The sequence below is a fragment of the Lepus europaeus genome, chromosome 15 (genome assembly GCF_033115175.1).
Source record: "Lepus europaeus isolate LE1 chromosome 15, mLepTim1.pri, whole genome shotgun sequence".
NCBI classification, from domain to species: domain Eukaryota; kingdom Metazoa; phylum Chordata; class Mammalia; order Lagomorpha; family Leporidae; genus Lepus; species Lepus europaeus.
The window spans coordinates 210,875-348,227 of NC_084841.1; the positions used below are offsets into that span (position 1 = coordinate 210,875).

The following is a 137,353-nucleotide window of genomic DNA, read 5'->3' on the forward strand; positions in this document are numbered from 1 at the left end:
CAGGGACTGGAGCACGAGGGCCGTCTTCCACTGCCTTCCCAGGCACATGGGCAGGAAGCCAGATCAGAAGTGGAGCAGCTGGGACTCAAACTGGCACTCCAATATGGGATGCCAGCATTGCAAGTGGCAGCCTGACTTGTTGCACATGACACGGGCTCCTCATCACTGGGTTGCACAGCTCAGTGGTCCCAAGTTCACTCGTTTTGTTGTGTAAACATCGCTACATCTATCTCCAGACCTTTCTCAACTTCCCAAGCTGAGACTGCCCATTAAACACAATCCCATCTCCTCCTGCAGCCCCTGGCAGCCACTGTTCTGCTTCCTGTCTTGAGTCTGGTTCGTCTTGGACCTCAAGTACGTGGCATCACACGGGGTCTGTGTTCTGTGACTAGCTCAGTGCATGCAAGGTTTGTCCCTGGTATAGCATGGGCCAGGTAAGGCTGCGGCGTAGCCTGCTGTACGATGGCCCACGCTGGGACCCTCGATGGACAGGTGAGTTGTTTCCATCTCTTGTCCATCATGAAGAACGCCACGGCGCACAGCGCACTCCCTGCTGTCCATTGTTGGGTCACGCACCTGTGCATGGAACTGCCAGGTTAAAGGTAACTCCACTTTTAACTTCGGAAGGACTGCCAGCTCCGTCCCACGGTGACTGCACCACCCGCGATGCAGCAGGGTCCGTGTCTCCGCAGCTTGCGACGCTTGCCTTCTCCTAACTGTGTTTTTGCTCACAGCCATGCTGATGGGCGTGCAGTGCATCTCGCTAAGGACCGTGATGCTGAGCATCTTTTTGTGTGCCTGTAGGCCATGGTGTCTCTTTGGAGAAATGGTTTTCAAATCCTTTTGCCTGTTTTAGAAACTGAGATGTCTGTCTTTTAGTTGTTGAGTTGCGGGAGCTGTGTGCACATTGTGGATATTCATCCTTATTGGGCACCTGACTTGCAAAGTTCTCTCCCTTTTGTTGCCTTTTTATTGTACTGATTGTGACCTCTGCCGTCTATGCTTTACACACGATAGCAAAGATATTGCTAACTCTCATTCCAGATTTCCCCTACTTTTCTTCTAGTTTATAGGTTTAGCTCTTACATTTAGGACTTTGGTCCATTTTTAGCTAAATTTTGTGTATGGTTTTGGGTTAGGGCCGGCTTCCTCCTTCTGCATGTGAAGGGCCAGCTGTCTCTGCACCATTGTTGAAAGAATGCCCCCTCCCCATGGAATGGTCTTGGGCCCCTTGGAAAAAGCCATTAAAAAAGAAAAAAAAAAAGATGTATTCACTTATTTGAAAGTCGGAGTTACTAACAGAGAGGGAGAGAGAGACAGAGATCTTCTACCTGCTGATTCACTCCCAAATGGCCACAATGGCCAGTGCTGGGCCAGGCTGAAGCCAGGAGCCTGGAACTTCATCCAGGTCTCCCATGTGGGTGCAGGAGCCCAAGCAGTTGGACTATCTCCCGCTGCTTACCCAGGGCATTAGCAGGGAGCTGGATTGGAAGTGGAGCAGCTGAGACTTGAACTGGCACCCATACAGGATGCTGGCGTCGCAGGAAGCAGCTTAACGTGTTGTACAACACCTTCCCCAGAGAAATAACTCTTGGAAATTAAAGCACAGAATTTGGAAAGGAAAATGTTAAAAACAGCAAAAACTACACGGATGGAATTTTCAAAACAAAAAACACATGAAGAATTTTCCAGAACTACAGACAGACATGAGGTTGGCTTGGAAGGGCCCCGAGTGGCTGCTCTGTGGGCAGAGGCCTCACTGAGGTGCACTAGCAAGAACCTCAAGGACAGAGCAGCAGCACAGGTCCCGGGAGACCCAGGAATCCGGACAGCTGTGGTTCCCTGGCGTGGCATGAAAACGGGGAGGCTGAGCCAGCCCTGGACCCTCTGGGAGGGACCTTTTCCTGAGTGGTGTTGGTCCTCAGCCTGGCCACCCGCAGACGCTCAGGACCGAGTGTTCAATTCTCCCTTGTCCCCTTAATGAGGAAACTCCTGGAAGATGGATGCCAGCAACGCTGCAGGAGAAACCAAGAAAGAGGAGGCCTGGGGCTCAGACACAGGACCCACCAGGGAGAGGGCTAAGTGGGGGGCCGTGGAAGGATGTGGCAAAGCTCTCCAGTGGGTGTCAGTCACGGGGTGGGGGCTGGAGAGGTTGTCAGAGGCTGAGCCCCGTCAGGTTCAGTGAGAGGTGTTTGCAGAAGCCCTCGCTGGGTGTGGGGGAAGCAGAGGAACCCTCACGGTGTCTGGGACCCGACAAAGAGAGAGCACACGGCAGCCAGCTGGCTCCTCCCCGCCCTCCCTGGCTCTGCACCTACTCTGGGATGTGGGGCTGTGCAAGAGGGTGAAGTGCCTGCCCCGGGGGGCAACAGCCCCAGGATCTGAACATAAGCACGGGCCAGCACCCACAGGACAGCGCCCTGCAAGCCCTGGGGGTGGGTGGGAGCCAGGGGTCAGAGTGGAGGGTGAGATTTGAGGTCTCTGCTGATGCTCTGGGCCCACGAGCTGCCCCCAGCCACACAGTTCCCACTGATGCCACTGGGGAGCCCTGAGCCCACTGTGGGGAGCTGGCCATCTCGTGAGGGGTGTGCCTGGTGCATGTGCCCAGGGGCCAGGGGGCGTGGCCCAAGGTTTGGCCCCCAGCTCACAAAGAGGAGCACCTGATGGGGGGGAGGGTGATGCCAGAAGCAGCCAGGGCTCTGCAGGGCCTTAGGGCTCCCAGAGAAGGGGCTGCTGCCATAGGTTGGTCCTGGCCTGCACAGCTCCTGGGAGATGCAGGCGAGGGGCTCTGCTGGGCCCCTGGGGGCTTCACCTCCCCACACCTCAGCTGCCGGTTGTGTTTTTTCTTGCCCAGGATTAGCATGGTCCTGAGAGCACTGTCACCAGACCCCCTCTGAGAGGTGGGGAGGAGGGAGAGGAAGGCAAGGACGCAGCCCTCACCGGCTCCAGCCCTGCAGTGTCGGTGGTTTTTAGAGCCTGTTCCTGCCTGTTCCTGCCCAGTGCCCTGAGCTACCTTTTACTGAAAGGTCCTGGCTGGAGGAGCCACTGGCCCATTTCCTGCCTGCCCCGGCTCAGGCTCCACGTGGCTCCAATGCAGCCGAGAATCTGCCGGCCACACTGGGACGAGAAGCTGCGGGCTGGGCCCCCTTCCCTGGGCCTCTGCCTGGCGCCTCCTGGGAGGCAGTGTCTTAGGGACAGCGCCTGCAGCCCAGCTGCTGGGCCCTTCTTGATCTCACGGAGAAGGTGCACTTGGGGCCTGGCCCCTCACCTGGCAGCCCCTCGCGTGCACACCCTCAGCACCCATGTCAGGCCCGGGGCTGATCCCGCACAGTGAGGGAGCAGCAAGCACCTCTGGCTGACTCCCAAGTGGCAGAAGTGCCCAACACTGTGGAGGCCAGTGGGGACTGCAGGGGCGGCTGATGTTGGGGGGCGGGGATGCTGCCCAGCAGCTCCCCCAAAACGCCCAGGTCCTTCTCTGGCCTCCAGGAGAAAGTGAGCTGGGAGAGGAGCCATGGCTGGGGCTGCCTGAGAGGTACCGGCACTGCGGGAGAAAGGAGGGGGGGCACCTGGCTGCACCAGTGCTGACCCAGCTCGGGAGGAGTCAGCACATCCCTGCCTGCCGGCCCGGCCTGGGCGGACAAGTGACCTATAGGAGGGAGCTCCCAGCTGGGAGCAGGAGGGAGTATGGCTGGGCTCCAGCTGCACTTGGGCCTGCCTGGAGTGGGGGACAGGTGGTCCTGCAGGTGAGGATGCGGGGGGCACCTGCACAACCTGTCTGAATGGGAAGTAGCTGGGGGCAGAAGCCAGGCCCCGGGCACTGTTGGACGGGTCATGGGCAGTGGCTGCCCGCTGGACTGCAGAGCCCTGAGACTGAGGACAAGCGCAGGGGGCAGGGGGATGGGCAGTTTGCGGAAAGGGGGCGGGGCAGTTCCCCCCTCTGGCTCCACTCCTCCTGGGCTCTGGTGGGACAGGAGGGTGAAGTGGGCCTGGGAGCTGTGGTCCCCCGTGGGAAGGGCAGCAGCGACATTCCTGGATTTACACTTAAAAAGATACAAGAAGAAATTCGAGTTCACTCAATCGCGGTGTTCTCCAAGCCAACTTCTGTGCATAGTCCACTTCCCGAAAACGGATTCAAGATAAAATGGGCGATTTCAAAAGCTCAGCAACGCGGCTGCACATCGCTCCAACTCGAAAACTAAAGTAAGTCTATCTGCTCAGCCAGCAGTTTGAGCTCTGCTACTGGCAGAGGCGGGCAGAGCTGGGACTTCACCTGGGCACCGCAGGCGGCGCGGGGCGAGGTGGGCGCCGGGGCGGCGGAGCCGCGGGAGCCCACGGAGGGGCCGCTCCAGGCGCCGGGCCGGCAGGGCGCGCTCAAGGCTCGCGCGGCGGTGCGGGGTGCCTCCGGGCCCCCCAGGGGTGGGCGGTAGCCACCCTATGCCCCCTCTCAGTGAGGGCCAGAGGGGGAGGCCAGGCTCAGGGGATGTCCCGGGGAGTCCGAGGCCGCCCGCCGGACGGTGTGGACCGGGCAGAGGACCTGCGGGAGGCGCGCGCGCGCGAGGGGACGCGGGCAGCGGCGGGGGCGCAGCCGGGAGGGCCCCCGGGGAGGGCCCTGAGCTCGGTGCGCTTGTTGTGCGCGGGGCGGCGGGGTCGCCGCGTGCGCCCACGGAAGCCGCTCCTGCGTGTCTGGCGCACGTGTCGGTCCCGGGAGAGTCAGTCCAGAAGTTCACGTTTTGAAGTTTGCGGGAACCTCTCTTCCCGCTTCTCGACGACCCACGGAGCAGGCGAGGCGCAGGCGCTGCTCCCCCGGAGCGCGGGCAGCCCGGCGGGAGGGGACGCGGGCAGCGCAGGGTGGGCCCGGGGCCTCGAGGGCGCGGGGCACGAACGCGGGAGCCTGGGGGTGCGCGCGCGGGCGCCCCCTGCCGCCTCCCCGGGCGCTCGGGGCGGGGCGGCTCGCGTGCCGGGGTGGGGCCGCCCTTCCGCGCGCGCCGAGCCTCCGGTCCCCGATGCCCGCGCCGGCCGCCGCGCCGCCGCAGCTCCTGGCCCGGGCACGCTCCCCCGCGGGCGTGCCCGAGCTTCCGCCTCGCAGGCCCGGTAAGTGCCCGCCGGCGGCCCGGTCCTCGCGTCTCCAGGCGGGGCAGGCGCGTTGCCGTCCGACCCGCGGCTTCTTGCGGGAGGACCGGCGGCCCGCGTTCCTCAGTTTCCCTGACCGCTGGTCAGGGAGCGGGCTGACCTGCGCTGACCGCCTTTGCCGGTGGCTCGGTTTCTCCAGGGGCCCCGGGTTGCGGGCGGCCGGGCTTGTGGCGGGCAGAGGGCAGAGGGCACCGCCTGGGTCTCACGCCCGCCCGGAAGGGGCCGAGGTTCCGGGTGTCCCCTCCGCTCCAGCTGGAGGGGCTGAAGGAATCCCCAGATCGGGGTGCGTAGAGGGGCCGCGGAACCGGCGTGGCTGGAGGTCCGAGCCCCAAACTCTGGCCCGGGAGTTGCCCGCGATTCCCCGGCGGCCCCCAGCAGACCTGTCCTGAGAAGGGAAGGGGCTGGCCGCCTCCAACCCTCGGTGTGGCAGCCCCTGGGCTCTGGCAGGTGAGCGCCCTCGGTGACTGCCCCCCTGTGCTGGACGTGGGACCTGGTCAGCGGCCTGACCCTCTGGCAGAGGCCTGCTCCTAGGCCTGCTCCACCTCTCTGCCGGATGTCCACACCCGGCCTTGTGCTGGGTCCGCTGGGGCTCTCAGCAGCGGGCTGGGGTCCTGCGTGATGTGCCAGGCCGACTCCTCTGTGGCAGGTGGAGGGCCCTGTTTGGTCTCGGGGTACTTGGGGGCCACGGGTTGGCAGCTGTCGCCCGTTTTGTGAGGTGGGGACCTTGTCCGACACTCCGAGCGGGTGACCGTGCACAGCCTCACTTCCGTCCAAGGCGGTGACTCAGTGTGGTCCCACAGTGGTGAGCATGGGAGAAAGGGGCCTGGGAATGCTTCTCATTTTGTTTTCGCTTATCTTTCTTTCCTAAAATGAACAGATACTGCTTTGCCATAGGAGCAGCACTCTTAGAAAAGGTTCTCCGAGAGTGGCGGTGGGCTCACGGCGCACTGTGGGAGGCCTGGACTGTCCTGCAGGCAGTGCCAGGTGTCCAGGGAGGCCCCAAGAGCCCAGGGAGGAGGGTCTGCCCCTCCCCCTTGTCCACTCAGTGTCCTGCCTCAGGGGCACTTGAGTGGGGCCTTGCGTCCAGTCCCAGGGAGGTCCCTCTCTTTGCAGAGAGCACAGGTCCCACCAAGAGCTGAGTAGATGGAGCAGCCCTTGGCGATGAGCCCCCCCCACGCCGGGCACAGACGGAAGCGGAGCTCCCTCAGGGAGGAGGGACTTTAGTTCCCCTCCCCCACCGGGGTCTCCGCAGGTGCCTGTGCCAGAACCCGCATCTGAGAGCCGTCCTGCCGCTGGGCTGGTCCTCCCAGTGTGGCCGGTGGCCGCAGAGGATGACGGTTGGGTACATCTCGGGGAGGGGTCCTGCCTCAGTTCCTGTGGCTGGAAGGGGCTTTTCAGTGTAGGGTCAGCACAGTCTCCCCACGAGGCTCCTCACCACCCTCATCTTCCCGGCCATGCCTCAGCCCCACAACCCTTCCCTCCCTGAGGCTTCGGGCTCACGTGGGTAAGGAGTTGGGTGAGGCTGGTGGTGCCGGGAACCGGGACCTCTCAGGGTGGGGGTAGGTCAGCCCTGTCCCCTTCATCCTCTGTGACCTCACGGGGTAGTCCAGTGGGTGCTGGTAAATGTCCCCGGCCAGGCCTGGGTGTGGCTGGGGGTTTCCTGTCTGAGTTGGAAGGCCTTGCAGTTCAGATGGATGGCCTTGTATGCTGGCCTCCAGCCACGGGGCCCAACCTGGCTTCTCAGAGAAGCGCCCTGACCAGGCCCCTGGCCATCAGTGACACGGGGTGAGGCAGAGCACCCCACAAAGCCTTCTGAGGCATCCATCCCACCTCCACACCCCCTCCTCCCACCCCAGCCTGCAGCCATGTGACCCTATCAACAACATTCGCCCCGCCCCCAGCCTGCCAGACAACCACGGGGCCACCCCCATCGACCCTCCTGTGACCCAGGAGCCCTGCTGCCCCTGCCCCCCACAAACCCCTCAGACTTCTGTGCTGAGCTCTCCTGGTCTTCACCGTCTTTCGTAACACTACAGACTGGATTTGTATTTATATGGAAAGTTGTATTCTGTTTGGGTTTTAATTGTGGTAAAATTTATATAACATAAAAGTAACCATTTAAGAGGGAACAGATCAGGGCATTTGGTGTGTTGACCAAGCTGTGTGGCCACACCCTCCGTCTGGTGCTGCCCTAACTGCCAGGCATCCTTCCGTCCCCATGACTTTGCCTATCCTGGGTTTGCCACATACAGTGCAGGAGCACACAGGTGGCCTCCTGTGTCTGGCTCCTGGCTCATCCACGCCACAGCATGGCCAGGACTTGGTTTCTCAACGGCTGGGGCGCGCCCTGCCTGTGGTACAGCTCACGGTGTTTCTCCAGTGATCTGCTGGTGGATGTCACGTTGTTAACCCTTTCGGCTGCTGTGGAAAATGGAGAATTTGTGCCGGCGCCGCAGCTCACTTGGCTAATCCTCCGCCTGCGGCGCCGACACTCCAGGTTCTAGTCCTGGTTGGGGCATTGGTTCTGTCCTGGTTGCTCCTCTTCCAGTCCAGCTCTCTGCTGTGGCCCGGGAGGGCAGTGGAGGATGACCCAAGTGCTTGGGCCCTGCCCCTGCATGGGAGACCAGGAGGAAGCACCTGGCTCCTGGCTTCGGATTGGCGCAGCGTGCCGGCCATAGCGGCCATTTGGGGGGTGAACCAATGGAAGGAAGACCTTTCTGTCTGTCTGTCTCTCTCTCTGTCCCTCTCTCTCACGGTCTAACTTTGCCTGTTAAAAAGAAAGAGAGAGGGAGAGAGAGAAAATGGCGAATTTGGTGCATGGTTCCTTTCTGCTGCGTGGGTCCCAGCAGGAGACACCTGGGCGTGACAGGGAGTCTGTGTGCGGCTCAGGACTTCCCTGCCCCCAGCTGGGCCGCTCGCTGCAGGCCCACCGGGTTAAGCGTTTGCTTTTGTTCTTAGTTGGATGAAAGCTTTTAAAAGTTATCGTGGATGGATTTGGGTTTTGTCAAGTGATTTTTTGCACATACTGAGGTGATCATGTGCATTTTTCTTCAGTTTTTAGTAATTCCCTGAGTTCCTGTGGTGCATGTTTGGCTGCTAAAGCAGCCTTGAGCCTTGGGTAATGTGCGTGGCTGTGATATGTCGCCTGTGTATCTCACTGCGTTTCTGGGTCTGTGTTCACGAGGCGCTCGTCTGTGGCTCTTCTGTGACCACTTGGCTATGGCTTCAGGGGCAATGTTCAGTCCACCAGCTGTTATCTTTCAGTTTGTTCTAAATGCATACCAAAGCCTGCAGGTAATTGGTGTTATTTCTCTTCTACATAGTGGGATACGCTTCTTCCTGGGACGGAGACAGACTGTCCAGGTTGCTTGCCTTTTCTCAGGTGAGTTTCGTATGCTTTAGGAAATTGCTCCGTTGCTTCCGCATGTTTGCTCGTGGTGTGGGGGCAGCACAAGTTCTGTGTTGGTGTTCTTGGGCTGCTGTAACAAAATCCCACAGGCTGACTGTCTTAAGGAACCAACATGTTCTCACGGTTCTGGGCCTGGGAGTTGGGGTCGAGGTGCTGGCGCTGAAGGCTGTCTTCCTGGCTGGCAGCGTCCTCACGCGGTGCAGGGCCCTGCTGTCTGCTCTCCCTGTGACGGTATGGGTTGTGTCAGGCGAACCCTAGGCCCCTCCTTGGAGAAAGGCCGCTCCTCAGTGCCTCGGTGGAGGCCGGGCTGGCTTTAGGCCCGCCCTCGGCGGCATCCCCTTGTTTCCTCCTCATGCCTGTGGCGCACGCGGCGATGCCCTCTCGTTCCTGATTTGGGCAATTCGCGTCTTCTCCGTCTCTTGGCTGGTTTTGGCCAGGGCTTTGTCAACGTTGCGGATCTTTTCAAAGAGGCAACTTTCGGTTTCATTGATTTTTTCCCTGTAATTTTATGCGTTAGATTTTGTACTTCTCATTATTTCCCTGCTTCTGCCTGACTCTTGGTTCCACGAGTCTTCTACTTTTTCTACGTGAGCATTCAGTGCTGTCAGTTTCCGCAGAGTCCCCTTTAGTTGAATCCCACAAAGGCCGATGTGTTTGTATGTTCATTTTCCTACAATTAAAATATTTTAAAAGTTTCTTTGAGACTTTCGCTTTTAGCCACGGTTATTTACAAGTAAGTGGCTTTCCAAATAGTTGGCGTTTCCCCAGATATCCTTATAGTTTAATTCCATTGTGTTGGAGAACATGCTTTGTCTGAGTTCTGTTTTTTGAAGGTTTATAAGGAGTGTTCTGAGCTGCAGGGCCTGGTCTCCCTGTGAGTGTTCCACCTGCAGGGGAGGGGTGTTCTGAGCTGCAGGGCCTGGTCTCCCTGTGAGTGTTCCACCTGCAGGGGAGGGGTGTTCTGAGCTGCAGGGCGTGGTCTCCCTGTGAGTGTTGTGAGTGTTCCACCTGCAGGGGAGGGGTGTTCTGAGCTGCAGGGCGTGGTCTCCCTGTGAGTGTTCCACCTGCAGGGGAGGGGTGTTCTGAGCTGCAGGGCGTGGTCTCCCTGTGAGTGTTGTGAGTGTTCCACCTGCAGGGGAGGGGTGTTCTGAGCTGCAGGGCCTGGTCTCCCAGTTCCACCTGCAGAGTGGGGGGGGACGTTTTGTCCCTGACGTTTTACTGGCCTTGGCCTTGCGCATTTTGCAGCTTTCTAGCTGGGTCCATCACCTTTCCGCTGGCCCTCAGTCACTGGACAGCGTCCTCTCTGTGCCCATGCTGGTCCTTCCTCTACCCCAGGCCCATTCCGTGGGTGTTTGTGTGGATTTCTGTCCGGCTACCCTGCTCACCTGGGCTTCGCACTTTCTGCACAGGCAGGAAGTGTGTTTGTGCTCACTTCCTCCAGCAGGTGCAGGCTCCTGGGCCTCCCCTGGGGCTGTTGGCCCAGAGCTGGGGTGATTGCCGCATGTGGGGTCTGATGGAGGTCAGGGGCTCAGATGTCCACTGCACGGGAAAGTTAAGGTTCTGTGGCAAGAAGGGGACCAGTCTCCGGGTGGAGCTGGGCGAGCTGAGCAGTCTTGGGCACACCCCTCCTTGGTGACGTCGTAGGTGGATGTGCCTGGCCTGGCACTGCTGGGGTGCAGTCAGCAGGGCCTGGTGTAGCCTCAGAGTGGGCGGAGATGTCACCTGGATAGGGAGGCCTGTTGGCCCAGAGCCAGAGGCCACAGCGCAGGGTGTGCAGCTGTGGCCGTGCCCGCTGGGAGCAGACTCAGGTCAGTGCCAGCCCGAGCGCCCTGCTGTGCGTCTGCAGCTCTCAGGAGCACAGGGTGGTTTTCCTGTGAGGCCTTGGTGGACAGAAGTGTGGGGGTCCTGGCTACTCCCTCTGGCTGCATGGACTTGGGCACAAGGGTCACAGCTGAGGGCCTGGTGCCTCCTTGTGTCCTTCCAGGGCCTCCCTGCTCGGTGAGGCGAGGCGTGAGCCGTTCCCACAGCAGGCAGCCCAGCGTGCTCCCTGCGCGTGGGGGCAGCAGGGCCAGCAGCCCTTGGCGGCCTTGGAGGCGGGGCAGTGCTGGGGTCCTAGGGTCTTCTCAGCGTGTTCCCTTTGCTTTCTCCTGCAGGCCGCAGACGATGATCCCTCCCGGGGACTGCGTGTACGCGGGGAGGACGAGGAGGAGGCCCATCCAGAAACAGTAAAGTAGCGCGCCCTCTGCTTACGCCAGTGCAGCTGAAACGGGAGGAAGGGCTTTGTGTTTTCATTAGGAACAGAGTGGGCGAGAGGCTCAGCCGGGGGCAGGCAGCCCAGCAGGAGGGCGCAGATGCGTGGCAGAGACCCACTGTCCAGGGGCCGGCCGAGCTGGGCTGCGGTCCTGACTGACGGAGGAAGAGGCCAGGCTGGGGGAGGCCTCCTTTGGCTGGAAGCCGAGATGGTGGGCGATGCATTGCCATGTGTTCCAGAACCTTCTTTCCCCTTCAACACCTAGCCTCTCTGCCCTGAGACCATACTCAGGAGAGTGCCACCAAGAGCTGTGTGTGGCTTCACCCAAATGACACGAGTTTTGGGGGTGGGAGTTTGGCCACACTGCAGTGAGTGTACCGTGGGAGCTCAGGGCCGAGGCAGCAGGCTTATGGTGGGAGCAGCCGGGAGGTCAGCAGGCAGCAGCACCTGCCAGGGACCACGGCTGCCCACAGCTGGGTCTGATTATGAGTGTGTGTGACATAGTGTGGGGATGTGTGACACATGTGTGTGACTGTGTGACAGTGTGAGTGTGACAGCATGTGTGACAGTGTGTGACACAGTGTATTGACACAGTATGAGTGTGTGTATGACACAGCATGTGTCTGACACAGTGTGAGGGTGTGTGACAGTGTGCATGTGATGTGTGTGTGACTGTGACAGCATGTGTGATGCAGTGTGTGTGATACAATGTGTGTGTGAAACTGTGTGACACAGTGTGTGTGTGAAACTGTGTGACAGTGTGTGTGTGAATGTGACACAGCATGTGACTCAGGGTATGTGACTGTGTGACACAGTGTGTGTGTGTGTGACACAGCATGTGTCTTGACAGTGTGAGGGTGTGATATGTGTGTGACCATGTGACACAGCACAAGTGTGTGACATAATGTGTGACAGTATGAGGGTGTGTGTGTGACACAGTGTGAGTGTGTGACAGTGTGTGTGACAGTGTGTGACACAACATGTGTGTGACATGTGACACAAGTGTGTGACAGACACAGAACAAGTGTGTGACACTCTGTGTGACACAGTGTGAGGGTATCTGTGTTTGACACAATGTATGTAACACAGTGTATGTATGACACAGTGTGAGGGTATGTGAGTGTGTGGATGATAGTGGATGACACAGTGTGAGGGTGTATGACATGTGTGTGTGACTGTGACAGCATGAGTGTGTGTGACACTGTGTGAGTGTGTGTGATACTGTGAGAGTGACAGTATGAGGATGTGTGACTGTGTGTGTGACTAACACTGTGAGTGTGACTGCATTGTGACAGTGTGTGTGACAGCATGGGGTTGTGTGAGTGTGTGTGTGACACATGTGTGACTGTGTGACAGTGTGTGACTGCGTGACAGCACGAGTGTGTGACACTGTGTATGTGTGACACAATGTAAGAGTGACACAGTGTGAGTGTGTGACACAATGGGTGTGTGACACAAGTGTGATGGTGTGTGTGACACAAGTGTGAGGTGTGAGTGTGTGTGACACAGTGTGTGACACAGCATGAGTGTGTGTGATAGTGAGAGTGTGTGTGACAGTGTGAGGGTATGTGAGAGTGTTGTGACACAGTGTGAGAGTGTGACAGCTTGAGTGTGTGACACTGTGTATGTGTGACACAGTGTAAGAGCGTTATGCAGTGTGTGTGACATAGTGATTGTGGGACATGTGTGTGGCTGTGTGTGACACAGCTTGAGTGTGTGATAGTGTGTATGACACAGCCTGAGTGTGTGATAGTGTGTGTGACACAATGTGTGATGTGTGTGTGACACAGCTTGAGTGTGTGATAGTGTGTGTGACACAGTGTGTGATGTGTGTGTGACACAGCTTGAGTGTGTGATAGTGTGTGTGACACAGCCTGAGTGTGTGGTAGTGTGTGTGACACAGTGTGATGTGTGTGTGACACAGCTTGAGTGTGTGATAGTGTGTGTGACACAATGTGCGACGTGTGTGTGTGACACAGCCTGAGTGTGTGTGACACTGTGTGTGTGTCCAGCACCCCGGGAGGCTCCTCCCCTGTGGGAGGGTGGTGGTGATGGGGCAGGGTGAGGCATCCTCCCACCGGGGTCTTGGTAGAGGCTGGAGGGTGCACTGAGCTTGCAGTGGGGTGGATCCACCTGTGGCACTGAAGCCTCCTCCTGCGGGCCCCCGGGCTGCCGGCTGGAGCTCCTCTCTGCCTGGTCGTGCCTTTGAGACCCTGTCCCTCGTGTCCTAGCCTTGGTGGAGTCTGGGTGCCAGGGGAGCCGGTGCCTGAGCAACCCCTGCCCGTCCAGCGGCGGCCGTCCGGTGCTCCGTGTCGTGTCCTCTGGGGCCCCCTGAGCCCTTGCCAAGGACGAGGTCTCCAGCCCACACAGCCAGGAAGCTGGGGCTTCCCCTTTGCTTTTCGCATTTTCATCTTGACGGACACGATGGAAATTCTTGTTTCAGTTGGACGGCGTGCATTTAGGCTTCGGCCTTCTGTACACCCAGGAAATGACCATGAGATCAGATCACAAGCTTCTCTGGCACTGAAGAAGTTTCCTGTGTCCCTTGGTAATTCCTCCTCTGCCTCCATCCCCAGGCAACAGACCTGCTTCCTGGCGCTGCCCCTGAGTTTGTGTCTCCTGGCACTTTGGAATCACACCAGATCTCGTTGGCCTTTCTTTCTCTTTCTTTCTTTCTTTCTTTCTTTCTTTCTTTCTTTCTTTCTTTCTTTCTTTCTTTCTTTCTTTCTTTCTTCTTTCTTTCTTTCTTTTTAAAGATTTATTTATTTATTTAAAAGGCAGAGTTATAGAGAGTAGAGGCAGAGAGAGAGAGAGAGAGAGAGGTCTTCCATCCACTGGTTCACTCCCCAGTTGGCTGCAACAGCCAGAGCTGCACCAATCTGAAGCCAGGAGCCAGGAGCTTCCTCTGGGTCTCCCATGTGGGTGCAGGGGCCCAAGGACTTAGGCGTCCTCCACTGCTTTCCCAGGCCAAGGCAGAGAGCTGGATGGAAAGTGGAGCAGCCGGGACTCAAACCAGCGCCCATATGGGATGCCGAACTGCAGGCAGCATGTGGTGTCCTTGGCATAAGTCCTAGCTGTGAATGCTTTCTCCCCAGTCAATGACCATCTTGTCATTTTCTACCTATTGCCTTCCAAAAGACGTTTCAAAGACTGGATGAAGACAATTTGTTGAGTTTGTTCTTGAGCTCTCAGCACCCTGTGACCAACCTATGACCTAGAAGATTCTTGCACATGTTGTCTTGTTAGGTTTTGTGGTGGGTTTCATGCGTGGGTCGAGGATCTATTTTGAGTTAATTTCTCAGGGTTGATGTTCATTCATTTCCATGGGCGTCCAGTTGGTCCAGCACCATTTATGGGAGATTTTTCTTTCCCTATTGTGTTGTCAAGTGAATGGACCCAGTGAGAAGTGGGTGCGTCTGCTGTGCTCCATGGGTCTCACATCTGGGTCTTCAACACCAAACCACCTTCACTGTTTAGATTTAGAGCAGGCTTAAAATCAGTAAGGCAAGTAGATTTTATTTATTTATTTGAGAGGTAGAGTTACAGAGAGGGAGAGAGAGAGAGCAAGGTCTTCCATCTGCTGGTTCACCCCCAAACTGATCCGAAGCCAGGAGCTTCTTCCAGGTCTCCCACATGGGTGCAGGGGCCATCTTCCACTGCTTTTCCAGGCCATAGCGGAGAGCTGGATTAGAAGAGGAGAAGCCGGGACTCGAACCAGCGCCCATATGGGATGCCGGCACTGCAGGCTGTGGTTTAGCCAGTTATGCCACAGCACCAGCTCCATGTTCTTCTTCTTAATTGGCTATGATGGTCCTACTTGTTCCAGGAAAATTTTAGAGTCTGCTTGTCAGTTTCTGTCAAAAGACCTATTGGGCTGGTGCTGTGGTGTAGCAGGTAAAGCCGGCATCCCATATGGGCTCCAGTTAGAGTCCCGGCTGCTCCACTTCCAATCCAGCTCTCTGATATGGCCTGGGAAAGCACTGGAAGATGGCCCAAGTCTTTGGGTCCCTGCACCAGTGTGGGAGACCCAGAAGAAGCTCCTGGCTTCAGATTGGCGCAGCTCCAGCATTTGCGGCGATTTGGGGAGTGAACCAGCTGATGGAAGACCTTTCTCTGCAACTCTGACTTTCAAGTAAATAAATAAAAATCTTAAAAAAAAAAAAAGAAAAGAAACAAAGATGCCGTGGTGGAAAAAGAAGACGTATTGGAATTTTCAATTGAGATGACATTGGCTCTGTGGGTCAGTTTGGTGGAGAATCTCCATCTTATCAGTGTTGTCTTCCAGTCCAAGAACGCGGTGTATCTTTCTGGTCATTTAGGCCTTGTGCTGAGTGAGTGAGCTGAGCCCCACCCATCTGGTGTGGGCCCCAGGAGGGAGAAGTGCCTGCAGGAGAGGTGGTTGTCCAGAGGGGGTCGGCCTTCACAGCTCTGTTCCTGCGAACTCGCCCAGGTTTCCTGGATCCCTGGTGGCTCTAGTTCAGGAATAGTGAACTTTCTCTTCTGCCCAGGGCCATTTGGGCCTTTGTAGCATCATTTGCAGGCCGCACCTGCTGCAGATTGATCAAGTCCTGAGTACCACCTGTGGCAGGGCCAGAGCACATGATTCTGCAGGTCTTACGCGGCTCAGAGGCGGGTGCTCCCCACCCCATCCTAGTCCATGGCGCTGGGGTTGGGGATGAGGTGTGAGGAGGGGCTCGGCTCACGGCAGGCAGCCTTCCCTGTGGGGAAGCGGATGCCTCTCCCCAGCTCTAGACAGAGGTGACATCTGAGCTTGGGACACCTCGCTGGGGGTGCATGGGGCACTGTGGCAGCTCGGGGGAGGCAAGGGGCCATGCATGATGTGGGCGGGGTGCACAGAGGGTCCCGGGCTGGGGACGAGGGAGACAGCCATGACCTTGACAGCCCCAGGGAGGAGGCACCGTGGGGAGGTCATGTCCAGGTTTCTGCTGTGCCACCCCCATCTCCCTGGTGTCTCTCCCCACTCTTTGTCCCCCCACACACTGCCACCTGACCACCAGGGGTCCCCCCTGTTTCCCAAGGAAGCCTTGGCGGCTCTCACTGATACCTCCGGGTGGACAATGCCAGTTCATCTCCAGCGTCTCCTGCCTGTTTAACTCTTGGCCTGCAGCTGGAATAATTTTGGGGTGGGAATCACGACAATCAGCAAAGAGTGAAAAGATAACACTCAGAATGGGAAAATAGTTACAAATCATATATCTGATAAGTGCCTAATATTCAGCAAACATAACTCTTACAACTCATAAACAAAAAACGGCGACTCCATTTAAAAATGGGCCGAGGTTTGAGCAGACCTCCCTCCGAGCTGTGTGAATGGTCAGCCCGGGAGACGATGCCCAGCATCACCAGCCCGCAGCAGAACGCAGATCCGAGCCGCCTCACACCACCAGGGTGGCTGTGACGGCTGAGTGGACGGCACAGGTCTTGCGAGGCTGCGCAGGAGTGGCGCTCTGTGCTCTACTGTGATGCAGCGTGCAAGGCGGCACCGCCGCGGTGGCTGCTCAGACGTTAAGTGTGGCTTCCGCAGGGTCTCCCAGTGCCTTGCTCGGATGTCCAGTCTTTGACACAGGTGTGATTTGCATCCAGAGGAGGGAGCAGCCCACGTGGTGAGCGTGTCCGTTGTCCGCTGGCCTGTGGCTCACCCACAGGAAGAAGTGAGACAGAGCTGGCTTTTAGCCAGGGGTTAAGGTGCCCGCATCCCACACTGAGTCCCTGGGTCCCGTTACCGGCTCTGGCTCCTTGACTGCAGCCCTGCTGCCTCCAATAGGTGGATCCCTGCCATTCACATCAGAGACCTGGGTTGAGTTCTGGGCTCCTGTCTCTCGCCCTAGCCCAGCCCTGGCAATTGCAAGCATTTAGGGTGTAAACCAGAGGATGAGAGTTTTTTTTTCCTTCTTCTCTCTCTTCTCTGTCGCTTCTCAAAGGAAAAAAAAATAGGAAAGAAGCACTGATCCATTGCGCAGCACAACTCACCCTGACGCCCCAATTGCTTGATTCCATTTTTACCGAACACCTACAACCAGCAGATTTGATGCCTGCTAGGGTCTATGTACGAGGAATCAGGTGTGACGGCAGATGGGCAGTGAGCTTCCTGTTTGGAACTAGACAGAGGTGACAGTCGCACAAATTCATAACTATGCTAAATGCCACTGAAATGTTCACTTTTAAATGGTTAATTTATTTATTGGAAAGTCAGAGTTGAGAGAGAAAGAGAAAGAGAGAGAGAGAAAGATCTTCCATCTACTGGTTAACTCCCCAAACAGCCACAACGGCCAGAGCTGGGCCAGGCCGAAGCCAGGAGCCAGGAGCTTCTTCTGGGTCTCCCACGTGGGTGCAGGGTCCCAAACACTTAGGCCGTCTTCCACTGCTTTCCCAGGTGTATTAGTAGGGAGCTGATTGGGAAGTGGAGCAGCTGGGACTTGAACTGGCACCCATGTGGGATGCTGGTGTCACAGGTGGTGGCTTTATCTGCGATGCCACAATGCTGGCCCCAAATGGTTAATTTTATATTATGCAAAATGTGATTCAACTAACAAAGTTAAAAGGAATCGCTTCTGGACTTAGTGTTGCCAGATAATAAAAATGGAGAGGTTCACGCTGTGAGTTGCAACCAGCATGCTTACCTATTAATCTTACCTATTAATGCAAATGCAATGGAAAAGCCAGGCACTTTGGGACAAAGCCCACCCAAGTTTCTGAGGCAGCAGGACGCCCTCACCCTGGGATATGAGCAGACCCCAGGTTTGGCTCCCAGGCTGGGTGATCTGATCTCGGTGACTGTCACCGGCACCCTTGCAGCCACACAAACATTCCTGGCAACTGGACCCACACTGGCTGCCACGTTTTTTTTTTTTTTAAAGATCTATATTTATTTGAAAGATGGAATTACAGAGAGAGATAGAGAGAGAGAGAGAGAGAGAGAGAGAGAGAGAGAGAGAGGTCTTCCTTCCATCCGCTGGTTCACTTCCCAAATGGCTACGATGCCTGGAGCTGGGTCAGGCTGAAGCCAGCAGCTAGGAGCTTCCTCCCCGGGTCTCCCATGAGGGTGCAGGGGCCCGAGGACTTGGGCCATCTTCTGTTTATTCAGGCCATTAGCAGGTAGCTGGATCAGAAGTGGAGCAGCTGGAACTCAAACAGGTGCCCATATGGGAGCCGGCACTGCAGGAGGAGGCATGACTTACCACATCACAGCTCTGGCTCTGGCTGCCACTTCTATTTGGATGGCAAGAAGTGGATGATATGCAAATATCATAGGAAGCTGTTTCTGTGTGCTGACTTGGGGAATCCTGCCAGGGGAAGTCACACGAGGCGAGGGGTCAGGAGAAGGGGTGGTCACTGCAGGGTGAGCTTCAGGAGGTAGACCAGATGCATGGCAGGCTGCTCCCTCCTTTAGTAGAACTGATCCTGCTGGGGTCAGAGTCATCAGTGTCCTTTCTGGGGCAGTGGCCACCATTTCCTTCGTGCTGTCCTCATCTCTGCCTTCTCAGTCCCAGCTCTGTTTCCTCAGCTACAGAGGAGAAACTGAGGCCCAGGGCTCTGCGGGTCTGCTCTGACGCCCTGAGGAAGTATTTTATTTTACTGCAACATGTTGGGCTTGGGTAACACCGAGGAGACCATGAAAGAGGCTGAGTGGATGCATTGTTTTACACACACACGTGCACACACACAGGTACACACACAGGTGCACACACAGGCACACACATGCACACAAAGATGCACACACAGGTACACACACGCACACAGGTGCACACACAGATGCACATACATGCACACACACAGAGAGGTACACAGGTGCACACACACATACATGGGGCTGGGTTCCTTCTACCTCTGGGAACCTCTCCCTGTGCCCTTATCCCTGCAGGAGCCCCTGTGTGTCCCTCCATGTACTGAGTTAAGGGCTCCTGATGGTGGCAGTGGGTGAGTTGGGGGCCCTGCTGGGTGGCAGTGCGTGAGTTGGGGGCTCTGCTTGTGGCAGTGGGTGAGTTGGGGGCTCTGATGGGCGGCAGTGGGTGAGTTGGGGGCTCTGATGGGTGGCAGTGGGTGAGATGGGGACCCTGATGGGGGGCAGTGGGTGAGTTGGGGGCTCTGATGCTGGCAGTGGGTGAGTTGGGGGCCCTGCTGGTGGCAGTGGGTGAGTTGGGGGCCCTGCTGGTGGCAGTGGGTGAGTTGGGGGCCCTGCTAGGTGGCAGTGGGTGAGTTGGGGGCTCTGATGGCAGCAGTAGGTGAGTTGGGGGCTCTGATGGGCGGCAGTGGGTGAGTTGGGGGCTCTGATGGGTGGCAGTGGGTGAGATGGGGACCTGATGGGGGGCAGTGGGTGAGTTGGGGGCTCTGATGCTGGCAGTGGGTGAGTTGGGGGCCCTGCTGGTGGCAGTGGGTGAGTTGGGGACCCTGATGGGGGGCAGTGGGTGAGTTGGGGGCCCTGCTGGTGGCAGTGGGTGAGTTGGGGGCTCTGATGGGTGGCAGTGGATGAATTTGGGGCCCTGCTGGGCGGCAGTGGGTGAGTTGGGGGCCCTGCTGGGCGGCAGTGGGTGAGTTGGGGGCCCTGCTGGGTGGCAGTGGGTGAGTTGGGGGCTCTGATGGGTGGCAGTGGATGAATTTGGGGCCCTGCTGGGCGGCAGTGGGTGAGTTGGGGGCCCTGCTGGTGGCAGTTGGTGAATTGGGGGCCCTGTTAGGTGGCAGTGGGTGAGTTGGGGGCCCTGCTGGTGGCAGTGGGTGAGTTGGGGGCTCTGCTGGGCGGCAGTGGGTGAGTTTTTGGTCTAAGCAGCAGTGCCAGTGCTCCTATCAGGCTCCTTCCCAGTACAAGTCTCTGAGGGCGGGGCAGAGGCTCCTGGTGGACAGAGGTCCCCATTGACTGAGGTCATCTCCCTACAGGAGGCCTGCCTTGGGGGCTGAGAAGTCGAACCCTTCCAAGAGGCACCGGGACCGCCTCAATGCCGAGCTGGACCACCTGGCCAGCCTGCTGCCCCTGCCCCCCGACGTCATCTCCAAGCTGGACAAGCTCTCGGTGCTGCGCCTCAGCGTCAGCTACCTCAGGGTGAAGAGCTTCTTCCAAGGTAGGCGCCTTTCCCGGGCCACTGGGGAGAGAGCCTGCGGGCTGCCCCGTGTGCCCCTCCCTCTGCACCTGCTGAGGGGAGGGGCCGGCTGTGTCCTCGGGTGGCTGTCCTCCAGCACTCCGGGGTCAGGTGCCTTCTGCAGGTGTGTATCTCACACCTTGGGTTTGCCGAGTGCAGAGGAAGCAGCCAACCCTGGTGGGGGGGCTCAGGGCTCCCCCAGCCCAGAGCTTTAGGGGAGGAGTGAGCACTGACCCTGGTGGAGGAGCAGGGCCAGCCATGGCTGGAGGCCCAGGGTCCGGCTGCCGGCTTCTGTGCTTGGGTGCCCTCCTGCCACCCACGCTCCAGACCAAGCCACTCCTTAGCAGCCGACGGCCAGCCTAGGAGTCCCTGTACCTGGGGGCGGGGCCTCCTCAGAGCTTGGGCACCCACCCCTTCCATGGGTAATGGAAAAAGTCCCTGGGCATTTTGTACTGGGGGAGACAGTGCCACCCCCGACCTACACTGGGTTCTGGCCCTGTCCGTTTCTTCTGTGACCCCCCGGAGGTCCGACCCAGCAGGGGCTCTGCGTGCTCCCGTCAGCCCATCTTCAGGACTGTCCACCCTGTGTGGCCAGGTCCTGCCTGTCCCGAAACAGCCTGAATTTCCTTCCCTTCCCAGGTGTTCATACAGTAACCCCGGGGCCGTGGGTCTGATGGGCTCAAGAAAACCCGCGGACGGGAGAGCAGGGCCTTTGATAGCGTTGTCCAGGTGGGAGCGAAGTCGCTGCAGCTCCTGCTTCTGGGAGGAAGCTGAGGCTCACAGCCCCAACAGGGGTTTGCATTGCGTTGTGTTTGTTTGTTTTTTAAGATTTATTTTATTTATTTGAAAGACAGAGTTACAGAGAGAGATAGAGACAGAAAAAGAGGTCTTCCATCCGCTGGTTCACTCCCCAAATTGCCGCAATAGCCGGAACTGAACGGATCTGAAATCAGGAGCCAGGAGCTTCCTCCAGGTCTCCCACGTGGGTGCAGGGGCCCAAGGACCTGGGCCATCTTCTGCTGCTTTCCCAGGCCACAGCAGAGAGCTGGGTGGGAAATGGAACAGCCAGGACTCAAACAGGAGCCCATATGGGATGCCGGCACCGCAGGCCAGGGCTTTATCCCACTTTACCACGGCCTCGCCCCAGGTGGGACCTCTGGCGCACGGGTCGAGTGGCTCTTCACGGTCAGCCCCAGGGCTCAGGGTGGTCTGGGCTCCTGAGCTGGGCGCTGACCGGGGATGCTGCACCTCTGTGTCCTGTAGCAGAAAGGGGTCAGTCTTGGCTTGCGTGACGCTGTCAGTGTTGGGGCTCTGCTAGCTTCCACACTCCTGCACACTCCCCTAACGGAGGCTGTTGCTGTGGGGATGCGAGAGAGGGTGCCTTGCACTGCCTGTGAGGGGAGCCCTGTGGACATGCGGCCCTGCTGGAGACCCTCACTGGGCTCCCTCTCGGACCTCTTCCTGAGGTCCCCACCAGCCCAGCCCCACTGGGCCTGGATACAAAAGTGCCTGCCTCTGAGTGAGAGGCCCCGCGTGTTTCTGCTGCGCCTTCCAGGGTTCCGTTTCATACAGAAATTGTACTGGTTTGTGCTTTGTCTCCCTCTTCCCTGGTCTCCACATGCAGAACTCCTGTGGTCACTCGCAGCCTCAGCGGTGCTGGTGTCCAACCTGGTGTCACCACGTGGGCAGGGCGCTGTGCGTTTCCAGGAAGGCTAAGGGGTGATGGAGTCGGATGGTTGCACAAGACACCTTGAGTCGTCCTGTGCTCGCCTGTGTGTGGGGAGCCGGACTGTCCCCAAGGCGCCCTTTGTATGTGCAGACTGTGAGCTGAGTTGACCCCAGCCACCCTGAGGGCAGCAGGTAGGGGCAGCCCAGGCCAGGTTTGCAGTTGCCCAGCCGAGGTCTCCCGTCTGGACCTGCAGGTTGCTTTCTTCCCGCTGACCCTGGCCTGGAGACTAGGAGAGAGTTGCTGGGTCACTTCCTGTCTGGACAGGTCCAGCTGTGCCCAGCCATGCCAGGCCTGGTGACCTCCGAGAGGCTCTGATTCTGCTGTTTCCAGCGAGTTCAGACAGTGTCCGAGCGTCCACCTACAACCAGCATGGTCTTCCCGTCCTTCCTCTGGGGTGTGAGTCAGTGGTCCCCTGGGGTGTCTGTCCGCCTTGCTGGCTCTCAGTGGGCCACGGGCTTTAAGAGAGCCTCGTGGCTGTCTCAGTTGGTAAAATACTGAACTTCCGGATTTCTCTCTCACATCCACTGCGGCTTCCAGCTTTCTGTGCCCTTCAAGCTGTGCATTTTAGAGAACATTCTAAAGTCTTTCCTGACTTCATTTCAGTGTGTAGTTAGAAAGATGTGAAGCTATAAAACATTGGATCTTAGTCTTTGCCTGTCTCAGAAATGGACGAGCTAATTTCATTAAAGCCTCCATAAAAGCCACTCTGGGAAGCACATGAACGGGGAGGTCTCAGCCTCAAAGGCTGGGGACGGCCTGGGACTCGCTGTGGACTCCGTGGTAAACAGCAGTGGGCTGCATTTTGCTTTTGTTGCCCTGGGTTTGTAGGGAGCAGGGGCTGACACTTTTATTGGACTCACACGAGCCTCCTGCTTCTGTCTCCCCTGTGGCCAACTGCTGGGGTTGGGATTTTCCACTCTTATAGACTTTGCTGTTCTCAAAAGGGGAAATTCGGGGTTCAAACAAAAGTGTGAGGGGGTGGACTTGCTCCGAGAAGCAGAAGGAGCCTGAGCAGACGCAGGCCTCAGCTGTGTCTGCCTGACCCCATTGCAGGGCAGGGCTCAGCCCTGGGTCGGAGCCGGGATGCTGTCCCTGAGCAGACAGCGAGAGCCGGAGGAGCTCTGAGCCCCGCACTAAGCCCAGCTGTGGTTGGAGGCACTGTCACGGCAAAAGCACCACAGAGCCCACTTGTCTGGAGGTCCTGTCTTGACAGGGGGACCCTGTGGTCAGGGAGGGGAGGCCGAGGAAAGGTGCCTAGGAGTAGACAACCTCAGGGCACTGATGACCAGCGGCTGAAGGCCCTCCCAGGCCCGGTGCGTGGACCAAGTCACTCCAATGATGACTCATGGGGACAGCAGTGTTGGTCAGGGCAAATGGATGTGTGTTCTTATGATGGAGGGGGAGTGCCTGGGGTGGAGGGCGGTCTCAGAAAACAAAACAGCAGAGGGAGGGGACCGCTCCCTGGACACCTGCAGCCCTTCCTGCTCTGTCCCCCTCTGTCCTCCACATTCCCCGTGGTGGCATGGGCCCCTTCCTGAGTCCAGCCCCTGGAACTTGATTCCACACACACACAGGGAGTCATGTGCATCGGGGCTGCGTGGGGTTTGGGTGGGATGTGTGCAGAAGCCCCGTGGTGTCAGGTGGGGTTTGGGTGGGATGCGTGCAGAAGCCCCGTGGTGTCAGGTGGGGTTTGGGTGGGATGCGTGCAGAAGCCCCGTGGTGTCAGGTGGGGTTTGGGTGGGATGCGTGCAGAAGCCCCGTGGTGTCAGGTGGGGTTTGGGTGGGATGCGTGCAGAAGCCCCGTGGTGTCAGGTGGGGTTTGGGTGGGATGCGTGCAGAAGCCCCGTGGTGTCAGGTGGGGTTTGGGTGGGATGCGTGCAGAAGCCCGTGGTGTCAGGTGGGGTTTGGGTGGGATGTGTGCAGAAGCCCCGTGGTGTCAGGTGGGGTTTGGGTGGGATGCGTGCAGAAGCCCTGTGGTGTCAGGTGGGGTTTGGGTGGGATGCGTGCAGAAGCCCCGTGGTGTCAGGTGGGGTTTGGGTGGGATGCGTGCAGAAGCCCCGTGGTGTCAGGTGGGGTTTGGGTGGGATGCGTGCAGAAGCCCCGTGGTGTCAGGTGGGGTTTGGGTGGGATGCGTGCAGAAGCCCCGTGGTGTCAGGTGGGGTTTGGGTGGGATGCGTGCAGAAGCCCCGTGGTGTCAGGTGGGGTTTGGGTGGGATGCATGCAGAAGCCCCGTGGTGTCAGGTGGGGTTTGGGTGGGATGCGTGCAGAAGCCCCGTGGTGTCAGGTGGGGTTTAGGTGGGATGCATGCAGAAGCCCCGTGGTGTCACGTGTGTGTGGAATGCCACACTGAGCGGCATGTCCCTGAGACCCAGGGTGGTGGAGCGGTGGGCGGCGGGTGCTGGCTTGTTTCTGCTGAGTGCGTGCCCTCCTCTAGATCCTTGTGCTGTGAGTGGTGTGTCCCCTAGAAATCATGAGCTGAAGTCCCCAGCGTGGGTGTCGGTGGGGAAGATTTAATGAGGTCCTGCTCTGGTGGGCCTGGTGCCCTGGCAAGAGGAGGCCCTTGTGAGCACCCAGCAGGGAGAGCTCTCACCAGAGCCGCAGTCAGCCAGCAGTGGATCACGGAGTTCCAGCCTCCAGGACTGCGAAAAGAAACTCCTGTGTTTCAACTGCCAGTCTTAAAATTCCTTAAGGATTTGTTTATTTGAAAGGCAGAAATACAGAGAGAGAGAGAGCGAGAGAGAGAGAAAGAGAGAGAGAGAAAGAGAGAGAGATTCTATCCGCTGGTTCACTCCCCAAATGTCCGCAGTGGCCAGGGCTGGGCCAGGCCAAAACCAGAGGCCAGGAGCTTCTTCCGGGACTCCCACATGGGTGCAGGGCCATCTTCCACCGCTTTCCCAGGTGCATGAGCAGGGAGCTGGATCAGAAGTGGAGCAACCGGGACTTGAACCAGCACCCATATGGGGTGCTGGCACTGCAGGTGGTCGCTTTACCTTCTACGCCACAGCACCAGCCCCTGTCTGTGATGTTTTGTGATAAGCAGATTCTGATACTGATATGCTTGGTTCTGGTGAACAAATTCCTGGTAACACGGAGGCAGCTTGGACCAGGGTCCTGGGCAGAGGCTAGGAGAGCCTGGCTCGGAGGCTGAGGTAGCAGTGTGGGCATCAGGAGCCCTCTCGCCCACCTCAGAGAGAGGAGCGCTGTGGAGAACCGACGGTGCACAACTGTGAGGCCGGACACGGGGCACTCACCTGGACACGGGAGCCTGCACGCAGACAGGAGGGAGGGGACCCTGCTGTAGAGCCAGAGAGCTGGGCCTCCTGCTGGAAGCAGAGCTGGGCCGTGGTGAGACTGGCATTGAGCTGAGGTTTCTTTGCTTTTTTTTTTTTGTTAAGATTTATTTATTTATTTGAAAGAGTTACACAGAAAGAGAGGCAGAGAGAGAGAGAGAAAGTCTTCCATGCACTGGTTCACTCTCCAGTTTGCCGCAGTGGCTGGAGCTGTGCTGATCTGAAGCCAGGAGCTTCCTCCTGGTCTCCCACGTGGGTGCAGGGGCCCAAGGACTTGGGTCATCTTCCACTGCTTTCCTGGGCCATAGCAGAGAGCTGGATCGGAAGTGGAGCAGCTGGAAATCGAACTGGTGCCCATATGGGATGCTGGCACTGCAGGCGGTGGCTTTACCTGCTACGCCACAGTGCCAGCCCCTAAGCTGAGGAGATTTCTAAGCAAAGTGTTGAAGGTGCACCCTTGCTTCTCCTCGCTGCTAATAGTAACATGTGAGAGACATAAATGAAACTGTTAAGAGAAGAGGAACCAGAACTTAAGACGTTTGGTAAATTCTCAGCCTTTTCATATTATGAAAGTATGAGTGTTCTGAGAGGACACTCAGGATGTGGATGAGTAAGCAGTCAATCAAGAGACCGGGTGTGAGCACAGGTGAGAGATGGTGTGAGCACAGGTGAGAGATGGTGTGGACACAGGTGAGAGACCGGGTGTGAGCACAGGTGAGAGACTGGTTGTGATCACAGGTGAGAGATGGTGTGGACACAGGTGAGAGACCGGGTGTGAGCACAGGTGAGAGACTGAGTGTGGACACAGGTGAGAGATGGTGTGAGCACAGGTGAGAGACTGAGTGTGGACACAGGTGAGAGATGGTGTGGACACAGGTGAGAGATGGTGTGAGCACAGGTGAGAGACTGAGTGTGAGCACAGGTGAGAGACCGGGTGTGAGCACAGGTGAGAGATGGTGTGGACACAGGTGAGAGACTGGGTGTGAGTACAGGTGAGAGATGGTGTGAGCACAGGTGAGAGACTGAGTGTGGACACAGGTGAGAGATGGTGTGAGCACAGGTGAGAGACTGAGTGTGGACACAGGTGAGAGATGGTGTGGACACAGGTGAGAGACCGGGTGTGAGCACAGGTGAGAGACTGAGTGTGGACACAGGTGAGAGATGGTGTGGACACAGGTGAGAGATGGTGTGAGCACAGGTGAGAGATGGTGTGAGCACAGGTGAGAGACTGAGTGTGGACACAGGTGAGAGATGGTGTAAGCACAGGTGAGAGACTGAGTATGAGCACAGGTGAGAGATGGTGTGGACACAGGTGAGAGACTGGGTGTGAGCACAGGTGAGAGAATGAGTGTGAGCACAGGTGAGAGACCGGGTGTGAGCACAGGTGAGAGATGGTGTGAGCACAGGTGAGAGACTGGGTGTGAGCACAGGTGAGAGATGGTGTGAGCACAGGTGAGAGACTGGGTGTTGACAGAGGTGAGAGACCGGGTGTGAGTACAGGTGAGAGATGGTGTGAGTACAGGTGAGAGATGGTGTGGACACAGGTGAGAGACCGGGTGTGAGCACAGGTGAGAGACTGGGTGTGAGCACAGGTGAGAGATGGTGTGAGCACAGGTGAGAGACCGGGTGTGAGCACAGGTGAGAGACCAGGTGTGAGCACAGGTGAGAGACTGAGTGTGGACACAGGTGAGAGACTGAGTGTGGACACAGGTGAGAGATGGTGTGAGCACAGGTGAGAGACTGGGTGTGAGCACAGGTGAGAGACTGAGTGTGGACACAGGTGAGAGATGGTGTGAGCACAGGTGAGAGACTGAGTGTGGACACAGGTGAGAGACTGGGTGTGAGCACAGGTGAGACCGGGTATGAGCACAAGTGAGAGACCGGGTGTGAGTACAGGTGAGAGACCAGGTGTGAGCACACTGAGTGTGGACACAGGTGAGAGATGGTGTGAGTACAGGTGAGAGATGGTGTGAGCACAGGTGAGAGACCGGGTGTGAGCACAGGTGAGAGACCAGGTATGAGCACAGGTGAGAGACTGAGTGTGGACACAGGTGAGAGATGGTGTGAGCACAGGTGAGAGACTGGGTGTGAGCACAGGTGAGAGACCAGGTGTGAGCACAGGTGAGAGACTGAGTGTGGACACAGGTGAGAGATGGTGTGAGCACAGGTGAGAGACTGGGTGTGAGCACAGGTGAGAGACTGAGTATGGACACAGGTGAGAGATGGTGTGGACACAGGTGAGAGACTGGGTGTGAGCACAGGTGAGAGACTGAGTGTGAGCACAGGTGAGAGACTGAGTATGGACACAGGTGAGAGATGGTGTGAGCACAGGTGAGAGACTGAGTGTGGACACAGGTGAGAGACTGGGTGTGAGCACAGGTGAGACCGGGTATGAGCACAGGTGAGAGACCGGGTGTGAGTACAGGTGAGAGATGGTGTGGACACAGGTGAGAGACTGAGTGTGGACACAGGTGAGAGATGGTGTGAGTACAGGTGAGAGATGGTGTGAGCACAGGTGAGACCGGGTATGAGCACAGGTGAGAGACCGGGTGTGGACACAGGTGCAATCAGCTGCCTCAGCAGAAGCCGGGGGCAGAGGGGGGCCCTGGCAGCGGAGTCCCTGTAGCCTGACTGAGGGAACCAGAGGAGGCGGTGGAGCCGCTCAGCCCCCGGCCTTGTGCCTCCAGAAAGGTGGCTGGGAGGTCACCAGGGCTACCACTGCCAGCGTGGGCTGGGGCCAGATTTGTAGCCCCCTTGGCTCGAGAGGGAAGTGCCAGGCGGCTGCCACAGAGAGCTGTGGGACGGTGGAGCATGGACCTCAAGGTCTGTGAGATGGGCAAGGCTTTTGACATCCCACCAAGCAGTTTGAAGTTTGAAAAGGCAGGTGAATCAACTCCTAGGACATGCAGCTTACCAAAAGCTCGAGAAGAAAGAGGAGGCTAAACGATCATGAGACCATTGAAATGCGATCGTTGTTTAAATCTTCAAGTTTTAAGGCAATTTCTACCAAATAGTAAAGGAAAAAGAATTCTACTCTACTGAGTCCTGTGGGGTTAAGCTGGAATTGGAGGTGTTGGTGTGAACTTGTGGTTTTCAACAGGCAAAGGCGAAGACATGAGCCCGTGCGTGGTGCTGAACGCGGGTGTGACGTGTGCATGTTCACACACACAGAAGCTCTGTCCACTGGGGTTCTGGGAGCAAGGAGCCTCCCTCCCCCAACAGCGAGCACATCCGTATTCAGGGCTTGGTTTCTAAATTCTGTTCACTGTTAAAAAGAGCTGTGGTGGGGGAGCCCTCGGTGAGCCCAGGGCAGATCTGGGGCAGATCTGCTGCAGAGCGCCAGGTGGGGCCTGAGGGGGAGCCCGGGGCCCGGCACTGGACAGCCACTGGCTTCCCCGGCCAGTACTGGGCCGTTTCTGCACTGAAGTGAAAAGCAACAGAAGTGGGTTAGAAGCAGTGGTGAAACAGGACCCGATTAAGGCCACACTGACACAGGCGAGCGAGTGAGTGGATGGGCGTTTTCGGGACAGTGGACTTGACTGACAGCGCGGTGAGCTCAGCACGCGCAGTCCTTCCGGAAATAATTCGTCCAGGCAGAAAAATCAGCAGGTGCTGAAGCTGGTGTGAACCCAGGGTGGGAAGGGGAGGCCTCTGGCACTTACGAGTGGGAACGCCCTCGGGGGGGGGCAGCCCTGCCCGTCCCAGGGACCAGCACTGATGTGTGAGGAATGACCTTGCATGGCGCCACACCACAGGATGAGAGGGTGCAGCCTGTGTGCCCTTGGTCTGTCTCAGCAGACGGCCCCACTCGAGGGCCCCTGAAGGCCCGGCGAGACTGAGTGAGGGTGGGGATAGGGCAGGGGCTCGAGGCTGAGGCACAGAGGGTGGACCCCAGTGCAGTCTGGAGCAGGGCATGGGGGGCCTTGTGCTGTGCCGACCCCCTTCCTGCGAGCCCGAGGTCATCTCAAAATGAAACGCCAACGGCAATGGCTGGGTTTCCAGGAGGCTGGGTGGTGGTGGCCACAGGCACCTGGTAGAGAGAGGGGCCCCAGCGGGCAGGGCGGCCACAGCATGCAGGGGCCTGCGGGGTAGCCGTGGTCCCGCCCATGTGGGCGCACACGCACGCTCAGGGGGCAAGGCGTGTCATGATGGAGCACTCAGGCCTTTTGTGAGGAGAAATTTCGGAAGCACACTGCTCACCACTCGCTCTCACAGACGTGGGTCTGCACCGTGGCCTGTGGTCGGGGGGCAGGCATGTGGACAGCAGTGGCTGTGGGGTTCAGGTGCGAAATGTGAGCACGACTTGAATGTGGTACTGACAGGGAGTAGTGCCTGGGCCAGGGGGCTGCCCTGGTCACATGGTGCACCTGTGACTTTCCAGCCCTCAAGAGGCCGCACCTGGCCACGCTTTTACCACGACACCCTCCCTGCTGTATTCCCCTCTGTACATGGGCCGTGGCCGGGCTCTGGTGTGCCTCGTTCTGTGTGTCCCCACGGCAGGGATGCGCATAACGGATGCTGAAGGCTGCATGAGAGCCCAGGCACAAATGGCCACTTCCCTGTGCACCAGACGGCTGGGTCCAGGGCTGTGAGGGTGGCCAGGCTCAGAGGAGCAAGTGCCACAGTGACGGGTGACGTTGATGACGGCTGACGGGCAGGCCGACTCCATGCCCGGGTTGTCTGCAGATCCACAGCCATGCAACGTCGTGAGCTCGTCGTTTGCAGATAGTCGCACTCTGGCACTGTGATGTGGGTTTGCAGCTGGGCAGTGTGTGCATCTGTAGGTGGACAGTGCAGGACTCAACAGGCCACGCCCTCGCCACAGAGGACAGGTGTTGGGCAGAGCTGCCCAGGAGACACCATCAGGGCGTCACCAGCAAGGCCAGGTCACAGCTCCGTCCGTCCAGTGGGTCCTGCCTGTGCTGTCACACTGTGTGCTGGGAGGTTGCCGAGTACGTGTTTAGCTTTTAAAGCTGCAGCCCCTCTTGGTATCTTGAACCTTGGCCTGTCGCTGACTGGCTCTCCACTGGTTTGTTGCGACAGCAAGAGTGCCCGGGCGCTGTGCTGGCCCCAGATGTTTCACATCAGGCAGGGAACATGGAGCGCGTTGGGCACACATCACGTCCTTCCTCCCCCAGAGAGCTGTTTGTGGCTGTGCCTTTCGCGCTGACACGGCTGAAAGAGGGCGCATTTCCTCGGCACAAGTGTGTGGCTGGGGTTAGCACAGAGCCCCGGGGCTCAGCAAGGCTCGGAAGAGCAGTTCAGAGACCAGCATGCCCACTGCTACGGCGTCCCGTCCCGCTGGCTGGGAGGCGTGGTGTGCAGGGGTCTCTGAGGCTGCTGCTGCCTTCTGAGGATCTGGGAAGACGGGACGCAGTCAGCATTCTCCAGACGCGGGCTCATGCAGCGTGCGAGCGGCTGTTTGTACTCCGGGCACTGTTTGGTTGCTAGAGGAACCGGGACGTTTTTAACCCCCATGCCCCGAAGCTATAACTAAGGACTTTGGAAGGACACAGCACACCCACACCTGCTGGCTGGGGTCCTTGTCCCCATGTGTCCTCACTCCTTGTCCCCATGTGTCCTCACTCCCCAGGGCTCCTCAGGGGCGACTTCAGGCTCTGGTCAGTGAGCTGCGGTCACAGCAGTGGCCTCAGCTGCCCTCTGCACAGTATTCTCAGTCCTCAACACACGGCTGCTCACACACACGCATCTCACACACAGTGATCACGCTCATATCACACAGTGATCACAGACGCATCTCACACACACAGTGACCAGACACGCATCTCACACACAGTGACCATGCACACAGTGACCACATGCATCTCACGCACAGTGACCACACACCTCACACACAGTGACCATGCACACAGTGACCACATGCATCTCACGCACAGTGACCACACACCTCACACACAGTGACCACACACACGCCTCACACAGTGATCACACACACAGTGATCTCACACTGATCACACACATCTCACACACAGTGACCACACACTCATCTCACACAGTGATCACACACAGTGATCTCACACTGATCACACACATCTCACACACAGTGACCGCACACTCATCTCACAGTGATCACACACACAGTGATCTCATACAGTGATCACACACACATCTCACACACACAGTGACCACACACACATCTCACACAGTGACAACACATGCATCTCACACAGTGACCACACACATCTCACACATCTCACACACAGTGATCACACACACATCTCACACACACAGTGATCACACACACACCTCACACAGTGATCACACACACAGTGATCTCACACTGATCACACACATCTCACACACAGTGACCACACACTCATCTCACACAGTGATCACACACAGTGATCTCACACTGATCACACACATCTCACACACAGTAACCGCACACTCATCTCACAGTGATCACACACACAGTGATCTCATACAGTGATCACACACACATCTCACACACACAGTGATCACACACACACCTCACACAGTGATCACACACACACCTCACACAGTGACCACACACTCATCTCACAGTGATCACACACACAGTGATTTCACACAGTGATCACACACACATCTCACACACAGTGACCACACAGACATCTCACAGTGACAACACACGCATCTCACACAGTGACCACACACATCTCACACATCTCACACACAGTGATCACACACACACCTCACATAGTGATCTCACACACACCTCACACAGTGATCACACACATCTCACACAGTGATCACACATATCTCACACAGTGACCACACCCATCTCACAGAGTGACCACACACAGTGACCACACACCCATCTCATGCAGTGATCACACACACACCTCACACAGTGATCACACACACAGTGATCTCACACAGTGATCACACGTATCTCACACACAGTGACCACACACATCTCACACAGTGACCACACACATCTCACACATCTCACACACAGTGGTCACACATGCATCTCACACAGTGATCACACGCATCTCACACAGTGATCACACACATCTCACACACAGTGACCACACACATCACACACAGTGATCACACACACATCACACACAATGACCACACACATCTCACACACAGTGACCACACACATCACACACAGTGACCACACACATCACACACAGTGATCACACACACATCACACACAATGACCACACACATCTCACACACAGTGACCACACGCATCTCACACAGTGATCACACACACCTCACACAGTGATCACACACATCTCACACAGTGACCACACACATCTCACACACAGTGACCACACGCATCTCACACAGTGATCACGCACATCTCACACAGTGATCACACACAATGACCCCACACCCATCTCACACACAGTGACCACACATCTTTCCTCCCTAGTACCACCTGGTCCTCTCCCGGGGTCCCCTCATGGTCCTGGGGAGCAGGTGCAGTACAGTTCTTCCTGGGTCAGTGTTCCTGGGCTGCGCATCCAAGCCCGTCAGAGAAACAGCCAGCATCAGGGAGGGACGCCAGTGGACATTTGGTATGAGGGCCTGGCCCATGCAGGTGGAGGCCAGCACATCCTACTGTGTGCTGCCTACATCCTGGGACAGGCCCCTTTCTCCTCGGGCCCTTGTGGGTTGCATGGTACCCACCCCACTCGAGAGGCCTGTCCCCTGCACTGAGTCCATTGCTGAGAACCGTCCGCACAGACACCCACGCCCAGTCATGGCAGTGACATGCCAGTGACACACATGAACCCCCACATGGGCACATCTGGGAGGGGCTGGTCTGTGGACATGGCCTGTTTAACAAAGGCAGTGCCCTTGGGGCCCCCGGCTTCTCTGGACCAATGAGACACCAGGGGGCAGACACCTGATTCCCACCCTGAGCAGGTGCAGGGAGCTCTGGCCAGCCCACACGTCCCACATTCAGTGGGGCTTCTCTGTCCTGGATCCAGCTGCCCTGGACCTGACTATCCTGGGCCCCCATGGCGGGCTGAGCATCCTTCCAGGACTGTGGAACCAGCCTCTGCTGTGACCGTGGAGCACCTGCTGCTCTCACACGCCCCCTGGAGCCTGCAGTTTCTCCGCTGCCTGATGCTCACACCTGCTGTGCAGCCAGGGCTGTCGGTTGCCATGCCCACCAAGGACAGAGTGGAGGCAGAGGCAGGGGGCAGTCTGGGGCTTTCCTCACAGGCTCTGCAGGCAGGTGTGGGCGGCTGTGCCCAGGACCTCTGCAAGGCACCTGCGTGGTGCAGCACGGAAGCAGGCCCCTCTGCTGGCCTCACTTGTCCCCAGGGCCAGGTGGGGCACGCCCTGCTCAACACCTTGCTCATCCATGGCAGTGTTTCTGGGTCCAGCTTCCCAGGGTGTTCTGCAGGGGGATTGTGGGGCAGTGGGCCGCAGCCTCTCCTTCCCGGCTGGGGCGTGGGGATTCCTTACAGCCCGGCCCTGCATGTCCTGGGGAATGGGTCGAGGCGGCTGCCTGGGAGGACAGGCTGTTCCACCCAAGACGCGGGGTGGGGGTGTGTGCAGCGGCCTTGGAGAGGGGTATCGCCTCGCCCTCCTTCCTGCTTGAGTTCTGTTACCTCTCTCCTTCCCGTCCCCTGGAGCTCCCCGGCTCTGGCTGGGGCCTACCTCTCTATCTCTGGAAGACCTAAGATGCACTTTACTTAGCCTGCGGGACACCAGGAAGCCTCAGCTGCAGCCCGGGCACATCTCTGCTCCAGCTGGCCTGCCCGCTCCAGGGCTGCTTGGCCACTGCCCAGTGCCACCTGCTGTGATGCCCTGGAGCTGGGGGCATGGCAGCATCGTCCAGGGGTGGGAGACAGCCCAGTCTTCTGGTCTCCTCTTCACCAGAAACACCAGGCGACACAGAGACACACAGCCCTGGGCACACGGCCGTGGCACAGGAGCCTGTGGGAGCCGGCCTGCCCAGCACTTTCAAAGGGCCTCCCTGGTGCTGCCTCCCATGCTCTCTGCTCCGAATCCAGAAACAAGTAATCGATGCAGTGAGAAGGGTCCCTCCTGTTTGTGGGAGGCTTGGAACGGCCGGGAAGGGTCTCAACACCCCCCTCCCCTCCTCGCACACTGGGTAGGGCTGGTGTGTGTGCGTGCGCACGCGCGTGTGTGCGTGTGGGAGCTGCAGCAGAGCAGACCCCAGGGCCTGGATCTGCACCCTGGTGAACTGGGCTCTTGCCTGGTGGAGCAGATGGGAGGCAGTGGGCAGGAGGGGCCTGGACCCCAGGCTGGGTCCTGGGCCGGGCACTTCTGGGGCCTGGGGCCTCTGCCAGAGGATGCCTGCGCCTCCTCCAAGCACCCTGGTGGTCCCTGGAGCTCCTCCTCCAACTCCCTGCCTTCCCACAGGCTGTCCCACCAGTGGCCTCTGTCCCTGGGCAGGGGTGAGGTGGGGGGGAGCTCTGGGACCTCAAGAGTGGGCTTTTCCCGGGTCAAGAGGGGCTGACACAGCCCGCAGAGAGGCCTCCAGCCTGAGTTGGCCCGACCAGGGCATGTGACCTGGGCCTTAACACCTGGCTGGGCCCAGAACGCAGACCCCAAGGCAGCAGGGCCGGATGCGTCCCCGGCGTGTGGCGTCCCGGGCCCCTCGGATTCTCCTCTGGCCACAGCCCGGCGGCGGGGCGGGGCGGGGCGGGGGCGGTGGCGGCAGCTCTGCTCGCACGCGAGGCCCTGGCCGGGCCCCATCGCGTGACAGCCGCGGTGGCGCCGGAGGGAAGTGGGCGGGGGTGGCGGCGGGGTTGGGGGGAGGGATGAGGGGTACGTGGGGGAGGGGCGCGGAGCCCTGGGGGAAGGGACTCCGAGGGAGGAGGCGCGGGATGCGGGCAAGGATGCGGTGGGAGGGGCGCGGAATCCTGGGGGAAGGCGCCGAGGGAGGGGGCGCTGCATCGCCCGCGGGGCTAGGAGAGTGGGCGTCTTCCACACGGGGCTCTGCAGGGGCCGGAGTGAAGCCCAGACCAACCCCAAAGTCCACCCTAAGCCTCCCTCCCCCTCAGGAGGGGCGGGGCCAGGGTTGGAACCTGGGCTGGCCCAGTGGGGGTCGGCCACATTGGCCTTAACTGTGGTCTATGGACACCGGTAGGGACCTGGCTGCCCTGGCACCGGGTCCTGGCCCCCTCAGCCCAGCTGAGTCGGGATCTGAACCAAGTGCCCCACCCCCATCCTTTCTGGCCCAAGACCCTGTGGGTGATGCTGAGGCCTTCCCCTGGGGACCCTCAGGGTGGGCCCTGGTCAGTGGTGGGGCTGGGAGTGAGGGTGGGCAGAGTCCCTGCCCAGTCCCGCTTGAGGCTCCTGGTCAGGGTTTCCGTTTCTCCAGCACTAGGAGCACACAGGGTCCTGCTGAGACCACCTCTGGGCACTGCCGTGTGTGGCGGGGAGGAGGGTGCTCATGGTTGGGCACTGTGGGCGGCTGGCTTTGGCGCAGAGTGGACTGAGGGATGCAGTCAGAAGTGACCGCTGCTGTGTGCCCCGACAGGCACACAGGTGCCAGCCAGCCCTGGGGTGTGTGAGGACCAAGGGCAGAGTGGGCTGCAACAGTGGGCGGTGGCTGGGACCTCCACCAGGACGGCTTCTGTGCTCTGGCGGGGGACAGGGGTTGGATGCCCTGCGGTGTGGACAGGAATCTGGTCCTCCTGGGAGGGAGGGACAGAGGGGCCACCATCTCCTGGGCTCCCCTGAGGGTACCCCTGCACCTGCCACAGGGTTTGGTTGATGGCCTCAGTGTGGCCTCTGGGAGCAGGGAAGCTGCCAGCCCAGCTGTGCCACCAGTTTCGAGGTTTGGGGTCTCTAGCCACAGTGCAGGTCCAGGTCTGAAAGGGAGGGGGAATAAACAGGGCATCTGGACCCTGGGTGGGGACCCTGACGAAGTGCAGACGGGGTGTGGGGGGCACGCTTTAACAGGCTCCGTGGGCTGAGGCCTGTCACCTCCTGCGTGTGCACTGCAGGAGCCCTGAGGAAGACTCCCTCCGGGGACGGAACCTTAGCCTGGCCCGAGACGTCCCTGGAACATGCTGGCTGTCACTGCTGTGGCCGCGCGGTGGGCTTCGCGGGTTGGAGGTGGTGGAGCAGGCATTGGGCTCAGCAGGCAGGAGCGGCAGGGAGCCTGGAAGCAGAGCTCCGTCCCCCTGGGCAGAGGGAGGGACCACAGCCGTGAGGGAGGCCCTGGGCACGGCAGGGGTAACGCTGATTTCAGTGCCCAAGTGAGTTCCCAGCTTACGTTTGTCTCAAGGTCAGCCCCAGCGCCCTGAGAAAGGGGGCTGCAGGCTCCTCCCTGCGGCTTCTGCTCGTGCATCTGGGATGAGGGTGAGCACAGTGCCTGGGACACAGAGCCTGCAAAGCTGCGCAGGGGCCGGTGCCTGTGCAAGCCTGGGCCCGGCGCCTGGCCGGCAGGCAGTGGAGCTTCTACCGCTGAGCACCTCACGCCAGTGGGGGCTCAGGCCAGGCTGGGGGCGCAGGTGGGGAGGCACCAGGAGCCTCCACTCCCCCTGAAGGGCTTGGGGGAGGTTGGGAGCCCCTGAGGCCGTCTCCGGGGGCCCCTGCAGGCACTCTGCAGTCTATGTGGGAGGGAGAGGCAGTGAGGGCATGTGGGACAGGAGAGGCCCAGGTGGAAGAGGGGACTTGGCCTTGGGGGGGGTCTCTGGCTCCCTGCTTGGGGCTCGCTGGCCCGTGGATCTCTGGATAGAGCTGCAGGGACCCCAGGACTTGGCTGTGGAGGGGACCTGGCAGGAAACCGGAGTTTGCCCAGCGCTGGGTGGGAGGGGGTGCTTGGGGCTGGGCTCTACCTCCACATTACCTGGCAGCTGGGTCCTGGCTCCTCCTCCACCTTGCAACTGCAGGTCTGTGCCAGGGGTGTGCAGCACACCCAGGCTGGGTGTTGGGGAAGGAGAAGGAAAGGTGCTGAGGCCTGGGGGCTGAGGCAGGGTTCACCTGTGCTGACAGCCATGTGGGGCTCACCTGTGGGGCTCACCGTGCTGACAGCCGTGTGGCGCTCATGTGCTGACAGCGTGTGGGGCTCACTGTGCTCTGACAGCCGTGTAGGGGCTCACTGTGCTCTGTGACAGCCGTGTGGGGCTCACTGTGCTCTGTGACAGCCGTGTGGCGCTCATGTGCTGACAGCCGTGTAGGGGCTCACTGTGCTCTGACAGCAGTGTAGGGGCTCACTGTGCTCTGTGACAGCCGTGTGGGGCTCACTGTGCTCTGACAGCAGTGTGGGCTCACTGTGCTCTGTGACAGCCGTGTGGGGCTCACCTGTGCTCTGACAGCCGTGGGGGGCTCACTGTGCTCTGACAGCCGTGTGGGGCTCACCTGTGGGGCTCACTGTGCTCTGACAGCCGTGTGGGGCTCACTGTGCTCTGACAGCCGTGTGGGGCTCACTGTGCTCTGTGACAGCCGTGTGGGGCTCACTGTGCTCTGAGAACCTTGTGGGGCTCACTGTGCTCTGTGACAGCCGTGTGGGGCTCACTGTGCTCTGTGACAGCCGTGTGGGGCTCACTGTGCTCTGAGAGCCTTGTGGGGCTCACTGTGCTCTGTGACAGCCGTGTGGGGCTCACTGTGCTCTGAGAGCCTTGTGGGGCTCACTGTGCTCTGTGACAGCCGTGTGGGGCTCACTGTGCTCTGACAGCCATGTGGGCTCACTGTGCTCTGAGAGCCGTGTGGGGCTCACTGTGCTCTGTGACGGCCGTGTGGGCTCACTGTGCTCTGACAGCCGTGTGGGGCTCACTGTGCTCTGTGACAGCCGTGTGGGCTCACTGTGCTCTGTGATGGCCGTGTGGGCTCACTGTGCTCTGACAGCCGTGTGGGGCTCACTGTGCTCTGACAGCCGTGTGGGGCTCACCTGTGGGGCTCACTGTGTTCTGACAGCTGTGTGGGGCTCACTGTGCTCTGACAGCCGTGTGGGGCTCACTGTGCTCTGTGACAGCCGTGTGGGGCTCACTGTGCTCTGAGAACCTTGTGGGGCTCACTGTGCTCTGTGACAGCCGTGTGGGGCTCACTGTGCTCTGACAGCCGTGTGGGGCTCACTGTGCTCTGAGAGCCTTGTGGGGCTCACTGTGCTCTGTGACAGCCGTGTGGGGCTCACTGTGCTCTGAGAGTCTTGTGGGGCTCACTGTGCTCTGTGACAGCCGTGTGGGGCTCACTGTGCTCTGACAGCCGTGTGGGCTCACTGTGCTCTGAGAGCCGTGTGGGGCTCACTGTGCTCTGTGACAGCCATGTGGGGCTCACTGTGCTCTGACAGCCGTGTGGGGCTCACTGTGCTCTGACAGCCGTGTGGGCTCACTGTGCTCTGTGACAGCCGTGTGGGGCTCACTGTGCTCTGTGACAGCCGTGTGGGGCTCACTGTGCTCTGACAGCCGTGTGGGCTCACTGTGCTCTGAGAGCCTTGTGGAGCTCACTGTGCTCTGTGACAGCCGTGTGGGTGGGGCTCACTGTGCTCTGTGACAGCCGTGTGGGGCTCACCTGTGCTCTGACAGCCGTGTGGGGCTCACTGTGCTCTGACAGCCGTGTGGGGCTCACCTGTGGGGCTCACTGTGCTCTGACAGCCGTGTGGGGCTCACTGTGCTCTGACAGCCGTGTGGGGCTCACTGTGCTCTGTGACAGCCGTGTGGGGCTCACTGTGCTCTGAGAACCTTGTGGGGCTCACTGTGCTCTGTGACAGCCGTGTGGGGCTCACTGTGCTCTGTGACAGCCGTGTGGGGCTCACTGTGCTCTGAGAGCCTTGTGGGGCTCACTGTGCTCTGTGACAGCCGTGTGGGGCTCACTGTGCTCTGAGAGCCTTGTGGGGCTCACTGTGCTCTGTGACAGCCGTGTGGGGCTCACTGTGCTCTGACAGCCATGTGGGCTCACTGTGCTCTGAGAGCCGTGTGGGGCTCACTGTGCTCTGTGACGGCCGTGTGGGCTCACTGTGCTCTGACAGCCGTGTGGGGCTCACTGTGCTCTGTGACAGCCGTGTGGGCTCACTGTGCTCTGTGATGGCCGTGTGGGCTCACTGTGCTCTGACAGCCGTGTGGGGCTCACTGTGCTCTGACAGCCGTGTGGGGCTCACCTGTGGGGCTCACTGTGCTCTGACAGCTGTGTGGGGCTCACTGTGCTCTGACAGCCGTGTGGGGCTCACTGTGCTCTGTGACAGCCGTGTGGGGCTCACTGTGCTCTGTGACAGCCGTGTGGGGCTCACTGTGCTCTGACAGCCGTGTGGGGCTCACTGTGCTCTGAGAGCCTTGTGGGGCTCACTGTGCTCTGTGACAGCCGTGTGGGGCTCACTGTGCTCTGAGAGCCTTGTGGGGCTCACTGTGCTCTGTGACAGCCGTGTGGGGCTCACTGTGCTCTGACAGCCGTGTGGGCTCACTGTGCTCTGAGAGCCGTGTGGGGCTCACTGTGCTCTGTGACAGCCATGTGGGGCTCACTGTGCTCTGACAGCCGTGTGGGGCTCACTGTGCTCTGAGAGCCTTGTGGGGCTCACTGTGCTCTGTGACAGCCGTGTGGGGCTCACTGTGCTCTGTGACAGCCGTGTGGGGCTCACTGTGCTCTGACAGCCGTGTGGGCTCACTGTGCTCTGAGAGCCTTGTGGAGCTCACTGTGCTCTGTGACAGCCGTGTGGGTGGGGCTCACTGTGCTCTGTGACAGCCGTGTGGGCTCACTGTGCTCTGAGAGCCGTGTGGGGCTCACTGTGCTCTGACAGCCGTGTGGGCTCACTGTGCTCTGACAGCCGTGTGGGGCTCACTGTGCTCTGTGACAGCCGTGTGGGGCTCACTGTGCTCTGTGACAGCCGTGTGGGGCTCACTGTGCTCTGACAGCGTGTGGGGCTCACCTGTGCTCTGACAGCCGTGTGGGGCTCACCTGTGGGGCTCACTGTGCTCTGACAGCCGTGTGGGGCTCACTGTGCTCTGTGACAGCCGTGTGGGGCTCACTGTGCTCTGAGAGCCTTGTGGGGCTCACTGTGCTCTGACAGCCGTGTGGGGCTCACTGTGCTCTGACAGCGTGTGGGGCTCACCTGTGCTCTGACAGCCGTGTGGGGCTCACTTGTGGGGCTCACTGTGCTCTGACAGCCGTGTGGGGCTCACTGTGCTCTGACAGCCGTGTGGGCTCACTGTGCTCTGACAGCCGTGTGGGGCTCACTGTGCTCTGTGACAGCCGTGTGGGGCTCACTGTGCTCTGTGACAGCCGTGTGGGGCTCACTGTGCTCTGACAGCGTGTGGGGCTCACCTGTGCTCTGACAGCCGTGTGGGGCTCACCTGTGGGGCTCACTGTGCTCTGACAGCCGTGTGGGGCTCACTGTGCTCTGTGACAGCCGTGTGGGGCTCACTGTGCTCTGACAGCCGTGTGGGGCTCACTGTGCTCTGACAGCGTGTGGGGCTCACCTGTGCTCTGACAGCCGTGTGGGGCTCACTTGTGGGGCTCACTGTGCTCTGACAGCCGTGTGGGGCTCACTGTGCTCTGTGACAGCCGTGTGGGGCTCACTGTGCTCTGTGACAGCCGTGTGGGGCTCACTGTGCTCTGAGAGCCTTGTGGGGCTCACTGTGCTCTGTGACAGCCGTGTGGGGCTCACTGTGCTCTGAGAACCTTGTGGGGCTCACTGTGCTCTGTGACAGCCGTGTGGGGCTCACTGTGCTCTGACAGCCGTGTGGGCTCACTGTGCTCTGAGAGCCTTGTGGGGCTCACTGTGCTCTGTGACAGCCGTGTGGGGCTCACTGTGCTCTGAGAGCCTTGTGGGGCTCACTGTGCTCTGTGACAGCCGTGTGGGGCTCACTGTGCTCTGAGAGCCTTGTGGGGCTCACTGTGCTCTGTGACAGCCGTGTGGGGCTCACTGTGCTCTGTGACAGCCGTGTGGGGCTCACTGTGCTCTCACAGCCGTGTAGGGCTCACCTGTGCTCTGACAGCCGTGTGGGGCTCACTGTGCTCTGACAGCCGTGTGGGGCTCACCTGTGGGGCTCACTGTGCTCTGACAGCTGTGTGGGGCTCACTGTGCTCTGACAGCCGTGTGGGGCTCACTGTGCTCTGACAGCCGTGAGGGCTCACTGTGCTCTGACAGCGTGTGGGGCTCACTGTGCTCTGACAGCCGTGTGGGGCTCACTGTGCTCTGACAGCGTGTGGGGCTCACCTGTGCTCTGACAGCCGTGTGGGGCTCACTTGTGGGGCTCACTGTGCTCTGACAGCCGTGTGGGGCTCACTGTGCTCTGTGACAGCCGTGTGGGGCTCACTGTGCTCTGTGACAGCCGTGTGGGGCTCACTGTGCTCTGAGAGCCTTGTGGGGCTCACTGTGCTCTGTGACAGCCGTGTGGGGCTCACTGTGCTCTGTGACAGCCGTGTGGGGCTCACTGTGCTCTGAGAGCCTTGTGGGGCTCACTGTGCTCTGTGACAGCCGTGTGGGGCTCACTGTGCTCTGTGACAGCTGTGTGGGGCTCACTGTGCTCTGACAGCCGTGTGGGGCTCACTGTGCTCTGACAGCGTGTGGGGCTCACCTGTGCTCTGACAGCCGTGTGGGGCTCACTTGTGGGGCTCACTGTGCTCTGACAGCCGTGTGGGGCTCACTGTGCTCTGTGACAGCCGTGTGGGGCTCACTGTGCTCTGAGAACCTTGTGGGGCTCACTGTGCTCTGTGACAGCCGTGTGGGGCTCACTGTGCTCTGACAGCCGTGTGGGCTCACTGTGCTCTGAGAGCCTTGTGGGGCTCACTGTGCTCTGTGACAGCCGTGTGGGGCTCACTGTGCTCTGAGAGCCTTGTGGGGCTCACTGTGCTCTGTGACAGCCGTGTGGGGCTCACTGTGCTCTGAGAGCCTTGTGGGGCTCACTGTGCTCTGTGACAGCCGTGTGGGGCTCACTGTGCTCTGTGACAGCCGTGTGGGGCTCACTGTGCTCTCACAGCCGTGTAGGGCTCACCTGTGCTCTGACAGCCGTGTGGGGCTCACTGTGCTCTGACAGCCGTGTGGGGCTCACCTGTGGGGCTCACTGTGCTCTGACAGCTGTGTGGGGCTCACTGTGCTCTGACAGCCGTGTGTGCTCACTGTGCTCTGACAGCCGTGAGGGCTCACTGTGCTCTGACAGCGTGTGGGGCTCACTGTGCTCTGACAGCCGTGTGGGGCTCACTGTGCTCTGACAGCGTGTGGGGCTCACCTGTGCTCTGACAGCCGTGTGGGGCTCACTTGTGGGGCTCACTGTGCTCTGACAGCCGTGTGGGGCTCACTGTGCTCTGTGACAGCCGTGTGGGGCTCACTGTGCTCTGTGACAGCCGTGTGGGGCTCACTGTGCTCTGAGAGCCTTGTGGGGCTCACTGTGCTCTGTGACAGCCGTGTGGGGCTCACTGTGCTCTGTGACAGCCGTGTGGGGCTCACTGTGCTCTGAGAGCCTTGTGGGGCTCACTGTGCTCTGTGACAGCCGTGTGGGGCTCACTGTGCTCTGTGACAGCTGTGTGGGGCTCACTGTGCTCTGACAGCCGTGTGGGGCTCACTGTGCTCTGACAGCGTGTGGGGCTCACCTGTGCTCTGACAGCCGTATGGGGCTCACTTGTGGGGCTCACTGTGCTCTGACAGCCGTGTGGGGCTCACTGTGCTCTGTGACAGCCGTGTGGGGCTCACTGTGCTCTGTGACAGCCGTGTGGGGCTCACTGTGCTCCGTGACAGCCTTGTGGGGCTCACTGTGCTCTGACAGCCATGTGGGCTCACTGTGCTCTGTGACAGCCGTGTGGGGCTCACTGTGCTCTGAGAGCCTTGTGGGGCTCACTGTGCTCTGTGACAGCCGTGTGGGGCTCACTGTGCTCTGTGACAGCCGTGTGGGGCTCACTGTGCTCTGAGAGCCTTGTGGGGCTCACTGTGCTCTGACAGCCGTGTGGGGCTCACTGTGCTCTGTGACAGCCGTGTGGGGCTCACTGTGCTCTGTGACAGCCATGTGGGGCTCACTGTGCTCTGACAGCCGTGTGGGGCTCACTGTGCTCTGACAGCCGTGAGGGCTCACTGTGCTCTGTGACAGCCGTGTGGGGCTCACTGTGCTCTGTGACAGCCGTGTGGGGCTCACTGTGCTCTGAGAGCCTTGTGGGGCTCACTGTGCTCTGTGACAGCCGTGTGGGTCTCATCTGTGGGGCTCACCTGTGCTCTCTCCAACAGCCATACAGGACAGGCTTTCGAGTCCGCTGGCGACAGGGACCTGTGCACCGGGAGGCGGCCACCTGCGTGGAGGGTCTGCTGTGCTGGAGGGGCGGCTGCTGCTGGAGGTGAGTGCCCCGACGTCACTGTGGCCGGGGGAGGGGCGGCGCCGCCGCTGTGACCCAGGAGACTGAGCGGTGTCCATTCAGGTGACCTGGGCTGGCTCAGCCCCTGGGAGGAACTCCCGCTTCATCCTGTGTCCCTCTCAGATGAAGGCTCGTAAGAAATTAGCCTTTTTCCTTCTCTGAATTAAGTGTGTAGGAAAGTCTGCTTCAAGCCTCTGCTGTGGCTCCAGCCTCGGGACGCCTGGTGTGAGGGCCCACGCCTGGGCCCTGTCAGGCTGGCTGTCCCCCGGGACCGCCTCTCCCCTGGCCTGGGTCACCAGGGGAATTCCCTGGCAAGGGGCGGTGGCGGAGTGGGCTCTGGGTGGATCCAGTGGCTGTTTCAGAGGTGTGGAGCGCTCGGCCCCCGTCACGTCCCTCCCTGAAGCCATGCCTCTCCCTGTCTCCCGCCAGGGGCTGTCGTGGGAGGTCCTCTGCCTGACCCTCAGGACCCGACTCAGTGCTGGGCGAGCAGGACACTCCCTCCCCTGCCCACCGCCTCTTGGCCGGCTCTGCTGGGCCAGGCCTCCCCAGGGCTTGTTGGCCACAGCTTCTTCCTGCCTCACTGCTTTTCCCAGTGAGGGATCCTCAGGGGTGGCGTGCGCTGTGGGCTGGGACGTGACTCTTACCACCCATCGTCACCACTGCCACCCGAGGCACCAGAGCTGTCGTCTTTGTAGCCACCCTCCCGCTTTCTTCGCTCTCTTCTTTCGGTGAGAAAGTTTCAAACACAAAGGAGAGAGGGAGAATCCTGACTGTCCCGGGCAGTTGTCCGCCCCGCCCAGGCCCTCCTTGTCTCCCCCGCCCCTGCATTTTGCTTCACCGTCTCTGCTCCCCTTGCCGTACCCGTGCGGCCTGAGGCCCCCGTCCGCTCCTGTGTGTGCAGCGGGCCCTCCCTGCCTCCCTGGCCTGGCTTGCAGCCCCTCAGTCTGCCTGCTGCACCGGGTGGGTGCCTGGAGTGTGGAGCGGCCCAGAAGCCAGGGTCTGGACAGACTGTCAGCACTTGCTGAGGGGTGGGCTCGCTGAGAGTGGTGTTCTTGCTAGGGAAGAACGCACGCTTCCTGGGCCACGTGTGACGGCCCTTGGCAACACCCAGCGGCGCGGGTGCTGGGCCCCGGGCAGAGGCACGGTCACATCTGCACCCCATTGTCCGAGCAGGTTAGGGCAGAGCCCCACCTGGACCAGGGCCTGGGTCTGAGTTGGCTTTGCACGCCGTCTGTCGTGGAGGAAGACTTCCACGCCTCGTTCCTCACTACCAATCGCCTCTTTAAGACCGCTCTTCCTCTCAGCGCAGTAAAACTAGAGCTGTCCAAGGCGTCCAGTGTGAACCTGATGCTCAGCAACTGATTGATTCTTGCTTTGCTCCTGTACTTGTCCTGTTCGAAACCGAGACTCATCAGATCTTTGGCCAACATTGCAGCGAGCTACAAAACACAGACCTGCACACAGGGCAAGTGGGCACACGGAGCATGTGGAACACACAGAGCACACGGGAACACAGAGCACACGGGGAGCACAGGGCACAGGGGGTGAAAACGGAGCACTCAGGGCACACGGGGAACACAGGGCACACGGGGAACACAGAGCACACGGGAACACACAGAGAGCACACGGGGAACACAGAGCACACGGGGAACACAGAGCACACGGGAACACAGAGCACTCAGGACACATGGGGAACACAGGGCACACGGGGAACACAGGGCACACGGGGAACACAGCACACGGGGAACACAGAGCACACAGGAACACAGAGCACACGGGAACACAGAGCACTCAGGACACATGGGGAACATAGGGCACACGGGGAACACAGAGAGCACACGGGGAACACAGGGCACAGCGGGCGAAAACAGAGCACGCAGGGCACACGGGGAACACAGAGCACACGGGGAACACAGCACACGGGAACACAGAGCACACGGGAACACACAGAGCGCACAGGGAACACAGAGCACTCAGGACACATGGGGAACACAGGGCACACAGGGAACACAGGGCACACGGGAACACACAGAGAGCACATGGGGAACACAGAGCACACGGGAACACAGAGCACACGGGAACACAGAGCACTCAGGACACATGCGGAACACAGGGCACACGGGGAACACAGGGCACACGGGAACACACAGAGAGCACACGGGGAACACAGAGCACAAGGGAACACAGAGCACACGGGGAACACACAGAGAGCACACGGGGAACATAGAGCACACGGGAACACAGAGCACACGGGAACACAGGGCACACGGGAACACACAGAGCACACGGGGAACACAGAGCACACAGGAACACAGAGCACACGGGAACACAGAGCACTCAGGACACATGCGGAACACAGGGCACACGGGGAATACAGGGCACACGGGGAACACAGAGCACACGGGGCACACGGGGAACACACAGAGCGCACAGGGAACAGAGCACATGGGGAACATAGAGCACGCAGAGCACACGGGGCACACGGAGCATATGGAACACACAGAGCACACGGGGAACACACAGAGCACACGGGGAACTCAGAGCACACAGGGCACACGGGGAACACAGAGCACACGGGGAACACAGCACACGGGGAACACAGGGCACACGGGGAACACACAGAGCACACAGGGAACACAGAGCACTCCGGGAACACGGGGAACACAGGGCACACGGGAACACAGAGCACACGGGAACACAGAGCACTCAGGACACATGCGGAACACAGGGCACACGGGGAACACAGGGCACACGGGGAACACACAGAGCACATGGGGAACTCAGAGCACACAGGGCACATGGGGAACACAGGGCACAGGGGGAGAAAAATGGAGCACGCAGGGCACACGGGGAACACAGCACACGGGGAACACAGAGAGCACATGGGGAACACAGAGCACACGGGAACACACAGAGCACACGGGGAACACACAGAGCACACAGGGAACACAGAGCACTCAGGACACATGCGGAACACAGGGCGCACGGGGAACACAGGGCACACGGGGAACACACAGAGCACATGGGGAACTCAGAGCACACAGGGCACATGGGGAACACAGGGCACAGGGGGAGAAAAATGGAGCACGCAGGGCACACGGGGAACACAGCACACGGGGAACACAGAGAGCACATGGGGAACACAGAGCACACGGGAACACACAGAGCACACGGGAACACACAGAGCACATGGGGAACACAGAGCACACGGGAACACAGAGCACACGGGGAACACAGAGCACACGGGAACACACAGAGCACACAGGGAACACAGAGCACTCAGGACACATGGGGAACACAGGGCACATGGGGAACACAGGGCACACGGGAACACACAGAGAGCACACGGGGAACACAGAGCACACGGGAACACAGAGCACTCAGGACACATGGGGAACACAGGGCACACGGGGAACACAGGGCACACGGGAACACACAGAGAGCACACGGGGAACACAGAGCACACGGGAACACAGAGCACACGGGAACACAGAGCACTCAGGACACATGCGGAACACAGGGCACACGGGGAACACAGGGCACACGGGGAACACAGAGCACACGGGGCACACGGGGAACACACAGAGTGCACAGGGAACAGAGCACGTAGGGAACATAGAGCACGCAGAGCACACGGGGCACACGGAGCATATGGAACACACAGAGCACACGGGGAACACACAGAGCACACGGGGAACTCAGAGCACACAGGGCACACGGGGAACACAGAGCACACGGGGAACACAGCACACGGGGAACACAGGGCACACGGGGAACACAGAGCACATGGGGAACACAGGGCACACGGGGAACACACAGAGCACACGGGGAACACAGAGCACTCAGGGAACACGGGGAACACAGGGCGCACGGGAACACAGAGCACACGGGAACACAGAGCACTCAGGACACATGCGGAACACAGGGTGCACGGGGAACACACAGAGCACACGGGGAACACACAGAGCACACGGGGAACTCAGAGCACACAGGGCACACGGGGAACACAGGGCACAGGGGGAGAAAAATGGAGCACGCAGGGCACATGGGGAACACAGCACACGGGGAACACAGAGAGCACATGGGGAACACAGAGCACACGGGAACACACAGAGCACACGGGGAACACATAGAGCACATGGGGAACACAGAGCACGCAGAGCACATGGGGCACATGGAGCATGTGGAACACACAGAGCACATGGGGAACTCAGAGCACACAGAGCACACAGGGAATACATAGAGCACACAGAGCACATGGGGAACACAGAGCACACAAAGCACACGGGGAACACAGAGCACACAGGGCACACAGCGTGAATAGCACATGGGGCACACGGAGCACATGGGGAAACAGAGCGCACAGGGCACACAGAGCACTCAGGACACACGGGGAACACAGGGCACACAGGGAACACGGGGAACACAGCACATGGGGAACACAGAGAGCACATGGGGAACTCAGAGCACACAGAGCACACAGGGAACACAGAGCACACAGGGCACATGGGAACACAGGGAACATGGGAAACACAGAGCACACAGGGCACACAGAGCACACGGGGCACACAGAGCGTGAATAGCACATGGGGCACACGGAGCACACGGGGAAACAGAGCACACAGGGCACACAGAGCACTCAGGACACACGGGGAACACAGGGCACACAGGGAACACGGGGAACACAGCACACAGGGCACACAGAGCACACGGGGCACACAGAGCGTGAATAGCACATAGGGCACACAGAGCGTGCAGGGCACCCAGACGTCTGTCCCTCCGGCTCACTTGCCTGGTGGTTCTGTGGCTGCCATCAGCCACACAGGGCGCCTCTGCCCCCAGCTGAGCCCTGAGCCCTGACTTCCACCTGAGCTGCTCCGGAGGGCTCTGTCGGGAGGGGAGGCTGTGCCGAGTCTGGGGCCTGTCTTTCCCTGTGGGAGGGGGTGTGGTTGGAGCCCCTTGGGTGGGCTTTCCCAGAGGAGGACATTTGGAAGGGGCCGTGGGCTCCCCTATTGCCCCCTCCCCACCCCACCCTACCCATTCTGGAGAATGAGGTATAGTGGTTCCTGGCTCGTTCCTCACCTTTGTGGCCACGGATGCCTGTGGAGTTGACGGGGGATGGGGTCCCCCCAGCAGGGTGGCCACGCTGTGTGGCTACTTAGGAACGTTCCTGAACAGAATGAAGCAAGCAAACAAGGCCACACCCAGCCCAGGACCTCAGCCTTGCATCCCTGCGGGGTGAGCTGGGATGGAGGGGCAGGGTGTGACTGGCGCCCCTGGGGCAGGGCCCGGTCTCCATCCTGCTTACCAGGCGCTTGGGCTGAAAGCCCTTGGCTGCACCCAGGGCAGGCCAGGCCAGGCCAGGGCCGCCTTGGTGCACACCTGGGCACAGGTGCTGGGTCAGGAGGGCGACAGAGGAGAGACCCGGAGCTGCTGGCTTTCCGTTTCCATTGCCTGGCAGGCAGTGGGGCTGTGTTTAGTACAGAGAAGAGACACAGGCTCCGGCAGCTGTGAGCTCTCGCGGGAGTTCAAGTGTAAGGTGACGTTTTCTAACACACATTTTAAAATTTCCATGTGCTGGCCTGCGCCGTGGCTTAACAGGCTAATCCTCCGCCTTACGGCGCTGGCACACCAGGTTCTAGTCCCGGTTGGGGTGCTGGATTCTATCCCGGTTGCCCCTCTTCCAGGCCAGCTCTCTGCTATGGCCCGGGAAGGCAGTGGAGGATGGCCCAAGTGCTTGGGCCCTGCACCCGCATGGGAGACCAGGAGAAGCACCTGGCTCCTGGCTTAGGATCAGCAAGATGCGCCAGCCGCAGCGGCCATTGGAAGGTAAACCAACGGCAAAAAGGAAGACCTTTCTCTCTGTCTCTCTCTCTCTCACTATCCACTCTGCCTGTCCAAAAAAAAAAAAAAAAAAAAAATTTCCATGTGCTAACTTCACGTCTTTTGGCGTTCATTGGAGGTGTGTCAGGATGCAGACAGTGGTACCCCCAGGCATCCCCGTCCTTCCCCCCCGAGCCCCATCAGGTCCTGTGAACAGGGTCAGGGCTCCGTCCCCTGCCGCCGGCTTCCATCATTCAGCCACGCAAGGCTTCTGGCACGACGTCCACTCAGCTGTTTGCAGGCTTCACACCGGCTTTTCTGTGAGCTCGGGCCCCAGGGGCACGCACCTGTGGCGTGGCTGCAGTGCTGTGGCAGGTGCGTGAGCGCTCGGCTTTCTGAGCAGCCACACACACGGTTTTCAGGCGGGGCTGGAGTCTGCCTGACCGTGTTCGGTTGCCGTCGCCGACATCGGGGAACTGTGGAAACCTTGGACGATTCAGAAGCGTGTGGACGCAGGGGCCTAAGCACTCCGTCCGTCTTCCACTGTTTTCCCAGTCACAGTAGCAGGGAGCTGGACCGGAAGTGGAGCAGCCAGGACTCAAACTGGCACCTGTATGGGATGCCGGCATTGCAGGTGGCGGCTTAACCTGCTACACCACAGCGCCAGCCCCAAGGCCATGATTTTTAAATAAGACTTATTTATCTGTAAATCAGAGAAAGAGGATAAGAGGGGAGAGAGAGAATACGCAAGAAATATCTCTTCTATCTGCTGGTTCTTTCCCCAAATGGCTGCAACAGCTGGGGCTGGGCCGTGCTGCAGCCAGGACCCTGGAACTCCACCCCGGTCTCCCACGTGGGTAGCAGGGGCCCGAGCTAACATGGGGATCTTCTGCTGCTTCACAGGTGCATAAGCAGGGAGCTGGATCACAAGTGGAGCAGCCAGGGCTCAAACTGGTGCTCATGGGATGCGGGTGACACAGGTGCCGGCTTGACCTGCTGTGCCACAATGCCGGCCTCTGGAGACCGTGTTTGGTATCACATCCAAGAACTCTTTCTTAAGCTTTTGTGTTCAGGCGGAAGATCCCTGTTTGGCCACCTTTGGTCCAAGGTGTGAGGTACAGGTCAAGTTCTGCTGTATTCTCCTTGCTTCAGCACCCTGGTTAGAAAGGCTGTCCCTTCTCCACCGAATGGCCGTCACACCTTGTGAACACCAGCGGGCTGCCTTTTCGTAGGTCTGTTTCTGTTCTGTTGGTCAGCACACCCGACCGTTACTGCGTAAAAGATAACTGAGCAGCACCTGCGTAAATATTCCAATTTGTTCTTCTTCAAAATCATGTGGAACGGACACTTCGGGCAGCGGTTAAGCCGGCATTCTCGTCCCAGACCTGCCGCTGACTCCAGCTTCCTTCTAACGCAGCCCACGGAGGGGCAGTGCCGGCTCAAGGACCTGGGCCCTGCCCTTGCTCCTGTATGGGAGACCTGGGCTGAGTCCTGGGCTCCTGGCTTCAGCCTGGTCCCTCCCTGGCTGTTGTGGGCATCCGGGGAGTGGATCAGCGCGTGGAAGATCTCTTTCTGTCTCTCAATCTTCCTGCCTTCCAAATCCTTTCTTTTTCTATGCAGGTTAGCATTAGATTATTGATCCTACAAAAATCCCTGTTGGTTTTTCCCTGCATTTGTTGAAGCAGTCATTGGATCTGGGGAGAATTCCCATCCTGACAACCCTGCTTCTCCCAAACACCGAGCAGGGGCCTCTGAGTGTCACCGTGTTTCTGGTTCAGCATGCAGTGCCTGTATATTTGTATTAAACCAATGCCCAAATAGTTCCTATTTTTGTTATCGGAAGGGAGACTTAAATTTCAGTTTCCAGTTGTCCATTGCTAGTATATAGAACACAGCCACTTTCCAAGGTGACCTTCTCTGACCTTTTTAACCCCACGGGAGCTCTTGAAGTGTCCTTTATAATTTTTTTTTGGAAGGCAGAGTTACAGAGAGAGAGAGAGAGGGAGAGAGAGAGAGAGAGAGAGGGAGGGAGGTCCTCCATCTGCTGGTTTACTCCCTAAGCAGCCACAACAGCCTCAGCTGGGCCGATCCGATGCCAGGAGCCAGGAGCTTCTTCCGGGTCTCCCACATGGGTGCAGGGGCCCAGAGACTTGGGCCATCTTCTGCTGCCTTCCTAGGCCATAGCAGAGAGCTGGATCGGAAGTGGAGCAGCCTGGACTAGAACTGGCGCCCATGTGGGATGCTAGCACTGCAGGCCGTGGCTTAACCTTCATGCCGCAGCACCGGCCCTTCCAAGTGTTAATGGCTTCTGTGGGACTTCTGCACGTGGACCCCCGTGTCTTCCGAGAGTGGAGAAAGGTGTGTGTCTGCCGTCACTGCATCCCCGGACGTCCCGCAGGGCAGGGGAACCTCGGCGAGAATGACGATGCCAGCTTGTTTGTGTTTGAGGTTTTCCACGGATGCCTCATGTCAGATGGAGGAGGAATTTCACTTCTGTTACTCGCTGCGAGGTCTTCCTATGAATAGGTGGTACGGTTTGTAAAATGCTCTTTCCTTGTCTCCTCAGGCTGGTAATAGTGTGAATTACAGTGGTTTCCCAATGCTGAGCCAACCTTGCATTCCATCACTGGGTTCAGTTTGAGACTTCTGTGGGATTTTTTTGTGTCTATGTTCTTGAAAGATAGGTAGTCCCCCCCCCTTTAAGATTTATTTATTTATTTGAAGGGCAGAGTGACAGAGAGAGAGGGAGAGACAGAGAACTTCTATCCGCTGGCTCACTCCCTGGATGGCTGGGCCAGGCTGAAGCCAGGAGCCTGGAGCTCCATCTGAGTCTCTCATCTGGGTGCAGGGACACAAGCACTTGGGCCATCACCTGCTGCCTTCCCAGGTGCACCCCCAGGGAGCTGGATTGGAAATGGAGCAGCTGGGACTGGAACCAGCGCTCTGATACTGGTTGCTGGCATCGCCAGTGGAGGCTTAGCCTGCGGCACCCCAGCCCCAGCCCCAGCGGCTGTGGGTGATTGCCAGCTAACACCAGCTTGTTGGGGGATCTGCGTCCCTGCTCTTTTCTCTGTGTAGCACTGATGCTGCCACTGAGACCAGTAGAAGATCCCTTGAAAAGAGGCCCACAACTTCGGGGCTGGGCTTGGGCTGGCCCGGGCTGGAGCCTGGAGCCTGGAGCTCCATCCGGGTCTCCCACTGGGACGGCAGGGACCCCAGTACTCGGCCGTCACTGCCACCTCTGGGAGCGCAGGTTCCAGAGCTGGGGCGCAAACCCGGGCTCTGTGACTGGGCTGCAGGCATCTCAAGCGGCGGCTTCGCCATCACGCAAACGCCGCGCCGCCCCAAGGAGTGGGATCCTTTAGATTCCTTGAAGATGGCTACTCCTGTACATGTGTAGGGCAACGCTGCGGCCGCGGGGAGAGGGTTCCGCCCTGGGTGCGGATAGCTGGGAGTTCCGCCGTGGGTGCGGGGCTCTGCCGCCACCCTCAGGCGCTGTCCTGGACCTGGTTTCTCCTGCCCCGTGTGCTGCGGGATTCTGACGTAGGGCGCGTGCTCACGCAGTCAGTATGTTTCTCCGCGCGATCAGTCCCTCGTGCGGCTTCTCCTGTCCCACGTCTGCACTTTCGCGCTCCCCTGTGATCACGGCTTCCCAGCACGCCCACCCCGTGCTCGCCCTTGGCGCTGAGTGGGAAGCGTGGTTGCGTCTGACCGGCTGCGCTTGCAGGCCCCGCGTCTGCTGGGGTGACTGCTGATGCTGGAGTTAGGTTTATTGCTTTTGTTTTTGTTTTTCTGTTCTCCTCACTCATGTTTTGTGCCCTCTTTTTGGCTGTGCGTGTATTTATTAGAATTCTATTTTAGCCTGCCCACTGGATTTCAGGTGTGTGTTTCATTTCATTGTTTTTTAGGATTATAACATATAGGTCCCAACCTGCCAGAGCTGGGGGCTGCTGGGGGGCTGCCTGGGGCCTCCTTCACAAACCCCTGCATGGAGCCCCTGACAGCGCCGTGTCCCAGGGCTGAGGGCCAAGTGCTGCCCATGGTCCTGTGGCCCCAGCAGGGAGAACTCCCCACGCAAGGGGCCTGGGCCACCCCCACCCGAGTGACATCTCCACACCCCTGTTCACAAGCAAGGGCAACCTAAGGTTCGGAGACACTGGGTTTGGGGACACTTCAGCCAGCATGACTGTCCTGCCCAAATGACTCCAGCTCACAGCAGGCTGGGGGGCAGCTGTTCAGGCTGGAGAGGCTCAGGGGTGGGGCAGACCCCATCCTGCACTGCAGTGGCCTGAGTTCCACTAGGAACAGGCGGCCTTCCGACAGCCCTGTCATCCCCTCAGAGACTGAGGGTCTGCGACTGCGCCCCAAGTTCGGCTCTCAGGGCCTCTCCCAGGGACTCCTGGAGGGAGTAGGGGTCAGGCCGGCCTGGCAGGGCCTCCTCCAAACCGGGGGTCCCAGCCTGTGGTGGACCCTGGCGCACCGTGCAGGGCTGGTATCCAAGCCGAGGGCCTCATCCCACCATCAGCCTCCTCCAGGACCAGGCCCGAGACACCCCTGGGTAGCAGTCGGTGCCGTGACTGTCTAGACCCACAGAGACTCTGGGGTTTCAGTTTCAAAGCCCAGAGCAGCGGGGAGGGCTGCGCTGGTCGCGGTGTGTGCCCACTCTGAGGGCCGCAGCACGGAGATCGAGTTCCTGCTGGCCGCCATGAAACAGGAAGCTTGTGGGAGGGCGCTGCAGCCCAGGCTGGACGCTGCGGACACCAGTTCTCACCACAAAGCCAGAGCCCAGGAGGATCTCCTCCACGGATTTCACACGGGTGACGAAGTGGAGTCCAGTGGGGGGGGGGGGGGGCGGGCAGAGGCACCAGGCAGCTGCTGCTGGGCAGGGGTCTGGGCCGGGGCTGCGTGGGGGCTGTGGAGGAGGGCCACACGTGCCTGGGTGCACCTGTGAGGGTGCCACGTCCTTGCTCCTTGGGGAGACTGCCTTGGGCAGGGCAGCTGTCCAGGGAGTATGGGTGGGGGACAGCCTGTGGGCCGAGCAAGGCCGTGGTGGTCCTGTGGTTCGGCCTTGCCCAGGCCACCACAGTCAGCATCTGCAGCAGGCCTGTTCTTAGGTTGATCATTGTGGCTTGCAAATGACACGATAAAGACCAGAATGGCCCTTGGCAGGAAAACGGTTCCCACCAGCTAGGCCATGGCGTTGGTAGGGGCCCAGCTGGGTGGACGGGGGTGGTGAAGGCTGAGGGACAGAAGTGGCATCACAGATTTCAAAGGGAAGAAGCCGTGAACTCAGCATCAGTGGCTGTTTTGCAATGTCACACAGCATCCCTGCAAATAAGAGGAGAGAGCCATGCAGACGTCATTTGGGGCCAACCCTGGGCTCAGAGCACAGCATCAGGGAGCCCCCGGCCCAGGTACCTGGAGGCAGCCCCGAGGTAGGGATGCTCGGGAAACCCCGTTCAACCATGTTCTGAAGGTAATTAGGACAGTGCTGGCCACGGAAGGGGGTCTGTGGCTGGGCCACGGGAGCCCAGCCCGGGGGCTCTGTGAGCTCTGGGGAGGCCTCCGGCCAGAACCCACTGCACAGGCTGCCTCAGGCCTGCCTGCCCGTCAGCCACATGGCACTGCCGTGAAAACTGAGCGTGCACCAGGCTGCTTCCTTTTACGTGTTCATTTGCATCAACTTGAAAGAGAGCGGTTGATCCGCTGATTGTGCTTTGTGCTTCCATCTGCTGGTTCGCTCCAAAAGTGCACAAAGCAGGCAGGCTGGGCCAGGCTGAAGCCAGGAGGCAGGAACTGAATCTGGGTCTCCCGTGTGGGTGGCAGGGCCCCCAGCACTCGAGCCCTCACCTGCTGCCTCCCAGGGTGCATTAGCAGGGAGCTGGGTCAGAAACTGAGCAGCCTGGACTCTAACCTGCACTCTGGTGTGGGACAAGGTTTGCCAGGGCGCCTGCCCCTGGGCTGGAATCTGCAGGAGAGAAGCTGGTGTGAGAGAAGGGAGCAAGTCACAGCTGCAGAGGGAGGAGGCCACGCGTGGCTGCCTCGTCCTGGGATGCACGGGACAGCTGAGGGTCTCTGAGAGGAACCAGGAGCCCAGAGGGACAGCAAGAGTCAGACCAAAAGTGTGAGTGCAGGACCCCCAAATACGGCGAGAGCATGGGCGCTGCAGTCAGGAGATCTCCCCAGGAGAGAAGAGCAAAGAAGAGAAAAAGTCGGGAAGGCTGGCAGCCCCACGCGAGGCTGCGCCCTCAGCGATCCGGAGAGATCCAGGGTGACTGGAGGGGCTCCCGGGAGCGGGGGTCTCAGACCTGCACCGCAGACAGTGGGTCGGGAAGGACCGCAGGCGGTGCCGGCACTCAGTGCCCAAGCCCCTGCTTCCTCTCCGCCAGCGTCTCCGGCAGGCCCTGGAGTCTGCACCAGGACCAGGCACGGAAGCCGCGGCTCAGGGACTGAGGCCGGCAGAGCCAGGAGCTGCGGTGGATTCTTCAGGCTAAACACGTTTGTTGAAAAGCGCGTCAACCTCAGGCAAGCAGAGCGCGTTGTGCCTGGCTCTGCGGAGCACTGCACGTGAGAGAAGCAGCACTTCTCAGAGGAGCCCAGGGCGGACAGGCTGCAGCACGGGGCGGCGCCGGAGGTGGGGCGTGTGGTGGGCACGGGTGAGGGAAGCCAGCGGCTTGCGTGGGGAGTGTGCTTGTGCTGGGCGTTTGGCTCCTGTTTCCCGAGGTTGCTGCCCGCCGTGCACTACGTCTTTGCCAGCCCTTGGTCTCCAAGCCCCCTCCTCTTCCTCAGCCTCCTGCAGGCAGAGGCAGACTGGGCCTTGGCTGCCTTGCATCCTCACAGCCTGTGTGTGGCGCCCTCCCTGTCTTCCCCCACTCTCCCCAGCTAGGCTGCCGCCAGGGCCCGGGTCTGTGCTCCCATGGGGTCAGCTGGCCCCAGCCCCTTATGGCCGATGCCGCCAACCTGTGGCTGGCGCCAGGGCCCGGGTCTGTGCTCCCGCGGGGTCAGCTGGCCCCGGCCCCTCTCCGCCTTGGCTCTGCGTTTGCCAGAAAGTCCCACCTGGATGTCAGGCTTTCATCTTCGTTCTTGAAGTCCCCTCCAGGCCTGGGCCCCTTCCTGGGCTTCTCTGCTCGATGCATCCTCCCAGGTCCCCTGAGGTCTCCACTTGGGGCTAGAAAATACCATTTACTTTCAGGTTTGGGTCAAAGCTGCTTTTTCCTTTTTCCTTCAGAAATATAAGGGTACTTCAACAAGTTCATGGAAAATGGAATTAAAAGATAAATTGACTTTGTTGCAGAAAACTTTAAGGTCCATGCACATGGAAATGCATGCGTGGAGGGGGTTGTCCCGGCGCCCAGTGTTGCCGCGGGACCCACGGGTCCAGTCGCTGTCGCCACCCCCTGCTCTCTGGGGCGCTTGGCGTCCTTGCCTCTGCCTCTGATGTTCTCTTTAAAAATCACCACGGAGCCCAACTGCAGAGCCAGCTGTCTTTAGCTCACCTTTTCCTTTTCTGAAAGAAACGAGTGTTTATTTGTGTCCATTAAAAAGCCCTGGACACAGAGATGTCCTGTGTCCCCAAGTGCTCAAAAGAGCAGGAGCTGGAGCCCAATGGGGTCCCCCGTGTGGGTGGGCCGTCCCCTGCGCTTCCTCCTGTGTTCTCAGGAAGCCGGAGCCAGGAGCTAAGGTGGGAATTCAACCGCCGCTCGGATGTGGGTCTCAGCGCCTTGCCCACAGCCCAGATGCCTTCCCAGTGTTGCCGCGGCTCGTTCTGCTCCCAGGCTGACCGGGGTGTGGGTTCTTGTGCAGCAGATCCGGTGCTGTGATTGGCATGTGAACTGGGGACACAGGGCTGGCTCTGCCCTGCCTGAGGCTTGCTGGGGGGCAGATGGCCAGACTGGCCAAGGTTCCTTGTTAGTGGCTAGCCTCTGGGAAGGAGCCCTGTGAGGGTCACTCTGGCCGGGGCTGCCCAGGAAGGAGGGAGGGGGTGCCAGGGGCAGCTCGGCCTGCATCAGCCTCCCCCATTCCTGACCACCTGCTGCTGTCCCCCCAGGCAGGCCTTGTCCCAGGCCCTGGGGGAGGAGGAGGAGCAGAGCTGTCTGGTGAGATGCAGTGTGCAGGTGCCGGTCCTCGACAGGGTCCTCCATTTAAGAAGGCTGCTGTGGGGGCGGGGTCATGGTAGGAAGTGGCTGGCTCGGTGGCTGGCTCGGTGGCTGGCTCAGTGGCTCCGGCCCATGCTGGCTGCTCCAGGAGCTCAGGCAGGGTTACCTGCTGGATCCTGACTTGGCCCCGCACCCACAGGCACCGAGCTAGGGTCTCACAGAAGTGGCTGTGAGTACAGCCCTGAGTGTCAGGAAGCCCCGAGCCACGTGGCCACGTAGCAGACACTGAGCGGCATTGCTGTGCTGGCATGGCTTCTGGAGAAACCGCCACAAAATTCCTGAGTGGTTCCCAGCAGCCAGATGTGCCCAGCGCTTGACGGGCAGGCAGCGGGCGGCTTTTTCACGGCGAGGCCTCTGCTCTTCCAGAGGAAGACCCCGAGGCCCCTCTTCCCCTTCGGGATTTCACAGGACAGGACGTCGCCAGGCCCTGCCCCGTGCTGGGAGCTCCAGGTGCTCCATGGAGGGGCGCTGTTCTGATCAGCGCGGGGTGGACACACTGCCTCCCGGCCTCCTCTGCTCCAGTGGCTTTAAGGGGCCCTTGGTGACCAGGCCACGAGCCCTCCAGGACTGAGGCCAGGAGGGGCGGGTCTGAGGCCTGAGAACTGAAGACCAGAAGGCAGGGGCTGCCTGGGTCCAGGATCGACCACCAGGGGTGGCTGGGGCAAGGGTGCAGCCCAGGGGCAAGGGTCCCAGCCCCCCAGGATGAGGCTGAGGCCCAGACCGAGGTGCTTGGGGCCCCACTTCAGGGCCTGACCCCCTTGGATGCAGAGGCACAGGGCCAGCAGGGGCCAGTGGGTAGAGTGGGGATGAGGGTGGCAGGGCTGATACCTGGGTATGGCTGACCCTGGGGGCCTGCCCGGCTCCCTTGGAGAGTGCTCTGACATCCAGAGCTCCCTGCTGACTCTAGCGGCCCAACCCAGGCTTCCTGCTTTCTCTTGAGAGGCTGCTCACATTACCCCGTTGCCCACAATGCCTCTGCAGCAGCTTTTCTCAGAGGGCTAGGCAGATGGAAACCAACGACCCAGTGATGCCGAGCAGACGTTCACCAGGGAGGGCTCCACTCAGCAGCGCCAGAGTGCACGGTCGCTGTGAGGCCCCAGGCCTGCAGCCTGGAGGGAGCAGGTGCGAGCTGGGCACTCGTGGTCGGTCCACTCCCTGAGTGCTGGACACTCATGGTCGGTCCACTCCCTGAGTGCTGGGTGATTGTGGTCGGTCCACTCCCTGAGTGCTGGACGCTCGTGGTTGGTCCACTCCCTGAGTGCTGGACACTCATGGTCGGTCCACTCCCTGAGTGCTGGGTGATTGTGGTCGGTCCACTCCCTGAGTGCGGGGTGATTGTGGTCGGTCCACTCCCTGAGTGCTGGGTGCTCGTGGTCGGTCCACTCCCTGAGTGCTGGGTGCTCGTGGTCGGTCCACTCCCTGAGTGCTGGGTGATTGTGGTCGGTCCACTCCCTGAGTGCTGGGTGATTGTGGTCGGTCCATTCCCTGAGTGCTGGACACTCACCGTCGGTCCACTCCCTGAGTGCTGGGCACTCGTGGTCGGTCCACTCCCTGAGTGCTGGGTGATTGTGGTCGGTCCACTCCCTGAGTGCTGGGCGCTCGTGGTCGGTCCACTCCCTGAGTGCTGGGTGATTGTGGTCGGTCCACTCCCTGAGTGCTGGGCGCTCGTGGTCGGTCCACTCCCTGAGTGCGGGGTGATTGTGGTCGGTCCACTCCCTGAGTGCTGGGCGCTCGTGGTCGGTCCACTCCCTGAGTGCTGGACGCTCGTGGTCGGTCCACTCCCTGAGTGCGGGGTGATTGTGGTCGGTCCACTCCCTGAGTGCTGGGCACTCGTGGTCGGTCCACTCTCTGAGTGCGGGGTGATTGTGGTCGGTCCACTCCCTGAGTGCTGGGTGATTGTGGTCGGTCCACTCCCTGAGTGCTGGACACTCACCGTCGGTCCACTCCCTGAGTGCTGGGTGATTGTGGTCGGTCCACTCCCTGAGTGCTGGGCGCTCGTGGTCGGTCCACTCCCTGAGTGCTGGGTGCTCGTGGTCGGTCCACTCCCTGAGTGCTGGACACTCATGGTCGGTCCACTCTCTGAGTGCTGGACGCTCGTGGTCGGTCCACTCCCTGAGTGCTGGGTGATTGTGGTCGGTCCACTCTCTGAGTGCTGGACGCTCGTGGTCGGTCCACTCCCTGAGTGCGGGGTGATTGTGGTCGGTCCACTCTCTGAGTGCTGGGCGCTCGTGGTCGGTCCACTCCCTGAGTTCTGGGTGATTGTGGTCGGTCCACTCCCTGAGTGCTGGGTGCTCGTGGTCGGTCCACTCCCTGAGTGCTGGACACTCACCGTCGGTCCACTGAGTGCTGGACACTCATGGTCGGTCCACTCCCTGAGTGCGGGGTGATTGTGGTCGGTCCACTCCCTGAGTGCTGGGTGCTTGTGGTCTGTCCACTCCCTGAGTGCTGGGCGCTCGTGGTCGGTCCACTCCCTGAGTGCTGGACACTCACCGTCGGTCCACTGAGTGCTGGGTGCTCGTGGTCAGTCCACTCCCTGAGTGCGGGGTGATTGTGGTCGGTCCACTCCCTGAGTGCGGGGTGATTGTGGTCGGTCCACTCTCTGAGTGCTGGACGCTCGTGGTCGGTCCACTCCCTGAGTGCTGGGTGCTCGTGGTCAGTCCACTCCCTGAGTGCTGGACGCTCGTGGTCGGTCCACTCTCTGAGTGCTGGGTGATTGTGGTCGGTCCACTCCCAGAGTGCTGGACGCTCGTGGTCGGTCCACTCCCTGAGTGCGGGGTGATTGTGGTCGGTCCACTCCCTGAGTGCTGGGTGTTCGTGGTCAGTCCGCTCCCTGAGTGCTGGACACTCATGGTCGGTCCACTCGCTGACCCTGCCTCTCGCCCAGTGATCCGCTGTGCTCTATGAAACCGCAGCCCTGTCCATTTGCAAGGGCTCGGTGAGTTCCCCAGGGCTGGTGCCTGTGTGGGCCGCCCCTGGCCACAGGGGTCCCTGCCAGAACCTGGGAGAGTGGGTCCCTGGGAGATCCTGGCCCTTGTGCCACCGTGGACCGCCCCTCACCAGGACCACCCACCCCAGCAACTGGCAGGTCTCTTGGTCGTTGTTTCTGAGGAGGGAGCAGCCAGAGGCACCTGGTGATGAAGTTTTTCCCAGGAGGCCCTTGGCCCAGGCCGCCCTGGCTGGGAAAACTACCTTTGTCCTGTGCTGTGTGCAGAGGAGAGGCCTGGACGCCTGTCCGAGGCAGATTCTGAGCCCCCAACCCTAGAGGCTGAGACCTTGGAGGCAGGGGACCAATCAGAGGAAGGTGGAGAGCTTGCAGAATGGGAGGAAATCTGTGTGCTACAGGGGTGACGTCCACAGTGTCCACAGGACACGCTTGAAGACGGAGGGGTCAGCGGGGGCCTGGATCTGGCAGGGCTCCTGAGGTGTCACAGTCACCCCCGGCCCCTGTGAGTGTCTCGCCGGGTGTCCGTGTTCAGGAAGCAGACCCTGGTGTAACGACTCAGCTCTGTTCCCGAGAAGCCGGGCCCCCGGGGGCCGCACCTGCCCGTGCCTCAGTGGCCACAGCACTGTCAGGCAACCTTGTCTTCCAGAAGCTTCCACGTGCCATGACTGCTCTGGGGGCTGTGGACGGCTGAGTTTACTGTTTGTGGGAGCTGTAAACAGCCAGTCGGGACTCGCACGCAAATCCCATGGCGCGGCCCGCGAGTGATCTGGCTCCAGGAGGCCGGGCCGGCTGCCCTGCCGCCGGCCGGGTGCCCGCTCGCGTGACTGGCCTCGGTGTGCTGCTGTGTCGCCGTGGCAACTGCTCCCCGGGGAGCCGGCACTCGGTTTCCTTTGCTCAGAGGAGGAGCAGGGACAGTCACCGCTTTCCCCTCCGTTTCTCCTTCGGCCGTGACCTTGACAGAAATACCCTTTGAAGTCCTCGCTGGCCGTTCTTCCTGCCATGGGACTGGAAGGGATCGGGGTAGTCACAGGCTGCCAGAGGAAGTCCCAGCTCTGTGAGGACATTGGTCTCAGGCCCTGCCCGGGCCGGCGGGCCCCTCCCCGTGCCCTCTGAGGGGCAGGTGCAGTGTTCCGTGGCGTCCAGACGTGACCCTCCCCAGGAGAAAGTGCAGCCTGAACCTGGATGCCAGACCCTTTTTCCATTTGAAAATGTGATCTCATTTTCCATGTACCAAATTAAAAAAAAAAAAAAAAACCTGCTGTAGAATTCAGAGAGGGAGAGAAGCCGGCGAGTGTCCGGCGTGCATACTTGGAGGATGGCCTCACACGTGGGGAGGCCTTGGCCACGGTCCTGCAGCTCGGAGTCCGATATTGAATCCATATGACTCCACAAACGGCATTTTTATGGTCTTTAAAAAAACTCTGCCTTGTGAGTTAAAACGAAGGTTGTTTTTGGTTGTGACTAATCTCATAAAGTCTTTTTTAAGGAGGCATTTTATGTTCTCAAGGCTTGAAAATGCCTTTGGTCTTTGAACTATTATTAGAAGGGCATCACCAGGACGTGGCAGCTGAGCTGGGGCAGGCAGCGTGGGAGCCGGCAAGCCGGCCACGGGGCCAGCTTCCGCCCTCGGGCTGCCCGGCACTGCCAGCCGCACACCTGCACAGGCCTGTGGTCGCCGAGGCCTGGCGTGGACCCCAAGCCAGACCCCAAGGCCATTCCCTCACCACAGCCCGGGCACTGCTGTGGGTCCTCACCTCACTCACGCTGTCTCTGCCGTGGCCGAGCCGAGCGGTGTTTGCCAGCAGTTGGTGCCTTGTGCACCCCAGCGTCAGCCCACCCTGGCTCTGCCCAGATCCCAGGACGGGGAGGGGCTGCAGCAGCCTGGTGGGTGGGCAGTGCCAGCCTGGGGTCCTCTGTGATCGGGCCCCTCCATCCTGAGACCTTGTTCTGGCCCCTAAGGTGTGGGCACCATGGTGATGGTGGCCTTGCCCGGTGAGCATGGGGCTGCTTCGGCCCAGCCCCCGCCTGTGCACGGCTGTGGGCAGTCCACTCCTGCCCCCTGTCATGGCCCAGGCCTCACCCAAGCAGGGCCCAGCACAGGCATGGAGCGCTGAAGGACATCCCTGGAAGCCGAGGCCTGGGTAGCTCTGAGGGGCGGCAGAGAGCAGCCTGGGCCCCCCAGGCTCCTGCACGCCTTCTGTGTGGCCAGGATCGCAGGCAAGAGCAGTCCTCTCCCGACTGCGGCCCCAGCTCACCAAGACCTGGTGACGGGAGCAGCCACAGGGTGCAGGAGCCCACAGCGGGGCTACACGAAGCCTTGAGAAGCAAGGGACCAATCAGCAGAGGGCGGAGAGCTTGCAGAACGGGAGAAAATATGTGTGCTACAGGGGTGACGTCCACAATGAAACCACTTGATGCAGGAACACAAACAACCTGGTTTGAAAATGTGCCAAGGACTGGAACAGTCTCCCTCAGGCGGGGACGCAGAAGTGCCCGCCCTCCCACCTTCACACCACCAGGGGTCAGCCACCCTTGGGGTCAGCCACCCTCGGGGTCAGCTACTGCAGGGTCAGCCACCCTCGGGGTCAGCCACTGCAGGGTCAGCCACCGCAGGGTCAGCCACCCTCGGGGTCAGCCACCCTCGGGGTCAGCCACCACAGGGTCAGCCACCGCAGGGTCAGCCACTGGGGGCCCTACTGCAAGTGCAGGGCGGCTGTCATCAAACACCTGAGACACGCGGGCTGGGTGCAGGGGAGAGGGCGCTCGTGTCCCCCAGAATTGAGAGAGCAGCCCCGCCCATGGCCCAGAAGTCCCTCCTCTGGGTGGGCATCCAAGGCCCCGAGACCCCTGCTGAGGGGCTGCTGCACTCCCAGGCGGGTGTCCATTGGTGGATGAGTGTGTGGCCACCAGGCAGCCATGGGAAAGCGGGAGTCTGCCTTCTGCGAGGACGCGGGTGACCCTGGAGGAGGCCAGGCAGAGAGCTGCAGGGTCCACTCACATGGGGACAGAAGCTGCCAGACCCACTGAGGCTGAGAGGTGCGCGGAGGGACAAGTAGGAGTGGCATCACCGTGACCCTGGTGACCTTGTGCCCAGTGGCATTCCTGACACTGTGACACCACCTGAGCAAGGCACCCAGTGGGCTGTGCAGGGCCGGGAGGGGCTGGCTGCATTGGCCCGTGGACATACGTCAGCACCACAGAAGTGTCCACTCTGAGTGGTGAATGTGGTGGACTTTGTGTTCTGTGTTTTATCACAACTTAACCTCCTCTAAAATGCACTGTCCCAGCTGGGTCAGGGGGATGAGGGACAAGGGGCCTGGGCATGATGGGTTTTGCCTTTGGCCAGGGCTGGAGCCACAGCCCCTGAGGAGACCCAGCTGCCTGCCCACACCTCGCTCTGACGCTCTGTGCATAGCTACAGTGTCTCAGCAGTCATGGACTCAAACGAGGGCCTCAACAAGGGTTTCTGTCCCGTGTCTGTGACGGCTGTGGTTAGGCTGGGAGCCTGGGCCAGGCACCAGCTGTGTAGGGAGAGTCGGGAGCTCTGGGCCGGTCTGGGTCTCAGTCAGATGCCCGCTTCTCCTGCACCCCAAGGCACCAGCAGAGCAGATCTACAGCCCAGTGAACAGGAACAAAGCAGAGAGAAGATGAAGTGTTGTCTGGAAGGCAGCCGTCAGCCGGCCAGTGCTCCTGACCCCTAGTGGGCAGCCACGGCCACAAGGCTCACACCAGCCCTTGAGGTCTCAGCCTTCCCCCGGGGGCCACGTTCTCTCTGTGAGTGGTTGCTCTGCGTTTCGTTCCCCACATCAGGAAACAAGGTTGGTGAGCCCCAGACTCTGCCCCGTCGGACAGACGTCCTAGGCGGGTGTCCAGTTTGGGATTCACACTCATGGATGAGCTGGTCAGGCAGTGGGGAGAAGCCTTGGAACACCAGAGGCAGAGGTCGGTCCTCTCGCTTTTATAAGCAAACGTTGGGAAATTTCTTTTTTTTTTTTTTTTTTTTTTTTGACAGGCAGAGTGGACAGTGAGAGAGAGACAGAGAGAAAGGTCTTCCTTTTGCCGTTGGTTCACCCTCCAATGGCCGCCGCACTGCGCTGATCTGATGGCAGGAGCCAGGTGCTTCTCCTGGTCTCCCCTGGGGTGCAGAGCCCAAACACTTGGGCCATCCTCCACTGCACTCCCTGGCCACAGCAGAGAGCTGGCCTGGAAGAGGGGCAACCGGGACAGGATCGGTGCCCCGACCGGGACTAGAACCCGGTGTGCCGGCGCCGCAAGGCGGAGGATTAGCCTGTTGAGCCACGGCGCCGGCCGGGAAATTTCTAAGAAACAGAAAATACCCAACTCTTCAAACCATCCCAAGGCATGGAAGCCAGTTGGCTCTGTGAGGCCTGGGAAACTGGAGGGGACCTAGCAGAGAGCAACAGCAAAGTGATTCCCCGTGTGTTGGGAGCAGGAGCCGCAGTGGCCACAGGCAGCGGGGCGAGGCATGCCTGGCAGCAGGCGTGGCGGTGTGCAGTCCGCAGGTGTGCTCCTGCCGGGAAGCCCATGCTGGCCTCGAGGACGGAGGTGGCACCTTCGCTTGGTGAAGCCCGTGTTTGTGCTCTGAGTCTGTCACACATCTGTCCGAGCACCAGTGCCCACCAGCGATGACACAGGCCTGATGCCATGTCCGGCACTGAAGTGTGGACGTGCTGCTCCCAGCAAGCAGGGGGGCACTGTGCCTGCAAGTGCCTGGTGCACCTGTGAACTCCGGGTCCAGGGCCAGCTCCCCTATCCCAGATGCAGCCTTGCATCTCTCTCTCTCTCCCCCTCCCTCCCTCCCTCCCTAAATATTTATTTATTTATTTGAAAGTTGGAGTTACACAGAGAGAGAAGGAGAGGCAGAGAGAGAGAGTGAGGTCTTCCATCCACTGGTTCACTCCCCAGTTGGCCGCAGTGGCTGGAGCTACACCAATCCAAAGCCAGCTTTTTCTGGGTCTCCCACGTGGGTGCAGGAGTCCAACGCCTTGGGCCATCTTCTACTGCTTTCCCAGGCTACAGCAGAGAGCTGGATTGGAAGTGGAGCAGCCAGGACTCGAACCGGCGCCCAGATGGGATGCCAGCACTGCAGGCGGCGGCTTTACCTGCTATGGTACAGCACCAGCCCCAGCTTTGCGTATCTTGTTAGCTTGTGTCTAGGAGCAGAATTTGGGCGTTTTCTTGGACGTGCAGGCTGTTGATATTCGTGAGTTCATAGCATAGCGAACACATCTGAACTGTTTTGTCCCTGATTCTCTGGGCGTGCAGACAACATGGCGATGGCATCTGCAGATGCAGCAGCGTCCCTGTCCCATTCTCAGGGCCTGGTCTCCGAGGGTCAGCTGATGCCTCGGCAACAGCATCCGTGCAGACAGTGCCACAGAGGGCCAGGCGGCCAGTGCCGCAGTGGGCAGTGGCCACAAATGTAGATAAATACACAGGTATGTCTGTGTCCCAGCGAGGCTGTCGACTCGGCCAGGGGGTGCTGTGTTTGGGGGCCATACTTTACGCCCCCAGGAGGGGTGAGAGTGGCCCCCTTGCCTGGTTTCTTGGCCTCACAGGAGGCGCCTTGCTGGTGTGCTTCTGAAGCCGCTGCATGGGCGTGAGCTGTGCCACACGCACTCGTGCTAGGCAGGTGCCCAGCCTGGCCGTTTCCTGGATGTGCCCATGGGGGTGAGACTTGGATTTTGACGAAAGCTTTTTGCCATCGTGCAGATGGTCATCAGACCTCTCTCCTTAGATCTGTGCTTGTGGTCTGCAACATTAACACATTTCTAACACTGAGCCAGCCTTGCCTTCCTGGGTAAGTGCGCTTGGTCACTGATGTGTTATTTCCTAATGTGAAATTGGGGCCTATTAGCATTTTCATATAAATTTGTCTTTACTTATTTGTAAGGCAGAGAACAAGACAGAGAAAGAGAGGTCCTCCCTCCGCTGTTCACTCCCAAATGGCTGCAACAGCCAGGGCTGGGCTGATCGAGGCCAGGAGCTTCCTCCAGGTCTCCCTCTGCTGCTTTCCCAGGCCACAGCAGAGACTGGATCAGAGGTGGAGCAGCCGGGACAGAACCGGTGCCCATATGGGATGCCGGCACTGCAGGCGGCGGCATTACCTGCTACGCCACAGTGCCGGCCTCAGTGACATTTTCTAAAGTGATCGCAGCACCAGACCCCCCCCCCCCCGCCCCGCCATGCGTCTGGTCCTCCCCGAGGACAGTGCTGCCCTCCTGAGCTAACCATGCTGCTGCACGCAGGACGGCGCCCTGAGGCCTTTGTGTGCATGCTGGATGTCACTCTTCTTTTTGCAAAGAGTCTGTTCAGATTCAATCATCACAGGACACCGGGCAACATGCATGGACACCCAGGGTGCAGCAGATGCATTCTGGAAAATGCTTCAAGGTTCTGGAGTTGACGTGAGACAAATGAACACCTGAACACACAACATGCAGTGGTTGACATGCATGTGAACACATGACATCCAGGGATTGACACACATGTGAACACATAACACCCAGTGGTTGACAAGCATGCAGACACATGACATCCAGTGATTAACACGAATGTGAACATGCGGCATCCAGTGATTGACACACATGTGAACATGTGACATCCAATGGTTGACACACATGTGGAATATGCTTCATCCAGTGATTGACACACACCTGAACACACAGCAACCAGTGGTTGACATACATGTGAACACATGACACCCAGGGATTGTCACACATATGAATACATGTCATCCAGTGGTTGACACACATCTGAACACATAACATCCAATGATTGACACATGCCTGAACACACAGCATCCAAGGATTGATACACACACCTGAACATGTGGCGTCCAGTGATTGACACACATGTGAACACATGATGTCCAGTGATCGACACACATGTGAACATGTGACATCCAGTGATTGATGCACACCTGAACCCTTTCACCACTGTCTCCCCAAAATGCACCCGAGCTACACAATCTGGGAGGTGAAGCTGGCTGTCAAGGACCGCATCGTCCGTCCCCACCCTGAATATGTTGGCCCAGAGATGTGGGCCCAGAGACGTGGGCCCAGAAAGAGTCGTGGCCCAGAGATGTGGGCCCAGAAAGAGACGTGGGCCCAGAGACATGGAACCAGAAAGAGACGTGGGCCCAGAGACGTGGGGGGCTGGCTGTTAGATGACTGTCAGAGACGTGGGGGGCTGGCCTGTTAGATGACTGTCAGAGACGTGGGGGGCTGGCTGTTAGATGACTGTCAGAGACGTGGGGGGCTGGCCCATTAGATGACTGTCAGAGACGTGGAGGGCTGGCTGTTAGATGACTGTCAGAGACGTGGGGGGCTGGCCCGTTAGATGACTGTCAGAGACGTGGAGGGCTGGCTGTTAGATGACTGTCAGAGACGTGGGGGGCTGGCCCGTTAGATGACTGTCAGAGACGTGGGGGGCTGGCCCGTTAGATGACTGTCAGAGACGTGGAGGGCTGGCCCGTTAGATGACTGTCAGAGACGTGGGGGGCTGGCCCGTTAGATGACTGTCAGACGTGGGGGGCTGGCCCGTTAGATGACTGTCAGAGACGTGGGGGGCTGGCCCGTTAGATGACTGTCAGAGACGTGGGGGGCTGGCTGTTAGATGACTGTCAGAGACGTGGGGGGCTGGCCCGTTAGATGACTGTCAGAGACGTGGAGGGCTGACCCGTTAGATGACTGTCAGAGACGTGGGGGGCTGGCCCGTTAGATGACTGTCAGAGACGTGGAGGGCTGGCCCGTTATGATGATTATTCCCTGACTCCAAAATAAAGAGAGAAGCTTCCTGCAAATTTCATGGTATTTGTTTTAAGAATTATTTATTTATTTATTTGAAAGTCAGAGTTACACAGAGAGAGAAGGAGAGGTAGAGAGAGAGAGAGGGAGAGAGAAAGGTCTTCCATCTGCTGGTTCACTCCCCAGTTGACCGCAATGGCCAGAGCTGCACCAATCCATAGCCAGGAGCCAGGAGCCTCTTCCAGGTTTCCCATGCGGGTGCAGGAACCCAAGGACTTGGGCCATCTTCTACTGCTTTCCCAGGCCATAACAGAGAGCTGGATCGGAAGAGGAGCAGCTGGGACTCAAACTGGTGCCCACATGGGATGCCAGCACTGCAGGCGGCGGCTTTACCCGCTACGCCACGGTGCCGGCCCCCCTGGTATTTTTTTTTTTTTTGACAGGCAGAGTGGACAGTGAGAGAGAGAGACAGAGAGAAAGGTCTTCCTTTGCCGTTCGTTCACCCCCAAATGGCCGCTGCCGCCGGCACGCTGCAGCGGGCGCACCACACTGATCCGAAGGCAGGAGCCAGGTGCTTCTCCTGGTCTCCCATGGGGTGCAGGGCCCAAGGACTTGGGCCATCCTCCACTGCACTCCCTGGCCACAGCAGAGAGCTGGCCTGGAAGAGGGGCAACCGGGACAGAATCCGGCGCCCCGACCGGGACTAGAACCCGGTGTGCCGGCACCGCAAGGCGGAGGATTAGCCTAGTGAGCCGCGGCACCGGCCCCCCTGTTATTTTTTTAAATGTTTATTTGAAAGGCAGAGAGAGGGACACGGACAGATCATCTGTCCCATGGGTCACTCCCCAGATGCCCGCAACACTGGAGCTGGGCCAGGCCAAAGCCAGGAGCCAGGAGCTCAGTCCAGGGCTCCCCTGTGGGTGGCAGGGGCCCAAGCACTTGAGCTCACTGCTGCCTCCCAGGGTGCTCATCAGCAGGAAGCAGAAACTGGGAGCAGAGGGAGGAGTCGAACCCAGGCCTCTGACGTGGGATGCGGGGGTCCCAAGCACCATCTCGACTGCTGCCCAAATGCCTGCCCCGTGGATGGTTAGCTCTTCCGTCAATCACCTCCAAGAACACATAAGAAAATCACAGAATTTATGTTGTACATGCAAGAGTAGACTGAAGAGAAACTGTGGTTATTCCAGGATAGAAAGAAAAAGTTCAGCAGTGTTCAGGACAAACGCTCAGGAACTTTCTTCTTAGTTTCTAAAACAGCGAGTAGGAGAAAGCCTGGTGGGCTGGGGTCTGCCCCATTGAAGCTCCTGTTCTGCTGACGACGCATCCATCCGTCAGCCCCGGCCCTGATGGCCACTAGACGGATGACAGTGTGTGTGGCCATGTGGACCACCTGCTGCCTCCTGTGTGGTCAGCGGTCAGCAGAGAGGGCGCGTCTGGGCACTGTTCCCCATGAGCCACAGCCTCCCCCGTCTCTTCCAGTCCCTGGACGGCTTCGCGCTGGTGGTGAGCGCCGAGGGGATGATCTTCTACGCGTCGGCGACCATCGTGGACTACCTGGGCTTCCACCAGGTCCGTCACATCTGTCGATGTCTGCTGATTTCAGGAGTTAGAAACGGCTGCCGTCCACTAGGCTGTCTCAGATAAGACTTCCCTGCCCAGCTTTGTCCAGGGTGGCCTTGGGGCTGGGAGTGAGGTGTGAGGGGTGGGCATGTGGGGATGAGGGGAGACTCACACTGCTGGGGGGTCTGCTGAGACCACGATGACAGATCCCCATTTTCCACACATCAGGTACGAGAGAGCAGGAGAGGCTGAATGGCCTGGTGCTGGGCTTTGGCAAATGACCCTAAAATCCACATGGAAATGCCAGGAGCCCAGGGTGTCCCGGCCATCCAGAGAGGGGAGCAAGATGGGGGCTGTGGGCTCCCAATATAGACACAAGGGGTCCTGTGAGGCTCGGTGGTCAGGGCAGGGGGCTGGGCGCACACAACCACTGGACATGGAGCTTGTAGGGAGGTGGAGCTGGGGGCCAAATCCCCATGTGAGCAGAGTCCTACCTCCTACCTCACACGTGTCAGGTGGACACTGGAAGTGACAGGTCAGGGTGGGGATGCTGTTTTCATTTGGATATTTATAGCATCGTTCCCCGGCCACACAAAACTGTCCACGTGCAAGTCACCCTGCTGCAGCTGCCTCAGCAGGGCCACGCCCGGTGTCTCACCGACGGCACGGGGCTCACAGGTCAGCTCTCCAGGACAGCAGGACAGTGTTAGGAGGAGGGTGCTGGGTGCTGGGCTGTGTCTGAGTCCGTGGGAGGGGGCAAGCAGGGCATGGCCGATGTTTGCATCTGCACAGATGACAGTAGATCAGCGAGACAGCTCCACCGATGACAGTGGGTCAGCAAGACAGCTCCACAGACCGGGGAGAACACGACGTGCATGCACATGCATGTGCACACCTGGATGTGCAAAACCACACGTGTACACACAGCCACGCACACATGTACACATAGCCACGCACACATACACATACAGCCACTCATGTACACACACAGCCATGCACATGCACACACAGCCATGCACATACACACACAGCCATGCACACATGTACACACAGCCATGCACACATACACATACAGCCATTCATGTACACAGCCATTCACATACACACACACAGCCATGCATACATACACACACACAGCCACGCACACATACACATACAGCCACTCATGTACACAGCCATTCACATACACACACACAGCCACGCAGACACACACAGCCACACACACATGTATGCATGCACAACCATGCACATAGTACACACACAGCCACTCACATGTACACGGAGAGCCACTCACATGTACATGGAGAGCCATGCACACACACAGCCAGGCGCACACACACAGCCATTCACACACACACAGCCATGCACACGCATACAGCCATGTGCACACAGAGCCATGCATACACAGAGCCATGCACACACACACAGCCAGGCGCACACACACAGCCATTCACACACACACAGCCAGGCGCACACACACAGCCATGCACACACAGCCACACAGACACACACAGCCACACACACAGCCATGCACACACACAGCCATACACACACAGAGACACACACAGCCATGCACACGCATACAGCCATGCACACACACAGCCATGCACACACAGCCATGAACACACACACATACAGCCATGCACGCACATACACACATGTACACACGCACAATGATGGCAAGAGGCCAGGGCCAGGAAAATCATCAGCCTCAGGGCATCTGTGGTCCGAACCCAGGGCCGGGCCGGGGTGGATGCCTGCTCCCGGTCAGGGTGTTGAAGACTCAGACACTGCCCAGCCAGCCTGTGTGCCCCAGTCCACCAGGGAAGCACGGGGGTTCTTGCAGCAGCGGCATCCGGCCAGCAGGCCCCCAGGGCGGCCCCTCCAGCCCGAGCTCCTGCCTCCCAGATGGGACTTGCATCGGGCAGGTGGGCCCAGACACTTGTGCTTGTTGACCCCTGGGATGGGGAAACATGTTCCGGGCGGGGCAAAAGGGCTTCGCTGCTGCCTTGCAGACGGACGTGATGCACCAGAACATCTATGACTACATCCACGTGGACGACCGTCAGGACTTCTGCCGGCAGCTGCACTGGGCCATGGACCCTCCGCAGGCGGTGACCGGGCAGCCCCTGGCTGCTGAGGCAGGTGGGTCACAGTGCTGCCAGCAAAGGCCCCTCCACCACCCACAAGGGTCTGTGGGAGGCTCCTTTGTTCTGCCAGGCAGGGCCTCGGCCACCCCCCCTCAGGAGCACACAGGGCGACCCGAGGAGGCCCGTGGAGGCCTTTGCCCATGCAGGGCTGGCTGCCCCTGCACTGGGCACCCCACCCTGGAGGGTGTCGGGGGGGCTGTGAGGGCACCGGGTGCAGGGCAGGGAGGAGGTTGTAGATCGCTGGAGGTAGAGCGCCCACCCCAGCCCGGACAACAGCACGTTCAGCTCACGCGGCCGAACACGAGGAGCAAAGCCAGCCAAGCAAGGGTGGGATCGCTCGGTGCTCAGCAACGGAGCTGCAGAAGGCGGAGCAGCGCCAGGGCTGGGGGCTCACCTGCATGTGTGGTCTCCCCCACAGGAGAGGACCCCGTGCTGGGGCGGCTGCTCGGGGCCCAGGACGGGGGTCGGAGTGCGCCCGCCGAGTTCGCGGCCTTCCTGACTCGCTGCTTCGTCTGCCGAGTGCGCTGCCTGCTGGACAGCACCTCGGGCTTCCTGGTGAGCCTGCGGGGCCGCTGGCAGTGGGCCTGGGCTCCGTCCAGGGTGGGAGGGGACAGCAGGGCTGATGCGGGAGGCGTCCCGCGCAGGCAGGGCAGGGCCCTGCAGCCTTTCTCTAAGACTTCCTCTTCCCACCCACCCATGGCCCTAGGACTGGCACGCGTGTCCAAGGCCCACAACTGCTGCCTGGCCTCCAGCCCCGCCCCTTTTCTTCCAAATGGACCCTTGGGGTCTCCCCTCTTCTGTTCCCACTGTTTCTCTTGAAAGTGCGGAAGCATCCTCCTGGGACCAAGAGCCCCACATCCCAGACCCCGCCGACCTCCCAGGTCCAGGCCTCAGAACTGGGTCTTCCCAGGTCTCAGGGCTGTCCCCAAAATCAGCGACGGCGGCTGTGAACGGATTCCTGCCACCCTCCTGGGTTTTGCTCATCCCACAAGGACCCTGACCCAGCTCCTTACCTGGGAGACCACAATCTTGCACAGGAAGTCAAGGATTCCACAACCACTTCAGACTTCCTACCAGACACACCGGCACTGTGCTCCCAGGTCATCCCCCACCTGCACTGTGCTCCCAGGTCATCCCCCACCTGCACTGTGCTCCCGGGTCATCCCCCACCTGCACTGTGCTCCCGGGGTCATCCCCCACGTGCACTGTGCTCCCAGGTCATGCCCCACCTGCACTGTGCTCCCGGGTCATCCCCCACCTAAACTGTGCTCCCGGGGTCATCCCCCACCTGCACTGTGCTCCCAGGTCATCCCCCACCTGCACTGTGTTCCCGGGGTCATCCCCCACCTGCTCTGTGTTCCCAGGTCATCCCCCACCTGCTCTGTGCTCCCGGGGTCATCCCCCACCTGCACTGTGCTCCCAGGTCATCCCCCACCTGCTCTGTGCTCCCAGGTCATCCCCCACCTGCTCTGTGCTCCCAGGTCATCCCCCACCTGCACTGTGTTCCCGGGGTCATCCCCCACCTGCACTGTGTTCCCAGGTCATCCCCCACCTGCTCTGTGCTCCCAGGTCATCCCCCACCTGCTCTGTGCTCCCAGGTCATCCCCAACCTGCTCTGTGCTCCCAGGTCATCCCCCACCTGCTCTGTGCTCCCAGGTCATCCCCCACCTGCTCTGTGCTCCCAGGTCATCCCCCACCTGCTCTGTGCTCCCAGGTCATCCCCCACCTGCTCTGTGCTCCCAGGTCATCCCCCACCTGCTCTGTGCTCCCAGGTCATCCCCCACCTGCTCTGTGCTCCCAGGTCATCCCCCACCTGCTCTGTGCTCCCAGGTCATCCCCCACCTGCTCTGTGCTCCCGGGGTCATCCCCCACCTGCTCTGTGTTCCCGGGGTCATCCCCCACCTGCTCTGTGCTCCCGGGGTCATCCCCCACCTGCACTGTGCTCCCAGGTCATCCCCCACCTGCACTGTGCTCCCGGGTCATACCCACCTGCACTGTGTTCCCGGGGTCATCCCCCACCTGCTCTGTGCTCCCAGGTCATCCCCCACCTGCACTGTGTTCCCGGGGTCATCCCCCACCTGCACTGTGCTCCCGGGGTCATCCCCCACCTGCACTGTGCTCCCGGGTCATCCCCCACCTGCACTGTGCTCCCGGGGTCATCCCCCACCTGCTCTGTGCTCCCAGGTCATCCCCCACCTGCTCTGTGTTCCCAGGGTCATCCCCCACCTGCTCTGTGCTCCCAGGTCATCCCCCACCTGCTCTGTGCTCCCAGGTCATCCCCCACCTGCTCTGTGCTCCCAGGTCATCCCCCACCTGCTCTGTGCTCCCAGGTCATCCCCCACCTGCTCTGTGCTCCCAGGTCATCCCCCACCTGCTCTGTGCTCCCAGGTCATCCCCCACCTGCTCTGTGCTCCCAGGTCATCCCCCACCTGCTCTGTGTTCCCGGGGTCATCCCCCACCTGCTCTGTGCTCCCGGGGTCATCCCCCACCTGCACTGTGCTCCCAGGTCATCCCCCACCTGCACTGTGCTCCCGGGTCATACCCACCTGCACTGTGTTCCCGGGGTCATCCCCCACCTGCTCTGTGCTCCCAGGTCATCCCCCACCTGCACTGTGTTCCCGGGGTCATCCCCCACCTGCACTGTGCTCCCGGGGTCATCCCCCACCTGCACTGTGCTCCCGGGTCATCCCCCACCTGCACTGTGACACCGGGTCATCCCCCACCTGCTCTGTGCTCCCAGGTCATCCCCCACCTGCACTGTTTTCCCGGGGTCATCCCCCACCTGCACTGTGCTCCCGGGTCATCGCCCACCTGCTCTGTGCTCCCAGGTCATCCCCCACCTGCACTGTGTTCCCGGGTCATCCCCCACCTGCACTGTGCTCCCGGGTCATCCCCCACCTGCACTGTGTTCCCGGGGTCATCCCCCACCTGCTCTGTGCTCCCAGGTCATCCCCCACCTGCACTGTGCTCCCGGGGTCATCCCCCACCTGCTCTGTGCTCCCAGGTCATCCCCCACCTGCACTGTGTTCCCGGGGTCATCCCCCACCTGCACTGTGCTCCCAGGTCATCCCCCACCTGCACTGTGCTCCCAGGTCATCCCCCACCTGCACTGTGCTCCCGGGTCATCCCCCACCTGCTCTGTGCTCCCAGGTCATCCCCACCTGCACTGTGTTCCCGGGGTCATCCCCCACCTGCACTGTGCTCCCGGGTCATCCCCCACCTGCTCTGTGCTCCCGGGGTCATCCCCCACCTGCACTGTGCTCCCAGGTCATCCCCCACCTGCACTGTGCTCCCAGGTCATCCCCCACCTGCTCTGTGCTCCCAGGTCATCCCCCACCTGCTCTGTGTTCCCGGGGTCATCCCCCACCTGCTCTGTGTTCCCGGGTCATCCCCCACCTGCTCTGTGTTCCCGGGTCATCCCCCACATGCTCTGTGTTCCCGGGGTCATCCCCCACCTGCACTGTGCTCCCGGGGTCATCCCCCACCTGCACTGTGCTCCCGGGGTCATCCCCCACCTGCTCTGTGCTCCCAGGTCATCCCCCACCTGCTCTGTGTTCCCGGGGTCATCCCCCACCTGCACTGTGCTCCCAGGTCATCCCCCACCTGCTCTGTGCTCCCAGGTCATCCCCCACCTGCTCTGTGTTCCCGGGGTCATCCCCCACCTGCTCTGTGCTCCCAGGTCATCCCCCACCTGCTCTGTGCTCCCAGGTCATCCCCCACCTGCTCTGTGTTCCCGGGGTCATCCCCCACCTGCTCTGTGCTCCCAGGTCATCCCCCACCTGCTCTGTGCTCCCAGGTCATTCCCCACCTGCACTGTGCTCCCGGGGTCATCCCCCACCTGCACTGTGCTCCCGGGTCATCCCCCACCTGCACTGTGTTCCCGGGGTCATCCCCCACCTGCTCTGTGCTCCCAGGTCATCCCCCACCTGCAATGTGCTCCCGGGGTCATCCCCCACCTGCTCTGTGCTCCCAGGTCATCCCCCACCTGCACTGTGTTCCCGGGGTCATCCCCCACCTGCACTGTGCTCCCAGGTCATCCCCCACCTGCACTGTGCTCCCAGGTCATCCCCCACCTGCACTGTGCTCCCGGGTCATCCCCCACCTGCTCTGTGCTCCCAGGTCATCCCCACCTGCACTGTGTTCCCGGGGTCATCCCCCACCTGCACTGTGCTCCCGGGTCATCCCCCACCTGCTCTGTGCTCCCGGGGTCATCCCCCACCTGCACTGTGCTCCCAGGTCATCCCCCACCTGCTCTGTGCTCCCAGGTCATCCCCCACCTGCTCTGTGTTCCCGGGGTCATCCCCCACCTGCTCTGTGTTCCCGGGGTCATCCCCCACCTGCTCTGTGTTCCCGGGTCATCCCCCACCTGCTCTGTGTTCCCGGGGTCATCCCCCACCTGCACTGTGCTCCCAGGTCATCCCCCACCTGCACTGTGCTCCCAGGTCATCCCCCACCTACTCTGTGCTCCCAGGTCATCCCCCACCTGCTCTGTGTTCCCGGGGTCATCCCCCACCTGCACTGTGCTCCCGGGGTCATCCCCCACCTGCTCTGTGCTCCCAGGTCATCCCCCACCTATACTGTGTTCCCGGGGTCATCCCCCACCTGCACTGTGCTCCCAGGTCATCCCCCACCTGCACTGTGCTCCCGGGTCATCCCCCACCTGCTCTGTGCTCCCAGGTCATCCCCACCTGCACTGTGTTCCCGGGGTCATCCCCCACCTGCACTGTGCTCCCGGGTCATCCCCCACCTGCTCTGTGCTCCCGGGGTCATCCCCCACCTGCACTGTGCTCCCAGGTCATCCCCCACCTGCTCTGTGCTCCCAGGTCATCCCCCACCTGCTCTGTGTTCCCGGGGTCATCCCCCACCTGCTCTGTGTTCCCGGGTCATCCCCCACCTGCTCTGTGTTCCCGGGGTCATCCCCCACCTGCACTGTGCTCCCAGGTCATCCCCCACCTGCACTGTTCTCCCAGGTCATCCCCCACCTGCTCTGTGCTCCCAGGTCATCCCCCACCTGCTCTGTGTTCCCGGGGTCATCCCCCACCTGCACTGTGCTCCCGGGGTCATCCCCCACCTGCTCTGTGCTCCCAGGTCATCCCCCACCTGCTCTGTGTTCCGGGGGTCATCCCCCACCTGCTCTGTGCTCCCAGGTCATCCCCCACCTGCTCTGTGCTCCCAGGTCATCCCCCACCTGCACTGTGCTCCCAGGTCATCCCCCACCTGCACTGTGTTCCCGGGGTCATCCCCCACCTGCTCTCTGCTCCCAGGTCATCCCCCACCTGCACTGTGCTCCCAGGTCATCCCCCACCTGCACTGTGCTCCCAGGTCATCCCCCACCTGCTCTGCGCTCCCAGGTCATCCCCCACCTGCTCTGTGCTCCCAGGTCATCCCCCACCTGCTCTGTGTTCCTGGGGTCATCCCCCACCTGCACTGTGCTCCCAGGTCATTCCCCACCTGCACTGTGCTCCCAGGTCATCCCCCACGTGCTCTGTGCTCCCAGGTCATCCCCCACCTGCTCTGTGTTCCCGGGGTCATCCCCCACCTGCTCTGTGTTCCCGGGGTCATCCCCCACCTGCACTGTGCTCCCAGGTCATCCCCCACCTGCACTGTGTTCCCGGGGTCATCCCCCACCTGCTCTGTGTTCCCGGGGTCATCCCCCACCTGCACTGTGCTCCCAGGTCATCCCCCACCTGCACTGTGCTCCCAGGTCATCCCCCACCTGCACTGTGCTCCCAGGTCATCCCCCACCTGCACTGTGCTCCCAGGTCATCCCCCACCTGCACTGTGTTCCCGGGGTCATCCCCCACCTGCTCTGTGTTCCCAGGGTCATCCCCCACCTGCACTGTGCTCCCGGGGTCATCCCCCACCTGCACTGTGCTCCCGGGGTCATCCCCCACCTGCTCTGTGCTCCCGGGGTCATCCCCCACCTGCACTGTGCTCCCAGGTCATCCCCCACCTGCTCTGTGCTCCCAGGTCATCCCCTACCTGCTCTGTGCTCCCAGGTCATCCCCCACCTGCTCTGTGCTCCCAGGTCATCCCCCACCTGCTCTGTGTCCCGGGGTCATCCCCCACCTGCACTGTGCTCCCAGGTCATCCCCCACCTGCACTGTGCTCCCAGGTCATCCCCCACCTGCTCTGTGCTCCCAGGTCATCCCCCACCTGCACTGTGCTCCCGGGTCATCCCCCACCTGCTCTGTGCTCCCGGGTCATCCCCCACCTGCACTGTGCTCCCAGGTCATCCCCCAGCTGCACTGTTTTCCCGGGGTCATCCCCCACCTGCACTGTGCTCCCGGGTCATCCCCCACCTGCACTGTGCTCCCAGGTCATCCCCCACCTGCACTGTGTTCCCATGTCATCCCCCACCTGCTCTGTGTTCCCGGGGTCATCCCCCACCTGCTCTGTGCTCCCAGGTCATCCCCCACCTGCTCTGTGCTCCCAGGTCATCCCCCACCTGCACTGTGCTCCCAGGTCATCCCCCACCTGCACTGTGTTCCCGGGGTCATCCCCCACCTGCTCTGTTCTCCCAGGTCATCCCCCACCTGCTCTGTGTTCCCAGGTCATCCCCCACCTGCACTGTGCTCCCAGGTCATCCCCCACCTGCTCTGTGCTCCCAGGTCATCCCCTACCTGCTCTGTGCTCCCAGGTCATCCCCCACCTGCTCTGTGCTCCCAGGTCATCCCCCACCTGCTCTGTGTCCCGGGGTCATCCCCCACCTGCACTGTGCTCCCAGGTCATCCCCCACCTGCACTGTGCTCCCAGGTCATCCCCCACCTGCTCTGTGCTCCCAGGTCATCCCCCACCTGCACTGTGCTCCCGGGTCATCCCCCACCTGCTCTGTGCTCCCGGGTCATCCCCCACCTGCACTGTGCTCCCAGGTCATCCCCCACCTGCACTGTGTTCCCATGTCATCCCCCACCTGCTCTGTGTTCCCGGGGTCATCCCCCACCTGCTCTGTGCTCCCAGGTCATCCCCCACCTGCTCTGTGCTCCCAGGTCATCCCCCACCTGCACTGTGCTCCCAGGTCATCCCCCACCTGCACTGTGCTCCCGGGGTCATCCCCCACCTGCACTGTGCTCCCGGGGTCATCCCCCACCTGCTCTGTGCTCCCGGGGTCATCCCCCACCTGCACTGTGCTCCCAGGTCATCCCCCACCTGCTCTGTGCTCCCAGGTCATCCCCTACCTGCTCTGTGCTCCCAGGTCATCCCCCACCTGCTCTGTGCTCCCAGGTCATCCCCCACCTGCTCTGTGTCCCGGGGTCATCCCCCACCTGCACTGTGCTCCCAGGTCATCCCCCACCTGCACTGTGCTCCCAGGTCATCCCCCACCTGCTCTGTGCTCCCAGGTCATCCCCCACCTGCACTGTGCTCCCGGGTCATCCCCCACCTGCTCTGTGCTCCCGGGTCATCCCCCACCTGCACTGTGCTCCCAGGTCATCCCCCAGCTGCACTGTGTTCCCGGGGTCATCCCCCACCTGCACTGTGCTCCCGGGTCATCCCCCACCTGCACTGTGCTCCCAGGTCATCCCCCACCTGCACTGTGTTCCCATGTCATCCCCCACCTGCTCTGTGCTCCCAGGTCATCCCCCACCTGCTCTGTGCTCCCAGGTCATCCCCCACCTGCACTGTGCTCCCAGGTCATCCCCCACCTGCACTGTGTTCCCGGGGTCATCCCCCACCTGCTCTGTTCTCCCAGGTCATCCCCCACCTGCTCTGTGTTCCCAGGTCATCCCCCACCTGCACTGTGCTCCCAGGTCATCCCCCACCTGCACTGTGCTCCCGGGGTCATCCCCCACCTGCACTGTGGCCTGGTGGAGTCTGTGTGGACTCCTGTGGACTGTGGCCTTGCTGTCCAGGAGGTGGACCCCTTTGTCCCATGGAGCCTGGCACTGTTTCAGCAGCCAGGCTGAGGGCTGCCAGTGCTGCATGTGGAGACTGCCACCACGGGCTCCAGGCCCTGTCCTGGCTTGTCCCTCACACTTGTCACCCTTCTCCCTATTCAGTGCAGCCCCGACTGCCAGGGCCAAAGGCCCGGTGGCCATGGGCTGAGAGTGACCCTTGCCAAGGTGGCTTTTGGGAACCCACACCAAGCCCCCCACACCCGTTTTGTCCCCTGGGCTCCTCAGTCCACACAGCCAACTCGGGACCCTTAGATGGAGTGGGGAGGGAGGGGGGATGGAAGAGTGACGGGTGATGGACAGGATGTGGGGGGAGGGCAGAGGTGTCCCAAGGGATGGCTGAGCAGTCTCAGCCCCCTCTGTGGGTGACGTTCCTGTCACTCACTGGCCTCGTGCTCACACAACACGGCTGGGAGAGTGAAACCAAGTGGCCGTAAGCTCTACATTTGTGAGCGGGTGAGCGAGTGGCGTGCTCATGGACGGGTCCTCAGCTCCAGCCCGGCCGGACCAGACCACTGCCCTGCCCCTGAGCTGCGTCTCCGGCCAGCTCTGTGACCATGCCCTCCTTTCTGTCTTTGAAACCCCAGACGATGCAGTTCCAAGGAAAACTCAAATTCCTGTTTGGGCAGAAGAAGAAGGCGCCCTCGGGGACAGCCCTGCCGCCGCGGCTCTCGCTGTTCTGCATCGTGGTGCCGGTTCTGCTGCCTCCCGTGGCAGACATGAGCACCAGGAGCGCGTTTCTGAGGGCGAAGCACAGGGTGGACGCCACGGCCGGCATGGACACAAAGTGAGTGGGGCCAGCAGAGCGCCGACGCTCGGTGCTCTCGGTCCCTCCTGCCCTTGTCCCCAGCAAGGAACACAGCGAGGCAGTCGGTGTTTTTAAGGCCAGCGCGCTGCGGCACGCACAGCCGCACTGTCCCGTTACACACAGCGAGTGGCCAGGGCTTTACCTTTGCCTTTTCCGCCTCTTGCTCATCCTCTTACCCTGTCGATCCACGGCAAGCCAGGGCTCCTGCTCAGGACACACGACCCCAGTGGGCGTTTAGGGCCTTGCCCATGTCGGCCCAGACTTCTCTCCACTCATGGAGGCAGGACATGGCTGTGCCCAGCTCTAAGGCCACTCCTGTCTGCAGTTCCTAGGAGCTACTGGAAGTGTGGGGTGAGTGCAGGCCGTGGGGTGCGTCCAGGGTGGCCCTCTGCTGCTGCCTTCCTCCCCCTATCTTCTTCTTCTTCAATTTATTTATTTGAGAAGCAGAGTTACAGAGAGAGATACAGAGAGGTCTTCCATCCTCTGGTTCCTCCCCAATGACTGCTGTGGCCAGCGCTGGGCCAGGCTGAAGCCAGGAGCCAGGAGCTTCTTCCAGGTCTCCCACGTGGGCGCAGGGGCCCAAGAACTTGGGCCATCTTCTGCTGCTTTCCCAGACCATAGCAGGGAGCTGGATCACAAGTGGAGCAGCTGGGACTAGAACTGGCGCCCACATGGGATACCAACTGCTTCCTTGGCTGCATACAACATGGGCCCACCTTCTGGGGCTGACTTTCCTCTGTCTGCACCCTGGACAGGGCAGTTTGTTAAAACTCCCAGGCCCTGACCTCTTTCTCTCTGTCCGTGGTGGGTAGGGCTTGCTGAGCCGCAGCCGCAGACCCTGCCCTGTCAGGACTGCGCTGCGAGTTCCGTGCCACGGAGCAGACCTCAGGGTCAGGTGGGCTGTCCAGCTGTGCTGGGATGGAGCCAGCATATCCTCCAGCAGCCCCAGCTCGGGCCCTTCCACGAGGCCATGGGAGCTTCCCTGGTACCGCCCAGTGTCCTCCTCACCAGCTGCAGGCATCCAGCATCCACTGCCTCTCTGTGAGCTGAGTCTGGCTTGGCTCTCACGTGGATATGTGCCCCAGGAACCCCTGCCCTCATCCCCACCTGCCCAGACACCAGGAGGGAGGACACAGCAGTGCACAGCTCAGTGCAGTGCCCAGGGACCACAGGGAGGACGTAGCAGGTGCACAGCTCAGTGCGGTGCCCAGGGACCACAGGGAGGATGTAGCAGGTGCACAGCTCAGTGCGGCGCCCAGAGGACCACAGGAGGACAGCACAGTGCACAGCTCAGTGTAGTGCCCAGAGGACCACAGGGAGGACGTAGCAGGTGCACAGCTCAGTGCAGCGCCCAGAGGACCACAGGACACAGCAGTGCATAGCTCAGTGCGGCCCCCAGAGGACCACAGGGAGGACGTAGCAGGTGCACAGCTCAGTGCAGTGCCCAGAGGACCACAGGGAGGACGGCACAGTGCACAGCTCAGTGCGGTGCCCAGAGGACCACAGGGAGGATGTAGCAGGTGCACAGCTCAGTGCAGTGCCCAGAGGACCACAGGGAGGACGGCACAGTGCACAGCTCAGTGCAATGCCCAGAGGACCACAGGGAGAACAGCACAGTGCACAGCTCAGTGAGTGCCCAGAGGACCACAGGGAGGACGGCACAGTGCACAGCTCAGTGCAGTGCCCAGAGGACCACAGGAGGACAGCACAGTGCACAGCTCAGTGTAGTGCCCAGAGGACCACAGGGACGACGTAGCAGGTGCACAGCTCAGTGCAGTGCCCAGAGGACCACAGGGAGGACGGCACAGTGCACAGCTCAGTGCAATGCCCAGAGGACCACAGGGAGGACGTAGCAGGTGCACAGCTCAGTGCAGTGCCCAGAGGACCATAGGGAGGATGGCACAGTGCACAGCTCAGTGCGGTGCCCAGAGGACCACAGGGAGGACGGCACAGTGCACAGCTCAGTGCAACGCCCAGAGGACCACAGGGAGAACAGCACAGTGCACAGCTCAGTGCAGTGCCCAGAGGACCACAGGAGGACACAGCAGTGCACAGCTCAGTGCGGTGCCCAGAGGACCACAGGGAGGACGTAGCATGTGCACAGCTCAGTGCGGTGCCCAGAGGACCACAGGGAGACGGCACAGTGCACAGCTCAGTGCGGCGCCCAGAGGACCACAGGGAGGACGGCACAGTGCACAGCTCAGTGCGGCGCCCAGAGGACCACAGGGAGGACGTAGCAGGTGCACAGCTCAGTGCAGTGCCCAGAGGACCACAGGGAGGATGGCACAGTGCACAGCTCAGTGCGGCGCCCAGAGGACCACAGGGAGGACGGCACAGTGCACAGCTCAGTGCGGCGCCCAGAGGACCACAGGGAGGACGTAGCAGGTGCACAGCTCAGTGCAGTGCCCAGAGGACCACAGGGAGGACGGCACAGTGCACAGCTCAGTGCAGTGCCCAGAGGACCACAGGGAGACGGCACAGTGCACAGCTCAGTGCAACGCCCAGGGACCACAGGGAGGACGTAGCAGGTGCACAGCTCAGTGTAGTGCCCAGAGGACCACAGGGACGACGTAGCAGGTGCACAGCTCAGTGCAGTGCCCAGAGGACCACAGGGAGGACGGCACGGTGCACAGCTCAGTGCAATGCCCAGAGGACCACAGGGAGGACGTAGCAGGTGCACAGCTCAGTGCAGTGCCCAGAGGACCATAGGGAGGATGGCACAGTGCACAGCTCAGTGCGGTGCCCAGAGGACCACAGGGAGGACGGCACAGTGCACAGCTCAGTGTAGTGCCCAGAGGACCACAGGGAGGATGTAGCAGGTGCACAGCTCAGTGCAGTGCCCAGAGGACCACAGGGAGGACGGCACAGTGCACAGCTCAGTGCGGTGCCCAGAGGACCACAGGGAGGACGGCACAGTGCACAGCTCAGTGCAATGCCCAGAGGACCACAGGGAGGACGTAGCAGGTGCACAGCTCAGTGCAATGCCCAGAGGACCACAGGGAGGACGTAGCAGGTGCACAGCTCAGTGCAGTGCCCAGAGGACCACAGGGAGGACGGCACAGTGCACAGCTCAGTGCAATGCCCAGAGGACCACAGGGAGAACAGCACAGTGCACAGCTCAGTGAGTGCCCAGAGGACCACAGGGAGGACGGCACAGTGCACAGCTCAGTGCAGTGCCCAGAGCACCACAGGAGGACAGCACAGTGCACAGCTCAGTGTAGTGCCCAGAGGACCACAGGGACGACGTAGCAGGTGCACAGCTCAGTGCAGTGCCCAGAGGACCACAGGGAGGACGGCACAGTGCACAGCTCAGTGCAATGCCCAGAGGACCACAGGGAGGACGTAGCAGGTGCACAGCTCAGTGCAGTGCCCAGAGGACCATAGGGAGGATGGCACAGTGCACAGCTCAGTGCGGTGCCCAGAGGACCACAGGGAGGACGGCACAGTGCACAGCTCAGTGCAACGCCCAGAGGACCACAGGGAGAACAGCACAGTGCACAGCTCAGTGCAGTGCCCAGAGGACCACAGGAGGACACAGCAGTGCACAGCTCAGTGCGGTGCCCAGAGGACCACAGGGAGGACGTAGCATGTGCACAGCTCAGTGCGGTGCCCAGAGGACCACAGGGAGACGGCACAGTGCACAGCTCAGTGCGGCGCCCAGAGGACCACAGGGAGGACGGCACAGTGCACAGCTCAGTGCGGCGCCCAGAGGACCACAGGGAGGACGTAGCAGGTGCACAGCTCAGTGCAGTGCCCAGAGGACCACAGGGAGGATGGCACAGTGCACAGCTCAGTGCGGCGCCCAGAGGACCACAGGGAGGACGGCACAGTGCACAGCTCAGTGCGGCGCCCAGAGGACCACAGGGAGGACATAGCAGGTGCACAGCTCAGTGCAGTGCCCAGAGGACCACAGGGAGGACGGCACAGTGCACAGCTCAGTGCAGTGCCCAGGGACCACAGGGAGAGCACAACAGTGCAGCGCCCAGAGGACCACAGGAAGGACGTAGCAGGTGCACAGTGCAGTGCAGTTCCCAGAGGACCACAGGGAGGACGTAGCAGGTGCACAGCTCAGTGCGGTGCCCAGGGACCAGAGTTCCATGCCAGGCTCTGCTTTCTCACCTGCTTTTTCGACTCCTGACCACCTCTGACCTCCAAAGTCATTTGTTGCTTGGAATTTTCTGTTTTCAATTATGATTGGCTTGGTTTTTATGATTGAAGCACATGATAAACTTTAGCTTTTCTGAGTTTTCCAGCCCTAAAAACAAAATAAAGGGAAAAATCCTAGGCCCTCTCCCTCTTCTTGGAGCTGGGCTGCCCCCTGGTGCCAGTGCAGGAAGTCAGGCCCTGTCCATGGCCAGCAGCACTGCAGGTGTACAGGGCTGCATCCTGACCTCACAGGGGCCACACAGGTGAGGGGTCAGCGGGTCATGGACCAGCGCTCCAGCTCCCAGACACTATGAGCGACCTGCCCTGTGTGGAGGGTCTAGCTTCAGTAAGGATGTGCTGTTTCACACAGAATATTGTCAAAGCTCAGAGGAGGAAAGAAAGCTCCTGGAGATCTTGTCTCGCAGCAGCGGGGCGGTTCTGAACCCTGCAGTGACCAGCATTGAGAGACCAGCTCCCCACTCCCACAAGCAGGCCGGTTCCTGTGAGCTCCGAGGCAGGGGTAGGACGCACACCTGCAGCCTCGGGCCTGGCAGGCTGCCTGGGCCGGCTCATGTCCCTTGACAGCCATCGCAGTCTTTGGCAGCTTCTTCTGGCAGGGGCTTTGCAACTTGCTGCTGCTAATCACTCCCAAAGTCTGTCCTGGGGGTTTTCCCGCCCACTAGCGTTTATTTGTGACATCAGATCCATATCTGCTCCGCTTTGTCACCCGTTCACGACCCCGTGGGGGGTGGAGAGTGCATGTGACTCCGGATGCTCACAGTCCTAGCCGAGGCCCAGCAAGGCAGAGCCAGCTCCCTGCCCTCTGGCCTCTGGCCTCTGCCCTCTCTGGCCTCTCCACCTGCTCCCCTGGCCCGAGGTCTCGGATGTCCTGCAGAGACACCCGGGGACAGAGAGGCTGGTGGTGCGGGAGGCTGTGGCTTGGGGTCAGCGAGGCAGGGTTTGGCTCCAGCTCTGGCCCCTGCTAGTGGGCAGCACCAGGCGAAGCACCCAGCATCTGTTTTTAGAAAAGTGAAGGAACAGAATCTGTCAATGAGCTGCTCTGTGCTCACTGATTCAGTGTTCGTGGCTCGGTGGAGCCTGAATCCTGGGCCACAATGACTATGCCTCCACTCTGTCCTTCCAGGAGGACACGCAGGCTCCGAGATGCCCTGGGAGTGCGTTCTGGAGCAGGGCTGTCAGCCCTTCAAGGGCCTGGGAAGGGATGAGAGTCAGAGGTTTTCAGTGACAGAGAAAAGACTTCGTAATGAGGAGGAGTCCGAGGAGTGTGAGGAGGGTGAGTGTGAGGAGTGTGAGGGGCATGAGGAGTGAGTGTGAGGAGTGTGAGGAGTGTGAAGGGTGTGAGGAGTGAGTGTGAGGAGTGTGAGGAGTGTGAGGGGTGTGAGGAGTGAGTGTGAGTGGTGTGAGGAGTGTGAGGGGTGTGAGGCGTGTGAGGGGCATGAGGAGTGAGTGTGAGGAGTGGGAGGGTGTGAGGAGTGTGAGGGGTGTGAGGAGTGAGTGTGAGGAGTGTGAGGAGCGTGTGTGAGGAGTGAGTGTGAGGAGTGTGAGGGTGTGAGGAGTGTGAGGGGCATGAGGAGTGAGTGTGAGGAGTGTGAGGGTGTGAGGAGTGTGAGGGGCATGAGGAGTGAGTGTGAGGAGTGGGAGGGTGTGAGGAGTGTGAGGGGCATGAGGAGTGAGTGTGAGGAGTGTGAGGAGCGAGTGTGAGGAGTGAGTGTGAGGAGTGTGAGGGTGTGAGGAGTGTGAGTGTGAGGGGTGTGAGTGTGAGGGGTGTGAGGAGTGTGAGGGGCATGAGGAGTGAGTGTGAGGAGTGGGAGGGTGTGAGGAGTGTGAGGGGTGTGAGGAGTGAGTGTGAGGAGTGTGAGGGGCATGAGGAGTGAGTGTAAGGAGTGGGGGGTGTGAGTGTGAGGGGTGTGAGGAGTGGGGGGAATGTGAGGAGTGAGTATGAGGAGTGTGAGGGGTGTGAGGAGTGTGAGGGTGTGAGGAGTGTGAGTGTGAGGAATCTGAGTGTGAGGAATGGGAGGGGTGTGAGGAGGGGGAGGAGTGGGAGGGGTGTGAGGAGTCTGAGTGTGAGGAGCCTGAGTGTGAGGAGTGTGAGGGGTGTGAGTGTGAGGGGTGTGAGTGTGAGGGGTATGAGTGTGAAGGGTGTGAGGAGTCAGAGTGTGAGGAGTGGGAGGAGTGGGAGGGGTGTGAGTGTGAGGAGTGTGAGGAGTGTGAGTGTGAGGGGTGTGAGTGTGAGGAGTGTGGTGAGTGTGAGGGGTGTGAGGGGTGTGAAGGGTGTGAGGAGTGTGAGGGGTGTGAGGAGTCTGAGTGTGAGGAGTGTGGTGAGTGTGAGTGTGAGGGGTGTGAGTGTGAGGAGTGTGGTGAGTGTGAGGGGTGTGAGGGGTGTGAAGGGTGTGAGGAGTGTGAGGGGTGTGAGGAGTCTGAGTGTGAGGAGTATGAGGGGTGTGAGTGTGAGGGGTGTGAAGGGTGTGAGGAGTGTGAGGGGTGTGAGGAGTCTGAGTGTGAGGGGTGTGAGGAGTGTGAGGGGTGTGAGGGGTGTGAGGAGTCGGAGTGTGAAGAGTCTGAGTGTGAGGGGTGTGAGGAGTGGGGGGTGTGAGGAGTGGGGGGGATGTGAGTGGTGTGAGGAGTGTGAGGAGCATGAGGAGCGTGAGGAGTGTGAGTGTGAGGAATCTGAGTGTGAGGAATTGGAGGGGTGTGAGGAGGGGGAGGGGTGTGAGGAGTCTGAGTGTGAGGAGCCTGAGTGTGAGGAGTGGGAGGGGTGTGAGTGGGAGGGGTGTGAGGAGTGGGGGGTGTGAGGAGTGAGTGTGAGGAATGGGAGGAGTGGGGGGTGTGAGGAGTCTGAGTGTGAGGGGTGTGAGGAGTCTGAGTGTGATGTGTGAGGGGTGTGAGTGTGAGGGGTGTGAGGTGTGTGAGGAGTCTGAGTGTGAGAAGTGTGAGGGGTGTGAGTGTGAAGTGTGAGGGGTGTGAGTGGGAGGGGTGTGAGTGTGAGAAGTGTGAGGGGTGTGAGTGTGAGGGGTGTGAGGGGTCCAAGGCACGGAGGAGTGTGAGGAGCCCGTGTGCACGAGGAGCCCGAGGCGTGTGAGGTGCCGCTCAGCGCTGGGGAGTCCTGCCGTCCACACGCGGTGAACCTGCGTCTCATTCTTCACAGCACCACGGCTGCCGCGACCCTGTGTGACGCGGACTCGCACGGGAAGCCCAGTCACCCTGCAGGTACTCGGGCCGTCTAGCTGTGCCTTCCCTGGGTGAGCCCTCCTGCCGCCGGGGCCTGTGCCTCACGCTCGGCCTTTCCCCCGCCACACCCCGACAGGGAGGGGCAGCGCAGAGAGCTGCTTGTCGCTGTTCAGGGCGCAGATGGACGCGGGACGCTGGGCCCGGGGCCCCGCCAGGGCTCCCTGCATGTGCCTGAGGAGTGGGCCGGACTTCATCTTCCACCCCGAGGGGGCCGTGGGGTAAGTGGTGCCCGGCGCAGCCCCTGCCCCTAAATGCAAAGCAAAGGGAGGGGCCCCACTGGACGGGATGGGTGGGCGGCGGCCCTGACAGCCCCGGCACACACGTGGGTCCACACAGCGGCCGGGCCTGGCGGCGCCCCGGAGGAAGGGGTGCAGAGGATGCCCTGGGGCTCTGGCCAGGGCTGCCCAGACGCTGGCCTTGCCCTCCCTGGGTCACCTGTGCTGGGAAGCCCACTTCACTCCCATCTCCTGGGGCCCTCTCGTGGCCAGCTGTGTGGCCAGCTCCTCCTCGACACGGTGTGGTCAGCGTGGCTGGAGGCGGTGCTTCCCGGTCACCAGCCCAGCCTCAGGGCACTGGCCACTCACACTCAGCAGGAGCCTTCCAGACTGCGCTCCCTGCGGGCAGGATGGGCGGAGCTTGCTGCCTCCAGTCTGGGACAACCCCCCCCAGCGCTGGGGGCGGGGTAGGCACAGGGAGGCTTGGGCAGCCTGGAGTCACAAGGGCTGGGGCAAAGCCCTGGTGAACCCCACACTAATGAAGGGCCCCGCCCCAGAGACCCCCTCAAGGGGAAAGCCCCTCTTAGGAGCTGTCTTCTCTCTGCAGGGACGAGGAGGGAGAGGAGCAGGCAGGGGTGCTGAGCAGCTGCACTGCGGTGAGGGGGCTCCGGGAGATGCGCAGGTACGACTGCCGGCTGCAGACGCCAGGGCCCGTGCGGCACCTGAGCTGGACGGCAGGAGCACACGGTGAGGGTGGTGGCTCCAGGCTGAGGCCGCAGCCCAGTAGGAGCCAGCTGGCCTCTGTGCAAGCCATGCCTCGCGGCTCCTGTGTGCCCTACCCCAGTGTCCAGGGCTCGGTCGGTGCCAGGGGTACAGCTGCCTTCAGAGATTCTCCCGTTTCTCCTCTGCCAAGCCATTGTCCTGACGCCTATGCCAGCCGGACCAGCAGGCCCCCGCGGGACGTGGCTCAGGGCCCCGGGCCCCTGCCTGCCTGCCGCTTGCCCCAGGCGCCCCCGCCTGCAGCTCAGCACTTCCCAGCAGGCAGCAGTTCCACCGAGGACACCCAGGGAACCTCGTGCCACCCCCTGATGTCGCTGGAGATGCCCATCAAAATGGAGAAAGACTCTGGACCCGAGGATGCCACAGGTGCCTACGATCCTGGCCAGGTGTGGCAGGGAGCCAGCAACGTGGCCAAGTCACACCTGGTCACTTTTCCTACCAGGGTGCACCTGAAAATGGAGCCGCACTCCAGGCCCCAGGTGTATGCCCCACACCTTGGGCACAGAGTGCTGGGGGCGGCCCCCCATAGCAGGGCTGCCGCTGGGCCTGGCAGAGAGCTGGCCCCATTCTACCCCCCACCCTGTGCCTGCCTGGAGCACCTGCACAGCCTTCCCGAGCCGCAGCCCCCCCTCCACCTCTGCACACCTGGCCGCCCTGAGCGCCAGCCCCTGGGTCCCGGGGACGCCCCCACGGTCAAGCGCGAGCCCCTAGACTCACCCCCCTGGGCCCTGATTCCGCCCAGGGCCTCCGAGTGCACGTTCCTGCCCTAGCACTGCTGGCCCCCTGGGGCTGCTGACTGGCTGTGGCTGCCTCCGCTGGAACACAGGGACACGGCCGGAGCCCCAGCAGCAGAGCCCTGCAGAGTGGTGTGTTGGACCGTGTGTTACAGGCGTCCTGCCATGACCCTAACTCTGCTCAGTGACCATGATGCTCTTTGAGAAGTTGAGGTCATCAAGAGAGTGGCCAGCAGTGGCACACACAGCACGGCCGGCCAGCGCTTTATGCTCCAAGAGGCAGCTCCACAGTCCAGGTCGGAGCCCACGGGTGTGGAGCCTCCAGCCCGGCCTCCAGGCTGCCTCTCAGCCTCCTGCCTGTGGGTGTAGGGCAAGGCTTCAGGGGGAGGACATTGGCGAGCAGCACAGGGTGCATTAGTGACAGTCGCTCAGTGGGAGGTGACCCTGAGCATCATGGGAGGAACCCAGGAGGGTTCATGTGGAAGGGGCTGTTGGCGCGGAAGTGCAGCAGGTGCGAGAGGGGCCACGCGAGTGGAGGCACAGGAATCTTCTGGGAGCTGCCCTGGGATTTTCATGGGCTCCTGAGGACCACCCAAGGCAACTTGGGGCTGCAGGCGCAGTCCCGGCTCCTTCCAAGTGCCCTTGGCCGGCGTGGAACGTCCAGTGCACAACAGAGGATGTGGAGGAAGCCGTGCAGCGGGTCCAGCGTCTGCCCTGAGGTCACCTTCTCTTGGGAGCTGTGGCCGTGGCAGGGCCTGCAGGCCAGGGACCTGCGGGCCAGGGACCTGCCTGCACATTCAGGCTTCAGCATGGGCTCTGCATTCATGGCCTTGGGACAGCAGTGTTCAGCCCCTGGATGGACATGCATGGTAAATGCACACTTTGTGGACATATGGCTCGGGGGCAGGACTGGGACGCCACACCTGGGGTGCTTGCCCTCAGCAGCCCGGGCTCATGAGGATTTGCCCTGGGCAGCGATGGGGCTGAAGATGTCCTCCCAGCACTCAGGGCCACCTGCGCAGTGGCCTCTCGGGTCTGCTCATCCCACAATCCCCTTTGCAAAGGTGACCTTGATGCCATGCTGTCATGGGCAGGAGCCATGCTCACGGCCTCCACGTCCACTGTCAGTTTCTTATTCCCCTGACACCTGAAATCAGGATAATGGCCTAACCACCTTGGGGCACAGCCACCTGGGGATGCAGCCACTTGGGAACACAGCCACCTGGAGGCGTGACCACCTGGGGACAAAGTCACCTGGGAATGCAACCACCTGGGGATGAGGTCACCTGGGGACACAGCCACCTGGAGACACAGCCACTTGGGGATGCAGCCACCTGGGGACACAGCCACCTAGGGATGAAGTCACCAGGGGACACAGCTATCTGGGGACACAGCCACCCAGGGACGCAGCCACTTGGGGACACAGCCACCTGGGGACAGAAACAGCTGGGGACACAGCCACCTGGAGATGCAGCCACCTGAGGACAGAAACAGCTGGGGACACAGCCATCTGGGGACGCAGTCACCTGGAGACACAGCCACCTGGGGACAGAAACAGCTGGGGACACAGCCACCTGGGGACACAGTCACCTTGGAACAGAGTACAGCCACCTGGGGACACAGCCACCTGGGGATGAAGTCACCAGTGGACACAGCCACCTGGGGACGCAGCCCCTGATGGATGCACCTGGGGACGCAGCCCCTGATCTGATTCTCACTCTGCACAGCTGGCCCAGCGTTCCCTCTTCACTCGGTCTTGCGCCCAGCGCGGCACTGCACTCTGCTGTTAATGACTTCACCCTTAAGGGGGTGGTACTTCAGGCTCTTCCTCCTTTCCTCCTATCCCAACCAAGCGCCCACTCTGCCTCTAGAAAGCCCCTCCTGGTGTCCAGACCCCAACATCTCCCAGGCAGGAGTGGTGGGGGCGGGGCAGTTCCCAGAGGCCCCTAGGCAGCCCAGTGCTCAGCACCACCTCTTCCTGCCTTGGAGCCGGAGCAGCGACAGACGAGCAGGTGTGATGCCTCTGGAGTCTCCCAAACAGTGCATGGAACCAGGAAGGGAAGAAATTGAAAGACATCATCACGCGTTTCCAGCCCCTCCGAGGTGGCCAACGAGGCCACAGATCCTGCCCAGGAGATTTCCCCCTGTTCTGTGTCCTTCCAAACCCCCAGACACAGCCGCCCACCCCTCCTGGACCAGCATGGACCAGTCCAGTGGCCTCGGCTGCCTGATGGGTCACGCTCTCCTGACCCTCATTCCACAGCTGGGTTTTGTGTTCTGGGAACACGCTGTGTCCCAGGCGCCAAAAATTGCCTCAGTGAGAACTTTTGCCATTTTCTCCCCAGGTCCGAAGAGGAGGCTGTGTGGGGAAGGCAGCAGGAAGGTGCAGGGGGCAGGTGTGTGATGTCACAGGGACACAGGGAGGTGCAGGGGGCAGGTGTGTGATGTCACAGGACACAGGGAGGGGCAGGTGTGTGATGTCACAGGGACATAGGAAGGGGCAGGTGTGTGATGTCACAGGACACAGGGAGGGCAGGGGCAGGTGTGTGATGTCACAGGGACATAGGAAGGGGCAGGTGTGTGATGTCACAGGACACAGGGAGGGCAGGGGCAGGTGTGTGATGTCACAGGGACATAGGAAGGGGCAGGTGTGTGATGTCACAGGGACATAGGAAGGGGCAGGTGTGTGATGTCACAGGACACAGGGAGGGCAGGGGGCAGGTGTGTGATGTCACAGGGACACAGGGAGGGGCAGGTGTGTGATGTCACAGGGACATAGGAAGGGGCAGGTGTGTGATGTCACAGGACACAGGGAGGGCAGGGGGCAGGTGTGTGATGTCACAGGACACAGGGAGGGCAGGGGCAGGTGTTTGATGTCACAGGGACACAGGGAGGGGCAGGTGTGTGATGTCACAGGGACACAGGGAGGGGCAGGGGCAGGTGTGTGATGTCACAGGACACAGGGAGGGGCAGGGAGCAGGTGTGTGATGTCACAGGACACAGGGAGGGCAGGGGCAGGTGTGTGATCTCACAGGACACAGGGAGGGCAGGGGGCAGGTGTGTGATGTCACAGGACACAGGGAGTGGCAGGTGTGTGATCTCACAGGACACAGGCAGGGGAAGGTGTGTGATGTTACCGGACACAGGGAGGGCAGGGAGCAGGTGTGTGATGTCACAGGACACAGGGAGGGCAGGAAGCAGGTGTGTGATGTCACAGGACACAGGGAGGGCAGGGGCAGGTGTGTGATCTCACAGGACACAGGGAGGGCAGGGGGCAGGTGTGTGATGTCACAGGACACAGGGAGTGGCAGGGGCAGGTGTGTGATGTCACAGGACACAGGGAGGGCAGGGGGCAGGTGTGTGATGTCACAGGACACAGGGAGGGCAGGGGCAGGTGTGTGATGTCACAGGACACAGGGAGGGGCAGGTGTGTGATGTTACCGGACACAGGGAGGGGCAGGTGTGTGATGTCACAGGACACAGGGAGGGGAAGGTGTGTGATGTCACAGGGACACAGGGAGGGGCAGGTGTGTGATGTCACAGGACATAGGGAGGGCAGGTGTGTGATGTTACCAGACACAGGGAGGGCAGGGGGCAGGTGTGTGATGTCACAGGGACACAGGGAGGGGCAGGTGTGTGATGTCACAGGACACAGGGAGGGGCAGGTGTGTGATGTCACAGGACACAGGGAGGGCAGGGGCAGGTGTGTGATGTCACAGGACACAGGGAGGGCAGGGGCAGGTGTGTGATGTCACAGGACACAGGGAGGGCAGGGGCAGGTGTGTGATGTCACAGGGACACAGGGAGGGGCAGGGGGCAGGTTTGTGATGTCACAGGACACAGGGAGGGCAGGGGGCAGGTGTGTGATGTCACAGGACACAGGGAGGGCAGGGGGCAGGTGTGTGATGTCACAGGACACAGGGAGTGGCAGGGGCAGGTGTGTGATGTCACAGGACACAGGGAGGGCAGGGGGCAGGTGTGTGATGTCACAGGACACAGGGAGGTCAGGGGCAGGTGTGTGATGTCACAGGACACAGGGAGGGGCAGGTGTGTGATGTTACCGGACACAGGGAGGGGCAGGTGTGTGATGTCACAGGACACAGGGAGGGGAAGGTGTGTGATGTCACAGGGACACAGGGAGGGGCAGGTGTGTGATGTCACAGGACATAGGGAGGGCAGGTGTGTGATGTCACAGGGACACAGGGAGGGCAGGGGTAGGTGTGTGATGTCACAGGGACACAGGGAGGGGCAGGTGTGTGATGTCACAGGACACAGGGAGGGGCAGGTGTGTGATGTCACAGGACACAGGGAGGGCAGGGGGCAGGTGTGTGATGTCACAGGACACAGGGAGGGCAGGGGCAGGTGTGTGATGTCACAGGACACAGGGAGGGCAGGGGCAGGTGTGTGATGTCACAGGGACACAGGGAGGGGCAGGTGTGTGATGTCACAGGACACAGGGAGGGGCAGGGGGCCGGTGTGTGATGTCACAGGACACAGGGAGGGGCAGGTGTGTGATGTTACCAGACACAGGGAGGGCAGGGGGCAGGTGTGTGATGTCACAGGACACAGGGAGGGCAGGGGCAGGTGTGTGATGTCACAGGACACTGGGAGGGGCAGGTGTGTGATGTCACAGGACACAGGGAGGGCAGGTGTGTGATGTCACAGGACACAGGGAGGGCAGGGGGCAGGTGTGATGTCACAGGACACAGGGAGGGCAGGGGCAGGTGTGTGATGTCACAGGGACACAGGGAGGGGCAGGTGTGTGATGACACAGGACACAGGGAGGGCAGGGGCAGGTGTTTGATGTCACAGGACACTGGGAGGGGCAGGTGTGTGATGTCACAGGACACTGGGAGGGGCAGGTGTGTGATGTCACAGGACACAGGGAGGGCAGGGGGCAGGTGTGTGATGTCACAGGACACAGGGAGGGCAGGGGCAGGTGTGTGATGTCACAGGACACAGGGAGGGCAGGGGCAGGTGTGATATCACAGGGCCACAGGGAGGGGCAGGGGCAGGTGTGTGATGTCACAGGACACAGGGAGGGGCAGGTGTGTGATGTCACAGGACACAGGGAGGGTTAGGTGTGTGATGTCACAGGACACAGGGAGGGGCAGGTGTGTGATGTCACAGGGACACAGGGAGGGGCAGGGGCAGGTGTGTGATGTCACAGGACACAGGGAGGGGCAGGTGTGTGATGTTAACGGACACAGGGAGGACAGGGGGCAGGTGTGATGTCACAGGACACAGGGAGGGCAGGGGCAGGTGTGTGATGTCACAGGGACACAGGGAGGGGCAGGTGTGTGATGACACAGGACACAGGGAGGGCAGGGGCAGGTGTTTGATGTCACAGGACACTGGGAGGGGCAGGTGTGTGATGTCACAGGACACTGGGAGGGGCAGGTGTGTGATGTCACAGGACACAGGGAGGGCAGGTGTGTGATGTCACAGGACACAGGGAGGGCAGGGGCAGGTGTGTGATGTCACAGGACACAGGGAGGGGCAGGTGTGTGATGTCACAGGACACAGGGAGGGGCAGGGAGCAGGTGTGTGATGTCACAGGACACAGGGAGGGCAGGGGCAGGTGTGTGATGTCACAGGACACAGGGAGGGGCAGGTGTGTGATGTCACAGGACACAGGGAGGGGCAGGGAGCAGGTGTGTGATGTCACAGGACACAGGGAGGGCAGGGGCAGGTGTGTGATCTCACAGGACACAGGGAGGGCAGGGGGCAGGTGTGTGATGTCACAGGACACAGGGAGTGGCAGGTGTGTGATGTCACAGGGACACAGGGAGGGGCAGGGTGTGATGTACAGCAGGCAGTTGTGTCTGTCTATTGTGTGGCTCTTTTGCCTGTACTAATGTAACAGAAAATTATTAAAATCACATATAAGGCTGAAGGGGAGGGAAGGGGAGTGAGATACACGTCCTGTTTTACATTTTTTCAGATTGTTTTAGTTTAATCTCCAGACTAAATTGCTCTATTTTTAAGCTGATGCTGTGATGCCAGTTCTTGCTTGGTGCCTGTATGAGAGCTCCCAGATATATTGTCATGCAGTGGTTTTGTGCGATGTTAGGTAGGGCGTGAGGTGAACCACGAGTTAATATGGGTTTGGTGGAAGTGGAAGTGCCTGCTTGACCTTCTCAGTGGAGTGACTCCACTTCCTTCAGGTGTGGGGGGGTTGATTTACGCTGTGAGGTGGAGGCAGGTACGGGTGTAGCAGAGCCCAGGCTGCACCAGGGAAACTGGGGACCCAGCGCCCGTGGCCACCCAGATGCAGGCTGTCCTGCAGGCAACGAGGAGGACAGAGCTGAAGGTGCTGTCATGACGGCTGCTGGCAGTGGGCGAAGCCGGGCCCAGGCCTCCTCCGTGTGCCCTGTGGTGCTGTGTGCTGTCTGTGTCGGCAGCCTCCCTGTCACACCTTGCGACCCTGCGTCCTCCCCAGTCCCACCTGGGGGCTCCCCCGTCTGTCACCGCACCCTGGCCCAGCCTGCACCCCTCACGCCCCCACACCACCACTGCTGCCCAGGAGCCGGGGGCGGCCCTGTGAGACCTGTGAGGGCACCGGTCCGGCCCTGCCAGGCAGCTGCTGGCGAGGCTCAAATTTCAGTAGATACAGAGCAGGCAAATTTTAAAGAGAATTATTTATTTATTTGAAAGGCAGAGTTACAGAGAGGGAGGAGGAAGAGAGAATCTTCTCTCCACCGGCTCATTCCCCAGATGGCCACACAGCCAGGGCTGGGCCAAGCTGAAGCCACGAGCCAGGAGTTTCTTCTGGGTCTCCCACCCGGGTGTGGGGGCCCATGCCCTCAGGCCATCTTCCACTGCTTTTCCAGGCCATCAGCAGGGAGCTGGATTGGAAGTGGAGCAGCCGGAACTCAAACTGGTGCCCATATGGGCTGCAGGCAGCGGCTTGACCCGAAGGGGCCCGGTGCCACTCAAGTGGCCTCCGCTTCCAGCCACTTGTGCGTTTTCTCCCGGGCGCTGGCCCATATGCCTGAGCTCACCCCGCCTTTTGCTGCTCACGACACAGGCGGCGTGCTCGCCCCGTGCTGTCCCCGCCCGTGTGTTCTGTTTTTGTCCCTGGCCCTCCACGTAAAGGCTCACAACACTCTCTTCCTGGGACCTCTGAAGTCTGCCCCTTTTGGGGTTGGGCAGGGTCTTCCTGGGCTTCTGCTGAGGGCTGATGGTCAAACCCTCGGCCTTGCAGAACTGAAGCCATGTGCAGCCTGGCCTGGGCAGTCAGTCAGGCCTCCTGTCATCCTTGGGACCCTGGAGAGCATTTCTCAGTTTATTTCAGAGGTGGGAGGAGAGGAGTCATCGGAGGTGGGGTGGGCTCCAGACGGCTCCCTTTCGCAGGTTCACTCTCCAGGTGCCTGTGATGGCCGCACTGGGCACGCCCTCCGGATCTCCTGCATGGATGTCGGGGGCCAAGCACTTGAGCCATCAGTGCTGTCTCCCAGGTGTGCACAGGCAGGAGCTGGATCGGAATGGGAGCCGTGCGTGGATTAGGGTGCACCATCCAGGCAGCATCTTAACCTTGCTTTCCCATTTCCGGTGTGTTTTTCTGAGCCTGCCCTTCCACGGGGGATGCACCCCTGTGAACACCCAGCCTCACGTGGGATCTCCACCTGCTGGGAGCCTGAGCCCCATCTTGTCCTCCGTGCTGTGAGAATCCAAGCCCAGGCACAGCCGGCCACCTCCCACTCCCTGTTTGCTGCTTCTTCCCCGTCCACTTCTGCTTACATCTCACACCTCCCCATCGGAGGTGCGCCCAGGTGTGTGAGCCCCAACCTCCCCTCTCTGAGGTGCGCCCAGGTGTGTGAGCCCCAACCTCCCCTCTCTGAGGTGCGCCCGGGTGTGTGAGCCCCAACCCCCTTCTCTGGGGTGCGCCCAGGTGTGTGAGCCCCAACCTCCCCTCTCTGAGGTGCGCCCAGGTGTGTGAGCCCCAACCTCCCCTCTCTGAGGTGTGCCCGGGTGTGTGAGCCCCAACCTCCCTTCTCTGAGGTGCGCCCGGGTGTGTGAGCCCCAACCCCCTTCTCTGGGGTGCGCCCAGGTGTGTGAGCCCCACACCCTCTCTGAGGTGCGCCCGGGTGTGTGAGCCCCAACCTCCCCTCTCTGAGGTCCGCCCGGGTGTGTGAGCCCCAACCTCCCCTCTCTGAGGTCCGCCCGGGTGTGTGAGCCCCAACCTCCCCTCTCTGAGGTCCGCCCGGGTGTGTGAGCCCCAACCTCCCCTCTCTGAGGTGCGCCCGGGTGTGTGAGCCCCAACCCCCTTCTCTGGGGTGCGCCCAGGTGTGTGAGCCCCAACCTCCCCTCTCTGAGGTGCGCCCAGGTGTGTGAGCCCCAACCTCCCCTCTCTGAGGTGCACCCAGGTGTGTGAGCCCCAACCTCCCCTCTCTGGGGTGCGCCCCGGTGTGTGAGCCCCAACCTCCCCTCTCTGGGGTGCGCCCAGGTGTGTGACCCCAACCTCCCCTCTCTGAGGTGCGCCCGGGTGTGTGAGCCCCAACCTCCCCTTTCTGAGCAGCACCCAGGTGTGTGAGCCCCAACCCCCCTCTCTGGGGTGCGCCCAGGTGTGTGAGCCCCAACCTCCCCTCTCTGAGCAGCACCCAGGTGTATGGGCATCAACCTCCCCTCTCTGAGGTGCGCCCGGGTGTGTGAGCCCCAACCTCCCCTCTCTGAGGTGCGCCCGGGTGTGTGAGCCCCAACCCCCTTCTCTGGGGTGCGCCCAGGTGTGTGAGCCCTAACCTCCCCTCTCTGAGCAGCACCCAGGTGTGTGAGCCCCAACCTCCCCTCTCTGAGGTGCGCCCAGGTGTATGGGCATCAACCTCCCCTCTCTGAGCAGCACCCAGGTGTGTGAGCCCCAACCTCCCCTCTCTGAGATGCGCCCAGGTGTGTGAGCCCCAAACTCCCCTCTCTGAGGTGCGCCCGGGTGTGTGAGCCCCAACCTCCCCTCTCTGAGGTGCGCCCAGGTGTGTGAGCCCCAACCTCCCCTCTCTGAGGTGCGCCCGGGTGTGTGAGCCCCAACCTCCCCTCTCTGAGGTGCGCCCAGGTGTGTGAGCCCCAACCCCCTTCTCTGGGGTGCGCCCAGGTGTGTGAGCTCTGAGGCCCGTGTGGCAGCCCCCACCTTCATGTTCCCGTCCTTTCACGGTCAGACCCCTCTGTACGGGATGTGGGCGCCATCCCGGTTGATGATCATCCGGGGAGAGTTGGTACAGACTGAAAGACTCTCATTCAGGTGCAGTGTTGAGGCCACAGGTGTTTCCACCACAGCTGGTGGCCTCACAGGTGTCTGCTCTCGGGAGGGTGAGGCCCCACAGCCGCCGGCCTCTCCTCCATCCCCAGCCGGGCCTGCCACGCCTTCCCACCTGCTCGCCGCTTGGGGCAGTGCCCCACAGGTAGAGGGCCTTGCCTGCCCAGGGACCTGCCCAGCCTGGCATCCAAGGTTCTCCTGAGTGTTCCAAGGCCCTGTCCCACTGCTCTGGGTCCCACGTGGGTTTCTGGTCCGTGTGTGTGCCACAAGGGGCTGAATTCGTCCCTCATCCCTGGGCACGGCAGAGGCCAGGCTGCCCCTGGGTGGCCGCTGCTAGAGGAGTCACAGTACCCACTGTCCCTTCCTCCTGAGCCCGTGCCCTGTGCCAGCCGTCAGCCCGAGGGGAGCTGGGCTACCGCAGGGAGCACGTGGGGTCTCGGCGTGGCCGCGAGGTGAAGGAGGCAGGAGGGCCCTGGCCGCTCCAAGAGCCGTTCCTGCCTCCATTTGCAGCTCGCTCAGCTTCTGCTCACAAAGCAGAGAGCGCTCCACGGATTCTTTAAAAGGTTCACACAGAATTGTAGCCAAGAAGCCCCAGCGCCTACATGGGAGCAGAGGGGAACGCTCCACTAGGGTGGAGACTCACTTCAGCTGGTTTTCTGTGGGACGGAAGTTGCACCGTTTGTCATGGGGCTGGGAAGTCTCTGGGGGTCCAGGCTGGAGGTCCACACTCCCTGGTCTGATGGAGACGCCTGCCTGTGACAAACTCTGAGCTGGCCGAAGGTGGCGTTTGCTACTTTGTGTTGCACATGGGAGGGGCACCTGGCACCAGAGCTGACCCAGTGAGGGCTCTGCTGGTGCCTGCTTCTGCCCCTCACCTGCCTCTCTTAGGGGTTCTCCCAGGGAGCAGCAGTCTTGTGGGACAGACGGGGCCTGACGGCCAGCTCCCAACCTGCTGGGCCTCCATCAGCTTGAGCCACCAGCCCGAGCCTGTTCTGTATGAGAGTAGAGGTCACTGCCTAAGATGTCCCCTGTGGCCATGTGACTCACGGCCTGATGCCACCTGTCCATTCTGAGAGCATCTGACCCCCGGGCACCACCTGTCCATCCTGAGGACACTAACCCTGGGCACCACCTGTCCATCCTGAGGGCATCTGACACCAGTGCCACCTGTCCATCCTGAGGGCACCAAACTGGGCACCACCTGTCCATCCTGAGGGCATCTGACCCCGGGCACCACCTGTCCATGCTGAGGGCATCTCTGACCCCAGTGCCACCTGTCCATCCTGAGGGCACCACCCCCCCAGGCACCACCTGTCCATCCTGAGGGCACCAACCCTGGGTGCCACCTGTCCATCCTGTGGGCATCTGACCCCCAGGCACCACCTGTCCATCCTGAGGGCATCTGACCCTAGTGCCACCTGTCCATGCTGAGGGCACCAACCCTGGGCACCACCTGTCCATCCTGAGGGCACCACTCCTGGGTGCCACCTGTCCATCCTGAGGGCACCTGACCCCCAGGCACCACCTGTCCATCCTGAGGGCATCTGACCCGGGTGCCACCTGCCCATCCTGAGGGCACCAACCCTGGGCACCACCTGTCCATCCTGTGGGCATCTTACCCGGGTGCCACCTGTCCATCCTGAGGGCACCACTCCTGGGCACCACCTGTCCATCCTGAGGGCACCTGACCCCCAGGCACCACCTGTCTATCCTGAGGGCACCAACCCTGGGCACCACCTGTCCATCCTGAGGGCATCTGACCCGGGTGCCACCTGTCCATCCTGAGGGCACCTGACCCCCAGGCACCACCTGTCCATCCTGAGGGCACCCCCCGGGTGCCACCTGTCCATCCTGAGGGCATCTGACCCCGGGCACCACCTGTCCATCCTGAGGGCACCAACCCTGGGCACCACCTGTCCATCCTGAGGGCACCTGACCCCCAGGCACCACCTGTCTATCCTGAGGGCACCAACCCTGGGTGCCACCTGTCCATCCTGAGGGCACCACTCCTGGGTGCCACCTGTCCATCCTGTGGGCACCTGACACATGGAGTGAAGCCAGCTGGGACTCACTGCACTGTCCCTGACAATGGCCTGACGGGAGAGCTGTGCCTGCCTCATTGTCAGAGCTCAGGGAACGGAAGGTTGTAAACATCTCAGCTGTGAGTGTTTCGTTCAATGACCACACTTATTTGGCCAGGAAGAAGTGACAGTGGCAGCATGAAGGGAAACGCTCCCGAGAACGCCCAGGCATGCTGCTGCCGTGACCACCCCAGGGCCCAGCACAGAGGGGTGGGAGGGCTCACGTGAGCCCCCTCCCATGTCCAGTATGCTAGGCCATTGTGGCCTTGACACCGACGTGCCCACAGCAGAACTTCTGTGACATGAAACACACACACATGCACAGGCACACACATGTCCACACGCACACACGCACGTGCACACATGTGCACGCCCACACAAATACACACGTGCACACGCGTTCACACACATACATACACAGAGGTGCACACATGTGCAAATGCTCACCCACACACATGCACACGCGTTCACACAACGCACATACACAGGCATGCACACACGTGCACATGCACACGCGTTCACGCACAGAAGTGCACATGCCCGCACACGTGCATATGCGCATACACACCGCAAAGATGTGCGGGCCAGGGGGTGGGGGCGCCTGCGGCTGTGAATCCCGAGGGGCCCGGGCGGGCGGCGTCTGGCGCACGTCAGGGAAGGGGCGGGGCGGAGCCGGGACAGGCAGGAGCCCCAGCCGCCCCGGGCTCGGTGGACCGCGACCCCCGGTCTCCGCACGGTCTTGACCGTCCCCGAAGGCCCCGCCCACTGGCCCAGTCCCGCCCTCCACCTGCGTCGCCGGAAGCGGAAGTGCCCTTCAGCGTCCACTTCCTGTCGGGCCCGGGAGCGGGCGGCGGCTGCAGCGGTGGCGCCAGCGGTGAGGCGTTGTGGGGTCCGAAGGCTTGCGGTCCGCTGGGTGGTGGCCGCCGGCGCCTGCCGCCGTTGTCCCTGGGCGTCCGCGCGAAGAGCGGCGGCCGGGGCGGGGCCCGAGGGCGGGGCTTCCCGGGCGTTTGGGCCGCGGTGCCCTGTCCGCCTCGCGGTGCCCTCTCGGCTCAGGAGTCTCTTCAGCCGGGTGTCACCCCGCGGGTCGTCCCCGGGCCCAGGTGTCACCCCGCGGGTCGTCCCCGGGCCCGGCCGTCACCCCCGCGGGTCGTCCCCGGGCCCGGAGTCACCCGGCCCCGGCCGTCACCCCCCGCGGGTCGTCCCCGGGCCGGGTGTCCCCCCCGCCCGAGTGTCACCCCCGCGGGTCGTCCCCGGGCCGGGGAGTCATCGCCCGGGGGTCGTCTCCTGGTCCGGGCGTCATCCCCTTGGGGTCGTCCCTGGGCCCGGAGTCACCCCCGCAGGTCATCCCCCAGCCCGGAGTCACCCCACATGGGTCGTCCCCGGCCCGGCCCTCACCCCCCGTGGGTCGACCCCTGGCCGGGTATCACCCCCGAGGGTCGTCCCCCGGCCCGGGTGTCCTCCCCCCGCCCGAGTGTCACCCCCTCGGGTCGCCCCTCTGCCCATCTGAGCCCTCAGCCCATCAGTGCCTCCCCGATGCGGGTGTGGGAGGGCTGTGGAGGTTCCACAGGGCCTCTTGGGTCCTAGGAGTTCCTGTCTGGCCAGGTTTGGCCAGGGCGCCCTGGGGAGACTGGGGCACCCTGTGTGGTCCCTGGTGAGCCTCCTGCTTTCCCGGTCTGATTGTGAGAGCCAGCTGCTGCCCTGCACCCAGGAAAGGTGCTGAGGACCAGTGCTGGCAGGGCTCAGGGCACGCTGCCAACGTCTTGGCTGTGGTCATCAAGATGAGGGTCCTGTGTCAGCGGGCACGTGGTCGTGTGCAAAGCCGTGCTCTGGGTAATGAAGCAATGCAGGGAGCAGCGGGGGCAGGAGAGGACGCCTGGGGGTGGGGCGGTGGGTAGACGGCAGCTGCCCCTGGCGTGTGCGCATCTCCCGTGCGTTGGTGTACGTGGTTTGATTTCGTAACCGGGGAAAAGAAGAGGGTAGTGGTCGCAGTGCAGCCTCTGAAAGAGAAGAGAAGAGACCCGCGCAGACGGGAGCCGCGCGTTCTGAGAACCGGGACGGGGAATGAGAAAGCCGGGTGGAAGGCGGCTGTTTTCACGGGGGGAGCAGGAGCTGCCATGGTTGGGGTGGTGCTGGAGCTGGCGTCCGCGCCTGTGCCGTGTCCCCGTCCTCCCCACCGTCTGTCAGGGCTGGGAGATGCAGGGGATGGAGTTCTGCATGGTGATTTGCGGAGCGGTCCTGGGGTGCGTGCTTGCCCTCTGGGGCAGTTGTGCGCGGCCCTGGGCTGGCGAGAAGGCTCCTGTCTGGGGCACCGCAGGGCCTCAGGGGCTGACGTGTCCAGGTTCACGTACAGGGCCTGGCTCGCTGGCTTTCTCATGCACAGGGGTTTCTTTCTTCCTTTTTTTTTTTTTTTAATTAAGATTTATTTATTTATTTGAAAGAGTTACACAGAGAGAGAAGGAGAGGCAGAGGGCAGAGAGAGAGGTCTTCCATCTGCTGGTTTACTCCTCAACCGGCTGCTACAGTCAGAGCTGTGCTAATTTGAAGCCAGGAGCCAGAGCTTCTTCCGGGTCTCCCACATGGCTGTAGGGGTCCAAGGACTTGGGCCATCCTCCACTGCTTTCCCAGGCCACAGCAGAGAGCTGGATCGGAAGTGGAGCAGCCGGGACTGGAGCCGGCGCCCATATGGGATGCGGGCACTGCAGGCAGCAGCTTTATGCGCTGTGCCACAGTGCTGCCCCAACAGGGGTTTCTACATGTAATGTAAAACCATCCCTGAGGGCCCGGCACTGTGGTGCAGTGGGTTAACACCCTGGCCTGAAGCACCGGCATCCCATAAGGGCGCTGGTTCTAGTCCCAGCTGCTCCTCTTCCGATCCAGCTCTCTGCTGTGGCCTGGGAAAGCAGTGGAGGATGGCCCAAGTCCTTGGACCCCTACAGCCATGTGGGAGACCCGGAAGAAGCTCCTGGCTCCTGGCTTGGGATCAAGCCGTTGCAGCCATCTGGGGAGTGAACCATCGGATGGAAGACGACTCTCTCTCTCTCTCTCTCTCTCTCTCTCTGCCTCTCCTCTCTCTGTAACTCAGACTTTCAAATAAATAAATAAATCTTTAAAAAAAAAAACCATCCCTGAATTTGAGTCAAGGGGTTCATGAGCCTGGTTACACTTTCTTTCTAGTTTACTTGCAGTCTCGGACACCTTTCATATGGCCCCACATGGTCAGCCGACTGGGGGGTGCTCAGTGCCCTTGTGGTCAGCTGGCTGTGGGGGGAGTGCTCAGTGCCCATGTGGCCAGATGGCTGGGGGTGTGCTCGGTGCCCACGTGGTCAGCTGGCTGGGGGGGCATGCCCAGTGCCCACATGGTCAGCTGGCTGGGGGACATGCTCAGTGCCCACGTGGTCAGCTGGCTGGGGGGGGCATGCTCGGTGCCCACGTGGTCAGCTGACTGGGGGCGTGCTCGGTACCCACGTGGTCAGCTGGCTGGGGGCGTGCTCGGTGCCCACGTGGCCAGCTGGCTGGGGGGGGCATGCTCGGTACCCACGTGGTCAGCTGACTGGGGGCGTGCTCGGTACCCACGTGGTCAGCTGGCTGGGGGCGTGCTCGGTGCCCACGTGGCCAGCTGGCTGGGGGGGGCATGCTCGGTACCCACGTGGTCAGCTGACTGGGGGCGTGCTCGGTACCCACATGGTCAGCTGGCTGGGGGGGGCATGCTCGGTACCCACATGGTCAGCTGGCTGGGGGGGGGGGCATGCTCGGTACCCACGTGGTCAGCTGGCTGGGGGGGCATGCTCGGTACCCACGTGGTCAGCTGGCTGGGGGCGTGCTCGGTGCCCACGTGGTCAGCTGACTGGGGGCGTGCTCGGTACCCACATGGTCAGCTGGCTGGGGGGGGCATGCTCGGTACCCACATGGTCAGCTGGCTGGGGGGGCATGCTCGGTACCCACGTGGTCAGCTGGCTGGGGGGGCATGCTCGGTACCCACGTGGTCAGCTGGCTGGGGGCGTGCTCGGTGCCCACGTGGTCGGCTGGCTGGGGGCGTGCTCGGTGCCCACGTGGTCAGCTGACTGGGGGCGTGCTCGGTACCCACATGGCCAGCTGGGTGGGGGCGTGCTCGGTGCCCACATGGTCAGCTGGCTGGGGGGGCATGCTCAGTGTCCACGTGGTCAGCTGGGTGTGGGCGTGCTCGGTGCCCACGTGGTCAGCTGGCTGGGGGGGCATGCTCGGTGCCCACGTGGTCAGCTGTCTGGGGGCATGCCCAGTGCCCACGTGGCCAGTTGGGTGGGGGCGTGCTCGGTGCCCACGTGGTCAGCTGGCTGGGGGGGCATGCTCGGTGCCCACGTGGTCAGCTGTCTGGGGGCGTGCCCAGTGCCCACATGGCCAGCTGGCTGGGAGCGTGCTCAGTGCCCGTGTCTCCACCTTCCTAACCCTGTCTCTCTTGTACAGTCAGTGCCCCTGGAATGATAGGCGTGGGGACTGTGCCCTCTCGTGGACCATGAAGGAGACCGACCGTGAGGCTGTGGCAACAGCCGTGCAGCGGGTGGCTGGCATGCTTCAGCGCCCGGACCAGCTGGACAAAGTGCAGCAGTACCGCCGAAGAGAGGCTCGGAAGAAGGCCTCCGTGGAGGCCAGGCTGAAGGTAGGAGGCCGCACCTGCTGCACTGCGGGCGGGACAGTCGTTGATTTTGAGTTTGGGTTCCTGCCTGACAGTGTCACAGTGAGTTTGCTCAGCTGGACTTTTTGAGGACGTGGACGAGGCAGAGCTGGACTCCTCCCGATCAGCAGGTTCGCAGGAGAAACCAGGTGCTGGGCTGGGTGTGCCAGGGGTCAGGAGAAGAGCTACACAACTTTTTCTTTTTTTTAAGATTTATTTATTTATTTATTTATTTGAAAGGCAGAGTTCCAGGGAGGGAGAGAGAGCTCTTTCATATCCTGGGTCACTTCCCAAATGGCTGCAACAGCTAGGATGGAGCCAGGCTGGAGCCAGGAGCTTCATCTGGGTTTCCCATGTGGGTGCAGGGGCCCAAGGACTTGGGCATCCTCCGCTGCCTTCCCAGGCATGTTAGCAGGAAGCGGCATCGGAAGTGGAGCGGCCGGGACTCAAGCAGGTGCTTGTGTGGCGTGCTGGCATCTCTTAACCCACTGCTCCATGACACTGGCCCCTAGACAGGTTCACAATGTGTGTGTGAGAGTGAGACAGAAAAGGTATTTTATGGTTTAGATTGGCTTTCAGCCTAATTGATCTGAGCAGGCAAGGTTTTATTGAAATAGGCACATTCAGTGTAATCAGCAGGTCAGAACCATGGCCTGCCTGGCTGCCACCCACTCGAGCCGTGCGGGACCTGAGAGAGGGCCTCGAGGAGCGAGTTCACATGGGCAGGGCAGTGAGCTCGCGCTCCACTTGGAGACAGGAGGGCAGTCAGCGAGCCAGGGTGGGCTCGTTCGTGTCTCAACCAGGCACCCAGGGCCCCCTGCACTGCTCTGAAACAGTGGCTTCCTGTTAACTGGAAAAACTGTTTGGACCTGCTGCGTTTCTGGCCCGAGCTTTTATCTGCTGTCAAAATGTGTGGGACTTGGCTGGCGCCGCGGCTCACTTGGCTAATCCTCCACCTGCGGTGCCAGTACCCCGGGTTCTGTCCCAGTTGCTCCTCTTCCAGTCCAGCTCTCTGCTGTGGCCCGGGAAGGCAGTGGAGGATGGCCCAAGTGCTTGGGCCCTGCACCTGGGTGGGAGACCGGGAGGAAGCACCTGGCTCCTGGCTTCGGATCAGTGCAGCGCACTGGCCGTGGCAGCCATTTGGGGGGTGAACCAATGGAAAAAGGAAGACCTTTCTGTCTGTCTCTCTCTCACTGTCTAACTCTGCCTGTCAAAAAAAAAAAAAAAAAGTGTGGGACTAACAGTCGTCATAGTGACTTAAAGACCTTGAGGGGTTGTTGTGACTGTGGGTGCCTGTTTCTAGGTGTGACATAGACTCCCGGTGAATGTTGTTCCTGGCCAGTCCCTCCCTCCCCCATCCCCAGCCGTGGCTCCTGCACGGCCCTCCCCGTGGCTGTGCTGCTCTGGCTGGCCCAGCACGAGAGCCCACACCCCACGTGCCAGTCAGCGTGGGGGTCCACCACCCTTGCGTCAAGTCTGGGTCCAGGTGAGTGGTGGGAGCCCCAGCGGAGGAAGAAGTGCTGCCTGTTTCCTGTACCTCAGGAAGCTCTGTTGGAAAGTTGGGAGATACCAGGGTGCTGTCCTTCTAAGGAGGTCATTTAAGAGGTGGCCGTGGGCCCAGGAGGTGTCCGTTGTCACCAGGTGATGAGTCAGGACAGGGCTGTCGGGAAGTTTTCTTGTTAGAGCTTTCGGAGGCATTGTTCTGTCCTAGGGCAGCAGTGAGAAAAGAAGCGATCTGAGTAAATGCTTGTCCACTTTATTCTTTTTTCTGGATGGGGACTAGTTCTTGCCACTGAGATGCATCTTCTGAACTTGGCCATCCTGGGGAAGGTTTGTTCGTTGGGATGTAGCTGGTGGCTGGCTCTGGCTCTGCTCACCTGCGCTGTCTCCCTTAGGCTGCGATCCAGTCACAGCTGGACGGGGTGCGCACGGGCCTGAGCCAGCTCCACAACGCACTGAGCGATGTCAAGGACATCCAGCAGGCACTGGCTGATGTCAGCAAGGACTGGAGGCAGAGCATCAACACCATCGAGAGCCTCAAGGACGTGAAGGACGCCGTGGTGCAGCACAGCCAGCTGGCCGCCGCTGTGGAGAACCTCAAGAACATCTTCTCAGGTGCCCTGGCCGGCAGTGGGGCCTGGCGGTCGTGGGCTGCCCACTGCCCACGTTCACACCCCGGCAGTCTGGCCATGCAGAGGCCATTTCTCATGGTGTTTTGGAGACTTGTCAGAGTGGGCAGTGAGCCTATGTTCTATCTGCTCAGTTTGCAGACACTGACACTGACGGCCCTGGCTCTGCAGGGAGGCCCAGAGCTGAGCGAGCAGTGCTAGAACAGTGTCCTTGTGGGCTGTGGGCTGTGTGAGGGAGCTGGGAGAGCAGCAGCGCTCAGGCCCATGGAGCAGGGGCCTGGTGGAGCTGGGCAGGGCAGGGCGGGGCAACGCTTTCAGAGTGGTCTCTCTCAGTACCGGTGAGCGTGTGCCTCGGGCTCAGCAGCCTGGCCTGGAGCAGTGTCAGGTGGTTCCTGGCGTTTGTGCTCACACACCTCCTCACTTGCGGGGATGTGACCTGGTCTTAGGCCCCCAGAACATGTCTCGCCCCTCCATCACCTGCCGGCATCCCCGACGTGCTTCAGACCCCGCGAGCAGCAGCCTTGGCATGGTCTGACTCCTCACCTGTCTCCCTCAAACATCTTGCACCAAAGTCTTCTTTATGGTCCGTCCCCACAATCCCAGGTCAGGAGTCATGGTCTGCCCAGTGCCCCGTGATTCCAGCTTCCTCCACACTTGGCTCCGTGCTGGCCATGGCTGCTTGGCTGTGCTCCACAGCACCATAGTTACTGTCTGAACACTGAGGCCAAAGTACCCAGTTCCTGAAGTCATGTGTGGTTGGTATGGTGCCCTGGGCCCATGCTCAAACCCATGGCATACCTTGGTCTTTGTAGCCCAGCCTCCCCTGGCGTCTACTTGTGCCTGGAGCTACAGCCTGGCTGAGCCCGTCACTGTCCCCCTGTGTGTGCCCATCCTTTGGTGGCACGATACCTGTCACTTCTTACATCATCCTGACTGTCATGTTCACAGCAGGTGCTTGGGAAGCCGCTCCTCTCGGTGGCTGTTGACTGCCTGAAATTGGAGCAGAGACCCCACACCTGAGCTGCCCTGCTGGTACTAGCTGGTGCCATCCTCGTCCATCTTGCTGCTCCTGTAACCTCCTGTTGCCTGACTGCATCTTCTTGTAAGACTAGCGCCTCGTGACCAGAGTTAGTCGCTGGGTTTGTTCATCCCCAGCTGTTGAAAATGATTCTCTTCGCTTGATAACAGAGGGCCCTGTCGTGTGCACATGTTCCTGTTAGCGGTGGATTTCCACTGGGCAGGTGTGGCCGTGTGGTTCCTTCGTGCCTGGAAGGCCTCGGGCGTAGCTGTGGACACAGGCCCCTTGGTCCTGTTAGGCCGCGTGTGACAGCTCACACCTCGGTGGCTGTAGGCGTGTGCATGGTGGTTGTAAGCACACGGCAGCTGTTGTCCTTGCACAGATGAAAAGCTGTGCCCATGACGCAGGCAACTCCCCCAGCCCCAACACCGGCCTTTCTGCCTCTTGTCTCAAAGGACTTGACTGTTGGACGCACCTCCTGTGTACGTGGACCACACGGCGTTTGTCTGTCTTTGTTTCTGGTGTGATTCACTTAGTTTGGTGAGAATTTCTTCCCCTTTTCAGGCTGACCAGTGTTCTGTTTTATAAATAGGCGGCTTGGCGTCTGCCGGTCTGTTGGTAGACACTGGGGTTGCTTCTGTGTCTGGATGGCTAGTGTGAGTGATGCTGTGACCGTGGCTCTGCGGATGGCTCACTTTCAGTTCTTTCAGAAACATGCTCAGGAGTGGGATTGCTGCATTTTATGTACTTCTGGTTTTAATTTTTATTTTATTTATTTGAGAGGCAGAGAGACAGACAGGAAGAAAGACCTTTTATCTGCTAGCTCCTTCCCTAATGGGCCAGGCTGAAGCTAGGGAATGGTCACTTACAGGTCCAGGGCTCCCACGCGGGTGGTGGGGACCCAGCTGTCTGACCGTGGCCTGGTGCTCCCCAGTGTCTGCAGTGGTAGGACGCTGGAGCAGGAGCCAGAGGTGGAGCTCACACCAGCTCACACCCAGGCACTGCTGTGTGAGCTGCAGGCGTCTTCACACTGAGGCCAGACGCCGAGCCCTGTTGCCAGTGTTTGAAGCAGGTTATTTTGTTGTTGAGTGTAAGGTGTTTTCTGTATATTCTGCATATTAATCCTTTATCAGATAGTGCTACTTCTCCTACTCTGTGGGTTACCCTTTGATGCACAAAGTTTTAAATTTTTCATAAGATCCAGTTTATTTTTTTCTTCTGCTGCCTGTGCCTTTGGTATCTCCCCCAAGAAATCATTGCTACGTCAGGTGTCTGGAGGCCAGCATTGTGGTGCAGTGGGTTAAGCTGGGTTGAGACGCCCGCACCCATCATCAGAAAGCAGCAGATGACTGCACAACTGGCTGGGCCCTGCCGCCTGTGTAGGAGACCCTAGAGCTTCTCAGAGTGGATACCGCCCAAGTGTTCACAGTTCGCGGCCCTGACTGCTGGACAGGGCCGTGGTCCCGCTTCTGCCCAAGCAGGCATTGTGAAGGCACGCCTTCCTAAACGAAGTGCGGCTGGAGTAAGCATAAGGTTTGGGGTGTTATTAGAGATTGCTCTTGGGAAAACTCCTTACCATACTACAAGGACACAGAAGGTGAGCCAGGAGCAACTGGAACTTTTATTTCCCACGATAAATACATCACACGGCACTTAGCTCCCTTCCTTGTGCCTGCTTGTTCTGCAATGATTCTCCAGCGCACATCCCTGATTGATATGTTACTAGTTGAACCCTAGGCTGGAGCTGGCCAGTGGCATTCTTCGGGTGAAGATGCCTGTGTTCCAGCTCACCATTTGAAACTCCGCAGTTCCTAGCTCCTGACTGGCTTGGCCCATCCCAGGTTGTTGCAGCCATTTGGGGAATGAATCAGTGGATGGAAGACATATCCTCCCATCACTCTGCGTTTTAAATAAATAAGTAAATATTTAAGTATCATGAAGCTTTTGCCCTGTGTTTTCTTCCAAGTGTGCTATCATTTTTATCCTTGTGTCTAGGTCTTTGCTCCATTTTGGGTTAATTTCTGCAGTGGTGTCAGGAAGGCTCCAGTTTCATTCTGTTGCATGTGACTACCCAGTGTTCCTGGCAGCATCTGTGTAGAAGGCTCTTCTTTTCTCATTTTTTTTTTTTTAATGGGCAGAGTTAGACAGAGAAAGGTCTTCCTTCTGTTGGTTCACCCCCCCCCCCCAGATGGCCGCTACGGCTGGCACTGCGCCGATCCGAAGCCAGGAGCCAGGTGCTTTTTCCTGGTCTCCCATGCAGGTGCAGGGCCCAAGCACTTGGGCCATCTTCCACTGCCTTCCCGGGCCACAGCAGAGAGCTGGACTGGAAGAGGAGCAACCGGGACAGAATCCGGCGTCCCAACCGGGACTAGAACCTGGGGTGCTGGCGCCACAGGTGGAGGATTAGCCTATTGAGTTGCAGCGCCGGCTCTCATGTTTTTTTAAAGATTTATATTATTTTTGAGGGAGCAGCAAAGAGAGAGGGAGAGAGACAGAAAAATCTTTCATATATCGATTCACTCCCAAAATGGCCACAACATCAGGGCTGGGCCAGGCCAAAGCCAGGAGCCAGGAACTCCATCTCGGTCTCCTTCATGGGTGCCAGGGGCCCAAGCACTTGGGCCATCATCTTCTGCCTTCCCAGGCACATTGGTAGGAAGCTGCATCAGAATGGGAGCTGCTGGGACTTGAACCGGCTCTCCCACGCAGGATGCCTGGGATGCTGGCATTGCAAGCCAGGGCTTAACCTAACGCTGTGCCACCGTGCCAGCCCCCGTCCCTGTCTCACGGAAAGATGCTGCCCCTTGTCAAATGTAGCCTGATGGTAGTATCTTTCTGGGGTCTCCGTGCCTTTGTGACAGTGCCTCACTGCTCTGGTTGCTGCAGCTTCCCCCCAGGTCCCTGTGTCAGGAAGCAGGACTCTCGCTGTTCTTGTCCAAGGCTGTTTTGGCTATTTGGGGTCCCTTGGGATTCCACACGACTTTCAGGATGGGTTTTTCTATTTTTATTCCCACAGACTCTGGGATTTTGAGAGAGTACGTTGACCCTGAGATAGCTCTGGGAGGTGCTGGTGTGTTCAGTGTTCTGATGCGTGGACATGAGCGGTCTTCAACCGTGGGACATCTCCAGCCATCATTTCTTCCTACAATCTGTGCTCAGTCCCCTGCTGCCCTGGGGTTCCTGCTGTGCGCATGTCGGTCTGTGTGCAGCTGCCCGGGCTTCCTTGTGCTCTGCTTACTTTGCTTCAGTCTTTTTGTGGATTGTTTCTTCTGCCTGCTCAAGTCTCTCTTTGAATTCCTTAGTGCGTTTTTTTTCAATGACGTAATTTCTTTTTGGGTTTTCTCTTTTTTGACATTCCTTTTAGTTTTATATCACTTTCTTTTTGTTTTTGTTTTTTTTGTTTTTTTATGACTTATTTTATTTATTTGAAAGGCAGTTAGAGAGCAAGGGGTCTTCCATCCGCTGGTTCACTCCCCAAATGGTGCATCGGCCTGGGCTGGGCCAGGCAGAAGCCAGGAACCACTGGTCTTATCTGGGTCTCCCATGCTAGTGCAAGGGCCCAAACACTTGGGCCATCCTCTGCTGCTTTCCCAGGTGCATTAGCAGGGGCCTGGATTGAAAGTGGAGCAGCTGGGACTCGAACCGGCACCCATATGGGATGCCAGCACTGCAGGCAGCGGCTCAACCTGCTGAGCCACGGCGCCGGTCCATAACGCTTTCTTTACTTTCTCTGTGTCTCTTTTTAGTTCTCAAGCGTCTTTAAACTCATTGTAAAGCTTCTGACTAGGAGTTCCGCATCAGGTCTTCCGGGAGAGAATTTACTTTTTCCTTTGGGTGTATCTTCCTCCTTCTTCATATGTCTTAGGATTTTTGCCCAAACTGGACATGGAATTTAACAGTGTGGAAACCCTGGAGTCCTGTCTGCCTTTCCAGGGTGAGCTGGTTTTGCTCTTTGCCTCTGGGCTGCTGCAGGCTGGCTGTGTGCTGAGCTTCTCCCAGATCTTCTCTGAGCCTTGCCTTGTCCTGGGCATGCCAAGTGACTTTCTGTTCGGAACATCTTTGGCTTCAAAGCAGGGTAGTAGGGGGGCCTGACCCTTTTAATGCCCTGGAAGTCAGTTTAGAAGGAGAGTGAGGGGCACTCCCAGAACAGATCCTGGGTGTTTAGAGCATGGGATTTTTCTTGGCCCCCCAGCCCCTCCGCTATCTCCTGCCAGTGGAGTGCAGGCTGCCTGTCCCGAGGCTGGCGGTGAGGGTGGGTAGCTGTGAAGGCACAGTGTAGTACCCGGGCCTTCTCTGGCAGGCAGGAGCCCGGATCAGATCGTGCAGTTCCCGTTTAGTGCACATCAGGTAGGGCCTGCCGGTACCGCTGTCTTCCTCTGGGAAGAGGGTGCTCCTGCCCGCCTTGCTCCTCACCTGCCCAGACCCTGCCCACCCCTTCGGTGCGTTTCTTCATGGTGTGGTCTTGTGTCTGTTCCCCAGTGCCCGAGATTGTGAGGGAGACCCAGGACCTGATTGAGCAGGGGGCGCTCCTGCAGGCACACCGCAAGCTAATGGACCTGGAGTGCTCGCGGGACGGGCTGATGTACGAGCAGTACCGCATGGACAGTGGCAACACACGTGACATGACCCTCATCCACGGGTACTTCGGCAGCACGCAGGCGCTCTCCGACGAGCTGGCCAAGCAGCTGTGGATGGTGCTGCAGAGGTCGCTGGTCACCGTCCGCCGAGATCCCACCTTGCTGGTGTCTGTGGTCAGGGTCATCGAGAGGGAAGAAAAAATTGACAGGCGTATACTTGACCGAAAAAAGCAAACTGGCTTTGTTCCTCCCGGGAGGCCCAAAAATTGGAAAGAGAAAATGTTTGCCATCTTGGACAGAACCGTGACCACCAGAATCGAGGGAACGCAGGCAGACACTCGGGAGTCAGACAAGATGTGGCTGGTCCGCCACCTGGAGATCATAAGGAAGTACGTCCTGGACGACCTCATCGTGGCCAAAAACCTGATGGTTCAGTGTTTTCCTCCCCATTACGAGATCTTCAAGAACCTCCTGGGCATGTACCACCAGGCCCTGAGCACACGCATGCAGGAGCTCGCGGCAGAAGACCTCGAAGCCAATGAGATCGTGAGCCTCCTGACCTGGGTCCTGAACACCTACGCGAGGTAAAGCCACTCCGCACGACCTGGGCAGAGTCTCCAGCGAGTCTGTTGGCTGTTCTGCTGCAGGCAGGGCGTTGCTTTCTGGTGCACCTGTTGGGGACTTACCTTAGGGTCAGGACCAGCCTGTGGTTTCAGGGCTGCCCTGTCTGTGGGACCCTGCTCTTGACGTCCAGTCTCTGTCGAGCAGATGCAGCGTTGGGCTCGCTTTCCGTGCTCACCGTGTGCTGGCTTGCTCCTCACAGCAACACCACGAGGCAGGAGTGTTCTTTCCCATTTGACACGAGGGCACCTGGCCCCAGGAGCTGCTGGGACTTACACCAGGCACCAGCTGGTGAGATTGCCACCATCCGCTTCCGCTTCTGGGGAGGGAGGGTTCAGGTTCACACAGCCAGCGAGTGGGGAGCAGGATTCCAGCCTGGGCTCTGGGCTTTGCCGGAGCTCTGGCCGCTAGGTTGTGGGTGTTTGCTTGTGTCACTCACGTTCCCACTGCCCACTCTGTGAGCACCGTGTGTCCCTGGGAGGCCTCTGGCAGCCTGGTGGACTTTGTCAGGGCACAGTCGAGCTGCTCCCACACCCTCAGTGGAGGTTCTCGAGGCAGAGATAACCTGGGCTAGGTGAGCAGCCCCTCCATGCTTGCAGAATTCTCTGAAAGTGCTTGGATCCCTCGTTGTCCGTGGCCTAGGTGTTAATGACCGTCACTCAGGGTCTGAGTGCACGTTTAGGGAGTGTGGCTTGCACATGAGATTTCTGCACCTCCACACCACAGACTTCTCTTTTGTTGTTGTTTTTTGTTTGTTTTAAAAAGTTATCTATTTTTATTTGAAAGGCAGTGCTACAGAGAAGCAGAGAGAGAGTGAGAGAGACCAGTCTTCCATCCGCTGGTTCACTCCCTAAATGGCCAGAACAGCTGGAGCTGGCTCTGTCCAAAGCCAGGAGCTTCCTCTGGGTCTCCCTGTGGGTGCAGGGGCCCAAGCACTTGGGCCATCTCCACTGCTTTCCCAGGCCATAGCAGAGAGCTGGATCAGAAGTGGAGCAGCGGAGACTTGAACCAATGCCCATATGGGATGCCAGCACTGCAGGCAGTAACTTTACCTGCTAACGCCACAGCGCCAGCCCCAAGACCACAGACTTCTAAGAACACTGCCACATACTCGCGACTGTTTGTGATGAGACTTCTTTTTATTTATTTATTTATTTATTTTTTATGATTTATTTATTTATTTGCAAGTCAGAGTTACACAGAGAGAGGAGAGGCAGAGAGAGAGAGAGAGAGAGAGGTCTTCCATCCAATGGTTCACTCTCCAAATGGCCGCAACGGCTGGAGCTGCGCCAATATGAAGCCAGGAGCCAGGAACAACTTCTGGGTTTGCTATGGGGGTGCAGGGGCCCAAGGACTTGGGCCATCTTCTGCTTTCCCAGGCCACAGCAGAGAGCTGGATTGGAATTGGAGCAGCCGGGTTTTGAACCGGCGCCCATATGGGATGCTGGCGCTTCAGGCCAGGGTGTTAACCTGCTGCGCCACAGCTCCTGCCCCAGACTTCTTTTTCTGAAGCACGGAGCACAGCTCGCTGCCCCCGCACAGTGGGCTGAGCGTGTTCACTTACTCTTGCTGGCCTGCTTTTAGTCCATCATGCCCAGCTGTGCTCCTGCAGAAGCTGGTGGCTCTGTGTCCAAATTGCAGCACTTTTATCTTCTTACTCAGTAGGACGTGCTGACCCAGCACTTGCATGAGTGAACAGACGGCTCGCTTGCATGGGGCTCTGTCTGGCGTTTGAGCCCCTGGCCCCTGTGAGGCTGAGGGCTGGGTTAGAGTGACGTGGACAGCCCCAGCATGTGATGCCGCCTCCCTCGGGTCTGCCCACAAGGCCCCTGTCATGCCCGAGTGGTGACTGCACCGCATGCAGGGTGCTGGACTCGTGTGTCAGAGGAGATCACACTCCTAGACCCAGCCGAGAGCGTTCTGTGTCCCTTGTGACCCAGCGTTCCCCTTCCTGGTTTCACTGCAGTGCAGAGATGATGGGAAATGCAGAGCTGGCCCCAGAAGTGGACGTGCACGCCCTGGAGCCTTTACTTTCTCCAGATGTGGTCTCTGAGCTGCTGGACACGTACATGTCAACTCTCACTGTGAGTAGAGCCTGGCCACAGTCCACTGGGCGTGGCCAGCCTTAGGGCAAAAGAAGGTGGGGTGAGAGATATGTCTTGGCATGTTCCTCCCAGGTGTGCTCTCTGCCACCTTGGCTCTGTCTAGGACTTGAAGTGGCCATTTGCTGGTCAGATAGGGAGGGCGGTCCATTCTCTGTCCCTGGGTCTGGAGTAGGGCTGTACCCCTGCAGGCTGGCGAGACCTGATGTCCGTGCCACATACAGCGGTGCCTGCCATATTCCTCGTTCTGAGTCCCAGTGAGGGTGGCAGTTAGGGGACCAGTGGGCAGGTGTGGCTGTAGCCTGCTGACCACGGGCAGTCTTACAGTTAGACAGGGTCGGGTTCTGCTTCCGCGGAAAGGGTGTGACCAAAGGTATGAGTCCACTTTTGGTGGCTACAAGTAGATACCCTCTTCAGGCTTCTTTCTGAAGGGAAAGCGCTTGCTTTGGCTCGCGGTTCCGGAGACGCAGTCCAGGATTGGGCAGACCCCATTGGTCCAGCCCCTGGTGATGTGTTCTTGCTGGCAGAGTCCCAAGGCAGTGCAGGGACCACATGGCAGAGACAGGGAGTGCACAGGGCTGTGTCAATGTGAAGCCCCGGATCAGCTGTGGGTGCCCCGTGCATACAGACAGACAGTGTACGCGCGTCCAGCACCAGGCGCAGGCAGACTCACCTTCTCAGTGCTGTTCACAGCAAGACGAGACGGCATTCTGGTGCTGGGGTCCCTAGGAGTGGAGGCCGTGTCTTCTGGCGGGATTGAGCTGATGGGGCTGCTGGGTCTGGTCCTGGATGTGCCAAGCCTGACCAGATGCCTGCTCTCTGCTGTCTGGCCCTGTCTTCCAGTGGGACTGCCGTACACAAGGCTCCTGGTCCGTGGAGGCTGTGCTAGGGTCTTGGGGAGCAGGGCTTCTGTGACATACGGTCTGGTCTGTGCAGCTTCTCACGGCTGCAGAACTGTGGGTGGGACTCAGAGCTGCTCTCTCTTCCCCATGGTATTGAACCTCTTCTAGTCAAACATCATTGCCTGGCTGCGGAAAGCTCTAGAAACAGACAAGAAAGACTGGAGCAAAGAGACGGAGCCCGAAGCTGACCAGGACGGCTACTACCAGACCACACTCCCTGCCATTGTCTTCCAGGTACGCTCTTGGTGGTCAGTGGGATCCATGGGTTTCACAGATGATGCAGTACACCTGATGTTTCTTAGAAAGCATAGAGACATGTGCACGAGTCCTGTCCCCGCCCAGTCCCCCCGGGACTGCACTCGCCTAGCAGTCTTACAGGAGGTCTTCATGGTTTTCTCATCTCTGGGTCACTCCTGACTTAGAACACGGGTGCACCCCCATGTTATTGCTGACTTAGAACACGGGTGCACCCCTGTGTTACTCCTGACTTAGAACACGGGTGCACCCCTGTGTTACTCCTGACTTAGAACACGGGTGCACCCCCGTGTTACTCATGACTTGGAACACGGGTGCACCCCTGTGTTATTCGTGACTTAGAATACAGGTGCACCCTGTGTTACTCCTGACTTAGAACACAGGTGCACCCCGTGTTACTCGTGACTTAGAACACGGGTGCACCCCTGTGTTTTTCTGACTTAGAACACGGGTGCACCCACGTGTTACTCCTGACTTAGAACACAGGTGCACCCCGTGTTACTCATGACTTAGAACACGGGTGCACCCCTGTGTTTTTCTGACTTAGAACATGGGTGCGCCCCCGTGTTACTCCTGACTTAGAACACGGGTGCACCCCTGTGTTACTCCTGACTTAGAACACGGGTGCACCCCCGTGTTACTCGTGACTTGGAACACGGGTGCACCCCTGTGTTTTTCTGACTTAGAACATGGGTGCGCCCCCGTGTTACTCCTGACTTAGAATACAGGTGCACCCTGTGTTACTCCTGACTTAGAACACAGGTGCACCCCGTGTTACTCGTGACTTAGAACACGGGTGCACCCCTGTGTTATTCGTGACTTAGAATACAGGTGCACCCTGTGTTACTCCTGACTTAGAACACAGGTGCACCCCGTGTTACTCGTGACTTAGAACACGGGTGCACCCCTGTGTTTTTCTGACTTAGAACACGGGTGCACCCACATGTTACTCCTGACTTAGAACACAGGTGCACCCCGTGTTACTCGTGACTTAGAACACGGGTGCACCCCTGTGTTTTTCTGACTTAGAACATGGGTGCGCCCCCGTGTTACTCCTGACTTAGAACACGGGTGCACCCCTGTGTTACTCCTGACTTAGAACACGGGTGCACCCCCGTGTTACTCGTGACTTGGAACACGGGTGCACCCCTGTGTTTTTCTGACTTAGAACATGGGTGCGCCCCCGTGTTACTCCTGACTTAGAATACAGGTGCACCCTGTGTTACTCCTGACTTAGCACACGGGTGCACCCCTGTGTTTTTCTGACTTAGAACACGGGTGCACCCACGTGTTACTCCTGACTTAGAACACAGGTGCACCCCAGTGTTTTCCTGACTTAGAACACAGGTGCACCCCAGTGTTTTCCTGACTTAGAACACAGGTGCACCCCAGTGTTTTCCTGACTTAGAACACGGGTGCACCCCTGTGTTTTTCTGACTTAGAACACGGGTGCACCCACGTGTTACTCCTGACTTAGAACACAGGTGTACCCCGTGTTACTCGTGACTTAGAACACGGGTGTACCCCTGTGTTTTTCTGACTTAGAACACGGGTGCACCCACGTGTTACTCCTGACTTAGAACACAGGTGCACCCCCGTGTTACTCGTGACTTAGAACACGGGTGTACCCCTGTGTTTTTCTGACTTAGAACACGGGTGCACCCACGTGTTACTCCTGACTTAGAACACAGGTGCACCCCAGTGTTTTCCTGACTTGGAACACGGGTGCACCCCTGTGTTTTCCTGACTTAGAACATGGGTGCACCCCTGTGTTACTCCTGACTTAGAACATGGGTACACCCCCGTGTTACTCGTGACTTAGAACACGGGTGCACCCCAGTGTTTTCCTGACTTAGAACACGGGTGCACCCACGTGTTACTCCTGACTTAGAACACGGGTGCACCCCTGTGTTACTCCTGACTTAGCACACGGGTGCACCCCTGTGTTTTTCTGACTTAGAACACGGGTACACCCACGTGTTACTCCTGACTTAGAACACGGGTGCACCCACGTGTTACTGCTGATTTAGAACATAGGTGCACCCCTTGTGACAGACCTGAGCTTGCTTCTGTGGTGCCCTGGCCTGTCGATGCTGAGAGGCGTCCTCAGAAGTGCTGTGCACTGAGTGGGGAGCATTAGTATGTTCAGCCGCTTCCTGCACTTTTACTTTGGTCCCAGTGCTAGGGTCAGACCCACCTGTCTTCTCACCACTGACTGCTTTTTGGTGCCAGCCACCAACACGTGTTGCTCCCTTGCACTTGCCTCTTGCTTGAGTGGCGTTGCTGAAGGGGCAGGTGTGGGGCAGGGAGCTCTGCCGGCTCAGAGCGGGTTTGGACCCAGCAGGCAGGAGTGCGGGCTGCTGGGCGTGGGGCCTCTCGGGTGGCACTGTCCTCACCTCCCCTGTGTTTTGGAGCTGACATGACAGGCCATGTGCAACTGGAGCCTTGGGGGCGTAGGCTGTGCAGCCCAGCCCTTGGCCTGTGGCCCAGCGTCGCCTCCTGGGCAGTCCCCGTCAGCCCTGACGTCAGCACGTGAACAAGCAGTGCGTGCTGTTTTGGAGTAGTTTGGTTTTTCTCTGAATGTGCATCAGCAGATGAGGTGTGCAGGTACGGGAAGCCTGCCCTCCAGTGGCTACTTCAGAGCTCACGCCTTCTCTGATTTTTAGATGTTTGAACAGAATCTTCAAGTTGCTGCACAGATAAGTGAGGATTTGAAAACCAAGGTACTAGTTCTGTGTCTGCAGCAGATGAACTCTTTCCTAAGCAGGTACGTGTCTGCCACTATGTGATGTGTTTTACAGTTAAAAGCAGACATCGGTGATCCAACCATAGTTCAAGCCCAGAGGCTCTGAGAAAGCCCCTTCTGCCATTGTGGGTGCAGAAGGATGGAGCAGGCTCTCCTAAGGCTGCCGTTAGGGCAGGGTGCACTCTCCCTCCGGGCCTCGCCCTCAGCAGTGATGTGTTCTGAATGTGAACCGCTGGTGGGGGCGGGGGGACAGCTACACCAGCTGAGGCAGTCACTCCCCTCCAGGGCTGCCCCTGGCAGAACTGGGCTGGACGGAGCTCGAGGTGGGCTGTGCCCAGCATGCCGCTCTCTTCTAAGCTGTTGGCAGAGCAGCTCTCACCCTGTACAGCAGTAGGGAGGGGTGGAAGAGCCTGTGTCCATCAGCTGGGATCTGCAGCCACCCTCGCCTGACCTCTCCTCCACTCCTGCCATCCTCTCTCCTCCTTTCTCTGCTGAAGACCTTCCAGGTGCATCCCAGACCTGTCAAAGCAGTGCTGTCGGCTCACACTTCCCAGTTGTCTCAGTGACATTTCCTGGCTGTGTGTCACATGGAACCAGCAGGTCTGCGTTGCAGGTGGCCATGAGGGCTCCCACCACCAAGTTGCTGGTTTGTGGGAGGCGGGCAGATAAGTCTCCTGGAGTGCTGGCCCTCACACAGCATCTCAGTGTGGCCCTCACACTGCCAGCTGCCTGCAGACCAGTGGGCATCTCTGAAGCTTCCTGGGGCCCTGCTGGTCTGTTTATTGGCCTGGGCTCCCCATTGCAGTCTGTCAGGAGACTTAGAATCCACCTGTCGTGCAGAGGGCTCAAGGGCTGACAACCAGGCCTCTCACCCAGGCTCCCCATCCACCATCCATCCACCCTTGGGGATGGGGCCCAAGTTCCCTGAGACAGTTCCTCCAGAGGTCCTGGCCAAGTTAGCGCCCTCCTCAGAGGTCAGAATGCGTGTGCGGTGGGATCGTCTGTAAGACAAACGTTCCCAGACCACCTGCAGTTGTTCAGCCGCCGGAGCCATGCTTGGACAGAGCGGAGTGGGTGCTTGTCCATTGCCAGTGTGCAGCATGAGCACAGCCCACGCATGTACTGTGTAGGCCCAGGGGTCTCCATAGCAGGTCTGAAAGCAAAATGCATGCTGTCTTGGCCTTGACATTTTGAGTATAATTTATTTAAATATGATTTCTTCGGAGGCAGTTTTGGAAAGGGACATCTTACCTTTTTTTAAATTTTTTTAAAGATTTATTTTATTTGAAAGTCAGAGTTACACAGGAGAGGCAGCGAGAGAGAGAGGAGTCTTCCATCCGATGGTTCACTCCCCAGTTGGCTGCAATGGCTGGAGCTGTGTCAATTCGAAGCCAGGAGTCAGGAGCCTCCTCCAGGTCTCCCATGCAGGTGCAGGGGCCCAAGGATTGGAAGAGGAACAGCTGGGTCTCCAGCCGGCGCCCATATGGGATGCTGGTGCTTCAGGCCAGGGTGTTAACCTGCTGCGCCACAGCGCCAGCCCCAAGGGACATCTTATCTTATGTTGATGCTGTTCTATGAGTTTCTAGGTGAATTGTGTGTCAGATAAAGTAAGATGATGCTTTCTGAAGTCCCTATAATCTTCATGATCTTCATGATCAGGGTATCTTCATGATCAGGGTAGCAGAATATAGAACCAGGTTTCCATGCCTGATAGAGTTGAATCTGGTCCGTTGCTGGGGATGTGGGGTTGCTGCATCAGACAGAGTCAGCACGGTGCTGGGAATGGCTGTCGGCTGTCCTTACTTGACGAGACTCTTGCCTGGCCTGTGTGTCTGTAGGTACCGAGAAGAGGCACAGCTGTATAAGGAGGAGCACCTGAGGAACCGGCAGCAGCCGCACTGCTACGTCCAGTACATGATCGCGGTCATCAACAACTGTCAGACGTTCAAGTGAGTGTCGTGTGGAACGGAAGAAAGCGGCCACAGTGCTCAGCCACCTCCTTGAGCCTGAAATGTTTCCTTGCAGAGAATCCATCGTGAGTTTAAAAAAGAAGTATTTAAAGAACGAAATGGAGGAAGTCGTGGCCCCCAGCCAACCCAACATGGACGGGATTTTAGATGCCATTGCAAAGGAGGGCTGTGGCAGCCTGCTGGAGGAGGTCTTCCTGGACCTGGAGGTGGGTGATTCCCTTAGGCGCAGGTGTAGGTCGCACACCATAAACTGTCAGGTGGACACTGTGTGTGAACTGACCTGTACACTGCATTCGTACTCAGTGTTGGAGGGTATCTGTGTTTGGGGTGCGCCCTCGGCAGAGACTCCCAGGAAGCACTGAAGCCGTGAGCAACTTGGTGCCTACGGAGTAGAAACAAGCATGGAGGAGCTCTCCCCACACCAGATTGCACAGCTGTGTGAAAACACAGCACAGGCGTCACGTGACCTGGCACTGACTCAGAGGCCTCACATACATGAGCCGGTGGTTTCCTCACACGTAGAGGTGGCTCAGTATCACTTAGGTGTATGCCGGGAGACCAGCACCTCTTTAGAAAATAAAACAGGCACCCTCGCTTGGGTCCTGCTGGAAGGGAGCTGTGGGTGCTGCATGGTTCCAGTGTCACGTGGTGGACATGCTGTGGCAGTGTAAGAGCTTCCTCACAAGTGGCTGAATGCTTAGAAAGACAGTGTGATAGGAAGTTAACAAAGGACTTGCATGGACACTTCCTGGGACGGGCAACACCGAGGAAGAGGTGCAGGTGCAGGCTGAATGTTGTCTGTGGCTGGAGCGGCAGCGGCTCTGTTGCTGAGGGCGGAGAGCAGAGGTGCGGCGCTGCCTCGGGGAGTTGGGGGAGCAGTTTGGAAGTCTGGTGTTCAGAGTTCTGGTTGGTGCACTTTTGACTGAGGAATTCTACTTTAGGAATTTTTCCAGCAGAAACTGGCAGATTCCCTGCTGCACTGCGCACATTGAAAAACGGGAGGACATTTAATGTCCTTCAGTAAGAAGTTAGCTAGTACACTGGCGCGTGAACACGTGAGTGTCTGAGCCGTGGAATGTGGAGCTCAACACACTCAGAACTTACATACCTGATGTCATACACAGAGCCACACGTCGGACACGTCGTCTCTTGGAGCCCGTGCCAGTGGTTGCAGGCAGTGCCCGTACAGCACGTCTGCAGGTGACAAGTATGTCACCTGTCACTGTCATCAGTGGGCCTGGCAGAGGCACACGGCCGTGACCCCCTCCCAGGTGCACGGTTCCATGGGCGTTGTTCAGGGGCTGATCCTGTGATGTGCTTGCAGCAACATCTGAATGAGCTGATGACGAAGAAGTGGCTTCTGGGGTCGAACGCTGTGGACATCATCTGTGTCACCGTGGAAGACTATTTCAACGATTTTGCCAAAATCAAAAAGCCATATAAAAAGGTAAGAATGTGGGTTCACTGGCACCAGTGTCTGAGAAGGCTGTGGGGGGACGTCAGTGAACCTTGAGGCACTGCTCACCTGACCTCCAGGGAGCACTGCTCACCTGCCCACTTGTCTTCCCTGGGCAGGAGGTCCCAGCAGTGGGGGCTGCAAGCCCCTCTCAGACCCCTCCAGTGCACGTCCAGGTGGCTGGCCTGTCCCCACTCTGCAGTGGCCAGAGCCCATGGTCAGTGGGCTGGAGGGACTGCATGCACTTGCAGAGCCTGCCTGGCCTCCTGCCCTCCTACCCCCTACGCCCAGGTGCTGTATCTTCTCCTTACCTGTGTCTCGGTAGTTGTTGCTACTGTAAGTTTTACCTTTGGGGGCTAGTGCTGTGGCGTAGTGGGTAAAACCTCTGGCATCCCATGTGGGCACCAGTTTGAGTCCCGGCTATTCCATTTTCCATCCAACTCCCTGCTAATGAGCCTGGGAAGGCAGTGGAAGATGGCCCAAGTGTTTGGTCCCTGCACCCATGTAGGAGACCCGGAAGAAGCTCTTGGCTCCTGGCTTTGGATCAGCCCAGCTCCTGCTATTGCAGCCATTTGAGGAGTGAACCAGCAGATGGAAAAAACCTTTCTCGCTGTCTACCCCCCGCCAACTCTGCCTTTTAACTAAATAAATCTTTTAATAGGAGTTTTAACTTTAAAAAAATGTTTAGTTTTTATTTAGTTGAAAGGCAGAGCAACAGAGACCTTCCATCTGCTCTTTACTCCCCAGATGTCTCCAACAGCCGAGGCTGGGCCAGGCTGAAGCTGGGAGCCAGGAGCTCCTTCTGAGTCTCCCATATGAGTGGCAAAGCCTGCTTCCTCCCAGGTGCATTGTGGGAAGCTGGCTGGGAAGGCGGGGGCGGGACCTGACCCAGGCCCTCTGAGCTGGGCTGTCAGTTTCGAAGCAGGGCCCTGGTACGCTGCAGCACGAGATTGGACTTCTAACTGCCTCTGTCTGGCTGATAGAAGTCCAGATGGTTTGCTATCTTCCGTTTATACCCAGCCCTCTGTCCGTCTGTCTCTAGCTTCTTTAAGAACTCCACGTGGACAGCCGTAGCCTCTGTGTGTGAGGGCGTTGTGTGCTGTTTTCATTGCTAGTGGTCACCACCGCCCTGTCTTCCCTGTCCCCACACTGGCTGGGACACCCAGCACGGCCCAACTTCTGATTTTAAGGGAAATTCTTCCAACTCCTCGCTTTTAGAAGTGAGCCTCACAGGGAGATCCAGAGGTGGTCAGTTGAACTTGCTTGGGCTCATCACAGCAGCCAGAGGCCTCCACCAACAGTCAAGGCCAGTGAAAGCCAGCCCGAGAGAACGCCTTGCTGAGTGACAAGTGTGGTTGTTGTGCCCTTGTCCTGGGCAAGAGCAGGGACAAGAAACCCCAGGAGTCACACCCCCTGCCCTGCTCCCAGGCCAGCCAAGACTGGCCGTGAGCATGGGACTTGTAATGAGGGTACTCCTGGGCTGTGGGTGAGTGTGAACTGGTGCACCCTGGGTCACACCACACCCAGCAAATGTCTTCAGAGGCCTTGGGCCCCAAGTGGGCCCATGAGGACAGAGAGAGGCCAGATACCTGAGTGGTCCTCCTTCCTGGATGCTAGTTGGTGGCCTGGTGCCAGGGGTGAGGGGGGTCCAAACAAGAGACCCAGGAGGAAAGAGAGGCCATGGTGTGTGACGTGTATGCACACTGCATGCATGTTGTAGATATGTGTCTTTAATGTGTGTGGCGTGTATGTGTAGGATGTGTGAGGCCTGCGCATATTGTGTATTTTTGCATGTGTGAAATGTGTGTGTTGTGAGTGTATGTGGTATACATTGAGTGTGGGAATATGTGTACACACTTGTGCACATGTATGTGTATGGCCACATATGCATGTGTGGGCTCTGTGCTTGTTGCATGAAGGGTGCACTGTGTGTTGTGTACGTGTGTGTTACATTCTGCTTTGGTCATGCCCAGAGCTCCTCCCTGCTTGGAGTTGGGCTGAGGCAGTCCCTTGTATGGGACCAGCTGCCCCTGGTCCTAGGATTCCCTTTTAGGCAGGGCGGGTTGTTCTGAGGCCAGCACAGGTAAGAACTAGGAATACACGCAGCCAGAGGAGGCAGAAGCTCTGAGCTATCTGCAGGTTGGTGATCGTTGTGTGGTGGCCGTGGCTTCCAAGAGCGCATCACACTGGCAAGGGGACCCCTCGCCCTCCTCACGTGGTAGAACTTGTGTGTCTTATGTGTCGTATTTTACACCGGGTTGTGAAGAAATGTTGGTAGATGTGAGCTGTTTGTCCTTTCCTTTGTGTCCCAACATCTCGTTTCTTTCCTGACATCAATGTGACAAAGAAAAGAGGAGGCTGTCGGGTTCTGCTGAACAGCTCTCCTCCGATCAGGAGAGCGCCCTTCTCCTGACAGCACGTGTGTGGTTCGGGTTTGTTTTTAGCCAAGACCTGGCGTTGAATTTTACTAATGGGTTTCTCTGTCTGTTGGAGTCTCCGGGGGTCAGCCAAGGCCGTGAACTACATGTAAAGGTTTTTCTGCTGTCGGTCACTTTGTGTTTCTGAGATAAGTTCACCCGAGTCGTGGTTTCTTACTGCTCCGTACTTGGTGGGGTTTGCTCCTCGTGTTTTGTTCAGGATTCTCTCTTTCACCCAGATGTGCATGTGGGAAATGGCCTGTGGTTTTCCTCCGAGTGTCTCGCTGGCTTTCTCCTCGCGTGTGTGGCGATCTGATGTGCTGATGTAGGGCGGAGCCCTCTTCCCGTGTCGTCTGGGGACTGGAATCCCCTGCTCCTCCACGGTGTGGGAAGTCGCTGAGGTTTCTGAGTGGGTGCAGTGTCCCCTCTGCCCTGAGGGGGCTTTGCCCGTCTGCTTGCTGGTGTGGTTGGTGTTTTGCTATCAGCTAGCCTAGAAGTACAGTCAACAGAAGGCCAGGTGAACACCAGATGGGAACGCAGTGTGGCCAGTGCCCCTTCCAGGGTCCTGACTTCCTCCGTGGCTACTTGTCTGCTTGTGTGTCCTCCTTAGCCACAAGCCCAGAGCCATGTCCACCCACTCACAGTGGCCCTTGTGCGCGTCTACACCTCCCTGAGCCGAGGAGGTTGTGGCCGGAGGCTGACTTCCTGGCAATCCCCCTTCCCTGGTCCTCGGCCCTCTCCCAGCTGAGGCCTGGTGGTGGGCTTGGGGAGTCTGCCCTGCATCCAGAGGAGTTGGGCCAGGCTGCGCTCCCAGCATCGAGTGAAGGCCCCTCCCCCATCAGCATCTTGTTCCGCAGTCGCCCCCTCTCTCTGCGGGGTTCATGTGGAGCTCTCTGCCCTGAGCTCCGTCACAGCTCCACATTGGTCTGCGCTGGGCCATCTGGGTTTGTAGTCCTGGTTGGCTCTGAGTCGCGGCTTGCTCCTCCTGCCTGTGTGTCTCTGTCCTGAGCTGGCCCCCATCCCAGAATTCCTGTCTAGAGTCCTGGCCTGGTGTCTCAGGGCTGACTTTACGGACTGTGTGAGGGGTGCTGGGCTCTGGTGTCCGTGTGAGAAGAGGAGGTTAGGGTGCAGACATGCATAGGGCCCTCAGGACACAGGGAGAGGACAGCGTCTGCACACCTAGGAGAGAGGCCTTGGCAGGGGCCAGCCCCGCCCACACCTGGGTCTTGGATTCCACCTGCACAGTGTGGCACAGGTCTCTGCCACGGAGCCCTGGTCTGCGTCCTTTTTCATGGCAGCTGAGTGGACCGAGACAGCTTCTAGCATAGCTTCCCCTGAGGAACGACACCCTTAATTTTAGTGGACTCAAATTCAGCCCGTTTTTGATGGTCCTTTTTTGTGTCTTGAGGAATCTTCCTTTCCCCAGAAGCGCGAAGATTAAGCCGACTGCCAGGATGACCTGGCCCGAATCAGAGCCCTGCTTCTGTTGAGTTCACGTCTCAACAATCGAGTTTCTCTTTCTGAAAATTGTGGTTGTTTAATTTTAGGCTTACCTGGTCAATTTTGTATCTTTTTGCTTTTTTATTTTGGACCTTCCGTATCTAGACACTAGATGCATTGACTGGTGTCGGCCAGTTCTGTCTTGTGCTCTGCTTGTCCTTAGAGAGGGGATTTGAGCTCATATTGGACAGTGGATTCTGGGAGCTAAGGGAAGGGTGCTTCTGCCGGCTACCAGCAACTGCCGGTGCTGTCGGTCTCCTTTAGGGCCCTGGGGTCTCCTTGCTTTGCTGTGAAGCCGCACACTCAGGACAGCGGTTGGCGTGGGTCTCAGTTCATGTCAGGACAGCCTTCTCACGCTCGCTCAGGCCACAGCAGAGTGGACGCGGCTGGGATCCCAATGTGATGTCAGCTGTCACACTGTAGATCCGTAGTTGAGGGATGGCTGACCAACTCATGTGTGTCCCAATGGGCTCAGTCATGCCCACTTGTGGAGCGGGGCAACGGGGAGCCCCAGGAGCCAAGTTCCTGCGCTGTCTTCCTGTCCTTTCTCGCCTGTAACTGCCCATAGGTTTCCTTTCCCCTTGGCTTCTCTGGAAACCTCCCCAGTACTCAGACTCGGGGCTCCTCTTCCCCCAGAGGTCCTGCCAGTGTTTGAGCATGGCTGTCATCAACCCCAAAGAACAGCAGGCATCGGGCCTCCTGCACGTACCTCTGTCTTGCCGAGCCCCACACCGTCCAGCTGCTCTGCCAGGGGGTCATAGCTCAGAGACAGTTGCGGGGCGGGGGGCTGAGGAGGGGGTCAGGAGACCTGAAGCAGGTTTCATAAAGCTGGTGCTGGGCTGGCGCCCATGGCAGCTTTCTCGTGCCCATAACGATGACGTCAGACCTGGGCTCTTTGTTCTGAGCATCGGCGTCCACACGCTGGGTACCCTGGAGGTCTCCCCGCTCAGCCCTGGCCTCTGCTTGCAGTGACCCCTGTTAGAGGTGTCCACGGGTTGATGCTTATTTGGCATAACAGTACTCACACTACACCTGCCCGCGGTGGCGCCAGCAGCAGGCAGGACAGCTGGCCGGCTGGGCGCCCGGCTGACTGTGCTTCCCCGCAGAGGATGACGGCCGAGGCGCACCGGCGCGTGGTGGTGGAGTACCTGCGGGCCATCATGCAGAAGCGGATCTCCTTCCGCAGCCCCGAGGAGCGCAAAGAGGGCGCTGAGAAGATGGTGAGGGAGGCAGAGCAGCTGCGTTTCCTGTTCCGGAAGCTGGCTTCTGTGAGTGTCGGGAGGGACCAGGTGGCCTGGGCTTCTCAGGCCGCAGGTGCAGAGTGAGTGCATTCTCTGCCTGCTCAGGGCACGGTTCTGGGTTCAATCCTGCCCAGCCCTGTGGTTGGAGAGTGACTGCATTACCTCAGGGGCCCCGCTCTTGGAGCGCCTTCCCCGCCCCCCCCCCACGCCCCCCACCCCGCCCATCTCGTTTTTGTGCCAGGCTGGTCACCAGCCTCTGACCTGACTGAAGCCAGGCACAGTATGCCAGGCACGCCTCACCCCAGGCCCCGGCCCCAGCAGAGGGTTGAGCAGCCCTGCAAGGAAAGCCCTGGCTCTCGGGGTGAATCCTGAGGGATTTTTACAGACGAGGAAGTGCCGGCCAGAACAGCACCTGCACCCTGCAGCTGGGGCGATGGAGCTGAGGCCGCTCTCCGTGTCCCCGCTGTTGTCCAGGGGTTTGGTGAGGACGTGGATGGACATTGTGACACCATCGTGGCTGTTGCTGAAGTGATTAAGCTGACTGACCCGTCCCTGCTTTACTTGGAGGTGTCGACCCTGGTCAGCAAGTACCCCGACATCAGGTACGCGTGGCACGGCGCCTGCTGGAGCAAGTGCAGCGGAACCACACACACACCTCCTGGCTCTCGGGACCCAGAGGTGAAGGCTGTGCCTGCTGGGTGTGCGTGGCTGTGCTGTCAAAGGCACAGCAGACCGAGTTTTGGGGCCAGCTGAGCAGGCCCCTGCTGCGTCCTGCTGGCAGGACCCTTGGCCCAGGTCCACACACCTGCATGTGGCCAAGCCACGCTGGCCTGAGTGGGCAGAAGCTATGGGCGTGTCACAGCAGCATGGGCCACGGGAGTGGGCTGAGCCAGTGACTGTAGGAACCTTGTGTGGGTCTCATGCCGTGCTATTCCCATGGACACGATATTCAGAGTCCCCAGTGTCAGGCTAAGGGAGTGGGCAGGACCCAGCCTTCGTGTTCCTGTCCCAGGCGCCTGTTGCCTTCCCAAGGGGCCACGTTGTGTCGTTGTGCTCAGTGGGTACCTCCAAGGCCTCAGCTGCTTCTCTTACTGCTACGCTCTGGGAGGTGGGAAGAGCCAGGATCCTGGGTCCTCTGGGGTCTCCGTTTTACAGAGGCGGCTTTTAAACCGAGACGTGGAGAAGCAGCATTCAAGAGCTGTCTGCCATGGAGGTGGGGAGGAGCACAGTGGGGGACGGGTGCCTGCTGCCCACAGCTGTCCACATCCACCCGTGGGGGCCGGTGAAGGTGAGGGGCGCGTGTGGGCTGACATCTTCTCCCCTACAGAGATGACCACATTGGCGCTCTCCTGGCCATGCGGGGGGACGCTAGCCGGGACATGAAGCAGACCATCATCGAGACGCTGGAGCAGGGCCCCACGCAGGCCAACCCCAACTACGTGCCCATCTTCAAGGAGATCATGGTGCCCAGCCTGAACGTGGCAAAGCTCCTCAAGTAGCCACGTGGGTCGCCAGCATGCCACTCAGCACCTTCTCGCCCACACCCTCAGAAACGCATTAAAAGCAAAGTCACTCCAGATCTGTGTTTCTGGTCTCAGTTTCACAAGCCTCTTCTGGCATCAGGTGCGTGCAGAGTGTGTCCTGGTGGCTGTGAGGCCACACAATTGTCCCTTTTGCTTTCCAAGACTTCGTGAACAGGGTTCTTCTGGGAGTGTGCGCGAGGTGCAGGGTGGGACTGCATCCAGCTCTGGGTCTCACGCCCTCCTGGGACACACACTCTGGGTCTCACACCGCCTGGGACACACACTCTGGGTCTCCTGGGACACACACTCTGGGTCTCACACCCACCTGGGACACGCACTCTGGGTCTCATACCCACCTGGGACACACACACTGGGTCTCCTGGGACACACACTCTGGGTCTCCTGGGACACACACTCTGGGTCTCACACCGCCTGGGACACATACTCTGGGTCTCACACACACTCTGGGTCTCACACCCACCTGGGACACACACTCTGGATCTCACACCCACCTGGGACACGCACTCTGGGTCTCACACCCACCTGGGACACACACACTGGGTCTCACACACACTCTGGGTCTCACACCGCCTGGGACACACACTCTGGGTCTCACACCCGCCTGGGACACACACTCTGGGTCTTACACCTCCTGGGACACACACTCTGGGTCTCACACCTCCTGGGACACACACGCTGGGTCTCACACCCGCCTGGGACACGCACTCTGGGTCTCACACCCGCCTGGGACACACACTCTGGGTCTCACACCCGCCTGGGACACACACACTGGGTCTCACACCGCCTGGGACACACACTCGGTCTCACGCCTGCCTGGGACACACACTCTGGGTCTCACGCCCGCCTGGGACACACACTCTGGGTCTCACGCCCACCTGGGACACACACTCTGGGTCTCACACCCACCTGGGACACACATTCTGGGTCTCACACCGCCTGGGACACACACTCTGGGTCTCCTGGGACACACACTCTGGGTCTCACACCGCCTGGGACACACACTCTGGGTCTCACACCCACCTGGGACACACACTCTGGGTCTCCTGGGACACACACTCTGGGTCTCACGCCCGCCTGGGACACACACTCTGGGTCTCACGCCCACCTGGGACACACACTCTGGGTCTCACACCCACCTGGGACACACATTCTGGGTCTCACACCGCCTGGGACACACACTCTGGGTCTCCTGGGACACACACTCTGGGTCTCACACCGCCTGGGACACACACTCTGGGTCTCACACACACCTGGGACACACACTCTGGGTCTCACACACACCTGGGACACACACTGGGTCTCACACCCACCTGGGACACACACTCTGGGTCTCACACACACTCTGGGTCTCACACCCGCCTGGGACACACACTCTGGGTCTCACACACACTCTGGGTCTCACACCTCCTGGGACACACACTCTGGGTCTCACACCCACCTGGGACACACACTCTGGGTCTCACACACACTCTGGGTCTCATGGGACACACACTCGGTCTCACACCCACCTGGGACACGCACTCTGGGTCTCACACCCACCTGGGACACACACTCTGGGTCTCACACCCACCTGGGACACACACTCTGGGTCTCACACACACTCTGGGTCTCCTGGGACACACACTCGGTCTCACACCCACCTGGGACACACACTCTGGGTCTCACACCCACCTGGGACACACACTCTGGGTCTCACACACACTCTGGGTCTCCTGGGACACACACTCGGTCTCACACCCACCTGGGACACGCACTCTGGGTCTCACACCCACCTGGGACACGCACTCTGGGTCTCACACACACTCTGGGTCTCACACACACTCTGGGTCTCACACCGCCTGGGACACACACTCTGGGTCTCACACCCGCCTGGGACACACACTCTGGGTCTCACACCTCCTGGGACACACACTCTGGGTCTCCTGGGACACACACTCTGGGTCTCACACCGCCTGGGACACACACTGGGTCTCACACCCCCTGGGACACACACTCTGGATCTCACACCCACCTGGGACACACACTCTGGGTCTCACACCCACCTGGGACACACACTCTGGGTCTCACACACACCTGGGACACGCACTCTGGGTCTCACTCCCACCTGGGACACGCACTCTGGGTCTCACGCCCACCTGGGACACACACTCTGGGTCTCACACCGCCTGGGACACACACTCTGGGTCTCACACCCACCTGGGACACACACTCTGGGTCTCACACACACTCTGGGTCTCACACCGCCTGGGACACACACACTGGGTCTCACACACACTCTGGGTCTCCTGGGACACACACTCGGTCTCACACCCACCTGGGACACACACACTGGGTCTCACACACACTCTGGGTCTCCTGGGACACACACTCGGTCTCACACCCACCTGGGGCACGCACTCTGGGTCTCACACCCACCTGGGACACACACTCTGGGTCTCAAACCCCCTGGGACACACACTCTGGGTCTCACTCCCACCTGGGACACGCACTCTGGGTCTCACGCCCACCTGGGACACACACTCTGGGTCTCACACCGCCTGGGACACACACTCTGGGTCTCACACCCACCTGGGACACACACTCTGGGTCTCACACACACTCTGGGTCTCACACCGCCTGGGACACACACACTGGGTCTCACACACACTCTGGGTCTCCTGGGACACACACTCGGTCTCACACCCACCTGGGACACACACACTGGGTCTCACACACACTCTGGGTCTCCTGGGACACACACTCGGTCTCACACCCACCTGGGGCACGCACTCTGGGTCTCACACCCACCTGGGACACACACTCTGGGTCTCACACACTCTGGGTCTCACACCGCCTGGGACGCACACTCTGGGTCTCACACCCTCCCGGATGACTCTGGAACTCCGGCCCCCAGTTAGCTTCTCAGCTCCTCAGTGAAGTTGGAGCGAGGCTGTGTCTCGTGATGTTCTCGGACTGGGGTTGCTGCAGTGTCAGATCTGCTGCCGGTCACCAGCTGGCCATGCAGCCTGACCAGCACGCAGGGCACCCATTGCACCTCAGCTTGTCCTGCAGAGGACAAGCTCACCTCCCCGGCTCCCCTGAAGACGAGCACAGTGCTAGTGCTTTCATGCTGTCCAGAGTGTAAACTTTGGTAAAAGTGTATGTGGGATACATCTTAGGATTTGTAGATTTGGCTTATTCCTTTTTTATTGTAAAGATTGATTGATTGATTTGAAAGGCAGAACATCAGAGAGTGAGGATGAGACAGAGAGGTCGTCCCTTGGTTTACTCCCCAAATGGCTGCAGCAGCCACGGCTGGACCGGGATGAAGCCAGGAGCCAGGAACTCCATCCTGGGCTCCTCCATGAGTGGTAAGGGCCCATACACCTGGGCCATCATCTGCTCCCTTCCCAGGTGCATTGGCTGGGAGCTGGGTCAGAAGCCAAGAAGCCAGAACTTCTAACCGGTACTCTGATGTGGCATCCTGGCGTCACCGGTGAACCTGCGGCACAAAAGTCCAGCCCTAAATTCTGCTTGTTCTTGACACAGAACCCTTAGGTTATCTTTTTTTTTTTTTTTTTTTTTTGACAGGCAGAGTGGATAGTGAGAGACAGAGAGAAAGGTGTTCCTTTTTGCCGTTGGTTCACCCTCCAATGGCCGCCGCAGCCGGCGTACCTCGCTGATCCGAAGCCAGGAGCCTGGTGCTTCTCCCGGTCTCCCATGCGGGTGCAGGGCCCAAGCACTTGGGCCATCCTCCACTGCACTCCCGGGCCACAGCAGAGAGCTGGCCTGGAAGAGGGGCAACCGGGACTAGAACCCAGTGTGCCGGCGCCGCAAGGCAGAGGATTAGCCTGTTAAGCCACAGCGCCGGCCCCTTAGGTTATCTTAACGGAGCTGTCTCTCTGCGTCTGCTTCAGTCATGGCATCGCTGTGCACGTGTCTTTTCTGAGCTCGCTAAACTGTGTCCAGAATGAAGTGGGTCCCTGCCAGCCCCTGGGCCTGCCGCCACTCCAGGTGTGTGTGCTCTGCTGGGTGAGAGCTGTGGCTCCCCTGTGCCCAACTGCCGTCCCTCTGTCCTTGGGTCTGTGTGGGCATGGGGTGTACTTACCACAGCGCACTTTAACATGACCGAGTGTGCATTTTACCTTTCTTCACAAATAGGACTTTTTCTTAAAATAATCAAAACCTGAATAGAATTAACTAACTAAAAATTAGAAGCAGGGTTGGTTTGTTTTTTTTAGACTTACTGAAAAGGCAGTTACAGAGATAGAGGGAAAGAGAGAGAACTACCACCTGCTGGTACATTGCCCAGATGGTCCCAGCAGCCGGGGCTGAGCCGGGCTAAAATCAGGGGCTCAAGTATTTGGGCCGTCCTCAGCTGTGTTCCGAGGTGGATTAGCAGGGAGCTGGGTCGGGACTTGAACCAGTGCTCGTGTGGGCTGCCGGTGACCCCTTACGCAGGGGCACCAAGATGGCCTCTAGCTGCAGTCCTTGGTGGTTATTGGCTCAGGAGAGACGTGCGACTAATGCAGTCCCTTAGTGCGAAGTTTAGCCCTGCTCCCTGCCGAACACGGTGCCTGGCACGCCCCTGGGTGTGGGACGCGGCGGCACTTGGCAGAGCTGCCCTGCGTGTTCACAGTTCTCTGGAGACTGTCGTAAGAGTAGAAACTCCTCCGCTGAGAAGTCAGCCCATCACCCTGGGAGGAGCGTCCGGTGGCAGCCGAGTGGTGTGCGGGGTGTTCTGTCCTTGACCGTGTGTCATGGCCCCCACGGGGCTACGTGGCTAAGCATCCGCAGTGCGGACAGGAGCGCATTCCTGAACGGTGGGCAGGCTTGACTACGGAGGCAGAGCACTGGCCAGAATGCACAAGAAGGCACGGCCATCTGATTCCAGGAGGGTCACCTCCAAGTCACACAGTGGGTGTGAAACCTGGTAGCCGCTGCCCAGAGAGGGGGCAGCACAGAGCCTGGGGGCGTGGGGTTGAAAAGAGCAGGCCATTCACTGGGGTCCCAGAAAGCGAGGAGGCTGCAGGTGAGGCTCAGCAAAGCAGCCACCCCTCTTCCTCAAGGCGGTCCCCTCAGTGGGGCCAGTCAAGAGGAAGCTACCCTGAGAGGGCGGGACTGGACAGTGTCCCCCCCACCCCCCGCAGGCTGCTGGCAGGGGGCGTGGCTTCTGAGGGGTGAACTTTGTGTGTCGCCTCTCGCTGTAATGTCAGGTTACCTCCTCTCGCAGTCTCTGGGCTCTGCTGTGACGGGCAATTCTCTTTTTATAACAAACATCTAAAAACTTAACTGTTCAAGAGTGCGTCTGTGACCTCTTACTCCACCTGCAGGGGTCAGAGTCCACCTGGACATGGGGTTGGGCACATGGCTTCCCGGGTCCAGTGCCCTCTGCCTGCTCTACCACCGCGTCTCATGCACAGAGCTTCCTTGTCCACAGGCTCAGGACCCCAGTGTCCCTGCCCACTCTGGTTTCTAAGGTGCCTCACCCTCCAGCACACACCAGGGGGTGCTGTTCCTGCAACCTGGATCCCAGCCTGCTGCCTGCGCCTGCCCTAGCCAGTGCCCTGGGGGCCTTGGGCCCCTGTTCTGAGTGGTGTTTCATGGGGCCTGCTTGGCGCCACCCAGTACCCATGCTGTGTCCACTGCACCAACCACACTGTCTGGTCAGGGTCAGTCCCCAGGACAGTGCTCCGGAACACAGCTGCACCCAGAGTGCCTCCAGACATCTTTAATCGAGTGGCTGCAGCAGCTGTCGCGGGGCTCGGGCATCTTAAGGCACATAGTGTTGTGATTAGAATCCCCAGTCTGACAGGTGACATCACCGATCCACAGCCCTCCCCACTCGTCACTTGGATGCAGTCCATGTCCACCTCTGATGTGATTCTTCCTGAAGTCTTTCACAATAGGGCAGTTCTGAACAATCCACTGGGCACTGTAACAATGAATTTCGAGAGGATACAGAAGTGAGGACTAGTGATTTCCTAAGTTGTGTACTTTGGAGTCTACCACAAAGTAGGCCAATGTTTAGCATTAAATAAATACTCCTCCCTAATAAAAATTTTTACAATGGTTTTCCTAAGGAAATACATTCATGAGGCTCTGTGTACATTCTGTTTACAACCGTGACAACACGAGGCTTCTCATCCGGGAGACAAGCACAGTGCCCGGGCACAGCACTGCGCGTGGACGTCAGGGTACCCGAGACGTTGGCGCATCGTTCTGTCGCAGCCAGGCTCAGCCTGGTGGGGCCCCTGGACACAGAGGCAGATAGAGGGCTGCCATCAGGGATCCAGCTGCTTCCCGCAGCTGGGAGTCCGCCCAGCATCCAGTGGTCCAGCTGGAGGTGCCGGCCGCCTGCTACTGTTCCCCCCGAGGCGGGGGCAGGCACTTGGAAGTTGGCTGTAGCGCAGATGGGACTGCCCCCTGGAGCCGGGTGGGTCAGGCTCTGCTGTCTCGGAGCTGGCTGAAGGGGTTGGGAAGCCAGACGCCCGGGAACTGTCCACAGCGGCCCCACTGATGAGTCCGACCGTGAGCAAACCATCGGGGTGCTGGAGCCTCGGAAAGTGATTTGTGTGGTGAGCGAACTTGCTCTTGCTTTCACTTTTCTCAACTGCAAAGCCGTGGACAGAGCTCAGCGTGCGACATTCAGCTGCTGGTGACGTTCCTTAGCTGGGCGATTCAGAGCACAGACTCAGAACTGGGCTAGACACACGCAGCTGAGTTTTCCTGAGCAGGTTGAGGCCAATGGCAGGTGACAGCTCCATGGGCTGCGACCCCAGGGAGGGGGGAGGGTGTCCACAGCCCAGGAGTCAGCCTCGTCTCCTTGGGGGCCTGAGCCCCTGCTGTACCTTTAGCCCTCCCCGGCTAGAGGGGACAGCAGCCACCTGGCAGTCAGTGCCCTGAAGGGCAGGCTGTGGTTCTGAACAGGAACCCTGCCCATGTCACCCACAGCAGCCACAGTGTCCCAGTCCCTAGAGCCCCGGTGCAGGCAGGGCTGCAGTCCAGGGTGACAAGACCTGTGTGCCCAGCTCAGGAATTCCAGCACAAAACTGAAGAGCGAACAAGAGATGTCGCTGCCCCCTGCCCGCAGCCCACACGGAGCCCCGCAGTCCCAGAACTGGCCAGAGAACAGCCACCACGCAGGCCCCCACCGGCCAGAGTTGGCTCAGGACGCCCAAGGACTGCACCCTCCCCCCGTCCCGCTGCCCTGCGGCGCGGAGCCCCGCTCTGGCGGCCCCTGTCCCTGAGTGGGTCGGCAGTGGAAACAGCATCATGGACGTGCAGACATCGGAGCACCTGCCCTGCCCTCCGGCGGGGCCACGAGGCGGGAGGACCCGAGGCGGGGCCCCGGCGGGCGCGGTCACAGTGGCGTCTCCTCTTGCTCCAGGGCCAGAGGCGACGAGGCGCTCGACAGGGGCAGCGACGCGAGCTTGAGCAGCGCGGGGCGGCGGCGCACGCGGGGCCGCTGGAACGAACGCCGGCTGTGCACGCGGCGCGCCGCCGCCGACCTCGCGTGGGCACTGGGCAGCGCCCTGCGCTCCGGTCCCGCACCCGGATCGCGGGCGGGCCCG

At 60.0% G+C, this 137,353-nt stretch overlaps 2 protein-coding genes across 3 annotated transcripts; both read left to right on the forward strand.

Moving 5' to 3' along the window:
* The first annotated feature begins 5,038 nt into the window (after positions 1-5,038).
* AHRR (aryl hydrocarbon receptor repressor) lies at positions 5,039-92,086 on the forward strand. The gene is made up of 13 exons (XM_062211783.1): positions 5,039-5,088; positions 8,451-8,509; positions 10,690-10,766; positions 19,680-19,861; positions 42,996-43,102; positions 69,292-69,381; positions 71,388-71,517; positions 71,941-72,077; positions 80,002-80,201; positions 87,535-87,596; positions 87,694-87,835; positions 88,440-91,850; positions 91,889-92,086. The coding sequence occupies exons 6-12, from the start codon at positions 69,331-69,333 to the stop codon at positions 89,380-89,382; spliced, it is 1,665 nt and encodes a 554-aa protein (XP_062067767.1). The 5' UTR covers positions 5,039-5,088; positions 8,451-8,509; positions 10,690-10,766; positions 19,680-19,861; positions 42,996-43,102; positions 69,292-69,330; the 3' UTR covers positions 89,383-91,850; positions 91,889-92,086.
* Positions 92,087-101,498: 9,412 nt separating this feature from the next.
* EXOC3 (exocyst complex component 3) lies at positions 101,499-129,850 on the forward strand. Of its 2 annotated transcripts, none has more exons than XM_062212521.1 (13): positions 101,499-101,548; positions 105,115-105,307; positions 107,218-107,437; positions 112,949-113,630; positions 115,634-115,751; positions 116,780-116,905; positions 119,593-119,693; positions 121,511-121,621; positions 121,698-121,848; positions 122,967-123,089; positions 128,122-128,283; positions 128,731-128,858; positions 129,584-129,850. In XM_062212521.1, the coding sequence occupies exons 2-13, from the start codon at positions 105,164-105,166 to the stop codon at positions 129,753-129,755; spliced, it is 2,238 nt and encodes a 745-aa protein (XP_062068505.1). In that variant the 5' UTR covers positions 101,499-101,548; positions 105,115-105,163; the 3' UTR covers positions 129,756-129,850. The 2 variants fall into 2 exon arrangements, with proteins under 2 accessions (XP_062068505.1, XP_062068507.1); XM_062212523.1 differs by having other exon boundaries at positions 128,122-128,235.
* Positions 129,851-137,353: the final 7,503 nt, after the last annotated feature.

What these genes read in the sequence shown, in the direction of transcription:
- EXOC3 (XM_062212521.1), top strand. Translation starts at nt 105,164, where the DNA reads ATGAAGGAGACCGACCGTGAGGCTGTGGCAACAGCCGTGCAGCGGGTG. An exon ending in TCCCTGCCATTGTCTTCCAG is followed by an intron (nt 116,906 to 119,592) that starts GTACGCTCTTGG and finishes TCTGATTTTTAG; the next exon opens with ATGTTTGAACAGAATCTTCA. An exon ending in AACAACTGTCAGACGTTCAA is followed by an intron (nt 121,622 to 121,697) that starts GTGAGTGTCGTG and finishes GTTTCCTTGCAG; the next exon opens with AGAATCCATCGTGAGTTTAA.
- AHRR (XM_062211783.1), top strand. Translation starts at nt 69,331, where the DNA reads ATGATCTTCTACGCGTCGGCGACCATCGTGGACTACCTGGGCTTCCAC. An exon ending in GCCCCTGGCTGCTGAGGCAG is followed by an intron (nt 71,518 to 71,940) that starts GTGGGTCACAGT and finishes TCTCCCCCACAG; the next exon opens with GAGAGGACCCCGTGCTGGGG. An exon ending in ACAGCACCTCGGGCTTCCTG is followed by an intron (nt 72,078 to 80,001) that starts GTGAGCCTGCGG and finishes TTGAAACCCCAG; the next exon opens with ACGATGCAGTTCCAAGGAAA.